Genomic DNA, 144,179 nt, shown 5'->3' with positions numbered 1-144,179 from the left:
GTCCAGTTCTAACTGTTGCTTCCTGACGTGCATAAAGGTTCCTCAAGAGGCAGGTCAGGTGGTCTGGTATTCCCATCTCTTTCAGAATGTTCCACAGTTTATTGTGATCCACACAGTCAAAGGCTTTGGCATAGTCAGTGAAGCAGAAATAGATGGTTTTCTGGAACTCTCTTGCTTTCTCCATGATCCAGTGGATGTTGGCAATTTGATCTCTGGTGCCTCTGCCTTTTCTAAAACCTGCTTGAACATCTGGGAGTTCACGGTTCACATATTGCTGAAGCCTGGCTTGGAGAATTTTGAGCATGACTTTAGTAGCGTGTGAGATGAGTGCGATTGTGCGGTAGTTTGGGCATTCTTTGGCATTGCCTTTCTTTGGGATTGGAATGAAGACTGACCTTTTCCAGTCCGGTGGCCACTGCTGAGTTTTCCAAATTTGCTGGCATATTGAGTGAAGCACTTTCACAGCATCATCTTTCAGGATTTGAAATAGCTCAATTGGAATTCCATCACCTCCACTAGCTTTGTTCATAGTGATGCTCTCTAAGGCCCACTTGACTTCACATTCCAAGATGTCTGGTTCCAGGTGAGTGATTATGCCATTGTGATTATCTTTGTCCTGAAGATCATTTTTGTACAGTTCCTCTGTTTATTCTTTCCACCTCTTCTTAATATCTTCTGCTTCTGTTAGGTCCATACCATTTATGTCCTTTATCTAGCCCATATTTGCATGAAATGTTCCCTTAATATCTCTAATTTTCTGGAATGTTTATGTCAGTGTCACTTTTGAGTCGCCTAAAGGATGTTAAGTAACCTGTCGAGTTTTAAGCGGGAATGTGGGATTTCTCCTGAGAGTCGGCAACGGAAAAGTTGAACGTCTCACCTTGAGGGCAGAATCTTGTGATTTTTCTCGAGTTGTGGCGGGAAGCTTTGGGTTCCTCTTGAGCTGCGACGGGGAATTCAGGAACTCGCTCGTGTCATTCCAGGGAAGTCAGGTCTCATTTTGTGTTGGAAGGGGAACCTCGGGATTTCTCGAGGTGTGGCAGAGGAATAGGGCCGCATCTAGTGTTGTGAACATAAACTGTGTGCTCCTCTTCAGTGGGGACGAGTATGTCGGCGAAGTTTTAAGCTGTATAAAGGGTGTCAAGTACCCATTCAAATTTCAAGCGGGAATTTGGGATTTCTCTTGAGACTCTGCAGTGGAAATGTTCCTCATCACGCATTGCGTGGAGAATCAGGTTGTTTTTCTCGAGTTGCGGCGGGAAGCTTGGTATTCTTCTCAAATTGTGACGGGGACCTTACGATCTCGCTCGTGTTGCACCAGGGAAGACAGGATTCCTCTCGTGTTGAAAGAGGAACCTCGGGATTTCCCTCGAGGCACAGTAGAGCAATAGGGCCCCATCTTGCGTTGAGTCGGTCAACTGTGTTTTCCTCTCCAGTGGCGACAGGGATCTCGGGGTTGCTATGAAGGTTCTGCTGGGGAGTCAGGTTTCGTCTCAATTTGAGGCATGGAATTCTGTTTTCCTTTCGAGTTGTAAAATCGGAACCCGTACTCTTGTCGTGATCAGGCTGTTCATTAGGGCTTATTTTTATAGGTTCAGCATGGGTGTCAGGATTCCCATCACATTGTGAGGGGATCGTCGGTTTTCCATTGGAACTTTGCTAGATCATCAGGACCTACTTTGATTGGAGGTGGAACACAGAGTCCTTTATCCTTTCATCAGGACCCTCGGGAGTGCCCTCGAGTTTTAATAGGAGACAGAGGTCTTATCTTGTGGTGGGAGAGGAAGAAAGGATTCCTCTAAATTTGAAACAGGGCTTTAACGATCATATCGTGAGGAGGAGGGGAATACAGAGCTCTTCTTGAACAGTGGATGGAAACTCAGGGTTTCACTCGACTGAAGATGGGTATTCTGTGAGCCACTTGAATTGTAAATAGGGATTCAAGCCTCCTATGTTATCTTGATAGTCAACTCGGGATTGCTCTCCAGGCGCTGCAGGAAAAAAAGGGCCTCATGTGAAGTTGCCTGGGGCTTCTCGTGGTTTTTGGCGAGTTGCGAAGGGAAGTTTGGATTTCCTTTCGAGTTACGCTAGGAACTCAGGAAGACACTCGTGTTTCCTCAAGGAAGTCAGTTTGCAAGGGGAAGGTCGTGATTGTTCTCGAGTCAATGCAGAGGAATCGGGCTTCAATTCACATTTAAAGGGGTAATACCAGAGTGTTTCTAGGTTGGGGGCAGGAAACTTTCAGATCCCTCGAGTTGCAAAAGAGGCCTCACAGAGCATCTCAAGTTGTCTCTGAGAAGTCCGGAAACCTTTTGAGCTGTGAGAAGCCTTTGGGATGTCTTTCGAGTCAGTGCAGGGGAATAGGGTCTGATCTGGAGTTGAGGCGCTAACCTCAGGCTGTCTCTCCAGTTCTGACATGGGTCTCAGTCTTCCTATGAAGTTTCAACAGGGGAGTCATGCCACGTCTCTTGTTGAGGCTTGAAACTCCGCTATCTTTTCGAGTTGTCCAAGGGGTGGGAGGCCTCCTGTTGAGTTCAGTTTCTGTCCTGGGGCTTTTCCTCCATGATGCACCTGCAAAGTCAGGCCTCCCTTATTGGTGTTACTTGATCCCGGGAGTTCTCTTTGAATCAGCACAGTGGAATCAGTCCTTATTAAGGAGCGGATGGGATAATCCGTGTCTTTTGAATTGTGACACGACTCCCCAGGGTCCTCTCGCGTTTCAAGGGGACATAGGCCTCCTCTTCACATTCAACAGGAACATCGGGATTAATTTCCAGACTAAGAAGGGGAATCGATCCTCACCTCGACATGATGAGTGGAAAACTGCTCTCTTCTTGAGTTGTGGCAGGAACCTCGCTGCTCCTCTCGAGGTTGGTCGGGTATCTCGGGGAACTCTTTGAGTTGCATATAGGGTGCTTAGTATTCTTTCGAGTTTGAAGAGGAAATGTGGGATTTTTCTTAAGATGTTAAGCAATTAGACTATCCCTGCTGCTAGAGCTGCTGCATCCATTCAACTTTGAAAATGCAGGCTAAAAAAAACCCGCATCTTTCCGAGAAGTTCTCCAAATGGGTTTAGGAACAACACGTTTGCAAACCAGAGTTGATGACATGCATGTCCATGGAAACTTGACACCTCTCAACAAATGCATGACAAATGATTCCTAGACATACATTTCATGCAAAACGGATCACAAATCCAGAAGGAAATGGAGCAGACATTAGACATGAGCTCTGAGTCTTCACACACAATACAGAATGGCACTACACAAAGAGTAACCAGGGAACAGTGAACGTTGTCAAATCCAAGATTTGGACTCTGGGAAAGACCTTCTGAAAAATGCAAACGAGACATCCCACCTTGGGAGACAACTGTTTGCATACACAGAACTTAGGTAGGATTTGGCTCTTAATACACAAAACACATGATCACAAACGAGCCTGAAGGAGGGGTCTGAAGGGACACCAGGCGAAGGAAGGGTCACGGAGGGTACACCGAATGATGCCCAGCACTGAGGGCCTGAGAAATACGATCTAGCTGCACTTCCTGAGATGCGTGTTATCCTGGACTAGGCCTGTTCTACCTGGAGGCTCGGAGAGATGGACAGTGAGGAACGGGAAGAGAAATCCTTGGCATTTCTATCACTCACAGCAAACACTTAGAAGGAGAAGGCAAGTATCAACCCTACCGACGGTGACATTCCCTGAAAGGCAATAGCTAGGAGTCCATCTAACCCAGGAGGGAAGCCCCTGTTCTCAGAGAACTGCAAGAGATGGATGAAAGAAGGTGAAGCCCACCAATCCAGTGGAAAATAAGCTGTGCTCACGGATCAAAAGAATTCTTCCTGGTAAGATGATGTCGGTTCCCCCTCCCCCCGACCCCCACCGTGGGGCAATCCAGAGTTTCCACGCTATTCCTCTCAAAATACCAACAGCTGTTCTCAGGGTAATATAACCAAAGAATTCCAAAATGTCTATGGAAATATTAGGAGTCAAAGGAGTCAATGCAATCTGCCGCAAAGTCGTGAAATGGACATCACAGGCTGCCTGATAGCCAGTTAGACTATCACAGTAGGATCATCAGGACAGCATGGTACTGGGAAGAAATGAAACACACAGAACCAGATCCATGGAATGGAATTGAGGGTCCAGAAATAAACCCAAGCTTCTATGGTCAATTCCTCGATGCCAAAGGAGAGTACACAATATGAATGGGAACAAGAGCCTCTGCAACGAAAGACAATGGGAATTGGAGATGGTTCCATCTGAAAAATCACATTGGCTTTTGGTCTCATAACACCTCAGATTCAGTGAAACACATCAACGCAAAACTGAAGGGATGAAAGTCCTGGAAATAAACAAGGGACACTGGCTCCTTAATGTCAGGGACTTCTCAACATGTGTGGGGGGTGAAGCAAAATTGGGTGTCTTCAAGTCAAGGAAACAGGAAACCAAAGGACACCAATGGGCTTGCATCCATTTGAACAGCTATGCAACAGAAAAGCTAAGCATTCACAAATCAAAATGGTAACAAACTGAACACAAAAGAATATTTGCAAGCAGAATATCGGCGAAGGGGTTCCTTCGTAAAAGAGAGTGAGAAATCCCACCACTAAGTCTCCCAGAATTGACCACAGACGAATCCCTTCCCCTCACAAAAAATCCAGTCCCAAATCATTACCTCACTCGAAAGGAAAAACTATAACCTCACCCTAGGTCAATATTATACATGTGTACATGCATTCACAGTTTGTGAGCATCCACAGGAGAGACACAGAGAAGAGACAGACTGAATTTGGACAGGTCATAAAAGAGACGGAACGAGGGACAGAGACTGAACAACGGAGAGAGGAAATGAGTCAATTTCACAGAATTTGCATGAATCTCTCTTGAGGATGGAAACAATGACAGTGCCTATTCCCCCTCGATGATTAGACTCAAAGACAAGGATGTGGGGGGACACTGTTGGAACAGCCTCCCCCACCCCTCTAGGCTAAGTGGAACACTTGAGTAGGACGAGGAAGGTTGATATCAGAAGGGGCGATGTCTGAATATGACCTTCCGATCCTCCCAATGCGGGGGTCAAGAAATAGGCAGGAAGGGGACTGCCTTCGCCCAGGTCCCAGAGCCCATCCAGGCCTGATTCTGTCCCATTCTGTGCTAGGTCAGCCCTGTGTGGAATCCTTCCTTTGGGAAGTCTGTGTCCAAGCTCCTTTTGATGGAGGCCCAAAGTTAGAACAGGCACTGGAGCTCTTCATAAGCTGACAGACCTAGGCAGGAGATGGGAGAGGGACCCACACTCTGCACACGGAGAGACTGGGGAAACCCTGAGGGGCACATGTCTTGCCCAGGGCCACATTACTCCTGAGAAGAAGGAGCCTGGGTTGAAAGCAGCTCTGTCCTCAGAGCTCAGGCTCTGGCTGCACCAAGTTCTCCCCAAGGCTGTTGGATTTGGTGTGTAGGTGTCACTTTGCCTGCACGTGGACTAAGGGCGTTGGGGAACAGCCAGAAAACAGAGGTTCCCTTTCGGAGCTTGTGGAAGGGACCTCAGCCACGAACCCAGGAAATGATGTCACTTCCTGGCAACAGAACCCAACAGAACCCGCAACCCATGTATCCAGGCCTCCCCAGCAGAAAGGAGCCCCAAGCCAGATCACTTGCTGTCAAGATGTTCTGCTGCTTGCCCCTGCTAAGAGGCCGGGGCCTCAGGAGAGCTCACAGGCAAAGTGTGTGGGAATGTGGTCGACGCTGGCGCAGGCACCCCCCTCCTCGAGAGGCCTCTGACCCTTTGCCCGAAGGAACAGAAAGGTACCAGGGGAGCCCCAGACCAGGTCCAGCCACATCTCCCGTCCCACGCGGGGAAGACTGAGGCCTTTTGCTGTGTGTGGATGGGGGTTTCTCCGGGTGTGTCGAACTCAAGCAAGCCCAGCCACATGAGGGTCAGGAGTCCATGGGCTGCTTGTGGCCACACCCCAGGGGAGAGCAGGCTGGGTGGCATGAAGAGAGTCCGGGCAGTGCCAGCTACCCATGCTGGCCGCACACCCTCATGAGGTTCTCCGTCCTTCCGGGTGAGTATCTGAGCAGACACTTTTGTCTCTGGTCTTTCTTGGAGCAGAAGGGCAGGCAGGGAGAAGCAGCAGCCATCCTGGCCAGGCACAGCTCAGAAATATCGAAGCAGGGCTGGCTGATGGTCACTATCAATGCAGATCGTCCCGACTGAGGTGCCCCTGAGGGACACACCCTATCCACCACCCAGAGGGAGGACTCAGCGCACCAGCCCCCTGCCTTGGAGGCTAAGTACAGGCTCCAGGTGAGAGTGGCCTCGGAGGGCTTAGCCCAAATGGCGTGGAAGAGGAAGAGGGCAAGGCCTGCTGCTCAGACACCACCCAGCACACAACCCGGGGCCCAGTCTCAGACTGCCACGAACTCAGCACAGCTGGCTCTGACCCAGAGCTCTGAGAAGCCCTGCCTCGGAGGCAGCTGGAGGACCTGGAGCCCAGCAGGGCAGAGCACAGAGGTGAGGCGGCTGGGGCTGCTCCATGTGAGTGTGGGGAGGCGGTGCTGAGCCACAGAGAGAGGAGTCTCCCAGAGCTGGGGCTGGGCCTGGACCAAAGTCTGGCCTCACACCACCCATCTTGGAGACTGCAGAGAAGACTCCGATGGTGGGCCTTCTTAGCGAATCTCTAGGAAGCTTTCTGGTCCACTTAGGCACATGGCAAGGCTGGCCTGTGGCAAACTCTTCTTCTCCCCCAGCTCTAGCTCTGGCCGTCAAACTCAGCCAGCCTCCAAGTCCAAGACCTGTCACTAAGGAGGAGGAGAGAGGTCCAAGTGCAGGACCCAGGGATCCAGTGAAGGGAGACCGAGACCTGAGATGTCCCCTCCCAATGACACCGGGCTAGCCGGGTACTGGCCAGCACCCTCAGCACATCGGATTTCTGTGCCAGGATGACCCCCAGCCCCAGGCCCCGATGTCCCACCCGGCCTTCCAGAAACTCCACTTCCACGTGCACTTGCTCCTACTCAGGCTTTGGCAGCAGAACCCCAGTCAAGTCCTGAGTGACCACATGTGCAGAGGCAGCCCGCCCTGGCTCCTGCAAAGGACTCAGACGCCCACCATGACTGTCTCACCCCACAGGGAGAACAGGCCCCTGCTCTGGACAGAGACCCAGAGCCCTTCAGCAACCAAACCATCCAGGGGCGTGGTTGGTGCTGCAGCCTCCATGGATGCTGTCCACTCCCTCCCCACCCAGGGGAGACTGAATTTCCTCAACCTGAGCTGATTTTCATCAGGGTCCTAGGCATTTTTCTCCTCCTCTTTATTTTCTTTTATAGCTTTCTGTATATTTTGCTCCTAAGTGTATGTCAATAAAGCTTCCTTCGTTGATGCCAGTTGGGAATATGGAGGCATTCAAATGCTGTGTAAGCATCACCACTGTCTACATTGGGACGCCCTCATTCTATCCACCCTCACTTCAAAAAAAAAAAAAACCCTCGATTCATGGCAAGCAGCCCCCATCCAACTCTCCTCCGCCTGACAACATTGAGTCGTCTTCTCTCTGCATTTCTTTCCATCCTTTCGGGGTCCCCAATGAATGTCAATCACTAAAATGAGAGGAAACTGGATTTTGCTCTGACTAAAGGTGAATGTTATAGTCTCTCAGTATTGTTAGTCTTGGCATTCCCGTGAATTCTACAGTCCATGGAATTCTCTAGGTCAGAATCCTGGAGTCGGTAGCTTTTCCTTTCTCCAGGGGATTGTGCTGATTCCCCACATATTGGAAGACCAAACTGGAGGATTCTGGTTTCTATGTCATTTGAAGCATCCTTTGGGTATCTGATAGGACCAGGTAGATCTTTTCAAGATGTCATCTGCCAAACGAAGCCCTCTCGGCAAATGTGTTCAGAATCTCCAGGTAGCATTGCTGTTGCAAGTGGGACACCACAGGCACAAGAGAAAGGTTGAGTTCTTCCGCCGGCACAAACAAACTCACAGCAACAAACCAGGCAGGAGAAATGGAAAGATAAACCCACACCAACAAAGGGACAAATATTCCTCAGAACACAAGGCCAGAGAACGACCCACCATTCTCGTGGCCCCCACACGCTGGAGAAAATCAGTGATCGGGAAGGAAACAGAAGAAACATGTGCAGGTCCAATGAGAGGCAATGCACATGGCTAGTGTAGCTCAGAGACAGCCTGACGCTTAGCATGGACATGCGGGCAAAGGGCAACACAGTGCAAGTGGTGCTGGTCATCATCTCAGAGCTAGGTGCTCAGGATGGTGACCACCAAGCTTCAGGACCACGAGAGGGAGTGGAGGGCCTAGCAGAGCCCATAGACATTTCTCTCGTTCTCTGGCAGAAGAGTGTGACAGACCCATCAAAGTCCCACAGGAGCATCTCTTGACGATAAGTGCCCACCCTCAGGGTGGATCCCACTCCACTTCTGGCACGGTTGTTCCTCTCCTCTGAAATGCTCACCTCTGGCGGTCCGAAACCGCAGGCCTGCTGGGCGCCTGTGGAGTCGAAACTCACTTCAACTACTCACACAGCCAAGGACGCTCAAGGATGCTTGTGGACTCTGGCTCAAAGATGGAAGTTCAGCACCCTGTCAACCAGACCTGGGGATCGGTGCTGAAAGGGAGGCCGCACCCGACTCCCTTTTCACTGGACACAGCGTCCCTGCTGCTAGAGCTGCTGAATCCATTTATCTGCGGAAATGCAAGCTGAAAAACCCCCATCTTTCCATGAAGGTCTACAAAAGAGTTTATGAGCAACGCATTTGGAAACCAGAGGGGATGACATGCATGTCCATGGAAACTTGACACCTCTCAACAAATGCACTTCAAATGATTCCTAGACATACGTTCCATGCAAAACGGTTCACAAATCCAGAAGGAAATGGAGCAGACATTAGACATGAGCTCTTAGTCTCCACACACAATACAGTAAGGCACTACACAAAGAGTAACCAGGGAACACAGTGAACGTTCTCTAACCAAGATTTGGGCTCTGGGAAATACGGTCTGTAAAACACAAACGACACCTCCCAAGCTGGGAGACAACTGTTTACAGACACAGAACTTAGGCAGGATTTGGCTCCTAATACACAAATGACATGAACACAAACGAGCCTGAAGGAGAGGACTGTGAAGGGACACCAAGCGAAGGAAAGGACACAGAGAGTACACCCAGTGATGCCCAGCATTGAGGGCCTGAGAAACACGGTCTAGCTGCACTCCCCGAGACTCGTGGGACCCTGGACTTGGCCTGTTCTACAAAGAAGCTCAGAGAGATGGACAGTGAGGATGGGGAAGAGAAATCCTTGGCATTTCTAACACTCATTGCAAACGCTTAGAAGGACAAGGCAAGGATCAACCCCACCGACAGGGACATTCCCTGAAAGGCAATAGCTAGGAATCCATCTAACCCAGGAGGGAAGTCCCTCTTCTCAGAGAACTGCAAAAGATGGATGAAAGAAGGTGAAGCCCACAAATCCAATGGAAAATAAGCTGTGCTCATGGAGCAGAAGAATTCCTCCTGGTAAGATGATGTCAGTTCCCCATCCCCCCGATCCCCACAGTGGGACATTACAGAGGTTCCACGCTATTCCTCTCAAAATACCAACTGCTGCTCTCAGGGCATTATAACCAAAGAATTCCAAAATGTTTATGGAAACACAAAGGAGACAAAAGGGTGAATGCGATCTGCCGCAAAGCCCTGAAATGGACATAGCAGGCTGCCTGATAGACAATTTGATTATCACACCAGGATAACAGGACAGCATGGTACTGAGAAGAAACGAAACACGCAGAACCAGATCCATGGAATGGAATTGAGGGTCCAGAACTAAACCCAAGCTTCTATGGTCAATTCATTGACGCCAAAGGAGGGGAGGCAATAAGAATGGGAACAAGAGCCTTTGCAACGAAAGGACGTGGGATATGGAGATGGTTCCATCTAAACAATCACATTGGCTTTTGGTCTCAGAACACGTCAGATTCAGTGAAACACATCAACGCAAAGCCTGAAGTGATGAAATTCCTGGAAATAAGCAGGGGCCATAGGGTCCTCCTTGTCAGGGATTTCTCAATATGTGTGTGTGGGGGGGGGAAGCAAAATTGGGTCTCTTCAATTCAAGGAAACAGGAAACCAAGGGACACCCACCAGCTTCCATCCACTTGAACAGCTTTGCAACAGAAAAGCTAAGCATTCACAAATGAAAATGGTAACAAAGTGAACACACAACCATATTTGCAAGCAGAATATCGGAGAAGGGGTTATTATGTAAGAGAATGAGAACTCACACCACTAAGTCTCCCAGAACAAACCCCAGACCTAACCCTTCCCCTAACACCAACTCCAACCCCAAACCTTTACCTCACTCAAAATGAAACCCTAAAGCCTCAGCCTAGGCCAAAAATAGACATGCGTACATGCCTTCCCAGGCATGCGAGCATCCACAGGAGAGACACAGAGTGGAAGAGACAGACTGAATTTGGAAAGGTCAAGAAAGAGAGGAAACGAGGGAGAGAGACTGAACAATGCAGAGAGGAAATGAGTCGATTTCACAGAATTTGAATGAATCTCTCTTGAATTTGGAAAAAATGACTGTGCCTATTCTCTTCCAAGTGGTAAAATGACCCATGATGATGAGACTCAAAGACACAGATGCGGGGAGCCACTGTTGGGGAGGCCTCCCCTCCCCTCGAGGCTGAGTGGGACACTTGAGTAGGACGATGAAGGTTGATATCAGAGGGGGCGATGTCTGAATATGACTTTCTGGTCCTCCCAATCTGGGGGTCAAGAAATAGGCAGGAAGGGAACTGCCTTTTCCCAGGTAACATAGCCCATCCAGGCCTGATTCTGCCCTTTTCTGTGTTAGGTCAGCCCTGTGTTGAATCCATCCTTTGGGAAGTCTCAGTGTCCAAGCTCCATGTGAGAGCGGCCCAAAGTTTGAACAGGCACTGGAGCTGTTCGTAGGTTGACAGACCTAGGCAGGAAATGGGAGAGTGAGCCCCACTCTGCAGATGGAGAGACAGGAAACCCTGTAGGGCACATGGCTTGCCCAGGGCCACATCACTTCTGAGAAGAAGAAGCCTGGGCTGAAAACAGCTGTGTCTTCCGAGCTCAGGCCCTGGCTGCACCCAGGTCTCCCCAAAGCTGTGTGGGTGTCACTGTGCCTGCATGTGGCCTAAGAAAGTGGGGGAACGGCCAGAAACATAGAGGTTCCCTTGGGGAGCTTTGTGGAAGGGACTTCAGCCACGAACCAGGAAATGATGTCATTTCCTGGCAACAGAACCCAACAGAACCCGCAACCCGTGTATCCAGGCCTGGCCAGCGGAGAAGAGCCCCTGGCCAGATCGATGGCTGTCAAGATGTTTTGGTGTTTGTCCCTACCCAGAGGCCGGGTCCTCAGGCGAGCTCACAGGCCGAGTGTGTGGGAGTGCAGTCGACGCTGGCTCAGGGGTCCCCCGAGAGGCCTATGGCCCTTTGCCCAAAGGGACAGAAATGTAACAGGGGAGGCCCAGGCCGGGTCCGGCTACCTCTCCCATCCCACCCGGGGAAGTCTGAAGGCTTTCCCTGTGTGTGGATGGGGGTTTCTTGGGGTGTGTCTGCCTCAAGCACGCCCAGCCGCATGTGGGTCAGGAGCCCGTGGCATGCTTGTGTCCACACCTCAGGGGAGAGCAGGCTGGGTGGCATGGGCAGAGTCCGGGCAGAGCTGAATGCCCAGGCTGACCTCACGCCCTCATGGGGGTCTCCGACTTCCCGGGTGGGTATCTGAGACACATGTCTCTCTGGTCTTTCTGGGAGTAGAAGGGCAGGCGGGCAAAAGCAGCAGCCATCCTGGCCAGGCTCAGCTCAGAAATATTGAAGCGGGGCTGGCTGATGGTTACTGTAATTGCAGATCGTCCGAGGGGCACACCACATCCACCTCCCAGAGGGAGGGCTCAGAGAACCAGCACCCCTGCCTGGGAGGCCCAGTGCAGGCTCCAGGTGAGCGTGGTCATGGAGGGCTCAGCCCACCTGGCGATTAGGAGGAGGCGGGCAAGACTTGCTGCCCAGACGCCACCCAGCACACACTCTGGGGCCCAGTCTCAGGCTTCCATGGAACTCAGCACAGCCGGCTGTGACCCAGAGCTCTGAGATGCCCTGCCTCGGATGCAGCAGGAAGACCTGGAACTCAGTATGGCAGAGCACGGAGGTGAGTTGGCTGGGGCTAATGCCTGTGAGTGTGGGGACACGGTGCTGAGCCACACAGGGAGGAGTCCCACAGAGCTGGGGCTGGGCCTGGATCAATGGCTGGTCTCACACCACCCATCTTGGAGACTTCAGAGAAGACTCCGATGCTGTCACTTCTTAGAGAATCTCTAGGAAGCTTTCGTGCCCACTTAGGCACATGGCAAGGCTGGCCTGTGGCAAATTTTTCTTCTCCCACAGCTCTAGCTTTGGACATCAAACTCAGCCAGCCTCCACGTCCAAGACCTGTCCCTAAGGAGGTGGGAGCTCAAGGAGCAGGACCCAGGGATCCACTGAGGGGAGATCGAGACCTGAGACGTCCCCTCCCAATGTCATGGGGCCAGTCGGGTACTGGCCAGCACCCTCAGCACATCCGAAATCTGTGCCTGCACGACCGCCAACCCCAGGCACCGATGTCCCACCCCACCTTCCAGAAACTACACCTCCATGTGCACTTGCAACTGCTCGGGTTTTGGTGGCAGAACCCGAGTCAGGGCCTGAGTGACTACTTTCGCAGCGGCAGCCTGACCTGCCTCCTACCAAGGACTCAGACGCCCACCATGACTGTCCCAACCTTGCAGGGAGAACAGGCCCCTGCTCTGGACAGAAGCCCAGAGCCCTTCGGCAACCACATCATCCAGGGGCTCGGTTGGCTTTGCAGGCTCCATCCCTGTGTGTTCCCCATGGACGCCGTCCACTCCCTCCCCACCCAGGGGATATTTACATTCCTTACCCTGAGCTGATTTTCATCAGGGTCCTAGGCATTTTTCTCCTCGTCCGAAATGCAGTACTTGGATGCAATCTTAAAAAAGACAGAATGATTTCTGTTCGTTTCCAAGGCAAACCATTCAATATTTCAGTAATCCAAGCCTATGCCCTAACCAGTAACGCTGAACAAGCCGAAGTTGAAAGGTTCTATGAAGACCTACAAGACCGTTTAGAACTAACACCCAAAAAAGATGTCCTTTTCATTCTAGGGGACTGGAATGCAAAAGTAGGAAGTCAAGAAACACCTGGAGTAACAGGCAAATTTGGCCTTGGAGCATGGAATGAAGCAGGACAAAGACTAATAGAGTTTTTTCAAGAGAACGCACTGGTCATAGCAAACACCCACTTCCAACAACACAAGAGAAGATTCTACACATGGACATCACCAGATGGTCAACACCGAAATCAGATTGATTATATTCTTTACAGCCAAAGATGGAGAAGTTGTATACAGTTAGCAAAAACAAGACCAGGAGCTGACTGTGTCTCAGATCACGAACTCCTTATTGCGAAATTCAGACTTAAACTGAAGAAAGTACGGAAAACCACTAGACCATTCAGAGATGACCTCAATCAAATCCCTTATGATTATACAGTGGAAGTGAGAAATAGATTTAAGGGGCTGGATCTGATTGAGAGAGTGCCTGATGAACTCTGGACGGAGGTTCGTGACATTGTACAGGAGACAAGGAACAAGAGCATCCCCATGGAAATGAAATGCAAAAAAAGCCAAATGGCTGTCTGAGGAGGCCTTACAAATAGCTGTGAAAAGAAGAGAAGCAAAAAGCAAAGGAGAAAAGGAAAGATATAAGCATCTGAATGCAGAGTTCCAAAGAATAGCAAGGAGAGATAAGAAAGACTTACTTAGTGATATATGCAAAGAAATAGAGGAAAACAACAGAATAGGAAAGACAAGAGATCTCTTCAAGAAAATTAGAGATTCCAAGGGAACATTTCATGCAAAGATGGGCTCGTTAAAGGACAGAAATGGTAGGGACCTAACAGAAGCAGAAGATATTAAGAAGAGGTGGCAAGTATACACAGAAGAACTGTACAAAAAAGATCTTCACGAGCAAGATAGTCACGATAACGTGATCACTGACCTAGAGCCAGACATCTTGGAATGTGAAGTCAAGTGGGCCTTAGAAAGCATCACTACGAACAAAGCTAGTGGTGGCGATGGAATTCCAGTTGAGCTATTTCAAAACTTGAAAGATGATGCTGTGAAATTGTTGCACTCAATATGCCAGAACATTTGGAAAACTCAGCAGTGGCCACAGGACTGGAAAAGTTCAGCCTTCATTCCAATCCCAAAGAAAGACAATGCCAAAGAATTCTCAAACTACCGCACAATTGCACTCATCTCACTCGCTGCTAAAGTCATGCTCAAAATTCTCCAAGCCAGGCTTCAGCAATATGTGAACTGTGAAATCCCAGATGTTCAAGCGGGTTTTAGAAAAGGCAGTGGCACCAGAGATCAAGTTACCAACATCCATGGATTATGGAGAAAGCAAGAGAGTTCCAGAAAAACATCTATTTCTGCTTCATTGACTATGCCAAAGCCTTTGACTGTGTGGATCATAATAGACTTTGGAAAATTCTGAAAGAGATGGGAATACCAGACCAACTGACCTGCCTCTTGAGAAACCTGTATGCAGGTCAGGAAGCAACAGTCAGAAATGTACATGGAACAAACGACTGGTTCCAAATAGAAAAAGGAGTACGTCAAGGCTGTATATTGTCACCTTGTTTATTTAACTTATATGCAGAGTACATCATGAGGAACGTTGGGCTGGAAGAAGCACAAGCTGGAATCAAGATTGCTGGGAGAAATATCAGTAATCTCAGATATGCAGATGACACTACCCTTAGGGCAGAAAGTGAAGAGGAACTCAAAAGCCTCTTGATGAAAGTGAAAGAGGAGAGTGAAAAGGTTGGCTTGAAGCTCAACATTCAGAAAACAAAGATCATGGCATCTGGTCCCATCACTTCATGGGAAATAGATGGAAAAACAGTGGAAACAGTGTCAGACTTTATTTTTGGGGGCTCCAAAGTCACTGCAAATGCTGATTGCAGCCATGAAATTAAAAGACGCTTACTACTTTGAAGGAAAGTTATGACCAACCTTGATAGTATATTAAAAAGCAGAGACATTACTTTGCCAACAAAGGTCCGTCTAGTCAAGGCTATGGTTTTTCCCGTGGTTATGTATGGATGTGAGAGTTGGACTTTGAAGAAAGCTGATGGCCCAAGAATTGATGCTTTTGAACTGTGGTGTTGGAGAAGACTCTTGAGAGTCCCCTGTACCGCACGGAGATCCAAACAGTGCATTCTAAGGGAGATCGATCCTGGGTGTTCATTGGAAGGACTGATGCTAAAGCTGAAACTGCAATACTTTGGCCACCTCATGCGATCAGTTGACTCACTGGAAAAGACTATGATGCTGGGAAAGGTTGGGGGCGGGAAGAGAAGGGGACGACTGAAAATGAGATGGCTGGATGGCATCACCGACTCTGTGGACATGAGTTTGAGTGTACTCCGGGAGTTGCTGATGGATAAGGAGGCCTGGCGTGCTGTGATTCATGAGGTCGCGGGGAGTCGGACACGACTGAGCGACTGAACTGAACTGAACTGACTGATAGCTTTCTGTATATTTTGCTCGTAAGTGTGTGTCAATAAAATTTTTTTCTTTGATGCCAGTTGGGAATATGAAGGCCTTCACAATGCTGTGTAAGCATCAACACTGTCTACATTTGGATACCCTCATTCTATCCCCCCCCCACTTCCAGCAAAGCCTGTATTCATTGCAAGCATTCACTGTTCGACCCTCCCCCACCTGACAACATTGAGTCTTCTTCTCTCTGCATTTCTTCCCATTTTGGGGGGTTCAACAATCAATGCCAATCACTAAAATAAGAGGAAACTGGATTTTGCTCTGACTGAAGGTGAACGTTATAGTCTCTCAATATTGTTAGTCTTGGCATCCCCATGAATTTTACCATCCATGGAATTCTCTAGGCCAGAATCCGTGAGTTGGTAGCTTTTCCCTCCTCCAGGGGATTGTGCTGACTCCCCACATTTTGGAAGACCAAACTGGAGAATTCTGGTTTCTATGTCATTTGAAGGATAATTTGGATATCTGAAAGGATCGTGTAGGTCCTTTCAAAATGTCATCGGCCAAACGAAGCCCTCTCAGCAAATGTGTTCAGAATCTCCAGGTAGGCATTGCTGTTGTAAGTGGGACACCTCAGGCACAAGAGAAAGGCTGAGTTCTTCCGCCGACACAAACAAACTCACAGCAATAAACCAGGCAGGAGAAATGAAAGATAAACCCACACCAACAAAGGGACAAGTGTTCCTCAGAACACAAGGCCAGAGAAAGACCCACCATCCTTGTGGCCCCCACATGCTCAAGAAAATCAGTGCTTGGGAAGGAAACAGTAGAAACATGCACAAGTCCAATGAGAGGCAATGCACATGGCTAGTGTAGCTCAGAGACAGCCTGACGCTTAGCATGTATACGCGGGCAAAGGGAAACATAGTGCAGGTGGCGGTGGTCATCATCTCAGAGCTAGGTGCTCAGGATGGTGATAACCAGCCTTTGGGACCCAAAGAAGGAGCGGAGGGCCTAGCAGAGCCCACAGACATCTCTCTCACTCTCTAGCAGAAGAGTGTGCCAGACCCATCAAAGTCCCACAGAAGCATCTCTTGATGATCAGTGCCCAACCTCAGGGTGGATCCCACTCCACTTCTGGCACGGTTGTTCCTCTCCTTTGAGATGCTCACCTCTGTCGTTCCGAAGCTGCAGGCAAGCTGGGCGCCTGTGGAGACGAAACTCCCTTTAGCTGCTCACACAGACAAGGGCACACAAGGATGCCTGTGGCCTCTGGCTCACGGATGGAAGATCAGTGCCCTGTCAAACGGAAATGGGGATCGGTGCTGAACGGGAGGCCGCACCAGACTCCCCTTTCACTGGACACAGCGTCCCTGCTGCTAGAGCTGCTGAATCCAATCATCTGTGGAAATGCAAGCTGAAAAACACCCTTCTTTCCGAGAAGGTCTCCAAAAGAGTTTAGGAACAATGCATTTGGAAACCAGAGGGGATGACATGCATGTCCATGAAAACTTGACACTTCTCAATAATTGCACTTCAAATGATTCCTAGACATATGTTCCATTCCAAACGGTTCACAAATCCGGAAGGAAATGGAGCAGACATTAGACATGAGCTCTTAGTTTTCACACACAATACAGAAAGGCACTACACAAAGAGTAACCGGGGAACACAGTGAAAATTTTAAAATCCAAGATTTGGCCCATTTTTTGATTGGGTCACTTACTTTTCTGGAATTGAGCTGCAGGAGATGCTTGTATATTTTGGAGATTAATCCTTTATCAGTTGCTTCATTTGCTATTATTTTCTCCCATTTTGAAGGTTGTCTTTTCACCTTGCTTATAGTTTCCTTTTCTGTACAGAAACTTTTGATTTTATTTAAGTCCCATTTGTTTATTTTTGCTTTTATTTCCAATATTCTGGCAGGTGGGTCATGGAGGATCCTGCTGTGATTTATGTCGGAGAGGGTTTTGCCTACGTTCTCCTCTAAGAGTTTTATAGAATCTGGTCTTACATTTAGCTCTCTAATCTATTTTGAGTTTATTTTGTTGTGTGTTGTTAGGAAGTGTTTTAGTTTAATTCTTTTACAAGTGGCTGACCTGTTTTCCCAGCACCTCTTGTTAAAGAGACTGTCTTTTCTCCATTTTATATTCTTGCCTCCTTTGTGAAAGATAAGGTGTCCATAGGTGTGTGGATTTATCTCTGGGCTTTCTATTTTATTCCATTGATCAATGTTTCTGTCTTTATGCCAGTACCATACTGTATTGATGACTGTGGCTTGTAGTAGAGCCTGAAGTCCAGCAGGCTAATTCCTCCAGTTCCATTCTTCTTTTTCAAGATTGCTTTGGCTATTCGAGGTTTTTTGTATTTCCATACAAATTGTGAGATTATTTGTTCTAGTTCTATGAAAAATATCATTGGTAGCTTGATAGGGATTGCATTGAAAGTATAAATTACTTTGGATATTATACTTATTTTCACAATATTTATTCTTCCAATCCACGAACACGGTATATTTCTCCATCTATTAGTGTCCTCTTTGGTTACTTTCACTAGTGTTTTATAGTTTTCTATGTACAAGTCTTTTGTATCCTTAGGTAGATATATACCTAAGTATTTAATTCTTTTCTTTGCAACAGTGAATGGAATAGTTTCCTTAATTTCTATTTCTATTTTATCATTATTAGTGTATAGGAATGCAATGGATTTCTGTGTGTTGATTTTATATCCTGCAACGTTATTGTATTCATTGATTAGCTCTAGTAGTTTTCAGGTAGAGTCTTTAGGGTTTTCTGTGTAGAGGATCATGTCATCAGCGAACAGTGAAAGTTTTACTTCTTCTTTTCCAATTTGGATTCATTTTATGTCTTTTTCTGCTCTGATTGATGTAGCCAAAACTTCCAGAACTATGTTGAATAGTAATGGTGAGAGTGGGCACCCTTGTCTTGTTCCTGACTTTAGGGGAAATGTTTTCAGTTTTTCACCGTTGAAGATAATGTTTGCTGTGCGTTTGTCATACATAGCTTTTATTATGCTGAGATATGTCGATTCTATTCCCACTTTCTGGAGGGTTTTTATCATAAATGGATGTTGTATTTTGTCAAAGGCTTTCTCTGCATCTATTGAGATAATCATATGATTTTTATTTTTCAGTTTGCTAATGTGGTGTATTACGTTGATTGATTTGCGGATATTGAAGAATCCTTGCATTCCTGGGATAAGCCCACTTGGTCATGATGTATGATCTTCTTAATGTGTTGTTGGATTCTGATTGTTAGAATTTTGTTAAGGATTTTTGCATCTATGTTCATCAGTGATATTGGCCTGCAATTTTCTTTTTTCGTGGGATCTTTAGCAGGTTTTGGATTAGGGTGATGGTGGCCTCATAGAATGAGTTTGGAAGTTTCCCTTCCTCAGCAATTTTCTGGAAGAGTTTGAGTAGAATAGGTGTTAGCTCTTCTCTAAATTTTTGGTAGAATTCAGCTGTGAAGCCGTCTGGACCTGGGCTTTTGTTTGCTGGAAGATTTCCAATTACTTCCTCTAGATCCGTGCTTGTGATGGGTCTGTTCAGATTTGCTATTTCTTCCTGGTTCAGTTTTGGCAAGATGTACTTTTCTAGGAATTTGTCCGTTACTTACAGGTTATTCATTTTATTGCCATATAATTGCTAATAGTATTCTCTAATAATCCTTTATATTTCTGTGTTGTCGGTTGTGATCTCTTCATTTTCATTTCTAATTTTATTGACTTCGTTCTTCCTCCTTTGTTTCTTGATGAGTCTGGCTAGTGGTTTGTCAATTTTATTTACCTTCTCAAAGAACCAGCTTTTAGCTTTGTTGATTTTTGCTATGGTCTCTTTTGTTTCTTTTGCATTTATCTCTGCCCTAATTTTTACGATTTCTTTTCTTGTACTAAACATGGGGTTCTTCATTTCTTCCTTTTCTAGTTGCTTTAGATGTAGAGTTAGGTTATTTAGTTGTCTTTTTTCTTGTTTCTTGACGTGTGCCTCTATTACTGTGAACTTCCCCCTTAGCACTGCTTTTGCAGTGTCCCAGAGGTTTGGAGTTGTTGTGTTTTCATTTTCATTCATTTCTATGCATATTTTGATTTCTCTTTTGATTTCTTCTTTTATTTGTTCATTATTCAGCAGCGTGTTGTTCAGCCTCCATATGTTGGCATTTTTAATAGTTTTTCTCCCGTAATTGAGATCTAATCTTACTGCATTGTGGTCAGAAAAGATGCTTGGAATGATTTCAAATTTTTGAATTTACCAAGGCTAGATTTATGTTCCAGGATGTGATCTATCCTGGAAAAGGTTCCGTGTGTGCTTGAGAAAAAGATGAAATTCATTGTTTTGGGGTGAAATGTCCTATAGAGACCTATTAGGTCTAACTGGTCTATTGTATCATTTAAAGTTTGTGTTTCCTTGTTAATGTTCTGTTTAGTTGATCTATCCATAGATGTAAGTGGGGTATTAAAGTCTCCCACTATCATTGTGTTATTGTTAATTTCCCCTTTCATACTTGTTAGTAATTTTCTCACATATTGTGGTGCTCCTATGTTGGGTGCATAAATATTTATAATTGTTATATCTTCTTCTTGGATTGATCCTTTGATCATTATGTAGTTTCCTTCTTTGTCTCTTTTCACAGTCTTTGTTTTAAAATCTATTTTATCTGATGTGAGTATTGCAACTCCTGCTTTCTTTTGGTCTCTATTTGTGTGGAATATCTTCCTCCAGCCCTTCACTTTCAGTCTGTATGTGTCCCTCGTTTTGAGGTGGGTCTCTTGTAGACAACATATATGGGGGTCTTGTTTTTGTATCCATTCAACCAACCTTTGTCTTTTGGTTGGGGCATTCAACCCATTTATGTTTAAGGTGATTATTGATAAGTATGATCCCGTTGCCATTTTCTTTATTGTTTTGGATTCTAGTTCGTATACCCTTTCTTTGTTTCCTGTCTAGAGAAGATCCTTTAGTATTTGTTGGAGAGCTGGTTTGGTGATGCTGAATTCTCTCAGCTTTTGCTTGTCTGTAAAGCTTTTGGTTTCTCCTTCATATTTGAATGAGATCCATGCTGGGTATAGTAATCTGGGCTGTAAGTTACTTTCTTTCATCACTTTAAGTGTGTCTTGCTATTCCCTCTTGGCCTGAAGGGTTTCTGCTGAGAGATCAGCGGTTATCCTTATGGGGATCAACTTGTGTGTTATTTGTTGTTTTTCCCTTGCTGCTTTTAATATTTGTTCAAAGACATAAAGATGGCTAACAAACACATGAAAAAATGCTCAACATCCCTCATAATCAGAGAAATGCAAATCAAAACCACAATGAGATACCATTACAAATCAGTCAGAATGGCTGCTATCCAAGAGTCTACATACAATAAATGCTGGTGAGGGTGTGGAGAAAAGGGAACCCTCTTACACTGTTGGTGGGAATGCAAACTAGTACAGCCACTATGGAGAACAGTGTGGAGATTCCTCAAAAACCTGGAAATAGAACTACCATATGATCCAGCAATTGCACTCCTGGGCATACACATGGAGGAAACCAGAATTGAAAGAAACACATGTACTCCAATTTTCATCGCTGCACTGTTTATAATAGCCAGGACATGGAAGCAACCTAGATGTCCATCTGCAGATGAATGGATAAGAAAGCTTTGGTACATATACACAATGGAATATTTTTCTGCCATCAAAAAGAATGCATTTGAATCAGTTTTAATGAGGTGGATGAAATTGGAGCCTATTATACAGAGTGAAGTAAGCCAGAAAGAAAAACACCAATAGAGTATACTAACACATATATATGGAATTAGAAAGATGAAAACATTAACCCTGTATACGACACTGGAAAAGCGACATAGGTATATAAAACAGTCTTTGGGACTCTATGGGAGAGGGTGAGGTGGGATGATTGGAGAGAACGACATTGCAGCACATATATTATCATATGTGAAATGAATCACCAGTCTAGATTCGACACATGATACAGGATGCTTGGGGCTGGTGCATGGGGATTACCTGGAGGGAGGATATGGGGAAGAGGGAAGTGGGAGGGGCTTTCAAGAAAGGGAACACATGTACACCCGGAGCAGATTCGTCTTAATATATGGTGAAACCAACCAATATATTAATGTAAGGTAATTTGCCTCCAATAAAATAAATTAAAAAAAATAAAATCCAAGATTTGGACTCTGGGAAAGACCTTCTGAAAAACGCAAATGACACATCCCAAGCTGGGAGACAACAGTTTACAGACACAGAGCTTTGGCAGAATTTGGCTCCTAATACACAAACGACATGAACAGAAACGAGCCTGAAGGAGAGGTCTGAACGGACACCAAGTGAAGGTAGGGACACAGAGAGTACACTGAATGATGCCCAGCACTGAGGGTCTTAGAAACACGGTCTAGCTGCACTTCCCGAGCCCCATGGGTCCCTGAACTAGGCCTCTGCTACCTGGAGGCACAGAGAGATGGACAGTGAAGAAGGGGAAGAGAAATCCTTGGCATTTCTAACACTCACTGCAAACGCTTTGAAGGAGAAGTCAAGGAACAACTCCACCGACAGTGACATACCCAGAAAGACAATAGCTTAGAGTCCATCTAACCCAGGAAGGAATTCCCTCATCTCAGAGAACTGAAAGAGATGGATGAAAGAAAGTGAAGCCCACAAATCCAATGGAAAATAAGCTGTGCTCACGGAGCATAAGAATTCCTCCTGGTAAGATGATGTCAGTTCCCCATCCCCCTTATCCCCACCGTGGGTCAATCCAGAGGTTCCACGCTATTCCTCTCAAAATACCAACTGCTGCTCTCAGGGCATTATAACCAAAGAATTCCAAAATGTCTATGGAAACACAAAAGAGACAAAGGGTCAATGCAATCTGCCGCAAAGCCCTGAAATGGACATAGCAGGCTGCCTGATAGCCAATTTGATTATCACACCAGGATAACAGGACAGCATGGTACTGGGAAGAAATCAAACATGCAGAACCAGATCCATGGAATGGAATTGAGGGTCCAGAACTAAACCCAAGCGTCTATGGTCAATTCATTGACGCCAAAGGAGGGGAGGCAATAAGAATGGTAACAAGAGCCTCTGCAACGAAAGGACGTGGGATATGGAGATGGTTCCATCTAAACAATCACATTGGCTTTTGGTCTCAGAACACGTCAGATTCAGTGAAACACATCAACGTAAAGCCTGAAGTGATGAAATTCCTGGAAATAAGCAGGGGCCATAGGGTCCTCCTTGTCAGGGATTTCTCAACATGTGTGTGTGGACGGGGGGAAGCAAAATTGGGTCTCTTCAATTCAAGGAAACAGGAAACCAAGGGACACCCACCACCTTCCATCCACTTGAACAGCTTTGCAACAGAAAAGCTAAGCATTCACAAATGAAAATGGTAACAAAGTGAACACACAACCATATTTGCAAGTAGAATATCGGAGAAGGGGTTATTATGTAAGAGAATGAGAACTCACACCACTAAGTCTCCCAGAACAAACCCCAGACCTAACCCTTCCCCTAACACCAACTCCAACCCCAAACCTTTACCTCACTCAAAATGAAACCCTAAAGCCTCAGCCTAGGCCAAAAATAGACATGCGTACATGCCTTCCCAGGCATGCGAGCATCCACAGGAGAGACACAGAGTGAAAGAGACAGACTGAATTTGGAAAGGTCAAGAAAGAGAGGAAACGAGGGAGAGAGACTGAACAATGCAGAGAGCAAATGAGTTGATTCCACAGAATTTGCATGAATCTCTCTTGAGGTTGGAAACAGTGACAGTGAATATTCCCCTGCCAGGGGGAAAATGACCCACAATGATGAGATTCAAAGACAAGATTGCGGGGAGCCACTTTTGGGGCAGACTCCCCCAACCCTCGAGGCTGAGTGGGACATTTGAGTAGGACAGGGAAGGTTGATATCAGAGGGGGGGATGTGTGAATATGACCTTCCGGTCCTCCCACATCGGGGGCCATAAATAGGCAGGAACGGGACTGCCTTTTCCCAGGTCCCAGAGCAAATCCAGGCCTGATTCTGTCCATTGTGTGCTAGGTCAGCCCTGTGTGGAATCCATCCTTTGGGAAGTCTGTGTCCAAGCTCCAAGTGAAAGCGGCCCAAATTTTGAACAGGCACTGGAGCTCCTTGAAGGCTGACAGACCTAGTCAGGAGACGGGAGATTGTGACCCACTCTGCAGATGGAGAGACAGGAAACCCTGTGGGGCACATCGCTTGCCAAGGGCCACAACACTTCTGAGAAGAAGGAGCCTGTTCTGAAAGGAGCTGTGTCCTCAGAACTCAGGCCCTGACTGCACCCAGATCTCCCCAAGGCTGTGGGATGGGCTCTGTGGGTGTCACTCTGCCTGCACGTGGCCTAAGGGCATGGGGAAACAGCCAGAGAACCAGAAGTTCCGTTTGGGAGTTTTGTGGAAGGGACCTCAGCCACGAACCAGGAAATGATGTCACTTCCTGGCAACAGAACCCAACAGAACCCGCAACCTGTGTATCCAGGCCTGGCCAGCAGAGAGGAGACCCTGGCCAGATCGCTAGCTGTGAAGATATTCTGCCGTTTGCTCCTGCCCAGAGGACGGGGTCTCAGGCTAGCTAACAGGCAGAATGCGTGGGAACGCGTTGGACACTGGATCAGGGCCCCCGCCGAGAGGCCTCTGGCCGTTTGCTGAAGGAAAAGAAAGGTAACAGGGGAGCCCCAGACTGGGTCCGGCCACCTCTCCTGTCCCACACGGGGAAGCCTGAGGCCTTTCCCTGTGTGTGGATGGGGGTTTGTTGGGGTGTGTCTGCCTCAGGCAAACCCAGCCACATTTCAGTCAGGAGCCCATGTGCTTCTTGTGTCCACACCCCAGGGGAGAGCAGGCTGTGTGGCATGGGGAGTGTCCGGGCAGAGCCAGATGCCCAGTCTGACCTCATGCCCTCAGGGGATTCTCCATCCTCCCGGGTGGGTATCTGAGCAGACACTCGGGTCTCTGGTCTTTCTTGGAGCAGAAGGGTAGGCAGGCAGAAGCAGCAGCCATCCTTGCCAAGCTAACCTCAGAAATATCGAAGCAGGCCTGGCTGATGGTCACTGACATTGCAGACCGTCCCACCCGAGGTGGCCTCTGAGGGGCACACCCCATCCACCTCCCAAAGGGAGGGTTCAGAGCACCAGCCCCCTGCTCGGGAGGCTCAGTGCAGGCTCCAGGTGAGGGTGGCCACGGAGGGCTCAGCCCAACTGTCGATGAAGAGGAAGTGGGCAAGGTCTGCTGTCCAGACTCCACCTAGCACACACCCTGGGACCCAGTCTCAGGCTGCCACGGAGCTCAGCACAGCCGGCTCTGATGCAGAGCTCCGTGAAACCCTGCCTCGGAGGCAGCAGGAAGACCTGGAGCCCAGCACAGAAGAGCACAGAGGTGAGTTGGCTGGGGCTACTGCCTGTGAGTGTAGGGAGGTGGTGCTGAGCCACACAGGGAAGTGTCCCCCAGAGCTGGGGCTGGGCCTGGAATGAAGGCTAGCCTCACACCACCCATCTTGGAGACTGCAGAGAAGACTCTGATGCTGGGCCTTCTTAGCAAATCTCTAGGAAGCTTTCGTGCCCACTTAGGCACATGGCAAGGCTGGCCTGTGGCAAACTTTTCTTCTCCCACAGCTCTAGCTCTGGCCGTCAAACTCAGCCAGCCTCCATGTCTAAGACCTGTCCGTACGGAGGTGGGAGCTCCTGGTGCAGGACTCACGGATCCACTGAGGGGAGATCGAGACCTGAGACGTCCCCTCCCAATGACACGGGGCCAGCCGGGTATTGGCCACCACCCTCAGCACATCAGATCTCTGTGCCTGCACAACACCCAGTGCCAGGCCAAGATGTCCCACCTCACCTTTGAGAAACTCCACCTCCATGTGCACTTGCACCTGCTCAGGCTTTGGCGGCAGAACCCGAGTCAGGGCCTGAGTGACCAACTTTGGAGCAGCAGCCTGCCCTGCCTCCTACCAAGGACTCAGACGCCCACCATGACTAACCAACACTTGAAGAGAGAACAGGACCCTGCTCTGGATAGAAGCCCAGAACACTTTGGCAACCACATCATTCAGGGGCGCAGTTGGCTCTGCAGCCTCCATCCCTGTGTGTTCCCCGTGGACGCCGTCTACTCCCTCCACACCCAGGGGAGATTGACTTTCCTTCCCCAGAGCTCATTTTCATCAGGCTCCTAGGCATCTTTCTTCTCATCTTTTATGTCTTTTATGGCTTTCTGTATATTTTGCTCTCAAGTGTGTGTCAATAAATTTTCCTTCCTTGGGAATATGGAGGCCTTTACAATGCTGTGTAAGCGTCACCGCTGTCTACATTCAGACACCCTCATTCTATCCCCCCCACTTCTCAGCAAAGCCTGGATTCATGGCAAGCATTCCCCGTTCCTCTCTCCCCCGCCTCTCAACATTGAGTCCATTCTCTCTGCATTTCTTCCCATCCTTTCGGGGTTCCCAATCAACGCTATTCACTGAAATGATAGGAAACTGGATTTTGCTCTTATTGAAGGCGAAAGTTATAGTCTGTAAGTATTGTTAGAGTCTTGGCATCCCTATGAATTCTACAGTCCATGGAAATCTCTAGGCCAGAATCTTGGGTGGGTAGCTTTTCCCTTCTCCAGAGGATTGTTCTGACTTCCCACATATTGGAAGACCAAAGTGTGAAGTAGCCTTCGGGGATCTGAAAGGACTTGTAGGTCCTTTTATAATGTTATCTTCCAAATGAAGCCCTCTCGGCTAATATGCTCAGAATCTCCAGGTAGGCAGTGCTGTTGTAAGTGGGACACCTCAGGCACAAGGGAAAGTCTGAGTTCTTCCGCCGGCACAAACAAACTCACAAGAATAAACCAGGCAGGAGAAATGGAAAGATATACCCACACCAAGAAAGGAACAAGTGTTCCTCAGAACACAAGGCCAGAGAAAGACCCACCATCCTTGTGGCCCCCACATGCTTGAGAAAATCAGTGATCAGGAATTAAAAAGAAGAAACATGTGCAGGTCCAATGAGAGGCAATGCACATGGCTAGTGTAGCTCAGAGATGTCCTGACTCTTCGCATGGTCACATGGGCAAAGGGAAACACAGTGCAGGTGGCGGTGGTCATCATCTCACATCTAGGTGTACAGGATGATGACAACCAGCCTTCGGGACCCAAAGAGGGAACGGAGGGCCTAGCAGAGCCATAGACATCTCTCTCATTCTCTGGCCGAAGAGATTGCCGGACCAATCAAAGTCCCACAGTAGCATCACTTAATGATCAATGCCAACCCTCAAGGTGAATGCCACTTACTTCTGGCACGGTTGCTCCTGTCCTCTTAGATGTTCACCTGTAGCGATCCAAAGATGCAGACCTGCTGGGCGCCTGTGGAGTAGAACCTCACTTCAGCTGCTCACACAGACAGGAACACACAAGGATATCTGTGGCCTCTGACTTGCAGATGGAAGATCAAAGCCCTGTCAACCTTAACTGGGGACCAGTGTTGAAAGGGAGGACGCACCCGACTCCCCTTTCACTGGACACAGCGTCCCTGATGCTAGAGCTGCTGAATCCATTCAACTGTGGAAATTCATGCTGAAAAGCACCCATCTTTCCGGCAACGTCTCTAAAAGGGTTTACGAGCAATGCATTTGGAAACCAGAGGGGATGACATGCATATCCATGAAAATTGACACCTCTCAACAAATGCACTTCAAATGATTCCTAGACGTAGGTACCATGCAAAACGGTTCATAAATCCAGAAGTAAATGGAGCATACATTAGACATGAACTCTGAGTCTTTACACACAGTACAGAAAGTCACTACACAAAGAGTAACCAGAGAACACAGTGAACTTTGTCAAATCCAAGATTAGGACTCTGGGAAAGACCTTCTGAAAAACGCATAAGACACCTCCCATGCTTGGAGATAACTCTTTGCATACACAGAGTTTAGGCAAGATTTGGCTCCTAATATGCAAACAACATGAACACAAACTAGCCTGAAGGAGAGGTCCGAAGGGACACCAGGCGAAGGAAGGGACACAGAGAGTATACCGAATGATGCCCAGCACTGAGATCCTGAGAAACACGGGCTAGCTGCACTCCCCGAGCCCTGTGGGACCCTGGACTAGGCCTCTTCCACCTGGAGGCTCAGAGAGATGGACAGTGAGGAAGGGGAAGAGAAATCTTCGGCATTTCTAACACTCACAGCAAACGCTTAGAAGGAGAAGGCGAGTCTCCACCCCACCGACAGTAAATTCACTGAAAGGCAATAGCTAAGAATCCATTTAACCCAGGAGGGGTGCCCCTCTTCTCAGAGAACAGCAAGAGATGGATGAAAGAAGGTGAAGCCCACCAAAACAATGGAAAATAAGCTGTGCTCATGGATCAGAAGAATTACTCATGATAAGATGATGTTACTTCCCCCTTCCCCGGACCCATACTGTGGGGCAATTCAGAGGTTCCACGCTATTCCTCTCAAAAAAAAAAAAAAAAAAAAACCGGCTGCTCTCAGGGCATAGAAACCAAAGAATTCCTAAATGTCTATGGAAACACTATGGTGTTCAAAAGAGTCAATGCAATCGGCCACAAAAAACTGAAATGTATATAGCAGGCTGCTCATAGCCAATTAGATTATCACACTAGGATCATCAGGACAGCATGGTACTGGGAAGAAATCAAACATGCAGAACCAGATCCATGGAATGGAATTGAGGATCCAGACATAAACCCAAGCTTCTACGGTCAATTCCTCGACGCCAAAGGAGGGGAGGCGATAAGAATGGGAACAAGAGTCTGTGCAACGAAAGACCGTGGGAATTGCAGATGGTTCCACCTGAACAATCACGTTGGTTTTTGGTCTCAGAACACGTCAGATTCAGTGAAACACATCAAAGCAAAGCCTGAAGTGAAGAAACACCTGGAAATAAGCACAGGACATAGGCTTTTAATGTCAGGGACTTGTCAACATATGTGGGTGGAAAAGCAAAGTAGGGTCTCTTCAAGTCAAGGAAACAGGAAAACGAAAGGACACCCATGAATTTCCGTCCACTTGAACAGCTTTGCAACAGAAAACCTAAGCATTCACAAATCAAAATGGTAACAAACTGAACACAAAAGGATATTTGCAAACAGAGTATCGGAGAAGGGGTTCCTACTTAAAAGAGACTGAGAACTCACACAACTAAGTCTCCCAGAAAAAAACCCAGACCTATCCCATCCCCTAACACCAACTCCAACCCGATACCATTATCTCACTCGACACGAAACCATAGAGCCTCACCCTAGGTCAACACTATACATGTTTACATGCATTCACAGACATGCGAGCATCCACAGGAGAGACACAGAAAGGAAGATACAGAATGAATTTGGAAAGATCAAGAAAGAGACGGAACGAGGGAGAGAGACTGAACAATAGAGAGAGGAAATGAGTCAATTTCACAGAACTTGCATGAATCTCTCTTGAGGATGGAAACAATGACAGTGCCTATTCCCCCTGCAAGGGGGAAAATGACCCAAGTTGATGAGTCTCAAAGACAAGGATTCCGGAAACCACTGTTGGGGCAGCCTCCCCCAGGCCTCGAGGCTGAGTGGGACTCTTGAATAGGACGAGGAAGGTTGATATCAGAGGTCGCGATGTATGAATATGATTTTCCGGTCCTCCCAATGCAGGGGTCAAGAAATAGGCAGAAAGGGGACTGACTTTTCCCAGGTCCCAGAGCCCATCCAGGCCTGATTCTGCCCATTCTGTGCTAGGTCAGCCCTGTGTTGCATCCGTCCTTTGGGAAGTCTCAGTGTCTAAGTTCCATGTGATAGCAGCCGAAAGTCTGAACAGGCACTGGAGCTGTTTGTAGGATGACAGACCTAGGGAGGAGATGGAAGAGTGACCCCCACTCTGCAGATGGAGAGACTGGGGAAACCAAGGGGGGCACATGTCTTTCCCAGGACCACATCACTTCTGAGAAGAGGGAACCTGGGCTGAAAGCAGCTGTGTCCTCAGAGCTCAGGCCCTGGCTGCACCCAGGTCTCCCAAAGGCTGTGGGGTGGGCTGAATGTGTGTCACTGTGCCTGCACGTGGCATAAGGGCATGGGAGAACAGCCAGAAACCCAGAGGTTCCCTTGGGGAACTTTGTGGAAGGGACCTAGGCCACGAACGAGGAAATGATGTCATTTCCTGGCAACAGAACCCAACAGAACCCACAACCCGTGTATCTAGGCCTCCCCAGCGGAGAGGAGCCCCCAGCCAGATCGCTTGCTGTCAAGATGTTCTGCTGTTTGCCCCTGCCCAGAGGCCAGGTCCTCAGGCGAGCTCACAGGCAGAGAGTGCGGGAAGGCCATCGACACTGTCCCAGGGCCCCTCCGAGAGTCCTCTGGCCCTTTGCCCAAAGGAAGAGAAAGGTAACAGGGGAGCCCCAGGCCGGGTCCGCCCACCTCTCCCGTCTCACCCGTGGAAGCCTGAGGCCTTTCGCTGTGTGTGGATGGGGGTTTCTCAGGCTGTGTCTGCCTCAAGCAAGCCCAGCCACAGGTGGGTCAGGAGCCCGTGGACCGCTTGTGTCCACACCCCAGGGCAGAGCATGCTTGGTGGCATGGTGAGCGTCCAGGCAGAGCCGTGTAGCTGACCTCAAGCCCTTGGCGGGGGGTCTCCATCCTCCCTGGTGGGTATCTGAGCAGGCATTCATCTCTGTTTTTTCTGGGAGCAGAAGAGCAGACAGGCAGAAACATTAGACATCCTGGCCAGGATCAGCTCAGAAATATCGAAACCCACAGCCTCTACCTCCAACGGCACTTGCACCTGCTCGGGCTTTGGCGGCAGGACTAAAGTCAGGGCCTGATTGACCACCTGCACAGAGGGAGCCTATCCTGGCTCCTGCCAAGGACTCAGATGCCCACCATGACTGTCTAAACCCTGCAGGGAGAACAGGCCCCTGCTCTGGAGAGAGGCCCAGAGCCCGTTCGGCAAATACCTTATCCAGGGGTGCAGTTGGCTCTGCAGCCACCATCCCTGTGTGTTCCCCATGGACGCCCTCCACTCCCTCCCCACCCAGGGGATATTGACTTCCCTTCCCCTGAGCTCCTTTTCATTAGGCTTCCAGGAATCTTTCTTCTCATCTTTTGTCTTTTATGGCTTTGTGTATATTTTGCTCACAAGTGTGTGTCAATAAATTTTCCTTCCTTGATGCCATTGCGAATATGGAGGCCTTCAATGCTGTGTAAGGATCACCACTGTCTACATTCGGACACCCTCATTCTCCCCCCTCCCCAACTTCACAGCAAAGCCTGGATTCATAGCAAGCACTGCCCGTTCCTCTCTCCCCCGCCTGACAACATTGAGTCTATTTCTTTCTGCATTTCTTCCCATTCTTTCGGGGTCCCCAATCAATGCCAATCACTGAAAAGATAGGAAACTTTATTTTGGTCTGACTGAAGGTGAAAGTTATAGTCTCTCAGTATCGTTCGAGTCTTGGCATTCCCATGAATTCTACAGTTCATGGAGTTCTCTAGGCCAGAATCCTGGGGTGGGTAGTTTTTCCCTTCTCCAGGCAATTGTTCTGACTCCCCATATGTTGGAAGACCAAACTGGATTATTCTGGTTTCTATTTCATTTGAAGTAGCCTTTGGGTATCTGAAAGGACCGTGTATGTCCTTTCAAGAAGTCATCTGCCAAACGAAGCCCTCTCAGCAAATGTGCTCAGAATCTCCAGGTAGGCAGTGCTGTTTCAGTGGGAAACTGCAGGCATAAGGGAAAGTCTGAGTTTTTCCGCTGGCACAAACAAGGCCTGACCTAGCACAGAATGGGGCAGAATCAGACCTAGATGGGCTCTGGGACCTGGGAAAGGCAGTCCCCTTCCTGCCTATTTCTTGACCCCCTCATTGGGAGGACCGGAAGGTCACATTCAGCCATCGCTCCCTCTGATATCAACTTTCATCCTCCTGCTCAAGTGTCCCACTCATCTTCCAGGGGTGGGGAAGGCTGCCCCAAAAGTGGCTCCCCGCATCCTTGTCTTTGAGCCTCATCAACTTGGGTCATTTTCCCCTTTGCAGGGGGAATAGGCATTGTCATTGTTTCAAAACTCAAGAGAGATTCATTCAAATTTTGTGGAATCGACTCATTTCCTCTCTCCATTGTTCAGTCTCTCTCCCTCCTTCTGTCTTTCTTGAACTTTTCAAATTCATTCTGTATCTTCCTTTCTGTGTCTCTGCTGTGGATGCCCGCGTGCCTGTGAATGAATATACGCATGTATATTGTTGACCTAGAGTGAGGCTTCAAGGTTTCCTTTCCAGTGAGGTATAGGTTTGGGGATGGAGTTGACGTTAGGGGAAGGGATAGGTCTGGGGTTTGTTCTGTGAGACTTAGTCGTGTGAGTTCTTGTCTTTTTTACTTAGGAAACCCTTCTATATTTTGCTTGCAAATATTCCTTTGTGTTCAGTTTGTTACCATTTTGATTTGTGAATGCTAAGCTTTTCTGTTTCAAAGCTGTTCAAGTGGATGGAAGTTAGTTGATGTTGTTTGGTTTCCTGTTTCCTTGACTTGAAGAGACGCAATTTTGCTTCCGCCACCACACACATGTCGTGAAGTCCCTGACATTAAGGAACCTATGACCCGTGCTTATTTCCAGGAGTTTCATCACTTCAGGCTTTGCATTGATGTGTTTCACTGAATCTGAGGTGTTATGAGACCAAAAGCCAATGTGATTATGCAGATGCAACCATCTCCAGTACACACAGCTTTTCGTTGCAAAGGCTCTTGCTCCCATTCATATCGCCTCCCCTCCTTTGGCGTCAATGAAGTGACTATAGAAGCTTGGAGTTATTTCTGGACCCTCAATTCCATTCCATGGATCTGGTTCTGCATGTTTGTACCATGCTGTCCTGATGATCCTAGTGTGATAGTCTAATTGGCTATCAGGCAGCCTGCTATGTACATTTCAGGGCTTTGTGGCAGATTGCATTGACTATTTTGACTCCTTTCTGTTTCCATGGACATTTTGGAATTCTTTGGTTATAATGCCCTGAGAACAGCCTTTGGTATTTTGAGAGAAATAGCATGCAACCTCTGGATTGCCTCACGGTGGGGGTTGGAGGGACGGGGAAGTGACATCATCTTACCAGGAGGAATTCTTTTGATCTGGGAGCACAGCTTATTTTCCATTGGATTGGTGGGCTTCACCTTCTTTCATCCATCTCTTGCAGTTCTCTGAGAAGAGGGGCTTCCCTCCTGGATTAGATGGTCTCAAAGCTATTGCCTTTCAGGAAATGTCACTGTCGGTGGGGTTGATCCTTGCCTTCTCCTTCTAAGCGTTTGCTGTGAATGTTAGAAATGCCAAAGATTTCTCTTCCCCTTCCTCACTGTCCATCTCTCTGAGCCTCCAGGTAGAACAGGCCTAGTCCAGGGTCCCCAGGGGCTCGGGCAGTGCAGCTTGATCATGTTTCTCAGGTGCTCAGTGCTGGGCATCATTTGGTGTACTCTCCAGGTCCCTTCCTTCGCCTGGTGTCCCTTCAGACCTTTCCCTCAGGCTCCTTTGTATTCATGTCACTTGTGTATTAGAAGCTAAATCTGCCTAAGCTCTGTGTATGCAAAAAATGTCTCCCAGGTTGGGATGTGTCGTTTGCGTTTTACAGACCATTTTTTCCAGAGTCCAATTATTGGTGAGACAAGTTCACTGTGTTCCCTGGTTACTCTTTGTGTAGTGTCTTTCTGTATTGTGTGTGAAGACACAGAGCTCATGTCTAATGTCTGCTTCATTTCTTTCTGCTTTTGTGAACCATTTTCCATGGAACGTATGTCTAGGAATCATTTGAAGTGCATTTGTTGAGAGGTGTCAAGTTTCCATGGACATGCATGTCATCCCCTCTGGGTTCCAAATGCGTTCCTCCTAAACTTTTTAGGAGAACTTCTCGGAAAGATGGGTATTTTTCAGCTTGCGTTTTCACAGTTGAATGGATTCAGCAGCTCTAGCAGAAGGGGTGCTGACTCCAATGAAGGGAGTCGGGTGCGGCCTCCCTTTCAGCACAAATACCCAGGTCGGATTGTCAGGGGGCAGATCTTCCATCTGTGAGCCACAGGCCACTGGCATCCTTGTGTGTCCTTGGCTGTGTGAGCAGCTGAAGGGAGTTTCGTCTCAGCAGGCGCCAAGTAGGCCTGTGGCTTCGGACCGCCAGAGGTAAGCATCTCAGAAGACAGGAGCCACTGTGCCAGAAGTGGAGTGGGATCCACCCTGAGGGTGGGCACTGATCGTCAATAAATGCTCCTATGGGACTTTGATGGGTCCGGCACACTCTTCTCCCAGATAGCGAGAGAGATGTCTATGGGCTCTGTTAGGCCCTCCACTCCCTCTTGTGGTCCCGAAGGCTGGTTGTCACCATGATGAGCACCTAACTCTAGATGATGACCACTGCCACCTGCCCTGTGTTTCCTTTTGACCGCATGTCCACACAAAGCGTCAGGCTGTCTCTGAGCTACACTAGCCATGTCCATTGCCTCTCATTGGACCTGCATATGTTTCTTCTGTTTCCTTCCCGATCATACATTTTCTCGAGCATGTGTGGACCACAAGGATGGTGGGTCTTTTTCTGGCCTTGTGTTCTGAGGAAGAGTTTTCCCTTTGTTGGTGTGGATTTATCTTTCCATTTCTCCTGCCTGGTTTATTGTTGTGAGTTTGTTTGAGCCGGGAGAAGAACTCAGCATTTCCTTGTGTCTGAGGTGTCCCACTTAAAACAGCACTGCCTACATGGAGATTCTGAGCAGTTATCGAGAGGGCTTCGATGGGCAGATGACATCTTGAAAGGACCTACACTATCCTTTCATATACCCAAAGGCTCCTTCAAATGACATAGAAACCAGAATTCTCCAGTTTGGTCTTCCAATATGTGGGGACTCAGAACAATCCCCCGGAGAAAGGAAAAGCTACCCACTCCAGGATGCTGGCCTAGAGAATTCCATGCACTGTAGAATTCATTGGCATGTCAAACCCTAACAAGCCTGAGAGACTATAACGTTCAGCTTCAGTCACAGGAAAATCCAGTTTCCTTTCATTTCAGTGATTGCATTGATTGGGGACACCGAACAGATGGGAAGAAATGCAGAAAGAAATAGACTCAATGTTTTCAGGCGGGGGAGAGAGGAATGGGCAGTGCTTGCCATGAATCTAGGCTTTGCTGGGAAATGGTTGGGGGGATAGAGTGAGGGTGTCCGAATGTAGACAGTGGTGATGCTTACACAGCATTGTGAAGGCCTATATATTCCCAAATGGCATCAAGGAAGGAAAATTTATTGACACACACTTGTGAGCAAAATATACAGAAAGCCATAAAAGACATAAAAGATGAGAAGAAAGATGCCTAGGAGCCTGATGAAAATCAGCTCAGGGGAAAGGAAATCAGTATCCCCTGGGTGGGGAGGGAGTGGACGGCATCCACAGGGAACACACAGGGATGGAACCTGCAGAGCCAAATGCGCCCATGGACGAGGTGTTTGCTGAACGGGCCCTGGGTCTCTGTCCAGAGCAGGGGCCTTCTCTCCCTGCAGGGTTGGGACCGTCATGGTGGGTGTCTGAGTCCTTGGCAGGAGCCAGGGCACACTGCCCTTGTGCAGGTGGTCACTCAGACCCTGACTCAGGTTCTGCCACCAACGCCCGAGCAGATGTAAGTGCACGTTGAGGTGGAGGATCTGGAAACGGGGTGGGACATCGGGTCCTGTGGCTGTGGGTCGTGCAGGCACAGAGATCCGATGTGCTGAGTGTGCCTGCCAATACCCGGTTGGCCACATGTCTTTGGGAGGGTACGTCTCAGGTCTCCAACCCCCCTCAGTGGATCCCTTCATCCTGCACCTGAAGCTCCCACCTCCGTAGGGACAGGTGTTGGAAGTGGAGGCTCGCTGAGTTTGACGGCCAGAGCTAGAGCTGGGGGAAAAGAAAAGTTTGCCACAGGCCAGCCTTGCCATGTGCCTAAGTGGGCACGAAAGTTTCCTAGAGATTCGCTAAGAAGGCCCAGCATCGGAGTCTTCTCTGCAGTCTCCAAGATGGGTGGTGTGAGGCTAGCCTTTGGTCCAGGCCCAGCCCCAGCTCTGGGGGACTCTAACCTGTGTGGCTCAGCACTGAATCCCTACACTCTTGTTCAGCAGTCCCAGCCACCTCACGTCTGTGTTCTGGGTTTCAGGTCCTCCTGCTACCTCAGGTGCAGGGCTTCTCAGAGCTCTGGGTCAGGGCCGGCTCTGCGGAGCTCTGTGGCAGCCTGAGACTGGGCCCCGGGGTGCATGCTGGGTGGTGTCTGGGTAGCAGGCCTTGCCCGCTCCGTCTTCATCTTCAGTTGGGCTGAGCCCTCCTTGGCCACGCTCACTTGGAGACTGCACTGGGCCTCCCGGGCAAGGGGCTAGTGCTCTGAGCCCTCCTTCTGGGAGGTGGATGGGGTGTGCCCCTCAGGGGCCAAATCGGGTGGGACGCTCTGCAATGATAGTGACCATCAGCCAGCCCTGCTTCGATATTTCTGGGCTGAGGCTGGCCAGGATGGCTGCTGCCTCTGCCTGTCTGCCCTTCTGCTCACAGAAAGAGCAAAGACAAAGATCTGCTCAGCTACCCACCCGGGAGGACAGAGACACCCCTGAGGGTGTGAGGTCAGCCTGGGCATGCGGCTCTGCCTGGACACTGCCCATGCCACCCAGCCTTCTCTCCCCTGGGGTGTGGACACAAGCGACCCATGGTCTCCTGACCCACATGTGGTTGGGCTTGCTTGAGGCAGACACACCCCGAAAAACCCCCATCCACACACAGCGAAAGGCCTCAGGCTTCCCCGAGTGGGACAGGAGAGGTGGCCGGACCTGGCCTGGGGCTCCCCTGTTACCTTTCTGTTCCTTTGGGCAAAGGGCCAGAGGACTCTCGGGTTGGGGGGTACTGAGCCAGTGTCCACCGCGTGCCCACACAGTCTGCCTGTGAGCTCGCCTGAGCTCCCGGTAGCATCTGCACAAGGTCAAGCAGCAGAACATCTTGACAGCAAACAATCTGGCTGGGGGCTCCTTTCCGCTGGGAAGGACTGGATACCCGGTTTGTGGGTTCTGTTGGGTTCTGTTGCCAGGAAGTGACATCATTTCCTGGTTCGTGGCCGAGGTCCCTTCCACAAAGCTCCTCAAGGGAACCTCTGGGTTTCTGGCTGTTCCTCCACGTCCTTAGACCACATGCAGGCACAGTGAAACCACACAGCCCACCCCACAGCTTGGGGAGACCTGGGTGCAGCCAGGGCCTGAGCTCTGAGGACACAGATGTTTTCAGTCCAGGATCCTTCTTCTCAGAAATGATGTGGCCCTGGGCAAGGCATGTGCTCCGCAGGGTAACCCAGTCTCTTGATCTTCAGAGTGGGGAACACTCTCCCATCTGCTGCCTAGGTTTGTCAGCCTACGAACAACTCCAGTTCCTGTTCATACTTTGGGCCTCTATCACATGGAGCTTGGACACTGAGACTTCCCAAAGGATGGATTTCACACAGGGCTGACCTAGCACAGAATGGGGCAGAATCAGGCCTGGATGGGCTCTGGGACCTGGGAAAAGGCAGTCCGTTTCCAGCCTATTTCTTGACCCCCGCATTGGGAGGACCGGAAGGTCATATTCAGACATCGCCCCCTCTGATATCAACCTTCCTTGTCCTACTCAAGTGTCCCACTCAGCCTCGAGGACTGGGGGAGTCTGCCCAAACTGTGACTCCCCGCATCCTTGTCTTTGAATCTCATCATCTTGTGTCATTTTACCACTTGCAGGGGGAATACGCACTGTCAATGTTTCCAACCTCAAGAGAGATTCATGCAAATTCTGTGAAATCGACTCATTTCCTCTCTCCCTGGTTCAGTCTCTCTTCCGCGTTCCGTTTCTTTCTTGACCTTTCAAAATTCAGTCTGTCTTCCTCTCTGTGTCTCTCCTGTGGATGCTTGAATGTATGTGAATGTATGTAAGCATGTAAACTGTTGACCTAGGGTGAGGTTTTAGTGTTTCATTTAGAGTGAGTTAAAGGTTTTGGGTTGGAATTGTTGTTAGGGGAAGGGCTAGATCTGGTGTTTGTTCTGGGAGACTTAGTGGTGTGAGTTCTCAGTCTCTTTTACGTAGGAACCCCTTCTCCGATATTCTGCTTGCTAATATTCTTTTTTGTTCAGTTTGTTACCATTTTGATTAGCAAATTCTTAGCTTTTCTGTTGCAAAGCTGTTCAAGTGGATGGAAGCTGGTGGGTGTCCTTTGGTTTACTGTTTCCTTGACTTGAAGAGGCCCAATTTTCTTCCACCCCCACACACATGTTGAGAAGTCCCTGACATTAAGGCGCCTATGGCCCGTGCTTATTTCCAAGAGTTTCATAACTTCAGGATTTGCATTGATGTGTTTCACTGAATCTGACGTGTTATGAGACCGAAAGCCAATATGATTGTTCAGATGGAACCATCTCCAATTCCCACGGCCTTTCCTTGCAGAGGTTCTTTTTCCCATTCGTATCACCTCACCTCCTTTGGCGTTGAGGAATTGACCGTAGAAGCTTGGGTTTACGTCTGGAACTCAAATCCATTCCATGGATCTGGTTCTGCATGTTTGATTTCTTCCCAGTACTATGCTGTCCTGATGATCCTAGTCTGAGAGTCTAATTGGCTGTCAGTCAGCCTGTTACGTCCATTTCAGACCTTTACGGCAGATTGCATTGACACTTTTGACTCCTTTGTGTTTCCATAGACATTTTGGATTCTTTGGTTATAATGCCCTGAGAAAACCCGTTGGTATTTTGAGAGAAATAGAGTGGATCCTCTGGATTGCCCCATGGTGGGGGTCTGGGGGAGGGGGAATTGATATCATCTTACCAGGAGGAATTCTTCTGATCCTTGAGCACAGCTATTTTCCATTGGATTTGTGGGATTCACCTTCTTTTATCCATCTCTTGCAGTTCTCAGAGAAGAGGGGCTCCCCTCCTGGTTTAGATGGACTCGTTGCTTTTGCCTTTCAGGGAATGTAACTGTCGGTGGGGTTGATAATTGCCGTCTTCTAAGCGTTTGCTGTGAGTGTTAGAAATGCCAAGTATTTCTCTTCCCCTTCCTCACTGTCCATCTCTCTGAGCCTCCAGGTACAACAGGCCTAGTCCAGGGTCCCACCGGCCTCGGGGAGTGCACCTAGACCCTGTGGATCAGACCCTCAGTTCTGGGCATCATTTGGTGTACTCTCTGTGTCCCTTTCTTCGCCTTGTGTCCCTTCAGACCTCTCCTTCAGGCTCCTTTGTGTTCATGTCATTTGTGTATTAACAGCCAAATCCTGCCTAAGCTCAGTGTATACATACAGGGTCCTGCCACCTCTCCCATCCCACCCGGGGAAGCCTGAGGCCTTTCCCTGTGTGTGGAAGGGGTTTTCTCGGTGTGTGTCTGACTCAAGCAAGCCCAGCTGCATGTGGGTTTGGAGCCCTTTGACTGCCTGTGTCCACACCCCAGCGGAGAGCAGGCTGCCTGTCATGGGGAGCGTCCAGTCAGAGCTGGTGGACCAGGCTGACCTCACGCCCTCGGGTGTGTCTCCGTCCTCCTGGGTGGGTATCTCAGCATATCTTTGTCGCTGCTCCTTCTGGGAGCAGAAGGGCAGACAGGCAGAAGCAGCAGCCATACTGGCCAGTCTCAGCTCACAAATATCAAAGCAGGGCTGGCTGATGGTCTCTATCATTGCAGAGCATCCCACCCGAGGTGGCCCCTGAGGGACACACCCCATCCACCTCCCAGAGGGAGGGCTCAGAGCACCAGCCCCCTGCCCGGGAGGCCCAGTCCAGGCTCCAGGTAAGCGTGGCCACGGAGGGCTCAGCCCAACTGGCAAGGAAGACGGAGCAGGCCAGGCCTGCTACACAGACACCACCCAGCACGCACCCCGGGGCCCAGTCTCAGGCTGCCACGGAACTCAGCAGAGCCTGCCCTGACCCAGAGCTCTAAGAAGCCCTGCCTTGGAGGTAGCAGTAGGACCTGGAAACCAGGAGGGCAGAGCAAAGAGATGAGGCGTTTGTGGCTGCTGCATGTGAGTGTGGGGAGGTAGTGATGAGCCACACAGGGAGGTGTCCCCCAGAGCTGGGGCTGGTCCGGGACCAATGGCTGGCCTCACACCACACATTTTGGAGACTGCAGAGAAGACTCCGATGCTAGGCCTTCTTATAGAATCTCTAGGAAGCTTTCGTACCCACTTAGGCACATGGCAAGGCTGTCCTGTGGCAAACTCTTCTTCTCCACCAGCTCTAGCTCTGACCGTCAAACTCAGCCAGCCTCCACGTCCAAAACGAGTCCCTACAGAGGTTGGAGCTCCAGCTGCAGCAGCCAGGGATCCACTGAGGGGAGATTGAGACCTGAGACGGCCCCTCCCAAAGAAATGGGGCGAGCCGGGTACTGGCTAGCACCGTCAGCACATCTGAAATCTTTGCCTGCACGAACCAGAGCCCCAGGCTCCGATGTCCCACCCCGTTTTCCAGAACCTCCACCTCCACGTGAACTTACACCTGCTTGGGCTTTGGTGGCAGAACCCGAGTCAGGGCCTGAGTGACCACCTGCAGAGGGGCAGCCTGCCGTGTCTCCTGCCAAGGACTCAGACGCCCAACATGCCTGTCCCACCCCTGCAGGGAGAACAGGCCCATGCTCTGGGCAGAGACCCAGAGACCTTTCATCAAAAACTTCGCCCAGGGATGCGGTTGACTCTGCAGCCTGCATCCCTGCGTGTTGTCCGTGGCAGCCGTCCACTCGCTCCCCACCCAGGGGAGATTGACTTCCATTCCCCTGAGCTGATTTTCATCAGGTTCCTAGGCATCTTTCTTTTCATCTTTTATGTCTTTTATGGCTTTCTGTATATTTTGCTCGCAACTGTGTGTCAATAAATTTTCGTTCCTTGATGCCATTTGGGAATATGGAGGCCTTCACAATGCTGTGTAAACATCACCACTGTCTACATTTGGACACCCTCATTCTACCCACCCAGTTCCCAGCAAAGCCTGGATTCATGGCAAGCACTCCCCGTTCTTCTCTCCCTGCCTGACAACATTGAGCCTACTTCTCTCTGCATTTCTTCCCATCCTTTCGAGGTCCCCAATCAATGCCAATCACTGAAATAAAAGGAAACTGTATTTTGCTCTGACTGAAGGCGAAAGTTATAGTCTCTCGGCATTGTTAGAGTCTTGGCATCCCCATGAATTCTACAATCCATGCAATTCTCTAGGTCAGAATCCTGGAGTGGGTAGCTTTTCCCTTCTCAGTGGATTGTTCTGACTCCCCACATATTGGAAGACCAAACTGGAGAATTCTGGTCCCTATGTCATTTGACGTAGCCTTTGGGTATCTGAAAGGACCATGTAGGTCTTTTCAAGATGTTATCTGCCAAACGAAGCCCTCTCGGCAAATGTGCTCAGAATATGCAGGTAGGCAATGCTGTTGTAAGTGGGACACCTCAGGCACAAGGGAAATGCTGAGTTCTTCCGCTGGCACAAACAAACTCACAACAATAAACGAGGCAGGAGAAATGGAATGATAAGCCCAAATCAACAAAGGGAGAAGTGTTCCACAGAACACAAGGCCAGATCCACCATCCTCGTAGTCCCCACATGCTCGAGAAAATCAGCGATCGGGAAGGAAACAGAAGAAACATGTGCAAGTCCAATGTGAGACAATGCACATGGCTAGTGTAGCTCAGAGATAGCCTGATGCTTCACATGGACACGCGGGCAAAGGGAAACACAGTGCAGGTGGCGGTTCTCATAATCTCAGAGCTAGGTGCTCAGGTTGGTGTCAACCATCCTTCGGGACCAAAAGAGGGAATGGAGGTCCAGCAAAGCCCATAGACATCTGTCTCGCTCTCTGCCAGAAGAATGTGCTGGACCCATCAAAGTCCCACTGGAACATCTCTTGGTGATCAGTGCCCACCCTCAAGGTGGATCCCATTCCACTTCTTGCACGGTTGATCCTGTCTTCTGAGATGCTCACTTCTGGTGGTCCAAAGCCGCAGGCTTGCTTTGTGCCTGCGCAGACGAAACTCCCTTAAGCCGCTCACACGTCCAAGGGCACACAAGGATGCCTGTGGCTTCTGGCTCAATGATGGAAGATCAGAGCCCTCTCAACCAGACTTGGGGATCGGTGCTGAAAGAGAGGCCGCACCTGACTCCCCCTTTCACTGGACAAAGTGTCCTTGCTTCTAGAGCTGCTGAATCCATTCAACTGTGGAAATGCAAGTTGAAAAACACCCATCTTTCCGAGAAGTTCTCCAAAACTGTTTAGGAGTGAAACATTGGAGTCTATGGCCATACCACCCTGAACGCGCCCGATCTCGTCTGATCTCGGAAGCTAAGCAGAGTCGGGCCTGGTTAGTACTTGGATGGGAGGAGTGAAACATTGGAAACCAGAGAGGGTGACATGAATGTCCATGGAAAATTAACACCTCTCAACAAATGCACTTCAAATGATTCCTAGACATACGTTCCATGCAAAATGGTTCACAAATTCAGAAGGAAATGGAGCAGACATTAGACATGAGCTCTGAGTTTTCACACACAATACCAAAAGGCACTACACAAAGAGTAACCAGAGAATACAGTGAACTTTGTCAAATCCAAGATTTGGGCTCTAGGAAAGACCGTCTGAAAAACACAAACAACATATCCCAAGCGGGAAGACAACTGTTTGCATACACGGAACGTAGGCAGAATTTGGCTCCTAATACACAAACGACATGAACACAAGCTTGAAGGAGAGGTCTGCAGGGAAACCAGGCGAAGGAAGGGACATGGAGAGTACACCGAATGATGCCCAACAATGAAGGCCTGAGAAACACGGTCTAGCTGCACTCCCCAGTAGCCGTGGGACCCTGGACTAGGCTGTTCAACCTGGAGGCTCAGAGAGATGGACAGTGAGGAAGGGGAAGAGAAATTGTTGGCATTTCTAATACTAACAGCAAATGCTTAGAAGGAGACGGCAAGTATCAACCCCGTCGACAGTAATATTTCCTGAGAGGCAATAGCTAGGGGTCCATCTAACCCAGGAGGGAAGCCCCTCTTCTAAGAGAACTACAAGAGATGGATGAAAGAAGGTGAAGCCCACCAATCCAATGGAAAATATAGTGTGCTCCAGTATCAGAAGAAATTCTCCTGTTAAGAAAATGTCACTTTCCCCTCCCCCCAACCCCCAACTTGGGGCAGTCCAGAGGTCGCACGCTATTCCTCGCAAAATACCAACGGCTACACAAATACAAAGGACTATTAGAGAATACCATCAGCAATTATATGGCAATAAAATGAATAACCTGGAAGAAATTGACAAATTCCAAGATAAGTACAACTTTACAAAACTGAACCAGGAAGAAATAGAAAATCTGAACAGAGCCATCACAAGCTCGGAACTAGAGGCTATAATAAAAAATCTTCCAGCAAACAAAAGCCCTGGTCCAGACGGCTTCACGGCTGAGTTCTTCCAAAAATTTAGAGAAGAGCTAACACCTTTCTACTCAAACTCTTCCAGAAAATTGCTGAGGAAGGGAAACTTCCAAACTCATTCTATGAGGCCACCATCACCCTAATCCCAAAACCTCGTAGAGATCCCACAAAAAAAGAAAACTACAGGCCAATATCACTGATGAACATAGATGCAAAAATCCTTAACAAAATTCTAGCAATCAGAATCAAACAACACATTCAGAAGATCATACATCATGACCAAGTGGGCTTATCCCAGGAATGCAAGGATTCTTCAATATCCACAAATCAATCAACGGAATACACCACATTAAGAAACTGAAAACTAAAAATCATATGATAATTTCAATAGATGCAGAGAAAGCCTTTGACAAAATACAGCATCCATTTATGATAAAAACCCTCCAGAAAGTGGGAATAGAAGGGACATATCTCAATATAATAAAAGCTATATATGACAAACCCACAGCAAACGTTATCCTCAACGGTGAAAAACTGAAAGCATTTCCCCTAATGTCAGGAATAAGACAAGGGTGCCCATTCGCACCACTACTGTTCAACATAGTTCTGGAAGTTTTGGCTACAGCAATCAGAACTGAAAAAGACATAAAAGGAATACAAAATGGAAAAGAAGAAGTAAAACTTTCACTGTTCGCTGATGACGTGATCCTCTACACAGAAAACCCTAAAGAATCTACCAGAAAACTACTAGAGCTAATCAATGAATACAGTACAGTTGCAGGATATAAAATCAACACAAAGAAATCACTTGCATTCTTTTACACTAATAATGAGAAAATAGAATGAGAAATTATGGAAACTATTCCATTCTCTGTTGCAACGAAAAGATGTAAATACTTAAGAATGTATTTACCTAAGGAAACAAAAGACTTGTACACAGAAAACTATAAAACACTAGTGAACATAATCAAAGATTACACTAATAGATGGAGAAATATACCATGTTCGTGTATTGGAAGAATAAATATTGTTAAAATGAGTATAATATCTAAAGTAACTTATACATTCAATGCAATCCCTGTCCAGGTACCAACGATATTTTTCATAGAAGTAGAACAAATAATCTCACAATTTGTATGGAAATACAAAAAACCTCGAATTGCCAAAGCAATCTTGAGGAAGAAAAATGTAACTGGGGGAATTAGCCTGCCGGACTTCAGGCTCTACTACAAAGCCACAGTCATCAAGACAGTATGGTACGGGAATAAATACAGAAACATAGATCAGTGGAACAAAATAGAAAGCCCAGCGATAAATCCACACACCTATGGATACCTTATCTTTGACAAAGGAGGCAAGAATATAAAATGGAGAAAAGACAGTCTCTTTAACAAGTGGTTCTGGGAAAACTGGTCAGCCACTTGTAAAAGAATAAAACTAGAATACTTCCTAACACCATATAGCAAAATAAACTCAAAATAGACTAGAGAGATAAACGTAAAACCAAAAACTATAAAACTCCTAGAGGAGAATGTAGGCGAAACACTTTCTGACATAAATCACAGCAGGATCCTCCAAGACCCACCTCCCAGAATATTGGAAATAAAAGCAAAAATAAACAAATGGGACCTAATTAAAATCAAAAGCTTCTGCACAGCAAAGGAATCTATAAGCAAGGTGAAAAGACAGGCTTCAGAATGGGGGAAAATAATAGCAAATGAAACAACTGATAAAGGATTAATCTCCAAAATATACAAGCAGCCCCTGTAGTTCAATTCCAGAAAAATAAATGACCCAATCAAAAAATGGGCCAAAGAACTAAACAGACATTTCTCTAAAAAATTCATAAAGATGGCTAACAAACACATGAAAAAATGCTCAACATCTCTCATAATCAGAGAAATGCAAATCAAAACCACAATGGGATACCATTTCACACCAGTCAGAATGGGTGCTATCCAAAAGTCTACATGCAATAAATGCTAGAGAGGTTGTGGAAAAAAGGAAACCTTCTTACACTGTTGGTGGGAATGCAAACTAGTACAGCCACTATGGAGAACAGTGTGGAGATTCCTCAAAAAACTGGAAATAGAACTGCCATATGATCCAGCAATCGCACTCCTGGGCATACACACCGAGGAAACCAGAATTGAAAGAGACACATATACTCCAATGTTCATCGCAGCACTGTTTACAATAGCCAGGACATGGAAGCAACCTACATGTCCATCTGCAGACGAATGGATAATAAAGCTTTGGTACATATACAAAATGGAGTATTACTCAGCTGTTAAAAAGAATGCATTTGAATCAGTTCTAATGAGGTGGATGAAATTGGAGCCTATTATACAGAGTGAAGTAAGCCAGAAAGAAAAAACACCAATACAATATACTAACACATATATATGGAATTTAGAAAGATGCAAATGATAAGCCCATATACGAGACAGCAAAAGAGAAACAGATGTATAAAACAGTCGTAGGGATTCTGTGGGAGAGGGTGAGGATGGGATGGTTTGGGAGAATGGCATTGAAACATGTATATTATCATATGTGAAACGAATCACCAGTTCAGGGTCGAGGCATGTTACAGGATGTTCAGGGCTGGTATGACCCAGAGGGAAAATAAAGGAAGGAGGGAGGTGGGAGGGGGGTTCGGGAGAGGGACCTCATGTACACCCGAGGCGGATTCATGTCAATGTATGGCAAAACCAACCAATATAATATTGTAAAATAATTAGCCTCCAATAAAATTAAAAAAAAAAAAAGAAACCATTGGCTGTTCTCAGGGCATTATAACCAATGAATTCCAAAATGTCTATGGAAACACAAAGGAGTCAAAAGAGTCAATGCAATCTGCCACAAAGCCCTGAAATGGACATAGCAGGCTGCTTGATAGCCAATTAGACTATCACACTAGGATCATCAGGACAGCATGGTACTGGGAAGAAATCAAACACGCAGAACCAGATCCATGGAGTGGAACTGAGGGTCCAGGAAAAAAAAAATCCATGCTTCTATGGTCAATTCCTCAATGACAAAGGAGGGGAGGTAATACAAATGAGAACAAGAGCCTCTGCAATGAAAGGCCGTGGGAATTGGAGATGGTTCCATCTGAACAATCACATTGGCTTTTGGTCTCAGAACACGTCAGATTCAGTGAAACACATCAACGCAAAGCATGAAGTGATGAAACTCCTGGAAATAAGCACGGGCCATAGGCTCCTTCATGTCATGGACTTCTCAACATGTGTGTGTGTGGGGGGGGAGAAAATTGGGTCCCTTCAAATCAAGGAAACAGTAAACCAAAGGACACCCACGGGCTTCCATCCACTTGAACAGATTTGCATCAGAAAATCTGAGCATTCACAAATCAAAATGGTAACAAACTGAACAAAAAAGAATATTAGCAAGCAGAATATCGGAGAAGGGGTTCCTACGCGTCTCCCAGAACAAACCCCAGACCTATCCCTTCCCCTAACACCAAATCCAACGACAAACCTTTAACTCACTCGACACGAAACCCTAAAGCCTCAAACAAGTTCAACAACATCCATGCGTCCATGCATTCTCATGCATGCGAACATCTAGAGGAGAGACACAGAGAGGAAGAGACAGACTGAATTTGGAAAGGTCAAGAAAGAGAGGGAACGAGGGAGAGAGACTGAACAATGGAGAGAGGAAATGATTCGATTTCATAGAATTTGCATGAATCTCTCTTGTGTTTGGAAAGAATGACTGTGCTTTTCCCCCAAGGGGGAAAATGACTCAAGATGATGAGACTCAAGGACAAGGATGAGGGGAGCCACTGTTGGCGCAGACTCCCCCAGGCTTCGAGGCCGAGTGAGGCAATTGAGGAGGATGCGGAAGGTTGATATCAGAGGGGGTGATGTCTGAATATGACTTTCCGGTCCTCCAAATGCAGGGGTCAAGAAATAGGCAGAAAGGGGACTGCCTTTTCCCAGGTCCCAAAGCCCATCCAGGCCTGATTCTGCCCCATTCTGTGCTAGGTCAGCCCTGTGTCAAATCCATCCTTTGGGAAGTCTCAGTGTCCAAGCTCCATGTGATAGCGGCCCAATGTTTGAACAGGCACTGGAGCTGTTCGTAGGCTGACAGACCTAGGCAGGAAATGGGAGAGTGACCCCCACTCTGCAGATGGAGAGAGTGGGGAAAACCTGCAGGGCACATGCCTTGCCCAGGGCCACTTCACCTCTGAGAAGGAGCCTGGGCTGAAAGCAGCTGTGTCCTCAGAGCTCAGGCCCTGGCTGCACCCAGGTCTCCCCAATGCTGTGGGGTGGGCTGTGTGTGTCACTGTGCCTGCACGTGGCCTAAGGGCGTGAGGAAACAGCCAGAAACCCAAGGCTCCCTTGGGGAGCTTTGTGGAAGTGACCTCGGCCATGAACCAGGAAATGATGTCACTTCCTGGCAACAGAACCCAACAGAACCGGCAACCCTGGTATCCAGGCCTCCTCAATGGAGAGGAGTCCCCAGCCAGATCACTTGCTTTCAAGATGTTCTGTTGTTTGCCCCTGCCCAGAGGCCGGGGCCTCAGGCGAACTCACAGGCAGAGAATGTGGGAACGTGGATGACGCTGGCTCAGGGACCCCGGAGAGGCCTCTGGCCCTTTGCTTTAAGGAACAGAAAGGTAACAGGGAGGCCCAGGCCGGGTCCGGCCACCTCTCCCGTCCCACATGGGGAAGCCTGAGGCCTTTGCCTGTGTGTTGATGGGGGTTTCTCGGGATGTGTCTGCCTGAAGCAAGCCCAGCCGCATATTGGTCAGGAGCTCGTGGGTCACTTTTGTCCACACCACAGGGGAGAGCAGGCTGGTGGCATGGGAAGCATCCGGGCAGAGCTGGCTGCCCAGGCTGACCTCACTCCCTCAGGGGTGTCTCTGTCCTCCTGATTGCGTATCTGAGTAGACACTCGTCTCTGCGCTTTCTGGGAGCAGAAGGGCAGATGGGCAGGGGCAGCAGCCATCCTGGCCAGGCACAGCTCAGAAATATCGAAGGAGTGCTGCTGATGGTCACTGTCATTGTAGAGCGTCCCACCCGAAGTGGCCCCTGAGGGGAACACCCCTACCACCACCGTGAGGGAGGGTTCAGAGCACCAGCCCCCTGCCCAGGAAGCCCAGTACAGGCTCCAGGTGAGCGTGGCCACGGAGGGCTCAGCCAAACTGGCGAAGAAGAGGAAGCAGGCAAGGCCTGCTGCACAGACACCACCAAGCACACACTCCGGGGCCCAGTCTCAGGCTGCCACGGAGCTCAGCACACCCAGCTCTGACCCAGAGCTCCGAGAAGCCCTTCCTTGGAGGCAGCAGGAGAGCCTGGAGCCCAGCAGTGCAGAGCACAGAGTTGAGGCTCCTGGGGCTGCTGCATGTGAGTGTGGGGAGGCAGTGCTTAGCCACACAGGGAGGAGTCCCCCAGAGTGGGGCTGAGCCTGGACCAAAGGCTGGCCTCACATCACCCATCTTGGAGACTGCAGAGAAGACTCCGAAGCAGGGCCTTCTTAGCGAATCCCTAGTAAGCCTTCATGTCCCCTTAGGCTCATGGCAAGCCTGGCATTTGGCAAACTCTTCTTCTCTCCCAGCTCTAGCTCTGGCCATGAAACTCAGCCAGCCTCCATGTACAAGACCCGTCCCTACAGAGGTGGGAGCTCCAGGTGCAGGACGCAGGGATCCAATGAGGGGAGATCGAGACCTAAGACAACCCTCCCAAAGCTACGGGGCGAACCGGGTACTTGACAGTCCCTTGAGCACATCGGAACCCTGTACCTGCACGACTCCCAGCCCCAGGCCCCGATGTCTCACCATGCCTTCCAGAACCTCCACCTTCACGTGTACATGAACCTGCTTGGGCTTTGGCGGCAGAACCCGAGTCAGGGGCTGAGTGACCACCTGCACAAGGGCAGCCTGCCCTGGCTGCTGCCAAAGACTCAGACCCCCACCATGACTGTCCCACCCCTGCAGGGAGAACAGGTCCCTGCTCTGGACAGACTTCCAGAGCCCTTTCAGCAAACACATCGTCCAGGGGCACGGTTGGCTCTGCAGCCTCCATCCCTGTGTGTTCCCGTGGACGCCGTCCACTCCCTCCCCACCCAGGGGAGATTGACTTCCCTTCCCCTGAGCTGATTTTCATCAGGCTTCTAGGCATCTTTCTTCTCATCCTTTATGTCTTTTATGGCTTTCTGTATATTTTGCTCACACGTGTGTGCCAATAAATTTTCCTTCTTTGATGCCATTTGGGAAGATGGAGGCCTTCACAATGCTGTGTAAGCATCACCACTCTCTACATTCTGAAACACTCATTCTATCCCCCGCCCACTTCCCAGCAAAGCCTGGATTCATGGCAAGCACTCCCCGTTCCTCTCTCCCCCACCTGAAAACATTGAGTCTACTTCTCTCTGCATTTCTTCCCATCGTTTCGGTATCCCAAATCAATGCCAATCACTAAAATGAGAGGAAACTGGATTTTGGTCTGACTGAAGGTGAAAGTTATAGTCTCTCAGTATTGTTAGTCTTGGCATCCCCATGAATTCTACAGTCCATGGAATTCTCTAGGCCAGAATCCTGGAGTTGGTAGCTTTTCCCTTCTCCAGGGGATTGTTCTGACTCCCCACATATTGGAAGACCAAACTGGAGAATTCTGGTTTCTGTGTCATTTGAAGGAGCCTTTGGATATCTGAATGGACTGTGTAGGTCCTTTCAAGATATCATCTGCCAAATGAAGTCGTCAAGGCAAATGTGCTCAGAATCTCCAGGTAGGTCGTCCTGTTGTAAGTGGGACGCATCAGGCACAAGTGAAAGGCTGAGTTCTTCCGCCGATACAAACATACTCACAACAATAAACCATGCAGGATAAATGGAAAGATAAACCCACACCAACAAAGGGAGAAGTGTTCCGCAGAACACAAGGCCAGAGAAAGACAAACCATCCTTGTGGCACCCACATGCTCGAGAAAATCAGTTATTAGGAAGGATACAGAAGAAACATGTGCAGGTCCAATGACAGGCAAAGCACATGGCTAGTGTAGCTCAGAGAGAGCCTGACACTTTGCATGGACACGTGGGAAAAAGGACATACATTGTAGGTGGAGGTGTCCATCATCTCAGAGCTAGGTGCTCAGGATGGTGACAACCAGCCTTCGGGACCACAAGAGGGAGTGGAGGGCCTAGCAGATCCCATAGACATCTCTCTCGCTATGTGGGAGAAGAGTGTGGCGGATCCATCATAGTCCCACAGGAACATCACTTGACAATCAGTGCCCAACCTCAGGGTGGATCCCACTCCACTTCTGGCACGGTGGCTCCTGTCCTCTGAGATGCTCACCTCTGGCGGTCTGAAGCTGCAGGCCTGCTGGGCGCCTTTGGAGATGAAACTCCCTTCAGCTGCTCACACAGCCAAGGGCACACAAGGATGCCTGTGGAATCTGGATCACAGATGGAAGTTCAGAGCCGTGTCAACCTGAACTTGGGATTGGTGCTGAAAGGGAGGCCGCACCCAACTCCCTTTTCACTGGACACAGCGTCCCTGAGCTAGAACTGCTGAATCCATTCTTCTGTGGAAATGCAAGCTGAAAAACACCCATCTTTCCGAGAAGATATCCAAAAGAGTTTAGGAGCAACACATTTGGAAACTAGAGGGGATGACATGCATATCCATGGAAACTTGACACCTCTCAACAAATGCACTTGAAATGATTCCTAGACATATGTTCCATGCAAAACGGTTCACAAATCCAGAAGGAAATGGAGCAGAGATTAGCATGAGTTCTGTGTCTTCACACACAATACAGAAAGGCACTACACAAAGAGAAACAAGGGAACACAGTGAACTTTGTCAAATCCAAGATTTGGACTCTGGGAAAAACCTTCTGAAAAGCGCAAATGACACATCCCAAGCTGGGAGACAACTGTTTGCATACACAGAGCTTAAGCAGGATTTGGCTCTTAATACACAAATGACATGAACACAAATGGGCCTGAAGGAGACACCAGGAGAAGGAAGGGACAGGGAAAGTACACCGGATTATGCCCAGCACTGAGGCCTGAGAAATACGGTCTAGCTGCATTCCCTGAGCCCCGTGGGACCCTGGAATAGGCCTGTTCTACCTGGAGGCTCAGAGAAATGGACAGTGAGGAAGGGGAAGAAAAATCCTTGGCATTTCTAACACTTCCAGCAAACGCTTAAAGGAAGGCAATTAACAACCCCACCGACAGTGACATTCCCTGAAAGGCAATAGCTAGGAGTCCATCTAACCCAGGAGGGAAGCCCTTCTTCTCAGAGAACTGGAAGAGATGGATGAAAGAAGGTGAAGCCCAACAATCCAATGGAAAAGAAGCTGTGCTCACGGATCAGAGGAATTCCTCCTGGTAAGATGATGTCACTTCCCCCTCCCCCCAACCCCCACCGTGGGGCAATCCAGAGTTTCCACGCTATTCCTCTCAAAATACCAACGGGTGTTCTCAGGTCATTATGACCAAAGAATTCCAGAATAGCTATGGAAAAACAAAGGAGTCAAAATAGTCAATGCAATCTGCCACAGAGCCCTGAAATGGATATAGCAGGCTGCCTGATAGCCAATTAGAGTATCACACTAGGATCATCAGGACAGCATGGTACTGAGAAGAAATCAAACACGCAGAACCAGATACATGGAATGGAATTGAGGGTCCAGAAATAAACCCAAGCATCAACGGTCAATTCCTCAATGCCAAAGGAGGGGAGGCGATACGAATGGGAACTAGAGCCTCTGCAACGAAAGGCCGTGGGAATTGGAGATGGTTCCATCTGAACAATCACATTAGCTATTGTTCTCAAAACATTTCAGATTTAGGGAAATACCAACCTGAAATGATGAAACTCCTGGAAAGAAACAAGGGCCATTGGCTCCTTAATGTCAGGGACTTCTCAACACGTGTGTGGGAGGGGGAAGAAAATTGGGTCTCTTCAAGTCAAGGAAACAGGAAACCAAAAGACACCAACTTGCGTCCATCCACTGAACAGCTTTGCATCAGAAAAGCTAAGCATTCACTTATCAAAATGGTAACCTCACTTGAAATGAAACCCTAAAGCCTCACCCTAGGTCAACAATTCCCCAGCGATCAATGCAAAGAAATAGAGGAAAACAACAGAATACGAAAAACAAGAGATCTTTTCAAGAAAATTAGAGATATCAGGGGAACATTTCAGGCAAAGATGGGCTCGATAAAGGACAGAAATGTTATGGACCTAACAGAAGCAGATGATATTAAGAAAAGGTGGCAAGAATACACAGAAGAACTGTACAAAAAAGATCTTCACGACGAAGATAATCACAATGGTGTGATCACTCACCTGGAGCCAGACATCTTGGAATGTGAAGTCAAGTTGGTCTTAGAGAACATCACTACAAACAAAGCTAGTGGAGGTGAAGGAATGCCAATTGAGCTATTTCAAATCCTAAAAGATGATGCTGTGAAAGTGCTGCACTCAATATGCCAGCAAATTTGGAAAACTCAGCAATGGCCACAGGACTGGAAAAGATCAGTCTTATTCCAATCACAAAGAAAGGCAATGCCAAAGAATGCTCAAACTACAGCACAATTGCACTCATCTCACACACTAGTAAAGTCATGCTCAAAATTCTCCAAGCTGGGCTTCAGCAATATGTGAATCAAGAACTTCCAGATGTTCAAGCAGGTTTTAGAAAAGGCAGAGGCACCAGAGATCAAATTGCCATCATCCACTGGATTATGGAGAAAGGAAGAGAGTTCCAGAAAAACATCTATTTCTGCTTCATTGACTATGCCAAGGCCTTTGACTGTGTGGATCACAATAAACTGTGGAACATTCTGAAAGAGATGGGAATCCCAGACCACCTGACCTGCCTCTGGAGAAACCTGTATGCAGGTCAGGAAGCAACAGTTAGAAATGGACATGGAACAACAGACTGGTTCCAAATAGGAAAAGGAGTACGTCAATGTTGTATATTGTCACCCTGCTTATTTAACTTCTATGCAGAGTACATCATGAGGAACGCTGGGCTGGAAGAAGTACAAGCTGAAATCAAGATTGCTGGGAGAAATATCAATAACCTCAGATATGCAGATGACACTACCCTTATGGCAGAAAGTGAAGAGGAACTCAAAGGCCTATTGATGAAAGTGAAAGAGGAGAGTGAAAAGGTTGTCTTGAAGCTTAACATTCAGAAAACGAAGATCATGGCATCTGGTCCCATCACTTCTTGGGAAATAAATGGAGAAACAGTCGAAACAGTGTCAGACTTTATTTTTTGGGCTCCAAAATCACTGCGGATGCTGATTGCAGCCATGAAATTAAAAGACGCTTACTCCTTGGAAGAAAAGTTATGACCAGCCTAGACAGCATATTAAAAAGCAGAGACATTACTTTGCCAACCAAGGTCCGTCTAGTCAAGGCTATGGTTTTTCCCGTGGTCATGTATGGATGTGAGAGTTGGACTGTGAAGAAAGCTGATCGCCGAAGAATTGATGCTTTTAAACTGTGGTGTTGGAGAAGACTCTTGAGAGTCCCTTGGACTGCAGGGAGATCCAACCAGTCCATTCTAGAGGAGATCAATCCTGGGTGTTCATTGGAAGGAATTATGCTAAAGCTGAAACTCCAACACTTTGGCCACCTCATGCGACAAGTTGACTCACTGGAAAAGACTCTGATGCTGGGAGCGATTGGGGGTAGGAGGAGACGGGGACGACAGAGAATGAGGTGGCTGGATGGCATTACCGACTCGATGGACATGAGTTTGAGTAAACTCCGTCAGTTGGTGATGGACAGGGAGGCCTGGCGTGATGTGGTTCATGGGGTTGCTAAGAGTCGGACACGACTAAGCGACTCAACTGAACTGAACTGTACTGAAGGTCAACAATATACATGCGTATATGCATTTCTCTGGCATGCAAGCATCCAGAGGAGAAACACAGAGAGAAAGAGACAGACTAAATTTGGAAAGGTCAAGAAAGAGAGGGAACAAGGGAGAGAGACTGAACAATGGAGAGAGTAAATGAATCGATTTCACAGTATTTGCATGAATCTCACTTGAGTTTGGGAAAAGTAACAGTGCCAATTCCCCCTGAAAGGGGGAAAATGACCTGAGATGATGAGACTCAAAAACAAGTATGCGGGGAGCCACTGTTGGGGCAGGCTCCACCACCCCTCGAGGCAGAGTTCGACATTTGAGTAGGACGAGGAATGTTGATATCAGAGGCGGCGATGTCTGAATATTACCTTCCGGTCCTCCCAATGCTGGGGTCAAGAAATAGGCAGGAAGTGGACTTCATCTTCGAAGGTCCCAGAGCCCATCTAGGCCTGATTCTGCCCCATTCTGTGCTAGGTCAGCCCTGTGTGGAATCCGTCCATTGGGAAGTCTCAGTGTCCTAGCTCCATGTGAGAGCGACCCAAAGTTTGAACAGGCACTGGAGCTGTTCGTAGGTTGACAGACCTAGGCAGGAAATGGGAAAGTGTTTCCCCACTCTGCAGATAGAGAGACTGTGGAAACCCTGCGGGGCACATGGCTTGCCCAGGGCCACATCACTTCTGAGAAGAAGGAGCCTGGGCTGAAAGCAGCTGTGTCCTCAGAGCTCAGGCCCTGGCTGCACCCTGGTCTCCTCAAAGCTGTGGGTTGTGCTGTGTGGGTGTCAATTTGCCTGCACGTGTCCTGAGGGCATGGGGGAACAACCAGAAACACAGAGGTTCCCTTGGGGAACTTTGTGGAATGGACCTTGGCCACGAAAGCAGGAAATGATATCACTTCCTGGAAACAGAACCCAACAGAACCCGAAACCCGGGTTTCCAGGCCTCCCCAGCAGAGAGGAGCCCCCAGCCAGATCGCTTGCTTTCAAGATGTTCTGCTGTTTGCCCCTGCCCAGAGGCCAGGGCCTCAGGCAAGCTCACTGGCAGAGTGTGTGGGAACGCGGTTGACGCTGGCTCAGGGCCCCCAGAGAGGCCTCTGATCCTTTGCCCGAAGGAACCGAAAGGTAACAGGGGAGACCCAGGCCAGGTCAGGCCACCTCTCCCGTCCCATATGGGGAAGCCTGAGGCCTTTCCTTGTGTGTGGATGGGGGTTTCTTGGGGTGTGTCTGCCTCAGGCAAGCCCAGCCGCATGTGGGTCAGGAGCCCGTGGGTCGCTTGTGTCCACACCCCAGGGGAGAGCATGCTGGGTGGCATGGGGAGCGTCCGGGCTGAGCTGTGTGCCCAGGCTGACCTCACACCCTCATGGGGGGTCTCCGTCCTACCCGGTGGGTACTGAGCAGAAACCCGTATCTGTTCTGTTTGGGAGCAGAAAGGCAGACGGGCAGAAACTTTAGAAATCTTGTCCAGGCTCAGCTCAGAAATATTGAAGCAGGGCTGGCTGGTGGTCCCTATCATTGCATAGCGTCCCACACGAGGTGGCCCCTGAGGTGCACACCCCATCAACCTCCAAGAGGGAGGTTTCAGAGCACCACACCGTACCCTGGAGGCCCAGTGCAGGCTCCAGGTGAGCGTGACCATGGAGGGCTCAGGCTAACTGGCGATGAAGAGGAAGCGGGCAAGGCCTGCTGCTCAGACACCACCCAGCACACTCCCGGGTACCCAGACTCAGGCTGCCACTGAGCTCAGCACAGCCAGCTCTAAACCAGAGCGCTGAGAAGCCCTGCCTCGGAGGCAACAGGAGGACCTGGAACCCAACACAGCAGAGCACAGAGGTGAGGCGGCTGGGGATGCTGCATGTGAGTGTGGGGAGGCGGTGCTGATCCACACAGGGGATGAGTCCTCAAGAGCTGAGGCTGGGCCTGGACCAAAGCCTGGACTCAAACCACCCATCTTGGAGACTGCAGAGAAGACAGCAATGCTGGGCCTTCTTAGTGCATCTCTAGGAAGCTTTCATGCCCACTTAGGCACATGGCAAGGCTGGCCTGTGGCAAACTCTTCTTTTCCCCAAGCTCTAGCTCTGGCCGTCAAACTCATCCAGCCTCCACGAACAAGACCTGTCCCTACAGAGGTGGGAGCTCCAGGTGCAGGACCCAGGGATCCAATGAGGGGAGATAGAAACCTGAGACGTACCCACCCAAAGACATGGGGCAAGCCGGGTACTGGCCAGCACCCTCAGCACATTGGATCTCTGTGCCTTCAGGACCCCCAGCCCCAGGCCCTGATGTCCTACCCCACCTTCCAGAACCTCCACCTCCACGTGCACTTGCACCTGCTTGGGATTTGGCAGCAGAACCCTAGTCAGGGCCTGAGTGACCACCTGGGCAGGGGCAGCCTGCCCTGGCTCCTGCCAAGGACTCAGACGCACACCATTTCTGTCCCTCCCCTGCAGGGAGAACACGCCCCAGTTCTGGACATAGACTCAGAGCCCTTTTGGCAAATACCTGTTCCAAGGGTGCGGTTGGCTCTGCAGCCTCCATCCCTGTGTGTTCCCCGTGGACGCCGTCCACTCTCTCCCCACCCAGGGGAGATTGAATTCCCTTCCCCTGAGCTGATTTTCATCAGGCTCCTAGGCATCTTTCTTCTCATCTTTTATGATTTTTGTGGCTTTATGTATATTTTGCTCATAAGTGTGTATCAATACATTTTCCTCCCTTGAAGCCAACTGGGAATATGGAGGCCTTCACAATGCTCTGTAAGCATCACCACTGTCTACATTCAGACACCCTCATTCTATTCCCCCCACTTCCCAGCAAAGCCTAGATTCATGGCAAGCACTCCCCTTTCCTCTCTCCCCCTCCTGACAACATTGAGTCTACTTTTCTCTGCATTTCTTCCCATCCTTTTGAGGCCACAATCAATGCCAATCACTGAAATGAAAGGAAACTGGATTTTCCTCTGACTGAAGTTGAAAGTTGCAGTCTCTCAGTATTGTTAGAATCTTGGCATCCCCATGAATTCTACAGTCCGTGGAATTCTCTAGAGCAGAATCCTGGAGTGGGTAGCTTTTTCTTTCTCCAAGGGAGTTTCTGACTCCCCACCTATTGGAAGACCAAACTTTAGAATTCTCGTTTCTATGTCATTTGAAGTAGCCTTTGGGTATCTGAAAGGACAGTGTAGGTCCTTTCAAGATGTCACCTGCCAAACGAAGCCTCTTGGCAAATGTGCTCAAAATCTCCAGGTAGGCAGTGCTGTGGTAATTGGGACTCCTCAGGCACAAGGGAAATGCTGAGTTCTTCTGCCGGAACAAACAAACTCACAACAATAAACCAGGCAGGAGAAATGGAAAGATAAACCCACACCAACAAAGGGAGAAGTGTTCCTCAGAGCACAAAGCCAGAGAAAGACCCACCATCCTTTTGGCACCCATATCCTCGAGAAAATCAGTGATCGGGAAGGAAAGAGAAGAAACATATGCAGGCCCAATGAGAGGAAGTGCACAAGTCTCGTGTAGGTCAGAGATGGCCTGACACTTCGCATGGACACGCGGGCAAAGGGAAACACAGTGCAGGTGGCAGTGGTCATCATCTCAGAGCTAGGTGCTCCAGATGGTGACAACCAGACTTCGGGACCAGAAGAGGGAGCCGAGGGCCTAGCAGAGCCCATAGACATCTCTCTCGCTCTCTGGGAGAAGAGTGTGCAGGACCCATCAAAGTCCCACAGGAGCATCTCTTGGCGATCAGTGCCCACCCTCAGGGTGGATCCCACTCCAGTTCTGGCACGGTTGTTTCTGTCTGCTGAGATGCTCACCTCTGGCGGTCCGAAGCCACAGGCTTGCTGGGCGCCTGCCGAGACTAAACTCCCTTCAGCTGCTCACACAGCCAAGGCCAAACGAGGATACCTGTGGCCTGCGGCTCACAGATGGAAGATCAGAACCCTGTCAACCCGACCTGGGGATCGGTGCTGAAAGGGAGGCTGCACCCGAGTCCCTTTTCACTGGAAATAGAGAAAGTCTGATTGACTATTGTTCATCGGGAACATCCAGAAAGTTTAATTAGCGGATAGGGGCGACCTGTACGTGGAGTGCAGAATTTCATGGTTTTTCTCGAAGTGCAGCTTGAAGCTTGGAGGTCTTCTCGAGTTAAGATGGGAACCACTGTGACTCGCTAGTTTTGCCTCATGGAAGGCAGGTCTCCTGTCGTGTTGTAAGTGGAACTTCGTGATTCCTTTTGAGTCGTTGCAGGGCATGAGGGCCACATTTAGACTTGAGAGGGTAAACTCAGTTTTCCTCTCCAGTGGCCACAGGGATCTTGGGGTTGCTGTGAAAGTTCCCCTGGGGAGTCAGGCCTAGTCTTCGTTGAGGAGGAAACTAAGATTTCCCCCCAAGTTGTAAAAGGATTATCAGGCCCGCTATCTGTTTGAGCGGGAAATTTGGGCTTTTTCGAGAGGCTCAGCGGGGGATTAATGCCTCCGATCACGTTAGGAGTTGATACTCCGTGTTCCACTGGAGCTGCTGCAAACACAACATGACTCATCTCTAATTGAGTGTGAACTCGGAGTCCTTTGACCTTGCTGCAGTATCTATTGGGTTGCCCTCGAGTGTCGGTAGATGTGACAGGACTCATCAAGTGGTGTGAGAGAAAGTTGGGATTCCTCTTCATTTGAAAGTGGAATGTCCCATTATCTTCAGCTGAGGTGTGATCACAGGCCTTCTCTTAAATTGTGGTGGGGAAATTCAGTTTTCTTCTCTCATCGGGATGGGTATCTCTGGGCGACCCTTAAGTTGCATCAAGGAAGTCAAGCCTCATATCGAATTTGGAAAAGGAACTCGGGACTTCTGTCTATGTGTTTCAGGAGAAAAAGATTACCTCATCTTGCTTTGAAAGAGGAATCTCGAGGTTTTGCTCGAGTTGCTATGGGAAGTTTGGTGATCCACTCGAGTAACGATGGGAATATCAGGGAGCCTACAGTGTTGTCTCTGGGAAGTCAGAACTCCTTTCCATTTGCAAGAGGAAACTTAGGATTCCTTGGCGTTGCTGCAAAGAAAGAGGTCTGCATCTAGATTCGCGTCGATTTAACTCAGCATTCCTCTCCAGTAGCAACAGAGTTCTTAGGATTGCTCTCAAATTTCACCTGGGGAGTCAGGCCTCCTCTCCTTTTCAGACTTGGAACTCCGCTTCCTTCTCGATTTGTAAAAGGGGTGTTAGGCCACAGTCGAGTTGAATTTGTACCTGGAGATTGTGTTGAGAATGCTCGGGGAGTCAGGTCTCCACTCGTCTTGTGAGTTGATCCTCAAGGATACATTTGAAGCTGTTCAGTGGAATCAGACAATATCTCGAGTGGGTGGGGACACCGGTACCTTTTCCAATTGTGTTTTGAAACCCTGTGGATATTCCCGAGTTTCAAGGTGGTACTGGCCTCCTTGTACTGTGCCACGGGAATGTCCGGATTCCATTCCAGACATAGCAGTGGGATCGACTGTCATCTGGAAAAGAGAACTGGAAACAGGGCACTTTGTCAATTGTGGCAGGAAACTCGGTGTTCTTCTTGATTGGGATGGGGTAGGTCAGTGTAATTTTTCAGTCACATAAAGGATGTTAAGAACCTTCTGGTATTTCCAACGGGAACGTGGGACTGCCCTTGAGAATCTGCAACGGAAATGCTCCTTATCTCGCCTTTAGGGCAAAATCTTGTTGTTTCTCTCGAGTTGCGGAGGGAAGCTTGGTATCTCTCTCCAGTTGCGAAGGGAACCTAGGAAATCGCTCGTGTTGCTTCAGGGAATTCAGTTCTCCTGTCATCTTGGAAGGGGTTCTTCGGGATTACTCTTGAGACGTGGAATGGGAATAGGGCCTCCTCTGCTGTTGAGTCGGAAAAACGTGTGCTCCTCTCCAGTGGGGACAGCTATGTCGGGTAGTTTTTGAGTCGCATAAAGGGTGTCAAGTACCCATTCGAATTTCAAGCGAGAATGTGGGATTTCTCTTGAGACTCTGCAATGAAAAATTTCCTCATCTGGCATTGAAGGGATAATCTTGTGGTTTTTCTCGAGTTGCGGCTGGAAGCTTGGGGTTCTTCTCGAATTGTGACGGAGACCTCAGGAACTCTCTCGTGTTGTCCCATGGAAGTCAGGTCTCCTATCATGTTGGAAGGGAAACCTCGGGATTCCTCTCTAGGCACAGCAGAGGAATAGGGACGCATCTAGCGTTGAGTCGGTCAACTGTGTGTTCCTCTCCAGTGGCGATAGGGATCTCGGAGTTGCTACGAAGGTTTTACTGGGGGGTCAGGTTTCGTTTCGATTTGAGGCATGGAATTCTGCTTTCCTTTTGAGTTATAAAAGAGGAATCTGTCCTCGTGTCGTGATCAGGCCGTTCATTAGGGCTTTTTCTATAGCCTCATCATAGGTGTCAGGTATCCTGTCCTGTTGTGATGTCATAGTCGGTTTTACCTTGGAGCTTTGCTAGATCCTCAGGACCTACCTCGCTTGGAGGGGGAACTCATAGCAGCGGGTAGCTTGTAGTCTCTCTCGAGTTATGACAGGGACCTCAGGAACTCGCTCGTTTTGCTTTTTAGAAATCAGGTCTCCTTTCGTGTTGCAAGGAAAGCTTCGGGATTACCCTCGAGGTGTGGAATGGGAATAGGGCCTCATCTAAGAATGAGTCTGTATATTGTGTTCTCCTCTCCTGTGGGGACTTCTATGTCAGGGAATTTTTGTGTCGCATAAAGGGTGTCAAGTACCCCAACGAGTTTCAAGCGGGAATGTGGGATTTCTCTTGAGACTCTGCAGCAGAAAATTTCCTCATCTCGCATTGATGGGCGAATTTTTTGGTTTTTGTCCACCTGAGGCTGGTAGCTTGTAGTTTCTCTTGAGTTGTGACGGGGATCTCAGGATATTGCCGGTGTTGTCCCAGGGAAGTCTGGCCTGCTTTCGTGTTGGAACGGAAACCACAGTATTCTTCCCGTGGCGCACCAGAGGAATAGGGCCAAATCTAGCGTTGTGTAAGTAAATTGTGTGCTCTTCCTCAGTGGGGCCGGTTATGTTGGGGAAGTTTAGAGTCGCATAAAGGGTGTCAAGTACCCTTTCGAGTTTCAAGCGGGAATGTGGAATTTTAATGAGACTCTGCATTGGAAAAGTTCCTCATCTCGCCTTGAGGGCTGAATCTTTTGGTTTCTCTTGAGTTGTGGCGTGAAGACTGTGGTCGCACTCGAATTTCGACAGGGACCTCAGGAACTCACTCGTGGTCTTCAGGGACATCAGTTCTTCTTTTGTGTTGCAAGGACAGCTTCGGGATTCCTGTCGAGGAGTGGAATGGGAACAGGGCATGACCTAAGTTTGAGTCCGGAAATTGTGTGCTCCTCAGTACTGGGGACAGCTATGTCAGGGAACGTTTTGGGTAGCATAAAGAGTGTCAAGTACCCGTACGAGTTTCAAGCAGAAATGTGGGATATCTCTTGAGACTCTGCAGCAGAAAAGTCCCTCATCATGCCTTGAGGGCAGAATGTTGTGGTTTTTCTTGAGTTGTGGCGGGAACCTTGGAGTCCCTCTCGAATTGGGACGGGGACCTCAGGAACTCGCTCCCATGGACCCTGGAAAGTCAGGTCTCCTTTCGTGTTGGAAGGGCAACTTAGAGATTCCTGTCGAGGCGTGGAATGGGAATTGGGCCTCATCTAGAGATGAGTCCGTTAATTGTGTGCTCCTCTCCTGTGGGGACGGCTTAATCAGGGAGCTTTTTGTGTAGCAGAAAGGGTGTCAACTATCCTTTCGAATTTAAACCGGGAATGTGGGGTTTCTCTTGAGACTCTCCAGCAGAAATATTCCTCATCTCACATTGATGGGGAATCTTTTGATTTTTCTCGCTTTGCAGCGGGAAGCATGTGGTCTCTCTCGAGTTACGTCGGGGACCTCAGGAACTCGCTCGTGTTGCTTCAGGGAGGTCAGGTCTTCTTTTGTGTTGCAAGAGAGCTTCTGGATTACTCTGGAGGCGTGGAATGAGAATAGGGCCTCATCTAAGAATGAGTCTGTAAATTATGTTGTCCTCTCCATGCGGGCAGCTTTATCATGGAACGTTTTGAGTCGCATAAAGGGTGTCAAGTACCCGTAAGAGTTTCAAGCGGAAATGTGGGATTTCTCTTGAGACTCTGCAGCGGAAAATTTTCTCATCTTACATTGAGGGTAGAATCTTGTGGTTTTTCTCGAGTTGTGCCGGGAAGCTTGGGGTCCCTGTGTAGTTGCGCCGGGGACCTCAGGAATTCGCTTTTGTTGCTTAATCGAAGTCAGGTCTCCTTTCTTTTTGCAAGAAGAGCTTCGGGATTACTCTCGAAGCGTGGAATGGGAATAGGGCCTCATATAACGTTGAGTCCGTAAATTGTGTGCTCCACAGCACTGGAGACTGCTATGTCAGGGAAATTTTTGAGTCACCTAAATGGTGTCAAGTACCCATTCGAGTTTCAAGCGGGAATGTGGGATTTCTCCTGAGACTCTGCAGCAGAAAATTTCCTCATCTCACATTGATAGGGGAGTCTTGTGGCTTTTCTCGAGTTGCGGCGGGAAGCTTGGGGTTCTTCTTGAGTTGTCACGGGGACCTCAGGAAATCACTCTTGTTGCCCCAGTGAAGGAAGGTCTGCTATAATGTTGGAAGGGGAACATCGGGATTCCTCTCCAAACGCAGCAGATGAATAGGGCAATATCTAGTGTAGATTTTGTCAACTGTGTATTCCTCTCCAGTGGGGATATGCATCTTGGAGTTGCTCTCAACATTCACCTGGGGCTCTTCTCGTGTTCAGGCATGGAACTCCACTTTCTTCTCGATTTTTAAAAGGGGTGTTAGACCACAGTCGAGTTGAATTTTTAACTGGAGATTGTATTGAGAATTCTCAGGGAGTCAGGTCTCCCCTCGTCTTGTGGGTTGATCCTCGAGGATACATTTGAAGCTGTTCAGTGGAATCAGACAATATCTCGAGTGGGTGGGGACGCCGGTACCTTTTCCAATTGTGTTTTGAAGCCCTGTAGATATTCCCGAGTTTCAAGGTGGTACTGGCCTCCTTGTACTGTGCCATGGGAATCTCCGGATTCCATTCCAGACAAAGCATGTGAATCGACTGTGATCTGGAAAACAAGACTGTATAACGGGGCACTTTGTCACTTGTGCATTCTCTTGACAAAAGTCTATTAGACTTTGCCCTGGTTCACTCCGTGCTCCTAGGCCAAATTTGCCTGTTACTCCAGGTGTTTCTTGACTTCCTACTTTTGCATTCCAGTCCCCTATAATGAAAAGGACATCTTTTTTGGGTGTTAGTTCTAAAAGGTCTTGTAGGTCTTCATAGAACCGATTAACTTCAGCTTCCTTAGCATTACTGGTTGGGGCATAGGCCTGGATTACTGTAATATTGAATGGTTTGCCTTGGAAACGAACAGAAACCATTCTGTCATTTTTAAGATTGCATCGAAGTACTGCATTTCGGACTCTTTTGTTGACCAAGATGGCTACTCCATTTCTTCTAAGGGATTCCCGCCCACAGTAGTATATATAATGGTCATCCAAGTTAAATTCACCCATTGCAGTCATTTTAATTCACTGATTTCTAGAATGTCGACGTTCACTCTTGCCATCTCCTGTTTGACCACTTCCAATTTGCCTTGATTCATGGACCTAACATTCCAGGTTCCTATGCAATATTGTTCTTTACAGCACCGGACCTTGCTTCTATCACTGGTCACATCCACAACTGCGTATTGGTTTTGCTTTTGCTCTATCCCTTCATTCCTTCTATAGCTATTTCTCCACTGAGCTCCAGTAGCATACTGGGCACCTACCGACCTGGGGAATTCCTCATTCAGTATCCTATCATTTTGCCCTTTTTACTGTTCATGGGGTTCTCAAGGCAAGTATACTGAAGTGGTTTGCCATTCCCTTCTCCAGTGGACCACATTCGGCTGTGGTCAATGTGATCAGATCGGCTAGTTACCTGTGATTATGATTTCAGTGTGTCTGCCCTCTGATGCCCCCTAGCAATACCTACCCTCTTATTTGTGTTTCTCTTACCTTGGTTGTGGAAAATCTCTTCACAGCCGCTCCAGCAAAGTGCAGCCGCTGTACCTTACCTTTGATGAGGGGTATCTCCTCAAGGCCGCCCCTCCTGACCATGAATGCAGAGTAGCTCCTCTCGTCCCTCCTGCGCCCCCGCAGCCACCGCCTGTTGGACGTGGGGTAGCTCCTCTCAGCCCCCGGCCCTGGCAAAGGCTAATAGAGGTTTGTCAAGAGAATGCACTGGTCATAGCAAACACCCTCTTCCAACAACACAAGAGAAGACTCTACACATGGACATCACAAGATGGTCAACACCGAAATCAGATTGATTATATTCTTTGCAACCAAAGATGGAGAAGCTGTATACAATTAGCAAAAACAAGACCAGGAGCTGACTGTGGCTCAGATCATGAACTCCTTATTGCGAAATTCAGACGTAAACTGAAGAAAGTAGGGAAAACCACTAGACCATTCAGATATGACCTCAATCAAATCCCTTATGATTATACAGTGGAAGTGAGAAATAGATTTAAGGGACTGGATCTGATTGATAGAGTGCCTGATGAACTCTGGACGGAGGTTCGTGACATTGTACAGGAGACAGGGACCAAGACCATCCCCATGGAAAAGAAATGCAAAAGAGCGAAATGGCTGTCTGAGGAGGCCTTACAAAAAGCTGTGAAAAGAAGAGAAGCGAAAAGCAAAGGAGAAAGGGAAAGATATAAGCATCTAAATGCAGAGTTCCAAAGAATAGCAAGGAGAGATAAGAAAGCCTTCCTCAGTGATCAATGCAAAGAAATAGAGAAAAACAACAGAATAGGAAAAACAAGAGACCTCTTCAAGAAAATTAGAGATTCCAAGGGAACATTTCATGCAAAGATGGGCTCGATAAAGGACAGAAATAGTATGGACCTAACAGAAGCAGAAGATATTAAGAAGAGGTGCAGGAATACACAGAAGAACTGTACAAAAAAGTTCTTCATGAGCAAGATAGTCACGATAACGTAATCACTGACCTAGAGCCAGACATCTTGGAATGTGAAGTCAATTGGGCCTTAGAAAGCATCACTATAAACAAAGCTAGTGGAGGTGAGGGAATTCCAGTTGAGCTATTTCAAATCTTGAAAGATGATGCTGTGAAAGTGCTACACTCAATATGCCAGCAGATTTGGAAAACTCAGCAGTGGCCACAGGACTGGAAAAGGTCAGTTTTCATTCCAATTCCAAAGAAAGGAAATGCCAAAGAATGCTCAAACTACCGCACAATTGCACTCATCTCACACTCTAGTAAAGTCATGCTCAAAATTCTCCAAGCCAGGCTTCAGCAGTATGTAAACCGTGAACTCCCAGATGTTCAAGCAGGTTTTAGAAAAGGCACAGGCACCAGAGATCAAATTGCCAGCATCCGCAGGATCATGGAGAAACCAAGAGAGTTTCAGAAAAACATCTATTTCTGCTTCATTGACTATGCCAAAGCCTTTGACTGTGTCGATCACAATAAACTGTGGAACATTCTGAAAGAAATGGGAATACCAGACGACCTGACCTGCCTCTTGAGAAACCTGTATGCAGGTCAGGAAGCAACAGTTAGAACTGGACATGGAACAACAGACTGGTTCCAAATAGGAAAAGGTGTACGTCAAGGTTGTATATTGTCACCTTGCTTATTTAACTTCTATGCAGAGTACATCATGAGGAACGCTGGGCTGGAAGAAGCACAAGCTGGAATCAAGATTGCTGGGAGAAACATCAATAACCTCAGATATGCAAATGACACTACCCTCATGGCAGAAAGTGAAGAGAAACTCAAAAGCCTCCTGATGAAAGTGAAAGAGGAGAGTGAAAAGGCTGGCTTGAAGCTCAACATTCAGAAAACAAAGATCATGGCATCTGGTCCCATCACTTCATGGGAAATAGATGGAAAAACCGTGGAAACAGTGTCAGACTTTATTTTTTTGGGATACAAAATCACTGAAGATGCTGATTGTTTCCATGAAATTAAAAGACACTTGCTCCTTGGAAGGAAAGTTATGACCAACCTTGACAGTATATTAAAAAGCAGAGACATTACTTTGCCAACAAAGGTCCGTCTAGTCAAGGCAATGGTTTTTCCTGTGGTCATGTATGGATGTGAGAGTTGGACTGTGAAGAAGGCTGTTCGCCGAAGAATCGATGCTTTTGAACTGTGGTGTTGGAGAAGACTCTTAAGAGTCCCTGATACTGCAAGGAGATCCAATCAGTCCATTCTAAAGGAGATCAGTCTTGGGTGTTCATTGGAGGGACTGATGCTAAAGCTGAATCTGCAATACTTTGGCCACCTCACGCGACGAGTTGACTTACTGGAAAAGACTCTGATGCTGGGAAAGTTTGGGGGCGGGAGGAGAAGGGGACGACGGAGAATGAGATGGCTGCATGGCATCACCGACTCTGTGGACATGAGTTTGAGTGTACTCCGGGAGTTGGTGATGGACAGGGAGGCCTGGCGTGCTGTGATTCATGGGGTCGCGTAGAGTCGGACACGACTGAGCGACTGAACTCAACTGAACTTGTCAGTTGTGGCAAGAAACTCAGTGTTCCTCTCAACTGGGGCAGGGTATGTCGGTGTAATTTTTGAGTCGCATAAAGGATGTAAATTTACCTGTCATGTTGGAAGCTGGAATGTGGGATTTCTTTTGAGAATCTGCAAAGGAAATGTTCCTCATCACGCTTTGAGGGCAGAATTTTCTGGTTTTCCTTGAGTTGTGGCGGGAAGCTTCGGGTCCAGCTCGAATTGTGATGGGGAACTGAGGAACTCGCTTGTGTTTCCCCAGGAAAGCCAGGTCTCCTTTCGTGTTGAAAGAGGACTTTCAGGATTCCTCTGGAGGCGTGGAATGGGAATTGGGCTTCATATAGAGATGAGTTCGTTATTGTGTGCTATTCCCCTGTGGGTTCGGCTTAATTAGGAAGCTTTTTGTGTCACAGAAAGGGTGTCAATTAGCAGTTCGAGTTTCAAGCGAGAATGTGGGATTTCTCTTGAGACTCTGCAGCAGAAAAGTTCCTCATGTCACATTGATGGGGGAATCTTGTGATTTCTCTCAAGTTGTGATGGGAAGCTTGTAGTCTATCACGAGTTATGACCGGGACCTCAGGAACTCGCTCATATTGCTTCAGGGAAGTCAGGTCTCCTTTCGTGTTGCTAGGAGAGCTTCGGGATTACTCTCCAGGCGTGGAATGGGAATAGGGCCTCATCTAAGAATGAGTTGTATATTGTGTTCTCCTCTGCAGTGGGGACACTATGTCTGGGAACTTTTTGATTCGCATAAAAGGTGTCAGGTACCCCTACGAGTTTCAAGCGGCATTGTGGGATTTCTCTTGAGACTCTGCAGCAGAACACTTCCTTATCTCTCATTGATGGGGAATCCTGTGGTTTATTTCGAGTTACGGCAGGAAGCTCCGGGTTCCTCTGGAGTTGCTACGGGGACCTCAGGAACTCTCTCTTGTTGTCCCAGGGAAGTCTGGTCTCCATTCGTGTTGGAAGGGGAACCACAGTATTCTTCCCATGGTGCAGCAGAGGAATAGCGCCGAATCTAGCATTGTGTAGGTAAATTGTGTGCTCTTCCTGAGTGGGGCCGGTTATATCATGGAAGTTTTGAGTCGCATAAATGGTGTCAAGTCCTCCTACGAGTTTCAAGTGGGAATGTGGCATTTCTCTTGAGACATTGTAGCAGAAAATTTCCTCATCTCGCACTGATGGCCGAATCTTTTGGTTTTTTTCCAGTTGCGGTGGGGAGTTTGTAGTCTCTCTCGAGTTACGATGGGGATCTCAGGATATTGCTGGTGTTGTCCCTGGGAAGTACGGTCTCCTTTCGCATTGGAACGGAACCACGGTATTCTTCCCATGGCGCAGCAGAGGAATAGGGCCGAATCTAGCGTTGTGTAGGTAAATTGTGTGCTCTTCCTCAGTGGGGCCGGTTATGTTGGGGAAGTTTTGAGTCGCATAAAGGGTGTCAAGTACCCTTTCGAGTTTCAAGCGGGAATGTGGAATTTTAATGAGACTCTGCATTGGAAAAGATCCTCATCTCGCCTTGAGGGTTGAATCTTTTGGTTTTTCTCGAGTTGTGGGGGAAACTTGTGGTCCCTCTCGAGTTTCGACAGGGACCTCAGGAACTCACTCGTGGTCTTCAGGGACATCAGTTCTCCTTTCGTGTTGCAAGGACAGCTTCGTGATTACTGTCGAGGCGTGGAATGGGAACAGGGCATGACCTAAGTTTGAGTCCGGAAATTGTGTACTCCTCAGTACTGGGGACAGCTATGTCAGGGAACGTTTTGGGTCGCATAAAGGATGTCAAGTACCCGTACGAGTTTCAAGCGGAAATGTGGGATTTCTCTTGAGACTCTGCAGCAGAAAAGTCCCTCATCATGCCTTGAGGGCAGAATGTTGTGGTTTTTCTTGAGTTGTGGCGGGAACCTTGGAGTCCCTCTCGAATTGGGACGGGGACCTCAGGAACTCGCTCCCATGGACCCTGGAAAGTCAGGTCTCCTTTCGTGTTGGAAGGGCAACTTAGAGATTCCTGTCGAGGCGTGGAATGGGAATTGGGCCTCATCTAGAGATGAGTCCATTAACTGTGTGCTCCTCTCCTGTGGGGACGGCTTAATCAGGGAGCTTTTTGTGTCGCAGAAAGGGTGTCAACTATCCGTTCGAATTTAAACCGGGAATGTGGGGTTTCTCTTGAGACTCTGCAGCAGAAACATTCCTCATCTCACACTGATCGGGAATCTTTTGATTTTTCTCTAGTTGCGGCACTAAACATATGGTCTCTCTCGAGCTACATTGGGGACCACAGGAACTCGCTCGTGTTGCTTCAGGGAAGTCAAGTCACCTTTCGTGTTGCAAGAGAGTTTCTGGATTAACTGGAGTCATCGAGAGAATAGGGCCTCTTCAAGGAATCAGTCTGTAAATTGTGTTCTCCTCTCCGTGCAGGCAGCCATTTCATGGAACTTTTTGAGTCACATAAAGGGTGTCAAGTATCCGTAAGAGTTTCAAGCGGAAATATGGGATGTCTCTTGAGACTCTGCAGCGGAAAATTTCTCATCTCACACTTAAGATAGAATCTTGTAGTTTTTCTCAAGTTGTGGCAGGAAGTTTGGGGACCCTCTCAAGTTGCGCCGGGGACCTCAGGAATTCACTCGTGGTGCTTCAGCGAAGTCATGTCTCCTTTCGTTTTGCAAGAAGAGCTTCGGGATTACTCTCGAAGCGTGGAATGGGAATAGGGCCTCATCAAATGTTGAGTCCGTAAATTGTGTGGTCCTCTCCAGTGGGGATCTCATAGTCAGGGAACTTTTTGTGTCACAGAAAGTGTTTCAAGTACCCTTTCGAGTTTCAAGTGGGAATGTGTGATTTATCTTGAGACTCTGCAGGAGAAATGTTCCTCATCTCTCATTGAGGAGAGAATCTTGTGGTTTTTCTCGAGTTGCAGCTGAAAGCTTGGGGTCCCTTTCGGGTTGAGACGGGGATCTCAGGAACTGACTAGTGTAGCGCAAGGGAAGTCAGGTCTCCTTTCTTCTGATAGGGGAACTTCGAGATTACTCTTTAGGCGTGGAATGGGAATAGGGCATCATCTAAAGTTGAGTCCATAAATACTGTTCTCCTCTTACGTGGGGAGAGCTATGTCAGGGAATGTATTGAGTCGCATAAAGGGTGTCATGTATCCATTTGAGTTTCAAGCGGGAATGTGGGATTTCTCTTGAGACTCTGCAGGGGAAATTTTCCTTATCTCACCTTGAGTGCAGAATCTTGTGGTTTTTCTGTGGAGTGGCATGAAGCTTGGGGTCCTTCTCGAGTTGTGACGGGGCCCTCAGATATTCGCTGTTCATTCCCCAGGGAAGTCAGGTCTCCTTGCGTGTTGGAAGGGAAACTTCGGGTTTATTCTGGAGGCGTGGAATGGCAAATGGAAGTCATCTAGAAATGAGTCCTTAAATTGTGTGCTCCTCTCCAGTAGGGACGGCTTAGTCAGGGAACTTTTATTGTTGCTGAAAGGGTGTCAACTACCCGTTCGAATTTCAAGCGGGAATGTGGGTTTTCCCTTGAGACTCCGCAGCAGAAAATTCCTCATCTCGCATTGCTGGGGGAATCTCGTGATTTTTATCGAGTTGCGGCGGGAAGCTTGTAGACCCTCTTGAGTTGTGACAGTGACTTCAGAACCTAGCTCTTTTTATTTCAAGGAGGTCAGGTCACTGTTCTTTTTGCAAGGGGAGCTTCGGGATTACACTCGAGGCATAGAATGGGAATACGGCCTCATTTAAAATTGAGTCCATAAATTGTGTTCTCCTCTCCAGTGGGGACAGCTATGTCAGTGAATGTCTTTAGTCGCATAAAGCGTGTCAAGTACCGGTTCGAGTTTCAAGCGGGAATGTGTGATTTCTGTTTAGACTCTGCAGCAGAAATATTCCGCATCTCGCATTGAGGGGAGAATCTTGTGGTTCTTCTTGAGATGCAGCTGAAAGTTTGGGTTCCCTTTTGGGTTAAGGCGGGGATCTCAGGAAATGGGTTCTGTAGCCCCAGGGAAGTCAGGTCTCATTTCCTGTTGTAAAGGGTACTTCGGGATTTATCTCGGGGCATGGAATGTGAATTTGGACTCATCTAGAGATGAGTCTGTTAATTGTGTGCTCCTCTGCAGTGGGGACGGCTTATTTAGGGAGCTTTTAAGGTTGCAGAAATGGTGTCAAGTACCCGTTCTCATTTAAGCGGGAATGTAGGAATTCCCTTGAGACTCTGCAGCAGAAAATTCCTCATCTCGCATTGATGGGGTAATCTCGTGGTTTTTATCGAGTTGTGGCGGGAAGCTTGTAGTCCTTCTCGAGTTGGGACAGTGACTTCAGATCCTAGCTCTTTTCACTTCAGGAATGTCAGGTCACCCATCTTGTTGCAAGGAGAGCTTCAGGATTACACTCGAGGCATAGAATGGGAATACCACCTCATCTAAAGATGAGTCCATAAACTGTGTTCTCCTCTCAAGTGGGGACAGCTATATCAGGGAATGTCTTGAGTCGCATAAAAGGTGTCAAGTACACGTTGGAGTTTAAAGAGGCAATGTGGGATTTCTCTTGAAACTCTGCAAGGGAAATTTTCCTCACCTCATGTTGAGTGCACAATCTTGTGGTTTTTCACGAGATGCGGCGGGAAGCTAGGGGTCCTTCTCTAGTTTCGACGGGGACCTCAGTAACTGGCTCGTGTTGCCCCAGGGAAGTCAGGTCTCATTTCGTGTTGGAAGGGAAACTTCGGGATTATTCTCGAGGCATGGAATGGGAATTGGAAGTCATCTAGAAATGAGTCCGTAAATTGTGTGCTCCTCTCCAGTATGGACAGCTTAGTCAGGGAACTTTTATGGTTGCAGAAATGGCGAAAAGTACCCGTTCCAATTTCAATTGGGAATGTGGGATTTCCTTTGAGACTCTGCAGAAGAAAATTCCTCATTTCGCTTTGATGGGGAAATCTCGTGGTTTTATCGAGTTGTGGCGACAAGCTTGTAGTCCCTCTGGAGTTGGGACAGTGGCCTCAGAACCTAGCTTTTTTTACTTCAGAGAGGTCAGGTCACTTTTCTTGTTACAAGGAGAGCCTCGGGATTTCACTCGAGGAGTAGAATGGGAATAGGGCCCCATCTAAAATTGAGTCCATAAATTGTTTTCTCCTCTCCAGTGGGGACATTTATGTCAGGGAATGTCTGGAGTCGCATAAAGGGTGTCAAGTACCCGTCCGCGTTTCAAGCGGGGATGTGGGATTTCTCTTGAGACTCTGCAGGGGAAATATTCCTATTCTCACCTTGAGTGGAGAATTTGTGATTTTTCTCAAGTTGCGGCGGGAAGCTTGGTGTCCTTCTCAAGTTGCGACGGGGCCCTCGCAAACTGGCTCGTGTTTTCCCAGGGACGTCAGGTCACCAATCCTGTGAAAGGGTAACCTCGGGATTCCGTTCGTGGCATGGAATGTGATTTCGGTCTCATCTTGTGTTGAGTCAGTTATTTGTGTGCTCCTCTCCAGTGGGGACAGCTTAGTCAGGGATCTTTTTGCGTCGCAGAAAGGGTTTCAAGTACCCTTTCGAGTTTCAAGCAGGAATGTGTGATTTCTCTTGAGACTCGGCAACAAAACTATTCCTCATCTCGCATTGAGGGGAGAATCTTTTGGTTTTACTCGAGTTGTGGCTGTAAGCTTGGGGTCCCTTTTGGTTTGCAACGGGGATCTCAGGAACTCGCTCGTGTAGTCCCTGAGAAGTCAGGTCTCCTTTTGTTTTGGTAGGGGAACTTCAGGATTACTAGTGAGGCCTGGAAGGGAAATAGGCATTCATAACTGTTGAGTTCATAAATTATGTTCTCCTCTCAAGTGGGGACTGCTATGTCAGGGAATGTCTTGAGTTGCATAAAGGTGTCACGTACCCATTCGCATTTCAAGCGGGAATGTGAGACTTCTCTTGAGACTCTGCAGGGGAGATTTTCCTCATGTCACTTTGAGTGCAGAATCTTTTGGTTTTTCTCTTGTTGAGGTGGGAAGCTTGGGGTCCTTCTCGAGTTACGAAAGGAACCTCAAAAACACGCTCTTGTAGTCCCTGGGAATTCAAGTCTCCTTTGGTTTTGGTAGGGAACATCGGGATTACTATCGAGCCATGGAATGGGAATAGGGTCTCATCTAAAGTTGAGTCCATAAACTGTGTTCTCCTCGCAAGTATGGACAGCCTTGTCAGGGAATTTCTTGAGTCGCCTAAAGTGTGTCAAGTACCCGTTGGCGTTTGTAGCGCGATTGTGGGATTTCTCTTGAGACTCTACAGGGGAAATTTTCCTCGTCTCACTTTGAGTGAAGAATCTTGTGGTTTCTCTCGAATTGAGGCAGGAAGCTTGGGTTCCTTCTGGAGTTGCGACAGGGAACTCAGGATCTCGCTCGTGTAGCCCCTGTGAAATCAGGTCTCCTTTCGTTTCGGTAGGGGAACATTGGGATTACTCTTGTGGCGTGGAATGGGAATAGGGCCTCATCTAAAGTTGAGTCCATAAATTGTGTTCTCTCAAGTGGGGACAGCTATGTCAGGGAATGTCTTGAGTTGCATAAAGGGTGTCAAGTGCCCAATCGCATTTCAATTGGGAATGTGGGATTTCTCTTCTGACTGCAGGGGAAATTTTCCTCATCTCACCTTGAGTAGAGAATATTGAGGTTTTTCTCGAGTTGCAGTGGAAAGCTTGGGGTCCTTCTCGAGTTGCGACAGGGACCTCAGGAACTTGCTCGTAAAGTCCCTGGGAAGTCAGGTCTCCTTTCATTTTGGTAGGGGAACATCAGGATTATTCTCTAGGCGTGCAATGGGAATAGGACTTCATCTAAATTTGAGTCCATAAAATGTCTTCTCCTCTCAAGTGGTGACAGCTAAGTCAGGGAAATTTTTGAGTGGCATAAACGGTGTCAAGTACCGATTCGCGTTTCAAGTAGGTATGTTGGATTACTCTTGATAGTATGCATTGGAAATTTTCCTCATCTCTCCGTTATTGCCGAATCTTGTGTTTTTTCTCGAGTTGCAGCGGGAAGATTGGGGTCTTTCTGGAGTTGCGACAGGGACCTCAGGAAGTCGATGGTGTAGGCCCTGGGAAGTCAGATCTCCTTTTCTTTAGGTAGGGGAACATCGGAAATACTCTCAAGGCGTGGAAAGGGAATAGGGCCTCATCTAAAGTTGCGTCCAAAAAGTGTGTTCTCCTCTCAAGTGGGGACAGCTATGTCAGGGAATGTCTTGAGTCGTATAAAGGGTGTCAAGTGACTGCATTTCAATCAGGAATGTGGGATTTCTCTTGAGACGCTGCAGGGGAAATTTTCCTCACCTCATCTTGAGTAGAGAATATTGTGTTTTTTCTCGAGTTTCGGCGGGAAACTTGGTGTCCTTCTCGAGTTGCGACACGGACCTCAGGAACTCGTTCGTGTGTTCCTGGGAACTCTGCTCTTCCTTCGTTTTGTTAAGGGAACATCAGGATTACTCTCGAGGCGTGCAATGGGAATAGGGCCTCATCTAAAGTTGAGTCCATAAACTGTGTTCTCCTCTCAAGTAGGGACAGGTATGTCAGGGAATATTTTGAGTCTCATAAAGGGTGTCAAAAACCCGTTTTCGTTTCAAGCGGGAATGTGGGATTTCTCTTGAGACTCTGCAGGGGAACTTTTCCTCATCTCACCTTGAGTGCAGAATTTTGTGGTTTTTCTCAAGTTGCGGCGGGAAGGTTGGGGTCTTTCTCGAGTTGCGACAGGACCTCAGGAACTCGCTCGTGTTGTCACTGGGAAGTCAGTTCTCCTTTTTTAAATTAGAGGAACATAAGGATTACTCTCGAGGCTTGGAATGGGAATAGGGCCTCATCTAGAGTGGAGTCCATAAATTCTGTTCTCCTCTCAAGTGGCAAGAGCTATGTCAGGGAAAGTCTTGAGTCGCATAAAGGCTGTCAAGTGATGATTCGCGTTTCAAGCGGGAATGTTGGATTACTCTTGAGATTCTGCATGGGAAATTTTCCTCATCACACCTTTACTTCCGAATCTTGTGATTTTTATCGAGTTGGGGCGGGAATATTGGGGTCTTTCTGGAGTTCTGTCAGGGACCTCAGGAACTCGCTGGTGTAGTCCCTGGGAAGTCAGTTCTCCTTTCATTTTGGTAGGGGAACATCGGGATTGCACTCGAGGTGTGGAATGGGAATAGGGCCTCATCTATGCTTGAGTCCATAAATTATGTTCTCCTCTTAAGTGGGGATAGCTATGACAGGGAATGACTTTAGTCGCATAAAGGGTGTCACATACCCATTCGAGTTTCAAGCAAATATGTGGGATTTCTCTTGAGACTCTGCAGGGGAGATTTTCCTCATCTCACCTTGAGAGCAGAATCTTGTGGTTTTTCTCTTGTTGCAGCGGGTAGCTTGGGTCCCTTCTCGAGTTGCGACAGGGACCTCAGTACCTCGCTCTGTAGTCCCTGGGAAGTCAGGTCTCCTTTCCTTTCGGTAGGGGAATTCAGGATTACTAGAGAGGCCTGGAAGGGGAATAGGGCTTCATTACTGTTGAGTCCATAATTTGTGTTCTACTCTCAAGTACGGACAGCTATGTCAGGGAATGTCTTGAGTCGCATAAAGGGTGTCAAGTACCCGTTCGCATTTCAAGCAGGAATATGAGATTTCTCTTGAGACTCTGTAGGGGAGATTTTCCTCATGTCACCTTGAGTGCAGAATCTTTTGGTTTTTCTCTTGTTGCGGCGGGAAGCTTGGGGACCTTCTTGAGTTATGAAAGGGACCTCAAAAACACGTTCTTGTAGTCCCTGGGAATTCAGGTCTCCTTTCGTTTTGGTAGGGGAACATCGGGATTATTATCCAGCCATGGAATGGGAATAGGGCCTCATCTAAATTTGAGGCCATAAATTGTGTTCTCCAATCAAGAGCGGACAGCTATGACAGGGAATGTCTTCAGTCTCATAAATGGGGTCAAGTACCCGTTCGGGTTTCAACCGGGAAATTGGGATTTCTCTTGAGACTCTGCAGGGGAAATTTTCCTCATCTCACCATGAGTGCAGAATCTTGTGGTTTCTCTCGTATTGTGGCAGGAAGCTTTGGGCCCTTCTCGATTTGCTGTGGGGACGTAGGAAACTCGCTTTTGTAGTCCCTGGGAAGTCAGGTCTCCTTTCGTTTTGGTAGGGGAATATCGGCATTACTCTCAAGGCGTGGAAGGGGAATAGGGCCTCATCTAAAGTTGAGTCCATAAATTGTGTTCTCCTCTCAAGTATGGACAGCTTTGTCAGGGAATGTCTTGAGTCGCCAAAGTGTGTCAAGTACCCGATCACGTTTCTAGTGGGAATGTGGGATTTCTCTTGTGACTCTACAGGGGAACTTTTCCTCATCTCACTTTAAGTGCAGAATCTTGTGGTTTTTCTCGAGTTGAGGCGGAATGCTTGGGGTCCTTCTCGAGTTGGGACAGGGACCTCAGGATCTCCCTCGTGTAGCCCCTGATAATCAGGTCTCCTTTCCTTTTGGTAGGGGAACATCGGGATTACTAGAGGTGCGTGTTAGGGTAATAGGGCATCATTAAAGTTGACTCCATAAATTGTTTTCTACTCTCAAGTATGGACAGCTATGTCAGAAAATGTCTTGAGTCGCATAAAGTGTGTCAAGTATCCGTTCGCCTCTCAAGCGGGAATGTGGGATTTCTCTTGAGACTCTGCAGGGGAGATTTTCCTCATCTCACCTTGAGTGCCAAATCTTGTGGTTTTTCTCAAGTTGCGGTGGGAAACTTGGGTCCCTTCTTGAGTTGAACAGGGACCTCAGTACCTCGCTCTGTAGTCCCTGGGAAGTCAGGTCTCCTTTCGTTTTGGTAGGGGAATTCGGGATTACTAGCGAGGCCTGGAAGGGAAATAGGGCCTCATTAAAGTTGAGTTCATAAATTGTGTTCTACTCTCAAGTACGGACAGCTGTCAGGAAATGTCTTGAGTCGCATAAAGGGTGTCAAGTACCCGTTCGCATTTCAAGCGGGAATGTGAGATTTCTCTTGAGACTCTGCAGGGGAGATTTTCCTCATGTCACGTTGAGTGCAGAATCATGTGGTTTTTCTCTTGTCGCGGCGGGAATCTTGGGGTCCTTCTCGAGTTACGAAAGGGACCTCAAAAACACGCTCTTGTAGTCCTTTGGAATTCAAGTCTCCTTTCGTTTTGGTAGGGGAACATCGGGATTACTATCGAGCCATGGAATGGGAATAGGCCTTATCTAAACTTGAGGCCATAAATTGTTTTCTCTTCTCAAGAGGGGACAACTATGTCAGGGAATGTCTTGGGTCGCATAAAGGGTGTCAAGTACCTGTTCGGGTTTCAACCGGGAAATTGGGATTTCTCTTGAGACTCTGCAGGGGAACTTTTCCTCATCTCACCATGAGTGCAGAATCTTCTGTTTTCTCTCGCATTTTGGCAGGAAGTTTTGGGCCCTTCTCGACTTACAACAAGGACTTTAGAAACTCGCTAGTGTAGTCCATGGGAAGTCAAGTCTCCTTTCGTTTTGTAGGGAAATATCGGAATTACTCTCAAGGCGTGGAAGGGGAATAGGGCCTCATCTAAATTTGAGTCCATACATTGTGTTCTCCTCTCAAGTATGGACAGCTTGTTAGGGAATGTCTTGAGTCGCCTAAAGTGTGTCACGTTCCTGTTCACGGTTGTAGCGCGAATGTGGGATTTCTCTTCAGCCTCTACAGGGGAAACTTTCCTCACCTCACTTTGAGTAGAAAATATTTAGGTTTTTCTCGATTTGCGGTGGGAAGCTTGGGGTCCTTTTCGAGTTGCGACAGGGACCTCGAACTTACACGTACAGTCCCTGGGAAGTCAGGTCTCCTTTCGTTTTGGTAGGGGAACATCGGGATTATTCTCGAGGCATGCAATTGGAATAAGGCTTCATCTAAATTTGAGTCCATAAAATGTGTTCTCCTCTCAAGTGGCGATAGCTAAGTCAGGGAAATTCTTGAGTGGCATAAACGGTGTGAAGTACCGATTCACGTTTCAAGCGGGTATGTTGAATTACTCTTGATACTATGGATTGGAAATTTTCCTCATCTCTCCGTTACTGCCAAATCTTGTGTTTTTTCTCGAGTTGCAGCGGGAAGCTTGGGGTCTTTCTGGAGTTGCGACAGGGACCTCAGGAAGTCGATGGTGTAGGCCCTGGGAAGTCAGATCTCCTTTTCTTTAGGTAGGGGAACATCGGAAATACTCTCAAGGCGTGGAAAGGGAATAGGGCCTCATCTAAAGTTGCGTCCAAAAAGTGTGTTCTCCTCTCAAGTGGGGACAGCTATGTCAGGGAATGTCTTGAGTCGCATAAAGGGTGTCAAGTGCCCGACTGAATTTCAATCAGGAATGTGGGATTTCTCTTGAGACGCTGCAGGGGAAATTTTCCTCACCTCATCTTGAGTAGAGAATATTGTGGTTTTTCTCGAGTTTCGGCGGGAAACTTGGTGTCCTTCTCGAGTTGCGACACGGACCTCAGGAACTCGCTCGTGTGTTCCTCTGAACTCTGCTCTTCTTTCGTTTTGTTAGGGGAATATGGGGATTGCTCTCGAGGCGTGGAATGGGAATAGGGCCTCATCTAAAGTTGAGTCCATAAATTGTGTTCTCCTCCCAAGTGGGGACAGCTAAGTCAGGGAATGTCTTGAGTCGCATAAATGGTGTCAAGTACCCGCTAGCGTTTCAAGCGGAAATGTGGATTTTCTCTTGAGTTTGCAGGGGGAATTTTCCTCATCTCACCTTGAGTGCAGAATCTTGTGGTTTTTCTCGAGTTGCGGTGGGAAGCTTGGGTTCCTTTTTGAGTTCTGATAGGGACGTCAGGAACTCGCTCCTGTAGTCACTTGGAAGTCAGGTCTTTCGTTTGGTAAGGGAATATCGGGATTACTCTAGAGGCATAGAATGGGGATAGGGCCTCTTCTCAAGTTAAGTCCATAAATTGTGTTCTCCTCTCATTTGGGGACAGCAATATCAGGGAATGACTTGAGTCGCATAAAGGGTGTCAAGTACCCTTTAGCGTTTCAAGCGGGAATTTGGGATTACTCTTGACTCTGGCGGGGGAAATTTCATCATCTCACCTTGAGTGCAGAATCTTGTGGGTTATCTCGAGTTACGGCGGGAAGTTTGGGGACCTTCTTGAGTAGCGAAACAGACCCCAGGAACTCGCTCGTGTCGTCCCTGGGAAGTCAGGTCTCCTTTCGTTTTTGTAGGGGAATATCGGCATTACTCTCAAGGCATGGAAGGGCAGTAGGGCTTCATTAATGTTGAGTCCATAAATTGTGTTCTCCTCTCATGTGGGGACAGACATGTCAGGGAATGTCTTGAGTCACATAATGGGTGTCCAGTACCTGAGCACGTTTCAAGCAGGAATGTGGGATTTCTCTTGACACTCTGCAAGGGAGATTTTCCTGATCTCAACTTGAGTGCCAAATCTTGTGGTTTTTCTCCAGTTGTGGCACAAAGCTTGAGTTCCTTTTCGAGTTGGGAAAGGGAGCTCAAGAACACGCCGCTCATGTAGTCTCTGGTAAGTCAGGTCTCCTTTTGTTTTGGTAGGGGAACATCGGGATTACTCTCGAAACGTGAAATGGGAATAGGGCCTCATCTAAAGTTGAGTCCATAAATTGTGCTCTCCTCTCGTGTGGACAGCTATGTCAGGGAATGTCTTAAGTCGCATAAAGGGTGTCAAGTATCCGTTCACATTTCAAGCTGGAATGTGGGATTACTCTTTAGACATTGCGGGGGAAATTTTCCTCATCTCACCCTGAGTGAAGAATCTTGTGGTTTTTCTCCAGTTGCGGCGTGAAGCTTGGTGTCCCTCTCGAGCTGCAGCAGGAACCTCAGGAACTCGCTCGTGTAGTCCCTGGGGAGTCAGGTCTCTTTTCGAATTGGTAGGGAACATGGGGATACAAGAGAGGCATGGAAGGGGAATAGGGCCTCATTAAAATTGAGTCCATCAATTGTGTTCTCCCCTCAAGTACGGACAGCTATGTCAGGGAATGTCTTGCGTCGCATAAAAGGTGTCAATTACCCGTTCGTGTTTCAAGCGGGAATGTGGGATTTCTCTTGAGACTCTGCAGGGGAGATTTTCCTCATGTCACCTTGAGTGCAGAATCTTGTGGTTTCTTTCTTATTGCGGCGGGAAGCTTGGGGCCCTTCTCGAATGTGACAGCGACCTCCGGAACTCGCTCAAGTAGTCCCTGGGAAGTCAGGTCTCCTTTTTTTTGGTAGGGGAACATCGGGAATGCTCTCGAGGCGTGGAATGGGAATAGGGCCTTATCAAAAGCTGAGTCCATAAACTGTGTTCTCCTCTCAAGTGGCAAGAGCTATGTCAGGGAAAGTCTTGAGTCGCATAAAGGGTGTCAAGTGATGATTCCCGTTTCAAGCGGGGAATGTTGGATTACTCTTGAGATTCTGCATAGGAAATTTTCTTCATCACACCTTACTGCTGAATCTTGTGATTTTTATCGAATTGCGGCGGGAATCTTGGGGTCTTTCTGGAGTTGCGACAGGGACCTCAGGAACTCACTTGTGTAGTCCCTGGGAAGTCAGGTCTCCTTTCATTTTGGTAGGGGAACATCGGGATTACACTCAAGGCGTGGAATGGGAATAGGGCCTCATCTATGCTTGAGTCCATAAATTGTGTTCTCCTCTCAAGTACGGACTGTTATGTCAGGGAATGTCTTTAGTCGCATAAAGGGTGTCACTTACCCGTTCGCATTTCAAGTGGATATGTGGGATTTCTTTTGAGACTCTGCCGGGGAAATTTTCCTCATCTCACCTTGAGTGCAGAATCTTGTGGTTTTTCTCAAGTTGCGGCAGGATTCTTGGGTCCCTTCTTGAGTTGCTACAGGAACCTCAATACCTCGCTCTGTAGTCCCTGGGAAGTCAGGTCTCCTTTCGTTTTGGTAGGGGAATATCGGGATTACTCTCAAGGCATGGAGGGGAATAAGGCCTCATCTAAAGTTGAGACCATAAATTGTGTTCTCCTCTCAAGTATGGCTATCTTTGTCAGGGAATGTCTTGAGTCGCCTAAAGTGTGTCAAGTATCCGAACGCATTTCTCGCGCGAATGTGGGATTTCTCTTGAGACTCTGCAAGGGTAATTTTCCTCATCAGACCTTGAGTGCAGGATACTGTGGTTTTTCACGTGTAGTGGGAGGAAGCTTTGCCCTTCTCGATTTGCAACAGGGACGTCAGGAACTCGCTGGTGTAGTCCTGGGAAGTCAGATCTCCTTTCGTTTTTGTATAGCAATATCGGGATAACTCTCAAGGAGCGGAAGGGCAATAGGGCTTCATTAAAGTTGAGTCCATAAATTGTGTTCTCCTCTCAAGTGGGGACAGCTGTGTCAGGGAATGTCTTGAGTGGCATAAAGTGTGTCTAGTACCCGTTCGCGTTTCATCAGGGAATGTGGGATTTCTCCTGAGACTCTGCAGGGAACATTTTCCTCATCTCACCTTCAAGGCAGAATCTTGTGTTTCTTTCTTGAGTTGCAGCGGGTAGCTTGGTGTCCTTCTCGATTTGCGACAGGGACCTCTGGAACTCGCTCGTGTAGTCCCTGTGAAGTCAGGTCTCCTTTCGTTTTGTTAGGGGAACATACGGATTACTCTCGAGGCATGGAATGGGAATAGGGCCTCATCTAAAGTTGAGTCCGTAAATTGTGTTCTCCTCTCATGTGAGGACAGCTATGTCAGGGAATGTCTTGAGTGGCATAAAGGGTGTCCAGCACCCGTTCGCGTTTCAACAGGGAATGTGGGATTTCTCCTGAGACTCTGCATTGGAAATTTTCCCCATCTCACCTTGAGTCCAGAATCTTGTGGTTTTTCTCTAGTGGCGGCGGGTAGCTCGGTGTCCTTCTAGAGTTGTAACAGGGACCTCAAGAACTCGATTGTGTAGTTTATGGGAAGTCAGGTCTCTTTTCGTTTTGGTAGCGGAACATCGATATTACTCTCGAGGTGTGGAATGGGAATAGGGCCTCATCTATGTTGAGCCCATAAATTGTGTTCTCCTTTCAAGTGAGGACAGCTATCTCAGGGAATATCCTGAGTCGCATAAAGGGTGTCAAATACCCGTTCGCATTTCAAAAGGGAATGTGGGATTTCTCCTGAGACTCTGCATTGGAAATTTTCCTCATCTCACGTGAGTGCAGAATCGTGTGGTTTTTCTCGAGTTGCTTTGGGAAGCATGGGGTCCTCCTCGAGTTGCGACAGGGACCTCAGGAACTCGCTCGTGGAGTCCCAGGGAAGTCAGGTCTTCTTTCGTTTCCGTAGGGGAACTTTTGGGATTACTAGCGATGCGTGGTAGGGACATAGGGCCTCATTAATGTTGAGTGCATAAATTGTTTTCTACTCTCAAGTACGGACAGCTATGTCAGGGAATGTCTTGAGTCGCATAAAGGGTGTCAAGGACCCGTTCTCCTTTCAAGCGGTAATGTGCAGGAGAGATTTTCTTCATCTCACCTTGAGTGCAGAATCTTGTGGGTTTTATTTCGTGTTGTAGCGAGAAGCTTTTGGCCCTTCTCAATTTGCTACAGGGACTTCAGAAACTTGCTAGTGTCGTCCCTGGGAAGTCAGGTCTCCTTTCGTTTTGGTAGGGGAACATCGGCATTACTCTTGAGGCGTGGAATGGAAATAGGTCTCTTCTCAATTTGAGTACATAAACTGTGTCCTCCTCTCAAGTAGGGACAGCGATGTCAGGGATTGTCTTGAGTCGCATAAAGGCTGTCAATTCCCCTTTCCCGTGTCAAGCGGGAATGTGGGATTTCACTTAGACTTTACATGGGAAATTTTCCTCATGTCACCTTGAGTGCAGAATCTTGAGGTTTTTCTTCTGTTGCTGCATCAAACTTGGTGCCCTTCTCGATTTGCAACAGGGGCCCCAGGAACTCGCTCGTGTAGTCCCTGGAATCAAGTCTCCTTTCGTTTTTGTAGGGGAACATCGGGATTAATCTCATGGTGTGTAATGGGAATAGGGCCTCATCTAAAGTTGAGTACATAAATTGTGTTCTCTCAAGTGGGGAAGCTATGTTGGGGAATCTCTTGAGTCGCATAAATGGAGTCAAGTATCCGTTCGAGTTTCAAGCGGATATATGCGGTTCCTTTTGAGACTCTGCAGGGTTAAATTTCCTCATTTCACCTCGAGTGCAGACTCTTGTGAAGTCTCTAGAGTTGTGGCTGGAAGCTTGGGGTCCTTCTCGAGTTACAAAAGGGACCTCAAGTACATCCTCTTGTAGTCCCTGGGAAGTCAAGTCTCCTTTCATTTTGGTAGGGGAACATCGGGATTTCTATCGAGCCGTGGAATGGGAATAGGGCCTCATCTAAAGTTGAGGCCATAAATTGTGTTCTCCTCTCAAGAGGGGACAGCTATATCAGGGAATGTCTTGAGTCTCCTAAAGGGTGTCAAGTACCGGTTCACGTTTCAAGTGGGAATGTGGGATTTCTCTTGAGACTCTGCAGGGGAAATTTTCCTCATTTCACCTTGAGTGCAGAATCTTGTGATTTTTCACGTGTTGTGGCAGGAAGCTTTGGGCCCTTCTCAATTTGCGACAGGTACGTCAGGAACTCGCTAGTGTAGTCCCTGGGAAATCAGATCTCCTTTCGTTTTTGTAGGGGAATATCGGGGTTACTCTCAAGGCGTGGAGGGGAATAGGGCTTCATTAAAGTTGAGGCCATAAATTGTGTTCTCCTCTCAAGTGGGGACAGCTATATCAGCGAATATCTTGAGCATCATAAAGGGTGTCAAATACCCTTTTGCGTTTCAAGCGGGAATATGGGATTTCTCTTGAGACTCTGAAGGGAACATTTTCCTCACCTCACCTTTAAGGCAGAATCTTGTGTTTTTTCTCTAGTTTTGGTGGGTAGCTTGGGGTCCTTCTCGATTTGCGACAGGATCCTCTGGAACTCGCTCGTGTAATCCCTGTGAAGTCAAGTCTCCTTTCGTTTAGGTAGGTGAACATATGGATTACTCTTGAGGCGTGGAATGGGTATAGGGCCTCATCTAAAGTTGAGTCCATAAATTATGTTCTCCTCTCAAGTGGGGACAGCTATGTAAGAATATGTCTTGAGTCACATAAAGGGTGTCAAATACCCGTTCTCGTTTCAAGCGGTAATGTGGGATTTCTCTTGAGACTCTGCAGGGGAAATTTTCCTCATCTCACCTTGAGTGAAGAATCTTGGTATTTTTCTCGAGTTTTGGCGGGAAGCTAGAAGTCCTTCTCGAGTTGCCACGGGGACCTCAATTACTTGCTGGTCATGCCCCAGGGAAGTCATGTCTCCTTACGTTTTGGAAGGGAAACCTCGGGATTATTCTTGAGGCTTTGAATGGGAATACAGCCTCATCTAAAATTGAGTCCATTAATTGTGTTCTTCTCTCCAGTGGGGACAGCTATGTCAAGGTATGTTTTGGGTCTCATATAGTGTGTCAAGTCCTGGTTTGAGTTTCAAGCGGGAATGTGGGATTTCTCTTCAGACTCAGCATGGGAAAATTTTCCTCATCACACCTTGAGTCCACAATTTTGTGGTTTGTCTCGAGTTGCGGCGGGAAGCTTGGGGTCCTTCTCGAGTTGCAACGGCGACTGCAGAAACTAGCTCGTGTTATCCCAGGGACGGCAGGTCTCCAATCGTGTTGTAAGGGGAACCTCGGGATTCCAATCGTGGCGTGGAATGTGATTTGCTTCTCATTTTGTGTTGAGTCCGATAATTGTGTGCTCCTCTCCAGTGGGGACGGCTTAATCCGGGATCTTTTTGTGTTTCAGAAAGGGTTTCAAGTACCCTATCGAGTTTCAAGCAGGAATGTGTGATTTCTCTTGAAACTCTGCAGCAGAAATGTGTTGCGGCTTGAAGCTTGGGGTCCCTTTTGGGTTGCGACAGTGATATCAGGAACTCGCTCGTGTAGTCCCTGGGAAGTCAGGTCTCCTTTCCTCTGGTAGGGGAACTTCGGGATTACTCTTGAGGCGTGGAAAGGGAATAGGGCCTCATCTAAAGTTGAGTCCAGAAATTGTGTTCTCCTCTCAAGTGGGGACAGCTATGTAAGGTAATGTCTTGGGTCGCATAAAGGGTGTCAAGTATCCGTTCGCCTCTCAAGCGGGAATGTGTGATTTCTCTTGAGACTCTGCAGGGGAAATTTTCCTCATCTTGCCTTGAGTGCAGAATCTTGTGGTTTTTCTCGAGCTGCAGCGGGAAGTTTTGGATCCTTCTTGAGTTGCGATGGGGACCTCAGTTACTCGCTGGTCATTCCCCAGGGAAGTCAGGTCTCCTTGCCTGTTGGAGGGAAACTTCAGAATTATTCTCTAGGCGTGGAGTGACAATGGGAAGTCATCTAGAGATGAGTCCTTAAATCATGTGCTCCTCTCCAGTTCAGTTCAGTTCAGTCGCTCAGTCGTGTCCGACTCTCCGCGACCCCATGAATCACAGCACGCCAGGCCTCCCTGTCCATCACCAACTCCCGGAGTACACTCAAACTCATGTCCACAGAGTCGGTGATGCCATCCAGCCATCTCATTCTCCGTCGTCCCCTTCTCCTCCCGCCCCCAACCTTTCCCAGCATCAGAGTCTTTTCCAGTGAGTCAACTCGTCTCATGAGGTGGCCAAAGTATTGGAGTTTCAGCTTTAGCATCAGTCCCTCCAATGAACATCCAGGACTGATCTCCCTTAGAATGGACTGGTTGGATCTCCTTGCAGTATAAGGGACTCTCAAGAGTCTTCTCCAACACCACAGTTCAAAAGCATCGATTCTTCGGCGATCAGCTTTCTTCACAGTCCAACTCTCACATCAATACATGACCACGGGAAAAACCATTGCCTTGACTAGACGGACCTTGGTCGGCAAAGTAATGTCTCTGCTTTTTAATATACTATCAAGGTTGGTCATAACTTTCCTTCCAAGGAGCAAGCGTCTTTTAATTTCATGGCTGCAATCAGCATCTGCAGTGATTTTGGAGCCCAAAAAAACAAAGTCTGACACTGTTTCCACTGTTTTTCCATCTATTTCCCATGAAGTGATGGGACCAGATGCCATGATCTTTGTTTTCTGAATGTTGAGCTTCAAGCCAACCTTTTCACTCTCCTCTTTCACTTTCATCAAGAGGCTTTTGAGTTCCTCTTCACTTTCTGCCATAAGGGTAGTGTCATCTGCATATCTGAGGTTATTGATGAGCGGCTGTGAAGAGATTTTCCACGACCAAGGTAAGAGAAACCGAAATAAGACGGTAGGTGTTGCTAGGGGGCACCAGAGGGCAGACAAACTGAAATCATAATCACAGGAAACTAGCTGATCTAATCACATGGACCACAGCCGAATGTGGTCCCCTGGAGAAGGGAATGGCAAACCACTTCAGTATACTTGCCTTGAGAACCCCGTGAACAGTAACAAAGGGCAAAATGATAGGATACTGAATGAGGAATTCCCCAGGTCGGTAGGTGCCCAGTATGCTACTGGAGCTCAGTGGAGAAATAACTATAGAAGGAATAAAGGGATGGAGCAAAAGCAAAACCAATACCCAGTTGTGGATGTGACCAATGATAGAAACAAGGTCCGGTGCTGTAAAGAGCAATATTGCATAGGAACCTGGAATGTTAGGTCCATGAATCAAGGCAAATTGGAAGTGGTCAAACAGGAGATGGCAAGAGTGAATGTCGACATTCTAGGAATCAGTGAACTAAAATGGACTGGAATGGGTGAATTTAACTCGGATGACCATTATATCTACTACTGTGGGCAGGAATCCCTTAGAAGAAATGGAGTTGCCATCATGGTAAACAAAAGAGTCCGAAATGCAGTACTTGGATGCAATCTTAAAAATGACAGGATGATTTCTGTTCGTTTCCAAGGCAAACCATTCAATATTACAGTAATCCAGGCCTATGCCCCAACCAGTAATGCTGAAGAAGCCGAAGTTAATCGGTTCTATGAAGACCTACAAGACCTTTTAGAACTAACACCCAAAAAAAGATGTCCTCTCCAGTAGGGATGGTTTATTCAGGCAACTTTTATTGTTGCAGAAAGGGTGTCAAGTACCCATTCGAATTTCAAGCGGTAATGTGTTTTTTCTATTCAGACTCTGCAGCAGAAAATTCCTCATCTTGCAATGATGGGGGAATCTCATGGTTTTTATCGAGTTGTGGCGAGAAGCTTGTAATTGCTCTCGAGTTGAGACAGTGATGTCAGAACCTACCTCTTTTTACTTCAGGGAGGTCAGGTCACTTTTCTATTTGCAAGGCGAGCTTCGCGATTACACTCGAGGTGTAGAATGAGAATACGGCCTCATCTAAAATTGAGTCCATAAATTGTGTTCTTCTCTCCAGTGGGGACAGCTGTGTCAAGGAATGTCTTGGGTTACAAATAGTGTGTTAAGCACTGGTTCGAGTTTCAAGCGGGAATGTCGGATTTCTCTTCAGACTTAGCATGGGAAAATTTTCCTTATCACACATTGAGTGCACAATCTTGTGGTTTGTCTCGAGTTACGGCAGGAAGCTTGGGGGCCTTCTCGAGTTGCGATGGGGACCGCAGAAACTCTCTCATGTTATCCAGTGACGGCAGGTCTCCAATCGTGTTGGAAGGGGAACCTCAGGATTCCAATTGTGGTGTGGAATATGATTTGCTTCTCATTTTGTGTTGAGTCCTATAATTGTGTGCTCCTCTCCAGAGGGGACTGCTTAGTCAGGGATCTTTTTGTGTTGCAGAAAAGAAAGGGTTTCAGGTCCCAATCGAGTTTCAAGCAGGAATGTGTGATTTCTCTTGAGACTTTACAGCAGAAAGTTTCCTCCTTTTGCATTGAGGGTAGAATCTTGTGGTTTTTCTCGTTTTGCGGCTTGAAGCTTGGGGTGCCTTTCGGGTTGCGAGGTGATATCAGGAACTCGCTCTTGTAGTCCCTGGGAAGTCAGATCTCCTTTCGTTTTGGTAGGGGATTTCGGGATTACTCTCAAGCATGGAATGGGAATGCGGCCTCATCTAAAGTTCAGTCCATAAATTTTGTTCTCCTCTCATGTGGCGACAGCTATGTCACGGAATGTCTTGAGTCTCATAAAGGGTGTCATGTACCCTTTCGAGTTTCAAACGGGAATGTGGGATTTCTCTTGGGACTCTGTATGGGATATTTTCCTCATCTCACCTTGAGTGCAGAATCTTATGGTTTTTCTCGAGTTGCGGGGGGAACTTTGGCTCCTTCTCGATTGCTTCAGGGACCTCAGCAATTCCCTCCTTTTGCCCCAGGAACGTCAGGTCTCCAATCGTGTTGGAAGGGGAACCTCGGGATTCCAATCGTGGCGTGGACTGTGATTTGGTCATCATCTTGTGTTGAGTCGTTTAATTGTGTGTTTCTCTCCAGTGGGAGGGATTAGTCAGGGATTTTTGTGTGTCAAAGAATGGGTTTAAAGTACCCTTTTGAGTTTCAAGGGGGAATGTGTGATTTCTCTTGAGACTCTGCAGCAGAAATATTCCTCATCTCGCATTGAGGGGAGAATCTTGTGGTTTTTCTCGAGTTGCGGCTGGAAGCTTGGGGTCTCTTTCATGTTGCGACGGGGATCTCAAGAAATCGCTCGTGTTGCCCCAGTGAAGTCAGGTCTCCTTTCCTGTTGGAAAGGCTACTTCGGGATTTCTCTCGAGGCATCGAATATGAATTGGGCCTTATCTAGAGAAGAGTCCGTTAATTGTGTGCTCCTCTCCAGTGGGGACAGCTTATAAGGGTCCTTTTTGTGTCGCAGAAATAGTGTCAAGAGCCCGTTTGAGTTTAAAAGGGAATGTGGGATTTCTCTTGAGACTCTGTAGGGGAAATTTTCCTCATCTCACCATGAGTGAACAATCTTGTGGTTTTTCTCGAGTTGCGGCGGGAAGATTGGGGTCCTTCTCGAGTTGGGACAGGGACCTCAGGAACTCGCTCGTGTAGTCCCTGGAAAGTCAATTCTGCTTTGGTTTTGGTAGGAGAACATCGGGATTACTCTCGAGGGGTGGAATGGGAATAGGGCATCATCTCAAGTAGAGTCCATAAACTGTGTTCTCCTCTCAAGTGGAGACAGCTATGCCAGGGAATGTTCTGATTCGCAAAAGGGTGTCAAGTACCCGTTCGAGTTTCAAGCGGTAATGTGGGATAACTTTTGTGACCCTCTAGGGGAAATTTTCCTCATCTCACCTTGACTGCAGAATCTTGTGGTTTTGCTCGAGTTGTGGAGGAAACTTGCGGTCCTTCTTGATTTGCGACAGGAGCCTCAGGAATTCGCTCGTGTAGTACCTGGGAAGTCAGGTCTCATTTTGTTTTGGAAGGGGAACATAAGGATTACTCTGGAGGCGTGGAATGGGAATAGGGCCTCATAAAATTAAGTCCATTAATTGGGTTCTGCTCTCTAGTGGGGACAGCTATTTCAGGGAATGTCTTGAGTCGCATAAAGGGTGTCAAAAACTCGTTTGCGTTTCAAGTGGGAATGTGGGATTTCCTTTGAGACTCTGCAGGGTAAATTTTCCTCATCTCACATTGAGTGCCGGATCTTGTGGTTTTTCTCGAGTTGCGGCAGAAAGCTTGGGGTCCTCCTCGAGTTGCGACAGGGACCTCAGGAATTCGCTCGTGTACTCCCTGGGAAGTCAGGTCTCCTTTCGCTTTGGTAGGGGAACATCGGGATTACTCTCGAGGCGTGGAATGGGAATAGGGCCTCTTTTAAAGATGAGTCCATAAAATGTGTTCTCTTCTCAAGTGGGGACAGCTATGTCAGGGAATGTCTTGTGTCGCATAAAGGGTGTCAAGTACCCGTTCGTGTTTCAAGCGGGAATGTGGGAATTCTCTTGAGACAGTGCAGGGGAAATTTTCCTCATCTCACCTTGAGTGCAGAATCTTGCTGTTTTTCTCAAGTTCGGTGGGAAGCTTGGGGTCCTTCTCGATTTGCGAAAAGTACCTCAGCATCTCCCTCGTGTATTCCCAGGGAAGTCAGGTCTCCTTTCGTTTTGGTATGGGAACATTGGGATTACACTCAAGGCGTGGAATGGGAATAGGGCCTAATCTTAAGTTCATTCCATAAATTGTGTTCTCCTCTCACGTGGGGACAGTTATGTCAGGGAAATTCTTGATTTGCCTAAAGGGTGTCAAGTACCCATTCACGTTTCAAGGGGGAATGTAGGATTTCTCTTGAGACTCTGCAGGGGAAATTTTCCTCATCTCACCTTGAGTGCATAATCTTGTGGTTTTTCTCGAGTTGCGGCGGAAAGCTTGGGATCCTTCTCAAGTTGTGACATGGACCTCAGGAACTCGCTCTTGTAGTCCCTGGGAAGTCAGGTCTGCTTTCGTTTTGGTAGGGGAACCTCGGGATTACTCTAAAGACGTGGAATGGAAACAGGGCCTCATCTATGGTTGGTCCATAAATTGTGTTCTCCTCTCAAGTGAGTCCAGCTATGTCAGGGAATGTCTTGAATCACATAAAAGTTGTCAATTCTTGTTCGCATTTCAAGCCGGAATATGGGATTTCTCTTGAGACTCAGCAGGGGAATTTTTCTCATCTCACCTTGAGTGCAGAATCCCGTGGTATTTCTCGAATTGCGGCGGGAAGCTTGGGGTCCCTCTCGAGTTGTGACATGGACTTCAGGACCTCGCTCGTGTAGTCCCTGGGAAGTCACGTCTCCTTTCATTTTGGTAGGGGAACCTCGGGATTACTGTCGAGGCATGGAATGGGAATAGGGCCTCATCTTAAGTTGATTCAATAAATTTTGTTCTAATCTCAAGTGGGGACAGCTATGTCAGGGAATGTCTTGAGTCTCGTAAAGGGTGTCAAGTACCCGTTATCGTTTCAACAGGGAATGTGGGATTTTTCTTGAGACTCTGCAGGGTAAAATTTCCTCATCTCACCTTGAGTGCAGAATCTTGTGGTTTTTCTCGATTTGCGTCGGGCAGCTTGGGGTCCTTCTCCAGTTGTGATGGGGACCTCAGGAACTCACTTGTTTAGTCCCTGGGAAGACAGGTCTCCTTTCGTTTTGGTAGGGGAACATTGGGATTACTCTCGAGGCGTGGAATGGGAATAAGGCCTCATCTATTGTTGAGTCTATAAATAGTGTTCTCCTCTCAAGGGGGACAGCTATGTCAGGGAATATCTTGAGTCTCATAAAGGGTGTCAAGTACCCGTTCGCGTTTCAAGCGGTAGTGTATGATTTCTCTTGAGACTCTGCAGGGGAAATTTTCCTCATCTCACCTTGAGTGAAGAATCTTGTGGTTTTTCACGAGTAGCCACGGGAATCTTAATGTCCTTCTCGAGATGCGACAGACACCTCAGGAACTCGCTCGTGTAGTCCCTGGAAAGTCAGGTTTCCTTTCGTTTTGTTAGGGGAACATCGGGATTACTCTAGAGGCGTGGAATGGGAATAGGGCCTCATCTAAAGTTGAGTCCATAAATTGTGTTCTCTCAAGTGGGGACAGCTATGTCACGGAATATTTTGAGTCTCATAAAGGGTGTCAAGTACCCGTTCTGGTTTCAAGCGGGAATATGGGATATCCCTTGAGATTCTGCAGGGGAAATTTTCCTCATCTCACTTTGAGTGCAGAATCTTGTGGTTTTTCTCGAGTTGCCGTGGGAAGCTTGGGGTTCTTCTCGAAAGGGGAAAGGGATCTCAGGACCTCCCTCCTGTAGTCCCTGGGAAGTCAGATCTTCTTTCGTTTTGGTAGTCACATCGGGATTACTCTCGAGGCTTAGAATGGAAATAGGGCCTCTGTTGGAGAAGACTCTTGAGAATCCCTTATACTGCAAGGAGATCCAACCAGTCCATTCTAAAGGAGATCAATCCTGGATGTTCATTGGAGGGACTGATGCTAAAGCTGAAGCTGCAATACTTTGGCCACCTCATGCGACAAGTTGATTCACTGGAAAAGACTCTGATGCTGGGAAAGGTTGGGGGCGGGAGGAGAAGGGGACCACGGAGAATGAGATGGCTGGATGGCATCACCGACTCTGTGGACATGAGTTTGAGTGAACTCCGGGAGTTGGTGATGGACAGGGAGGCCTGGCGTGCTGTGGTTCATGGGGTCGCGGAGAGTCGGACACGACTGAGTGACTGAACTGAACTGAACGGAGTTCAGTCCTAAATTGTGGTCTCCTCTACAAAGCGGACGGCTCTGTGAGGGAACTTTCTGAGCCGCATAAAGGGTGTCAAGTACCCGTTCACCTTTCAAGCGGGAATGTGGGATTTCACTTGATATGCTGCAGCGGAAAATGTCCTCATCTCGCATTGAGGGGATAATTTGGTGGTGTTTCTCGACTTGCGGGGGTAAGAATTGAGTTCCTATCGAGTTACGACGGGGACCTCAGTACCTCGATCTCGATATCTCAGGTCAGTTAGGTCTCCTTGCGTGTTGGAAGAGGAACATCGCCATTCCTCTCGAGGCACGGGAGAGTAATAGGGTCACATCTAGTGCTGTGTAGATAAATTGTGTTCTCTGCTTCAATGTGGACGGTTACCTGGGGAAAATTTTTGGGTCGCATAAAGTGTGTCAAGTTCCATTTGGGTTTCAAGCGGTAATGTGCAATTTCTCTTGAGACTCTGCAGCGGAAATTATCCTCATCTCGCATTGAGGGGAAAATTTTGTGGTGTTTCTCGAGTTGCGGCGTAAAACTTGGTATTTTTTTTTTGACTTGCGCCAGGGACCTCAGGAACTCGCTCGTGTTGCTTCAGGGAAGTCAGGTCCCCTTTTGTGTTGGAAGGGGAACTTCAGGATTACTGTCGACCCGTTAAATGTGAACAGGGCCTCTTCTCGACCTGAGTCCGTAAATTGTGTTCTCCTCTCCAATGGGGACGGCAATGTGAGGGAACTTTCTGATTCGCATAAAGAATGTCAAGTACCCGTTTGCCTTTCAAGTGGGAGTGTGGGATTTCTCTTGAGATTCTGCAGTGGAAAATGTCCTCATCTCTCATTGAGGGGATAATTTGTGGTGTTTCCCAATTTGCGGCAGGAAGCTTGGCGTTCCTCTCGAGTTGCGACGGGGACCCCAGGAACTCGCTCGTGTTGCCCCAGGGAAAGTCAGGTCTCCTATCATTTTCAAAGGGGAACCTCGAGATTCCTCTATAAGGAGCAGCAGAGGAATAGGACCTGATCTAGCATTCAGTTGATCCACTGTTTGTTCTTTTCCAGTGGAGACAGAGAAATTTTGGTTGCTCTCAAAATTCTCCAGGGGATTCAGGCCTCGTCTCTTGTTCAGACCTGGAACTGCGCTTTTTTCTCGAGTTGTAATACGGGTGATAGGCCACTTTAGTTTTCCATTTTTACCTGGAGATTGTATAGAGTATGCTCGTGGAGTCAGGTCTCCAATCGTCTTCTGAGTTGATACTCGAGGATACATCTGAATCTTTGCAGTAGAATCAGACAATACCTCAAGTGGGTGGTGACATCCGTACCTTTTCCTTTTGTGTTTTGAAAACCGGTTATCCTCCCGAGTTTCAAGGTGGTACCTGCCTGCTCGTTCTGTGGGATCGGAACGTCTGATTTCCATTCCAGAGGAAGCAGAAGAATCAACTCTCATCTGGAAAAAGGAGTGGAAAACGGGGCATTTTGTCAGTGTCGCAAGAAACTCGGTGTTCCTCTGGATTGGGGCTGTGTATGTAGGTTTAGTTTTTAGTCTCATTAAGGATGTTAAGTAAACTGTCGAGTTTCAAGCGGGAATGTGGAATTTCTCTTGCGAATCTGAAATGCAAATGTTCTTCATCCTGCCTTGAGGGCAGAATCTTGTGGTTTTTCTCGAGTTGCAGCGGGAAGCTTGGGCTCTCTCTCGATTTGCCAAGGGGACATCAGGAAATGCTCCATGTTGCTTCAGAGAAGTTAGTTCCCCTTTTGTGTTGGAAGGAAAACTTCGGGATTACTCTTGAGCCGTTAAATGGGAATAGGGCCTCTTCTTGAGTTGAGTTCGTGAAATGTGTACTCCTCTTCAATGGAGAACGCTGTGTTAGGGAACTTTCTGAGTTGCATAAATATTGTCAAGTTAACGTTCGTGTTTCAAGCGGCAATGTGGGATTTCTCTAGAGATCTGCAGTGGAAATTTTCCTCATCTCTCATTGAGGGGTAATATTGTGGTGTTTCTCGACTTGCGGCAGGAAGCTAGATGTTCCTGTCGTGTTGTGACGGGGACCTCAGTACCTTGATTCTGATGTCCCAGGGAAGTTGGGTCTCATTGCGTGTTATAAGGGGAACATGGTGATTCCTCTCGAGACACAATAGAATAACAGGATCACATCTAGTGTTGTATAGAAAATTGTGTTCTCCGCTTCAATGTGGACGGCTTTCTTGGGGAAGTTTTTGGGTCTCATAAATGGTGTCAAGTACCCGTTCGAGTTTCAAACGGTAATGTGCGATTTCTCTTGAGTCTCTGCAGCGGAAAATATCCTCATCTCGCATTGAGGGGAAAATATTGAGGTGTTTTTCGAGTTGCGGCGGGAAGCGTGGTCCCCCTCTCGATTTGGGACGGGGACCTCAGGAAATCCCCCGTGTTGCTTCAGAGAAGGCAGGTCCCCTTTTGTGTTCAAAGGGGAACTTCGGGATTACTCTCGTGCCTTTCAATGGGAATAGGGCCTCTTCTCGAGTTGAGTTCGTAAATTGTGTTCTCCTCTCCAATGGGGACGGCTGTGTTAGGGAACTTACTCAGTCGCATAAAGTGTGTCAAGTTCCGTTCGGATTTCAAGCGATAATGTGCGATTTCTCTTGAGACTCTGCAGCGGAAATTATCCTCATCTCACATTGAAGGGAAAATTTTGTGGTGTTTCTCGAGTTGCGGCGTAACACTTGGTATTATTTTCGACTTGCGACGGGGACCTCAGGAACTCGCTCGTGTTGCTTCAGGGATGTCAGGTCCCCTTTTGTGTTGGAAGGGGAACTTCAGGATTACTGTCGACCTGTTAAATGTGAACAGGGCCTCTTCTCGACCTGAGTCCGTAAATTGTGTTCTCCTCTCCAATGGGGACGGCTGTGTTAGGGAACTTACTGAGTCGCATAAAAGATGTCAAGTTCCCGTTCGCCTTTCAAGTGGAAATGTGGGATTTCTCTTGAGATTCTGCAGTGGAAAATGTCCTCATCATGCATTGAGGGGATAACTTGTGGTGTTTCCCGATTTGCGGCATGAAGCTTGGGGTTCCTCTCGAGTTGCGACGGGGACCCCAGGAACTCGTTCGTGTTGCCCCAGGGAAGTCAGGTCTCCTATCTTTTTGGAAGGGGAACCTCGAGATTACTCTACAAAGAGCAGCAGAGGAATAGGGCCACATCTAGCGTTGAGTCAGTCAACTGTTCTTCTCCAGTGGAGACAGGGATCTCGCGGTTGCTCTCAAAATTCTCCAGGGGATTCAGGCCTCGTCTCTTGTTCAGACCTGGAAGTGCGCTTTCTTTTCGAGTTGTAATACGGGTGATAGGCCACTTTCAGTTCAGTTCGATTCGGTCGCTCAGTCGTGTCCGACTCTTAGTGACTCCTGAACCACAACACGAAAGGCCTTACCAACGCCCATTAGCAACTCCCGACGTTCACTCAAACTCATGTTCATCGAGTCAGTGATGCCATCCAGCCACCTCATTCTCTGTCGTCCCCGTCTCCTCCTATCCCCAACTGCTCCCAGCATCAGAGTCTTTTCCAGTGAGTCATCTCATCGCATGAGGTGGCCAAAGTATTGGAGTTTCAGCTTTAGAATAAGTACTTCCAATGAACACCCAGGATTTATCTCCTCTAGAATGGACTGGTTGGATCTCCTTGCAGTCCAAGGGACTCTCAAGAGTCTTCTCCAGCACCACAGTTCAAAATCATCAATTCTGCGGTGATCAGCTTTCTTCACAGTCCAACTCTCACATCCATACATGACCACGGGAAAAACCATAGTCTTGACTAGACGGACCTTGGTTGGCAAAGTAATGTCTCTGCTTTTTAATATGCTATCTAGGCTGGTCATAACTTTCCTTCCAAGGAGTAAGCGTCTTTTAATTTCATGCTGCATTCAGCATCTGCAGTCATTTTCGAGCCCCCAAATATAAAGTCTGACACGGTTTCGACTGTTTCCCCATCTGTTTCCCAAGAAGTGATGGGACCAGATGCGATGATCTTCGTTTTCTGAATGTTGAGCTTCAAGCCAACTTTTTCACTCTCCTCTTTTGCTTTCATCAAGAGACCTTTGAGTTCCTCTTCACTTTCTGCCATAAGGGTGGTCTCATCTGCATATCTGAGGTTATTGATATTTCTTCTGGCAATCTTGATTCCAGCTTGTGTTTTTCCAGCCCAGAATTCCTCATGATATACTCTGCATAGAAGTTAAATAAGCAGCGTGACAATATCCAACCTTGACGTACTCCTTTTCCTATTTGGAACCAGTCTGTTGTTCCATGTCAAATTCTAACTGTTGCTTCCTGACCTGCATACAGGTTTCTCCAGAGGCAGGTCAGGTGGTCTGGGATTCCCATCTCTTTCAGAATGTTCCACAGTTTATTGTGATCCACACAGACAAAGGCCTTGGCATAGTCAATGAAGCAGAAATAGATATTTTTCTGGAACTCTCTTGCTTTCTCCATAATCCAGCGGATGTTGGCAATTTGATCTCTGGTGCCTCTGACTTTTCTTAAACCTGCTTGAACATCTGGAAGTTCACGATTCACATATTGCTGAAGCCCAGCTTGGAGAATTTTGAGCATGACTTTACTAGTGTGTGAGATGAATGCAATTGTGTGGTAGTTTGAGCATTCTTTGGCATTGCCTCTCTTTGGGATTGGAATGAAGACTGACCTTTTCCAGTCCTGTGACCACTGCTGAGTTTTCCAAATTTGCTGGCATATTGAGTGCAGCACTTTCACAGCATCATCTTTTAGGATTTGAAATAGCTCAATTGGAATTCCATCACCTCCACTAGCTTTGTTCGTCGTGATGCTCTCTAAGGCCCACTTGCCTTCACATTGCAAGATGTCTGGTTCCAGGTGAGTGATCACGCCATCCTGATTATCTTCATCGTGAAGACATTTTTTGTACAGTTCTTCTGTGTATTCTTGCCACCTTCTCTTAATATCATCTGCTTCTATTAGGTCCATACCAGTTCTGTCCTTTATCGAGCCCATTTTTGCATGAAATGTACCCTTGATATATCTAATTTTTTTGAAAAGATCTCTTGTTTTTCCTATTCTGTTGTTTTCCTCTATTTCTTTGCATTGATCGCTGAGGAAGGCTTTTTTTTATCTCTCCTTGCTCTTCTTTGGAACTCTGCATTCAGATGCTTATACCTATCCTTTCCTCCTTTACTTTTCGCTTCTCTTCTTTTCACAGCTATTTGTAAGGCCTCCTCAGACAGCCATTTTGCTTTTTTGCATTTGTACCTTGAGATTGTATAGAGTATGCTCATGGAGTCAGGTTACCATTTGTCCTGTGATTTGATACTCGAGGCTACATTTGAAACTGTGCAGTAGAATCAGACAATAGGGTCGAATCTAGTGCTTTGTAGATAATTTGTGTTCTCCGCTTCAATGTGGACCACTATCTCGGGGATGTTTTGGAGTCACATAAAGGATGTCAAGTACCCGTTCGAGTTTCAAGCAGTAATGTGTGATTTCTCTTGAGACTCTGCAGCGGAAAATATCCTCATCTCTCATTGAGGGGAAAATTTTGTGGTGTTTCTCGAGTTGTGGCGGAGAGCTTGGGGTTTTTCTCGACGTGCGACGGGGACCTCAGGAACTCGCTCGTGTTCCCCCAGGGAAGTCAGGTTCCCTTTTGTGTTGGAAGTGGAACTTCGGGATTTCTCTCAAGCCGTTAAATCAGAATAGGGCCTCTTCTCGAGTTGAGTCCGTGAATTGTGTTCTCTCCAATGGGGACCACTCTTTTAGGGAACTTTCTGAGTCACATAAAGTGTGTCAAGTTCCCGTTCACATTTCAAGCGGGAGTGTGGGATTTCTCTTGAGATTCTGCAGCGGAAAATTTCCTCATCTTGCATTGAGGGGATAATTTTGTGTTGTTTCTCGACTTGCAGCAGGAAACTTCATGTTACTCTCGAGTTGCGAAGGGGACCTCAGCACCTAGATCATGATGTCCCAGGGAAGTTAGGTCTCCTTGCGCGTTGGAAGGGGAACATCGGAATTCCTCTTGAGGCATGGCAGAGTAATATGGTCGCATCTAGTGCTGTGTAGATATATTGTGTTCTCCACTTCAATGTGGATGGCTATCTTGGTGAAGTTTTTGGTCGCATAAAGGGTGTCAAGTTCCCGTTCGATTATCAAGCGGAAATGTGGGATTTCTCTTGAGATTCTGCTGCAGAAAATTTCCTCAGCTCGCACTGATGGGGGAACGTTTTCGTTTATCTTGAGTTGCGGCGGAAATCTTGGGGTTCCTCTCGAGTTGTGACGGTGACCCCAGGAACTCGATCACGTTGTCCCAAGAAGGTTGAAATCGTTTGCTGTTTGAAGGGGACCTCAGGATTCATGTCTAGTCGCAGGAGACGAATATGGCCGCATCTAGTGTTGTGTACGTAAATTGTGTGCTCCGCTTCAATGTGGACGGCTATGTTGGGGAAGCATTTGGTTCGCTTAAAGGGTGTTAAGTTCCCATTCGAGTTTCAAGTGGGATAGTGGGATTTCTCTTGAGACTCTGCCGCAGAAAAAATTCCTCATCTCGCATTGAGGGGATAATTTTGTGGTGTTTCTCGAGTTGCGGCAGGAGGCCTGGGCTCCCTCTTGAATTGCAATGGGGACCTCAGGAAATCCCCGTGTCTCTTCAGAGATGTCAGGTCCATTTTTTGTTGGACGGGGAATTTCTGGATTACTCTCGAGTCGTTAAATGATAATAGGTCCTCATCTCAAGTTAAGAATATAAATGGTGTGCTCCTCTCGAGTGGGGATGGCTATGGTAGGGAACTTTCTGAGTCACATAAAGTGTGTCAAGTACCCGTTCGCCTTTCAAGCTAGAATGTGGGATTTCTCTTGAGACACTGACACGGAAAAAATACCTCATCTCACAATGAGGGGATAATTTTGTGGTGTTTCTTGAGTTGCGGCGGGAAGTTGGGGTTCATCTTGAGTTGCGACGGGGCTGTCAGGAACTCGCTCGTGTTGACCCAGGGAAGTCAGATCTCCTATAGTGTTGAAAGGGGAAACTCGGGATTCCCCTATAAGGAGAAGCAGAGGAATAGGGCCGCATCGAGCGTTGAGTCAGGCAACTGTTTGTTCTTCTCCAGTGGAGACAGGGATCTCCGGTTGCTCTCAATATTCTCCAGGGCATTCAGTTCTCCTCTCTTTTTCTGACCTGGAACTGCGCTTTCTTCTCGAGTTGTAATACGAGTGTTAGGCCACATTAGAGTTGAATTTGTACCTGGAGATTGTATAGAGTATGCTAGTGCAGTCATGTCTCCACTCGTCCTGTGAGTTGATACTCGAGGTTACATTTGAATTTCTCTTACCGAATCTGAAACGGAAATGTTGTTCATCTAGCATTGAGGGCACAATCTTGTGGTTTTTCTTGAGTGTCGGCGGGAAGCTTCGGTTTCCTCTCGATTTGCGACGGGGACCTCAGGTAATCCCCCGTGTTGCTTCTGAGAAGTCAGTTTCCCTTTGTGTTGGAAGGGGAACTGCGGGATTACTCTCGAGCAGTTCAATGGGAATAGGGCCTCTTCTCGAGTTGATTCCGTAAATTTTGTTCTCCTCTCCAATGGGGACTGCTGTGTGAGGGAACTTTCTCAGTCGCATAAAGGGTGTCAAGTTCCCATTTTCCTTTCAAGAGGTAATATGGGATTTCTCTTGAGATTCTGCTGCCCAAAATTTCCTCATCTCGTATTGAGGCCATATTTTTGTGGTGTTTCTAGAGTTTCGATGGAAAGCTGCGGGTATTTCTCTAGTTGCGACGGGGACATCAGGAACTCGCTCAGGTTGCTTCAGGAAAGTTAGCTCTCCTTTTGTGTTGGAAATGGAACTTCCGGATCACTCTCCAGGCATTAAATGGGAATAGGTCCTTCACTCAGGTTGAGTCCAAAAAGTGTGTTTTCCTCTCCAATGGGGACGGCTGTGTGAGGGAAATTTCTGAGTGGCATAAAGGGTGTCAAGTACCATTTTCCCTTTCAAGTGGGAATGTGGGATTTTTCTTGAGATACTTCCACGCAAAATTTCCTCATCTCGAATTGAGGGGATAATTTTGTTGTTTTTCTCTAGTGTCTACGGGAATCTTGGGGTACTTCTCGAGTTGCAACGAGGACCTCATGAACTCCCTCGGGTTACTTCAGGAAAGTCAGTTCCCCTTTTGTCTTGGAAGAGGAACTTCCAGGTTACTCCAGAGGCATTAAATGGGAATAGAGCCTCTTCTCGAGTTTACTCCAAAAAGTATGATTTCCTCCCCAATGGGGCGGCTGTTTGAGGGAACTTTCTGAGTCCAATTAAGGATGTCAAGTAGCCTTTTGCCTTTCAAGCGGGAATGTGGGTCTTTTCTTGAGATCTGCAGCCAAAAATTTCCTCATTTCGCTTTGAGGAAATAATTTTGTGGTGTTTGTCGAGTTGGGGGTAGCTGGGTGTACTTCTCCAGTTGCCACGGGGACCTCAGCTACTCGCTCGTGTTGCTTTAGGGAAGTCAATTCCCCTTTTGTGAAGGAAGGAGAACTTCGGGAATACTCTCGAGCCATTACATGGGAATAGGGCCTCTTTTCGAGTTGAGTCCATAAAGTGTGTTCTCCTCTCCAATGGGGACAGCTGTGTGAGGGAAATTTCTGAGTCACATAAAGGGTGTAAAGTACAGTTTTGCCTTTCCAGTGGGAACGTGGGATTTCTTTTCAATTGTGCAAATTTTCCTGATCTAGCATTGAGGGGATAATTTTGTGGAGTTTCTCGTGTTGCGGCGGGAAGCTGGGGGTAAATCTCGAGTAGCGAAGAGGACCTCAGGAACTCACTCAGGTTGCTTCAGGGAAGTCAGGTCCCCTTTTGTGTTGGAAGGGGAACTTTGGGAATACTCTCGAGCCTTTAAATGGGAATAGGGCCTCTTCTCGAGTTGAGTCCATAAATTGTGTTCTTTTCTCCAATGGGGACGACTGTGTTAGGGAATTTTCTGAGACTCTCACATCGGCGCAGACCCGAGAGACCCCGGCGCCACCCACGCAGATGTGAGAGATGCCGGCCCCGGAGCAACCGACCATGCAAAGATGCGCGGCCATGAGGAGCTACCCCACGCCTAAGGCCAGGGCAGGCGGCCAAGAGGAGGTACCCCACATCCAATAGGCGGTGGATGTGCGAGGGAGGGCTGACAGGATCTACTCACGTTCAAGGTCAGGAGGGGCGGCCTTGAGGACTCAGCCCTCATCCAAGGTAAGGTGAAGCAGCTGCGCTTTCTAAGATCAGCTGTGAAGAGATATCCCACACCCAAGGTAAGAGAAACTAAATAAGATGATAGGTATTGCGATGGGGCATCATAGGGCAGACACATTGAAATCATAATCACAAGAATCTATTCGATCTGATCACATGGACCACAGCCGAATGTGGTCCACTAGAGAAGGGAATGGCAAACCACTTCAGTATACTTGCCTTGAGAACCCCATGAACAATATCAAAGGGCAAAATGACAGGATACTGAATGAGGAAATCCCCAGGTCGGTAGGTGCCCAGTATGCTACTGGAGATCAGTGGAGAAATAACTCTAGAAGGAATGAAGGGATGGAGCAAAAGCAAAGCCAGTACCCAGTTGTGGATGTGACCGGTGATAGAAGCAAGGTTCGGTGCTGTAAAGAACAATATTGCATAGGAACCTGGAATGTTAGGTCCATGAATCAAGGCAAATTGGAAGTGGTCAAACAGGAGATGGCAAGAGTGAACATAGACATTCTAGGAATCAGTGAATTAAAATGGACTGGAATGTGTGAATTTAACTCAGATGACCATTATATCTACTACTGTGGGCAGGAATCCCTTAGAAGAAATGGAGTAGCCATCATGGTCAACAAAAGAGTCTGAAATGCAGTACTTGGATGCAATCTTAAAAACGACATAATGATTTCTGTTCGTTTCCAAGGCAAATCATTCAACATTACAGTAACCCAGGCCTATGCCCCAACCAATATCGCTGAAGAAGCCGAAGTTGAACGGTTCTATGAACACCTACAAGACCTTTTAGAACTAACACCCAAAAACGATGTCCTTTTCATTATAGGGGACTGGAATGAAAAACTAGGAAGTCAAGAAACACCTGGAGTAACAGGCAAATTTGGCCTTGGAGCACGGAATGAAGCAGGGCCAAGTCTAATAGAGTTTTGTCAAGAGAACGCACTGGTCATAGCAAACACCATCTTCCAACAACACAAGAGAAGACTCTACACGTGGACATCACCAGATGGCCAATACCGAAATCAGATTGATTATATTCTTTGCAGCCAAAGATGGAGAAGCTGTATACAGTTAGCAAAAACAAGACCAGGAGCTGACTGTGGCTCAGACCATGAAATCCTTATTGCCAAATTAAGACTTAAATTGAAGAAAGTAGGGAAATCCCCTAGACCATTCAGATATGACCTAAATCAAATCCCTTATGATTATACAGTGGAAGTGAGAAATAGATTTAAGGGAAAAGATCTGATTAATAGAGTGCCTGATGATCTCTGGACGGAGGTTCGTGACATTGTATCGGAGACAGGGACCAAGAGCATCCCCATGGAAAAGAAATGCAAAAAAAAAGCAAAATGCCTGTCTGAGGTGGCATTACAAATAGCTGTGAAAAGAAGAGAAGCGAAAAGCAAAGGAGAAAGGGAAAGATATAAGCATTAGAATGCAGAGTTCCAAAGAATAGCAAGGAGAGATAAGAAAGCCTTCCTCAGTGATCAATGCAAAGAAATAGAGGAAAACAACAGAATAGGAAAAACAAAAGATCTCAAGAACATTAGAGATTCCAGGGGAACATTTCATGCAAAGATGGGCTCGATAAAGGACAGAAATGGTATGGACCTAACAGAAGCAGAAGATATTAAGAAGGGGTGGCAAGAATACAAAGAAGAACTGTACAAAAAAGATTTTCATGACCAGGATAATCACGATAATGTGATCACTGACCTAGAGCCAGACATCTTGGAATGTGAAGTCAAGTGGGCCTTAGAAAGCATCACTACGAACAAAGCTAGTGGAAGTGATGAAATTCCAGTTGAGCTCTTTCAAATCTTGAAAGATGATGCTGTGAAAGTGCTGCACTCAATATGCCAACTCATTTGGAAAACTCAGCAGTGGCCACAGGACTGGAAAAGGTCAGTCTTCATTCCAATCCCAAAGAAAGGAAATGCCAAAGAATGCTCAAACTACCGCACAATTGCACTCATCTCACATGCTAGTAAAGTCATGCTCAAAATTCTCCAAGCCAGGCTTCAGCAATATGTGATCCGTGAACTCCCAGATGTTCAAGCGGGTTTTAGAAAAGGCAGAGGCACCAGAGATCAAATTGCCAACATCCGCTGGATCATGGAGAAAGCAAGAGAGTTCCAGAAAAAACATCTATTTCTGCTTCATTGACTATGCCAAAGCCTTTGACTGCGTCGATCACAATAAACGGTGGAAGATTCTGAAAGAGATGGGAATATCAGACCACCTGAGCTGCCTCTTGAGAAACCTGTATGCAGGTCAGGAAGCAACAGTTAGAACTGGACATGGAACAAAAGACTGGTTCCAAATAGGAAAAGTAGTACTCCAAGGCTGTATATTGTCACCTTGCTTGTTTGACTTATATGCAGAGTACTTCATGAGAAACGCTGGGCTGGAAGAAGAACAAGCTGGAATCAAGATTGCTGGGAGAAATATCAATACCTCAGATATGCAGAATACACCACCCTTATGGCAGAAAGTGAAGAGGAACTCAATAGCCTAAAGTGAAAGAGGAGAGTGAAAAGTTTGGCTTAAAGCTCAACATTCAGAAAACAAATATCATGGAATCTGGTCCCATCACTTCACTGGAAATAGATGGAAAAACAGTGGAAACAGTGTCAGACTTTATTTTTTTGGGCTCCAAAATCACTTCAGATGCTGATTGCAGTCATGAAATTAAAAGCCGCTTACTCCTTGGAAGGAAAGTTATGACCAACATTGATAGTATATTAAAAAGCAGAGACATTACTTTGCCAGCAAAGGTCCGTCTAGTCAAGGCTATGGTTCCTCCCGTGGTCATGTATGGATGTGAGAGTTGGACTGTGAAGAAAGCTGATCGCCGAAGAATTGATGCTTTTGAACTGTGGTTTTGGAGAAGACTCCTGAGAGTCCCTTGTACTGCAAGAAGATCCAACCAGTCCACTCTAAGGGAGATCAATCTTGGGTGTTCATTGGAAGGACTGATGCTAAAGCTGAAACTGAAATACTTTGGCCAACTCATGAGACGAGTTGACTCACTGGAAAAGATTCTGATGTTAGGAAATGTTGGGGGCGGGAGGAGAAGGGGATGACAGAGAATGAGATGGCTGGATAGCATCACCGACCCTGTGGACATGAGTTTGTGTGAATTCTGGGAGTGGATGATGGACAGGGAGGCCTGGCGCACAGTGACCTATTGGGTCGCGGAGAGTTGGACACGACTGAGCGACTGAACTAAACTGAATAAAGTGTGTCAAGTACCCTTTTGCCTTTCAGGCGGGAATGTGGAATTTCTCTTGATTGTGCAGTGCAAAATTTCCTCATCTCGCCTTGAGGGGATAATTTTGTGGTGTTTCTCGAGATGCAGCGGAAAGCTGGGTGTAATTCTCAAGTTGCGACGGGGACCTCAGGAATTCGCTCAGGTTGCTTCAGGGAAGGCAAGTTCACTTTTGTGTTGGAAGGGGAACTTCTGGATTACTCTCCAGCCATTAAATGGGAATAGGGCCTCTTCTCAAGTTGAGTCCAAAAACTGTGTTCTCCTCTCCAATGGGGACGGCTATGTCAGGGAACATTGTGAGTTGCATAAAGGGTGTCAAGTAACATTTTTCCTTTCAAGCGGGAATGTGGGATTTCTCTTGAGATTCTGCAGCGAAAAATTTCCCCATCTCACACTGAAGGATAATTTTGAAGTGTTTCTCGAGTTGCAGCCGGAAACTGCGGTTTCTTCATGAATTTCTATGGGCACCTCAGGTATTTGCTCAGGTTGCTACAGGGAAGTTAGGTCCCTTTTTGTGTTCGAAGGGGAACTTCGGGATTACTCTCGAGTCGTTAAATGGGAATTGGCCTCTTCTCGAGTTGAATTCATAAAGTGTGTTCTCCTGTCCAACAGGGAAGTCTGTGTGAGGGAAATTTATGTGTCGCATAAAGAGTGTCAAGTACCCTTTCGATTTTCAGGCAAGAATGTGGGATTTCTCTTGAATAGTGCTGCGCAAAATTTCCTCATCTCGCATTGAGGGGATAATTTTGTTGTGTTTCTCCTGTTGAGGCGGGAAGCTGGGGGTACATATCGAGTTGCGACATGAAATTCAGAACTCGCTTGTGTTGCTTCAGGGAAGTTAGGTCCCCTATTTAAAAGAAAGGGAATTTCGGGATTACTCTCGAGCCGTTAAATGGAAATAGGGCCTCTTCTCGAGTTGAGTCCATAAAGTAGGTTCTACTCTCCAATGGGGACGACTGTGTGAGGGAAGTTTCTGAGTCGCATAAAGCGTTTCAAGTACCCGTTTACCTTTAAAGCGGGAAAGTAGGATTTCTCTTGAGATTCTGCAGCTCAAAATTTCCTCATCTCACATTGAGGGGATAATTTTGTGGTGTTTCTCGAGTTTCGGCGGGAAGTTGGGGTTACTTCTCGAGTTGCGACGGGGACCTCATTAACTCGCTTGGATTTCATCAGGGAAATCAGGTCTGCTTTTGTGTTGGGAGGGGAATTTCGTGATTACTCTCGATCCGTTAAATGGGAATAGGGCCTCTTCTCGATTTGAGTCCATAAATTGTGTTCTACTCTCCAATGGGGATGGCTGATTGAGGGAACTTTCTGAGTTCCATAAAAGGTGTCAAGTACACTTTTGCCTTTGAAGTGGGAATATTTGATTTCTCTTGAGATTCTGCAGTGGAAAATTTCCTCATCTCGCATTGAGGGGATAATTTTGTGGTGTTTCTCTAGTTACGGCGGGAAGCTGGGGGTACTTGTGCAATTGCGAAGGGGATCTCAGGAACTCGCTCGGGTTGCGTCAGGGAAGTCAGGTCCCCATTTGTGTTGAAAGGGGAACTTTGGTTTACTCTCGAGCCGTTAAATGGGAATAGGGCCTCATCTCGAATTGAGTCTATAAACTGTGTTCTCCTCTCCAATAGGGACGGCTATGTGACGAACCTTTCTGAGTCGTATAAAGGGTGTCAAGCACCCTTTTGCCTTTCAAGAGGGAATGTGGTATTTCTCTTGAGATTCTGCAGCACAAAATTTCCTCATCTCGCATTGAGGGGATAATATTGTGGTGTTTCTCGAGTTGAAACGGGAAGCTGGTGGTACTTCTTGAGTTGCACTGGGGACCACAGTAACTCGCTCGGATTGCTTTAGGGAAGTCAGGTCCCCTTTTGTGTTGGAAGGGGAACTTCTGGTTTACTATAAAGCACTTAAATGGAAATAGGGCCTCATCTCAAATTGAGTCCGTAAAGTGATACTCCACTCCAATGGGCACGGCTGTGTCAGGGAACATTCTGAGTCGCATAACGGGTGTCAAGTAACCTTTTGCTTTTCAAGAGGGAATGTGGTATTTCTCTTGAGGTTCTGCAGCGCAAAATTTCCTCAACTCACATTGAGGGGATAATTTTGTGGTGTTTCTCGAGTTGTGGCGGGAAGCTGAGGGTACTTCTTGAGTTGCCACGGGGACCTCAGGAAATCGCTCGGGTTGCTTCAGGGAAGGCAGTTCCCCTTTTGTGTTGGAAGGGGAACTTCCGGTTTACTATCGAGCCGTTAAATGGGAATAGGGCCTCAGCTCGATTTGAGTCCATAAAATGTGTTCTCCTCTTCCATGGGATGGCTGTGTGTGGGAACTTTCTGATTCACATAAAGGGTGTCAAGTACCCTTTTGCCTATCAAGAGGGAATGTGGTATTTCTCTTGAGATTCTTCAGCACAAAATTTCCTGAACTCGCATCGAGGGGATAATTTTTTGATATTTCTCGAGTTGCGACGGGAAGCTAGGGGTACTTCTCGTTTTGGGACGGGGACCTCTGGAAATCGCTCGGGTTGCTTCAGGGCAGTCAGGTCCACTTTTGTGTTGGAAGGGGAACTTCCGGTTTACTCTGGAGCCGTAAATGGGTATAGGGCCTCATCTCGAATTTAGTCCATAAAGTGTGTTCTTCTGTCCATTGTGCACGGATGTTTGAGGGACTTTCTGAGTCACATAAAGTGTTTCAAGTACCCTTGCGCCTTTCAAGAGGTAATGTGGTATTTCTCTTGAGATTCTGCAGTGCAAAATTTCCTTATGTCACATTTAGGAGATAATTTTTTGGGGTTTCTCGAGTTGCGGCGGGAAGCTGGGGGTATTTGTCGAATTGTGACGTGGACCTCAGGAACTTGCTCGTGTTTCTTCAGGGAAGTCAGATCCCCTTTTGTGTTGGAAGCGGAACTTCCGGTTTACTCTCGAGCCGTTAAATCGGAATAGGGGCTCATCTCGAATTGAGTCCATAAAGTGTGTTCTCCTCTCCAATGGGGATGGCTGTGTGAGGGAACTTCCTGAGTCGAAGAAAGGGTGTCAAGTACCCTTTTGCCTTCCAAGAGGGAATATGGTATTTCTCTTGAGATTCTACAGCGCAAAATTTCCACATCTCGCATTGAGGGGATAATTTTGTGGTGTTTCTCGAGTTGCGGAGGGAAGCTGGGGGGTAGTTCTCGAGTTGCGACGGGGAACTCAGGATCTCGCTCGGGTTGCTTCAGGGAAGTCAGGTCCCATTTTGTGTTGGAAGGGGAATTTCCGGTTTACTCTTGAACCGTTAAATGGGAATAAGGCCTCATCTCAAATTGAGTCCATAACGTGTGTTCTCCTCTCCAATCAGACTGATATTGGTGAAATTTCTGAGGCACATAGGGTTTCAAGTAACATTTTGCCTTTCAAGAGGGAATGTGGTATTTCACTTGAGATTCAACAGCGCAAAATTTCCTCATCTCGCATTGAGGGGATAATTTTGTGGTGTTACTGGAGTTGCGACGGGGAGCTCAGGAACTTGCTCCGGTTGCTTTAGGGAAGATAGGTCCCCTCTTTTGTTGGAAGGGGAACTTCCAGTTTACTCTCGAGCTGTAAATAGGAATAGGGCCTCATCTCGAATTGAGTCCATAAAGTGTATTCTTCTGTCCAATGAGGACGGCTGTGTGAGGGATCTTTCTGGGATGCATAAAGGGTTTGAAGTACACTTTTGCCCTCAAGAGGGAACGTGGTATTTCTCTTGAGAGTCTGCAGCGCCAAATTTCCTCATCTTGCATTGAGGGGATAATTTTGTGGTGTTTCTCGAGTTGCGGCGGGAAGCTGAGAGTAGTTCTCGAGTTGCGATGGGGACCTCAGGGACTCGGTCCGGTTGCTTCAGGGAAGTCAGGTCCCCTTTGTTGTTGGAAGGGAAACTCCCAGTTTTCTCTTGAGCCGTTAAATGGTAATAGTGCCTCATCTCGAATTGAGTCCATGAAGTGTGTTCTCCTCTCCAATGGGGACTGATGTTAGTGAAATTTCTGAGTCGCATAAAGGGTGTCAAGTACCCTTTTGCCTTTCAAGAGGGAATGAGGTATTTCTCTTGAGATTCTGCAGGACAAAATATCCTCATCTCGCATTGAGGGGATAATTTTGTTGTGTTTCTCGAATTGCAGTGAGAAGTTGGGGGTAATTCTCGAGTCGCGACGGGGAACTCAGGACCTCTCTCTGGTTGCTTCAGGGAAGTCAGGTCCCCTTTTGTGTTGGAAGGGGATATCCTGGATGACTTTCAAGCCATTAAATTGGAATAGGGGCTCATCTCGAGTTGAGTCAATAAATGTGTTCCCGTCTCCAATGTGGACGGCTGTGTGAGAGAACTCTTTGAGTCGCATAAAAGTTGTCAAGTACCCTTTTGCCTTTCAAGACGGAACATGGTATTTCTCATGAGATTCTGCAGCGCAAAATTTCCTCATGTACATTGAGGGGATAATTTTGTGGTGTTTTTCGAGTTGCGGCGGGAAGCTGGGTGTACTTCTTGATTTGCGACGGGGACCTCAGGAACTTGCTCGGGTTGCTTGAGGGAAGTCAGGTCCCCTTTTGTGTTGGAAGGGAAACTTCCGGCTTACCCTCGAGCTGTTAATTGGGAATTGTGCCTCATCTAGAACTGAGTCCATAAAGTGTGTTCTCCTCTCCAATGGGGACCGATTTAAAGGAACTTTCTGAGTGGCATAAAGTGTGTCAAGTACCATTTTGCCTTTCAAACGGGAATGTGGGATATCTCTTGAGATTCAGCAGGGCAAAATTACCTCATCTCGCATTGAGGGGATAATTCTGTGGTGTTTCTCGAGTTGCCGCGGGAAGCAGGGTGCACTTCTCGAGTTGCGACCAGGACCTCAGGGACTCGCTTGGGTTGCTTCTGTGAAGTCAAGTCCGATTTCGTGTTGGAAGGGGATCTTCCGGATTACTCATTTGCCATTAAATGGGAATATTGCCTCTTCTCAATTTACGTCCATAAATTATGTTCTCCTCTCCACTGTGAAATGATGTTAGGGACCATTCTGTGTCGCCTCAAAGGAGTCAAGTACCCTTTTGCCTTTCAAGCGGGAATGTGAAATTTCTCTGAGATTCTGCAGTGCAAAATTTCCTCACCTCGCATTGAGGGGATAATTTTGTGGTGTTTCTCGAATTGCGGCGGGAAGCTGGGTGTATTCCTAAAGTTGCAACGGGGACCTCAGGAACTCACTCGAGTTACTTCACGGAATTCAAGTCCCCTTTTGTGCTGGAAGGGGAACTTCCGGATTACTCTCTTGCCCTTTAATGGGAATAGGGCCTCTTCTGGAGAAGAGTCCGTAAAGTGTGTTCTCCTCTCCAATGGGGACGGATGTTAGGGAACTTTCTGAGTGGCATAAAGTGTGTCAAGTACCCTTTTGCCTTTCAAGCGAGAATGTGGGATTTCTCTTGAGATTCTGCAGGGCAAAATTACCTCATCTCGCATTGAGGGTTTAATTTTGTGGTGTTTCTCGAGTTGCGACGGGAAGCAGGGGTACTTCTTGGGTTGCGACGGGGACCTCAGGACCTCGCTCGTGTTGCTTCAGGGAAGTCAAGTCCCCTTTTGTGTTGGAAGGGGAACTTCCGGATTACTCTCGAGCAGTTAAATGGGAATATTGTGTGTTCTCATTTTGAGTCCATAATGTGTGTTCTCCTCTCCACTGAGGATGGATGTTAGGGACCATTCTGATTCGCCTCAAGGGAGTCAAGTACCCGTTTCCCTTTCAAGAGGGAATGTGGGATTTCTCTTGAGATTCTGCAGCGGAAAATTTCCTCATCTCGCATTGAGGGGAAATTTTGCGGTGTTTCATGAATTACGGCGGGAATCTGGGGGTACTCCTCGAGATGCGATGGGGACCTCAGGATCTCACTCGATTTACTTCAGGGAAGTCAGGTCCCCTTTTTGCTGGAAGGGGAACTTCCGGACTTCTCTCGAGCCGTTAAATGGGAATATTGCCTCTTCTCGATTTGAGTCCATAAAGTATGTTCTCCTCTCCACTGACGACGGATGTTAGGGACCATTCTTAGTCGCCTCAAGGGAGTCAAATACCCTTTTGCCTTTCAAGCGGGAATGTGAAATTTTTCTGAGATTCTGCAGCGCAATATTATCTCATTTCGCATTGAGGGGATATTTTTGTGGTGTTTCTCGAATTGTGGCAGGAAGGTGGGTGTATTCCTAAACTTGCAACGGGGACCTCAGGAACACACTCGAGTTACTTCACGGAAGTCAGGTCCCCTTTTGTGCTGGAAGGGGAACTTCCGTATTACTCTCTTGCCCTTTAATGGGAGTAGGGCCTATTCTCGAGTTGAATACATAAAGTGTGTTCTCCTCTCTAATGGGGACGGATGTTAGGGAACTTTCTGAGTGGCATAAAGTGTGTCAAGTACACTTTTGCCTTTCAAGCGTGAATGTGGGATTTCTCTTGAGATTCTGCAGCGCAAAATTACATCATCTCACATTGAGGGTTTAATTTTATTGTGTTTCTCGAGTTTGGCGGGAAGCAGGGGTTACTTCTCGAGTTGCGACGAGGACCTCAGGAACTCATTCGGGTTGGTTCAGGGAAGTCAAGTCCCCTTTTTGTGTTGGAAGGGTAACTTCCGGATTACTCTCGAGCCGTTAAATGGGAATATTGCCTCTTCCCGAGTTGAGTCCATAAAGTGTGTTTACCTCTCCACTGAGGACGGATGTTAGATAACATTCTGAGTCCCCTAAAACGTGTCAAGTACACTTTTCACTTTCAAGCGGTAATGAGGGATTTCTCTTGAGCTTCTGCAGCCCAAAATTTCCTCATCTCGCATTGAGGGGATAATTTTGTTGTGTTTCTCGAATTGCAGTGAGAAGTTGGGGGTAATTCTCGAGTTGCGACGTGGACCTCAGGAACTCGCTCAGGTTTCTTCAGGGAAGTCAGGTCCCCTTTTTTGTTGGAAGGGAAACTTCCGGATTACTCTCGAGCCATTAAATGGGAATATTGCCTCATCTCGAACTGAGTCCATAAAGTGTGTTCTCCTCTCCAATTGTGACTGTTTTTAATAAAATTTCTGAGTCTCATCAGTTCAGTTCAGTTCAGTTCAGTCGCTCAGTCGTGTCCTACTCTCCGCGACTCCATGAATCACAGCACGCCAGGCCTCCCTGTCCATCCCCAACTACCGGAGTTCACTCAAACTCATATATACAGAGTCGGTGATGCCATCCAGCCGTCTCATTCTCTGTCGTCCCCTTCTCCTCCCGCCCCCAAACTTTCCCAGCATCAGAGTCTTTTCCAGTGAGTCAATTAGTCGCATGAGGTGGCCAAAGTATTGCAGTTTCAGCTTTAGCATCAGTCCCTCCAATGAACACCCAGGATTGATCTCCTTTGAATGGACTGGTTGGATCTCCTTTCAGTATAAGGGACTCTCAAGAGTCTTCTCCAACACCACAGTTAAAAAGCATCGATTTTTCGGTGATCAGCTAAAGGGTGTCAAATACCCTTCTGCCCTTCAAGAGGGAATGTGGCATTTCTCTTGAGATTCTTCAGCGCAAAATGTCCTCATCTCGCATTGACGGGATAATTTTGTGTTGTTTCTCAAATTGCGGCGAGAAGCTGGGGGTACTTCTCGAGTTGCGACGGGGACCTCAGGAACTCACTCGAGTTACTTCAGGAAAGTCAGGTGCCCTTTTGTGCTGAAGGGGAACTTCCGGATTACTCTCGAGCCCTTTAATGAGAATAGGGCCTCTTCTAGATTTGAGTCCGTAAAGTGTGTTCTCCTCTCCAATGGGGACGGATGTTAGGAAACTTTCTCAGTGGCATAAAGTGTGTCAAGCACCCTTTTGCCTTTCAAGCGAGAATGTAGGATTTCTCTTGAGATTCTACAGAGCAAAATTTCCTCATCTCGCATTGAGGGGATAATTTTGTGGTGTTTCTCGTGTTATGGCAGGAAGCAGGGGGTACGCTCGAGTTGCGATGGGGACTTCAGTAAATCACTCGGGTGGATTCATGGAAGTGAAGTCCCCTTTTCTGTTGGAAGGGGAACTTTCGGATTGCTCAAGAACCGTTAAAAGGGAATATTGCCTCTTTTCGAATGAGTCTATAAAGTGTATTCTCTCCACTGAGAACAGATGTGAGGGAATATTCTGAGTCGCTTAAAGGGAGTCAAGTTCCCTTTTGCCTTTCAAGCTGGAATGTGGGATTTCTCTGGAGATTCTAAAGTGCAAAATTACCTCATCTCATATTGAGGGGATAATTTTGTGGTGTTTATGGAATAGCGGCGGAAAGCTGGGGGTACTTCTCTAGTTGTGACGGGGACCTCAGGAACTCACTCGAGTTATGTCAGGGAAGTCAAGTCCCCTTTTGTGCTGGAAGGGGAACTTCCGTATTACTCTCGAGCCGATAAATGGGAATAGGGCCTCATCTGGAATTGAGTCCATAAAGTCTGTTCTCCTCTCCAATGGAAACTGATGTAAATTAAATTTCTGAGTTGCATACAGTGTGTAAATTAACCTTTTGCCTTTCAAGAGGGAATGTGATATTTCTCTTGAGAATCTGCAGGGCAAAATTTCCTCATCTCACATTGAGGGGATAATTTTGTGCTGTTTCTCGAGTTTCGGCGGGATGCTAGGGGTACTTTTCGAGTTGCGACGGGGACCTCAGGAACTCGTTCGGGTTGCTTCAGGGAAATCAGGTCCCCTTTTGTGTTGGAAGGGGAAATTCCAGCTTTCTCTTGAGCCATTAAATGGGAATAGTGGCTCATCTCGAATTGAGTCCATAAAGTGTGTTCTCATGTCCAAAGGGGACGGCAGTTTGAGGGAACTTTCTGAGTAGCAAAAAGGTTGTCAAGTTCCCTTTTGCTTTCAAGAGGGAATGTGGTATTTCTCTTTAGATTATGCAGCACAAAATTTCCTCATCTCGCTTTGAGGGGATAATCTTGTGGTGTTTCTCGAGTTGCGGCGGGAAGCTGGGGGTACTTCTCGAGTTGCAAGAGAGACCTCAGGAACTCGCTCGGGTTGCTTCAGGGAAGTCAGGTCCCCTTTGGTGTTGGGAGGGGAACTTGCAATTTACTATTGAGCCGTTAAACGGGAAAAGGTCCTCATGTAGAATTGAGTCCATAAAGTGTGTTCTCCTCTCCAATGGGGACTGATGTTAGTGAAATTTCTGAGTCGCATAAAGGGTGTCAAGTACCCTTTTGCCTCTCAAGAGGGAATGAGGTATTTCTCTTGAGATTCTGCAGGGCAAAACTTCCTCATCTCGCAATTATGGGATAATTTTGTGGTGTTTCATGAGTGGCGGCGGGAAGCTGCAGGTACTTCTCGAGTTGCGACAGGGACCTCAGGAACTCGCTCGGGTTTCTTGAGGGAAGTCCGGTCCCCTTGGTGTTGGAATGGGAACTTCTGTTTTCTTCTCGAACCCTTAAATGTGAACAGGGGCTCATCTCGAATTGAGTCCATAAAGTGTGTTCTCCTCTCCAATGGGGACGGCTCTGTGACGGAATTTTCTGAGTCGAATAAAGGGTGTCAAGTACATTTTTGCCTTTCAAGAGGGAATGTGGTATTTCTCTTGAGATTCTGCATCACAAAATTTCCTCATCTCGCATTGAGGGGATAATTTTGTAGTGTTACTCGAGTTGCGGCGGGAAGCTGGCCATACTTCTCGAGCTGCGACGGGGACCTCAGGAACTCGCTCGGGTTGCTTCAGGGAAGTCAGTTCTCCTTTTTTGTTGGAAGGGGAACTTCCGTTTTCCTCTCGAGCCCTCAAGTGTGAACAGGGGCTCATCCTGAACTGAGTCCATAAAGTGTGTTCTCCTCTTCAATGGGGACGGCTGTGTGAGGGAACTTTCTGAGTCGAATAAAGGGTGTCAAGTACCTTTTTGCCTTTCAAGAGGGAATGTGGTATTTCTCTTGAGAATCTGCATGGCCAAATTCCCTCATCTAGCATTGAGGGGATAAATTTGTGGTGTTTCTCGAGTAGCTGCGGGAAGCTGGGCGTACTTCTCGAGTTGTGACGGGGACCTCAGGAACTCGCTCGGGTTGCTTCAGGGAGTCAGGTCCCCTTTGGTGTTGAAAGGGGAACTTCCGGTTTCCTCTCGAGCCCTTCAATGTGAACAGGGGCTCATCTCAAATTGAGTCCATAAAGTGTCTTCTCTCCAATGGGGACGGCTCTGTGAGGAAACTTTCTGAGTCGAATAAAGGGTGTCAAGAACTTTTTTGCCTTTTAAGAGGGAAGGTGGTATTTCTCTTGAGATTCTGCATCGAAAAATTTCCTCATCTCGCATTGAGGGGATAATTTTGTTGTGTTTCTCGAGTTGAGGCGGGAAGCTGGGGGTACTTCTCCAGTTGCGGCAGGGACCTCAGGAACTCGCTCGGGTTGCTTCAGGGAATTCCGGTTCCCTTTGGTGTTGGAAGGGGAACTTCCGGTTTCCTCTCGAGCCCTCAAAAATGAACAGGGGCTCATCTCGAATTGAGTCCATAAAGTGTGTTCTCCTCTCCAATGGGGGCGGCAGTTTGAGGGAACTTTCTGAGTCGCATAAAGGTTGTCAAGTCCGCTTTTGCCTTTAAAGTGGGAATGTGCTATTTCTCTTGAGATTCTGCAGGGCAAAATTTCTTCATCTCGCATTGAGAGTATAATATTGTGGTGTTTCTCGAGTTGCAGCAGGATGCTGGGGGTACTTCTCGAGTTGGGACGGGGACCTCAGGAACTCATTAGGGTTGCTTTAGGAAAGTCAGGTACCCTTTTTTGTCGGCAGGGAACTTCTGGTTTACTCTCGAGCCGTTAAATGGGAATAGGGGCTCATCCTGAATTGAGTCCATAAAGTGTGTTCTCCTGTCCAATGGGGACGGCTGTGTGAGGGAACTTTCTGAGTCGCATTAAAGCTTTCAAGTACCCTTTTGCCTTTCAAGGGGGAATGTGGTATTTCTCTTGAGATTCTGCACCGCACAATTTCCTCATCTCGCATTGAGGGGATAATTTTGTGGTGTTTCTCGAGTTGCAGCAGGACGCTAGGGTTACATCTCGAGTTGAGACGGGGACCTCAGGAACTCGCTTGGGTTGCTTCAGAGAAGTCAGGTCCCCTTTGTGTTGGAAGGAGCTCTTTCGGTTTACTCTCGAGCCGATAAATGGGTAAAGGGGCTCATATCGAATTGAGTCCATAAAGTGTGTTCTCCTGTCTAAAGGGAACGGCTGTGTGAGTTAACTTTCTGAGTTGCATAAAGCGTGTCAAGTATCCTTTAGTCTTTCAAGAGGGAATGTGGTATTTCTCTTGAGATTCTGCAGCGCAAAATTTCTCATCTCACATTGAGGGGATAATTTTGTGGTGTTTCTTGAGTTTCGGCAGGAAGTTGCGGGAACTTATCGAGTTGGGACGGGGACCTCAGGAACTCACTCGGGTTTCTTCAGTGAAGTCAGGTCCGCGTTTGTGTTGGAAAGGGAATTTCGGGATTTCTCTCGATCAGTTAAATGGGAATAGGGCGTATTCTCAAGTTGAGTCCATAACGTTTTTTGTCCTCTCCAATGCAGACAGCTGTGTGAGGGAAGTTTCTGAGTCCCATAAATGGTATCAAGTACACTTTTGTCTTTGAAGCGGGAATGTGGGGATTCTCTTGAGATTCTGCAGCACACAATTTGCCTATCTCGCATTAGCGGATAATTTTGTGGTGTTTCTCGATTTCGGCTGGAAGGTTGGGGTATTTCTCGAGTTGCCACGGGGACCTCAGGAACTCCCTCGGATTACTTCAGGGAAATCAGGTCCCCTTTGGTGTTGGAAGGGGAAATTCGGGATTACTCTGGAGCCATTAAATGGGAATAGGTCCTTTTCTTGAGTTGAGTCCATAAAGTGTGTTCTCCTCTGCAATGGGGACGGCGGTGTGAGGGAACTTTGTGAGTCGCATAAAGGGTGTCAAGTACCCTTTTGCCTTTCAAGACGGAATGTGGTATTTCTCTAGAGATTCTGCAGCGCAAAATTTCCTCATCTCGCATTGAGAGAATAATTTTGTGGTGTTTCTCAAGTCTCGACGGGCAACTGGGTGTACTTCTCGAGTTACGTTGGGGACCTCAGGACCTCACTCCGGTTTCTTCAGGGAAGTCAGTTCCCCTTCTTGTTGGAAGGGGAACTTCCGGTTTACTCTCGAGCCGTTTAATGGGAATAGTGCCTCATCTCCAATAGAGTCCATATCGTGTGTTCTCCTCTCCAATGGGACGACTGTGTGAGGGAATTTTCTGAGTCTCACCTGGCGGCGCAGTCGAGAGAGATGCCGTCCCCTCCTGTGCAGACGCAAGTGAAGCCTTCCCTGCCTGCCCAGAGGCAAGAGACCCCGGCCCCTCCCCTGCAGAGGAGAGTGACACCGCCCCCACCCTCGCAGATGCAGAGTCGCTGGCGCCGCCCTCGCAGACGCGAGAGACACCAGCCCCGCTCGCGCAGACCCGGGAAACCCCAGCCCTTTCCGCACAGATGCGAGTGACACTGCCCCCGCCTGCGCAGTCGAAAGAGTCACCTGCCCCGCCCGCTCAGACCCTAGATTCCAGCCCCTCCCGCGCAGACACGAGAGACACAGGCCCTGCCCGCGCAGTCACGAGAAAATCCGGCCTCGCCCACACAGACGCAAGAGAACCCGGCACCGCCCACGCAGACGCGAGAATCGCTGGCCCCGCCCGCTCAGATGGAGAGTACCAGGCCCTGCCCGCGCAGACGCGAGGACGCAGGCCCTGGCACAACCGACCATGCAAAGATGTGCGGCCATGAAGAAGGAACAAGATGGCGGAGGAATAGGACGGCGAGACCACTCTCTCCCCCACAAATTCATCAAAAGAACATTTGAACACGGAGTAAAGTCCACAAAACAACTTCTGAATGCTGGCAGAGGACGTCAGGCACCCAGAAAAGCAGCCCATTGTCTTCGAAAGGAGGTAGGAAAAAACATAAAAGATAAAAAGCGAGACAAAAGAAGTAAGGACGGAGCTCCATCCCGGGAAGGGAGGCTTTAAAAAGAGAGAACTTTCCAAACACCAGGAAACACTCTCACTGGCGAATCTGTGGTGAGCCTTGGAAACTCAGAGGGCCACATAACCCTCTTTTATTTTTTTTTTAAGATTTTTTAAAACCCACAGATTACCCACCAAACGGTAACTCCCAGCGTAGAAGCAGCGCAGACGCCTGCATACGCCATTAGCAAGCGGGGGCTGGGCAGGGAGGAGCCGGCTGAACTGCTTAAAGAGAAGACTGGGCTTGAATGCTGCGAGAACAATTTGAGAGAACTGGGCAGAGCAAAGCAGACTGTGGGATAGCTTCCCCACGAAAAGGCGGAAAGCTCTAACCTACGACTCGGCCAGCTCTGCTCACAGAATAAAGGATTGAGCAGAGTGAGCCGGCTGCGGCTGGCCCATACCCCATCCCCCGCCGAGACAGGCAGGGAGCGCAGCCAGAGCCAGAGCAGGCAACCGCGGCCCCAGAAAGGCATCTGATACAAACTGCAGACATGCTTGTTGCTAATCAGGACTTCTTGGGCTCGGGCCAGGCGATATTTGCCTGAATACGTGCGCCGGTTGTACACCCAGAAAACTGAGTGGTGGGGACTGGGTAGGCGATAAGTCACAGAGACCGCGCTCGCCAAACACCTGGTCCCCTGAGCTGCTCGGACCGGGGAAGTCACAAAACGCAGGCCCAACCAAGTCTGCACCTTTGTGGAGTACCTGAGAACCTGAACTTGACCCACTCAGACCTGGGAAGTGCATACAACCCGGCGCCGGCCTCGGACAGTTCCTGGCAGAGCAACCTAGAGCCTGTGCAGTATAGACTGGGACAGCATATGTGCTGTGAGCGGGGGCAAACCCAGTGTGGCCGAGACGCTGTGAGCACTCCCCACAGACGACAGAGATATTCGACTGCAGTGTTCCTCTCTTCCCAGAATAGGACTGAACAACTGAGCCTTAAAAAGTGTCCAACCACCCCCTAGTATCAGGGCGGAAATTAGACACTGAAGAGACCAGCAAACAGAAGCTAAAACAGAGGGAACCACCTTGGAAATGACAGATAGAGACGTCTAGAGGCTACTCCAAGAATAAGACCAAAAACCAGAGGCACGGGGCTTAAGGCCAAATCCTGAGAACACCAGAGAACTCCTGACTCCAGGGAACATTAATTGATAGGAGCTTATCAAACGTCTCCATACCTACACTAAAACCAAGCACCACCCGAGGGTCAACAAGTTCCAGAGCAAGACATACCAGGCAAATTCTCCAGTAACACAGGAAACTATCCCTGAGATTCAATATACAGGCTGCCCAAAGTCACTCCAAACCCACTGACATCTCATAACTCATTACTGGACACTTCATTGCACTCCAGAGAGAACAAATCCAGCTCCACCCACCAGAACACCGACACAAGCTTCCATAATCAGGGAACCTTGACAAGTCACCTGTCCAACCCCACACACAGAGAGGAAACTACATAATAAAGAGAACTCCACAAACGGCCAGAAGAGGGAAAGGCCACCCCAAGCAAAGCATTATAAACAAGATGAAGAGGCAGAGAAATACCCAACAAGTAAAGGAACAAGATAAATGCCTACCAACACAAACAAAGGAGGAAGACATAGGGAATCTACCTGATAAAGAATTTCGAATTTTGGTGGTGAAAATGATTCAAAATCTTGAAAGCAAAATGGAGTTACAGATAAATAACCTGTAGAAAAGGATTGAGAAGATGGAAGAAAGGTTTAATAAGGACTTAGAGGAAATAAAAAAGAGTCAATATACAATGAATAATGCAATAGATGAGATCAGAAACACTCTGGAGGGAACAAACAGTAGAATAACAGAGGCAGAAGACAGGATAAGCGAGCTAGAAGATAGAATTGTAGAAATAAATGAAACAGATAGGAAAAAAGAAAAACAAATTAAAAGAAATGAGAACAATATTAGAGACCTCTGGGACAATGTTAAACGCTCCAACATTCGAATCATAGGAATCCCAGAAGAAGAAGACAAAAAGAAAGACCATGAAAGAATACTTCAGGAGATAGTAGTTGAAAACTTCCCTAAAATAGGGAAAGAAATAATCATCCAAGTCCAAGAAACCCAGAGAGTCCCCAACAGGATAAACCCAAGGCGAAATACTCCAAGACACATATTAATCAAATTAACAAAAATCAAACACAAAGAACAAATATTAAAAGCAGCAAGGGAAAAGCAACAAATAACACACAAGGGGATTCCCATAAGGATAACAGCTGATCTTTCAACAGAAACTCTTCAGGCCAGGAGGGAATGGCAAGACATACTTAAAGTGATGAAAGAAAATAACCTAGAGCCCAGACTACTGTACCCAGCAAGGATCTCATTCAAATATGAAGGAGAAATCAAAAGTTTTACAGACAAGCAAAAGCTGAGAGAATTCAGCATTACCAAACCAGCTCTCCAACAAATGCTAAAGGATCTTTTCTAGACAGGAAACACAGAAAGGGTGTATAAACTCGAACCCAAGGCAATAAAGAAAATGGCTACGGGACCGTACTTATCAATAATTACCTTAAATGGAAATGGGTTGAATGCCCCAACCAAAAGACAAAGGCTAGCTGAATGGATACAAAAACAAGACCCCAATATATGTTGTCTACAAGAGACCCACCTCAAAAGGAGGGACACATACAGACTGAAAGTGAAAGGCTGGAAAAAAATATTCCATGCAAATAGAGACCAAAAGAAAGCAGGAGTAGCAATACTCATATCAGATAAAATAGATTTTAAAACAAAGGCTGTGAAAAGAGACAAAGAAGGAAACTACATAATGATCAAAGGATCAATCCAAGATGAAGATATAAAAATTATAAATATTTATGCACCCAACATAGGAGCAACTGCAGTATGTAAGAAAATTACTAATAAGTATGAAAGGGGAAATTAACAATAATGTAATAATAGAGGGAGATTTTAATACCCCACTTACATCTATGGGTAGATCAACTAAACAGAAAATTAAAAAGGAAACACAAACTTTAAATGATACAATAGACCAGTTAGACCTAATAGATATCTATAGGACATTTCACCCCAAAACAATGAATTTCACCTTTTTCTCAAGCGCACACGCAACCTTTTCCATGATAGATCACATCCTGGGCCATAAATCTAGCCTTGGTAAATTCAAAAAAGTTGAAATCATTCCATGCATCTTTTCTGACCACAATGCAGTAAGATTAGATCTCAATTACGGGAGAAAAACTATTAAAAATGCCAACATATGGAGGCTGAACAACACGCTGCTGAATAATGAACAAATCATAGAAGAAATCAAAAGAGAAATAAAAATATGCATAGATATGAATGAAAATGAAAACACAACAACCCAAAACCTCTGGGATATTGTAAAAGCAGTGCTAAGGGGGAAGTTCATAGCAATACAGGCACACATCAAGAAACAAGAAAAAAGTCAACTGAATAACCTAACTCTACATCTAAAGCAACTAGAAAAGGAAGAAATGAAGAACCCCAGAGTCAGTAGAAGGAAAGAAATCGTAAAAGTTAGGGCAGAGATAAATGCAAAAGAAACAAAAGAGACCATAGCAAAAATCAACAAAGCCAAAAGCTGGTTCTTTGAGAAGGTAAATAAAATTGACAAACCACTAGCCAGACTTATCAAGAAACAAAGGGAGAAGAACCAAATCAATAAAATTAGAAATGAAAATGGAGAGATCACAACTGACAACACAGAAATACAAAGGATTATTAGAGAATACTATCAGCAATTATATGGCAATAAAATGAATAACCTGGAAGAAATGGACAAATTCCTAGAAAAGTACAACTTTCCAAAACTGAAACAGAAAGAAATAGAAAATCTGAACAGACCCATCACAAGCACGGAACTAGAGGCTGTAATCAAGAATCTTCCAGCAAACAAAAGCCCAGGTCCAGACGGCTTCACAGCCAAATTCTACCAAAAATTTAGAGAAGAGCTAACACCTATTCTACTCAAACTCTTCCAGAAAATTGCTGAGGAAGGGAAACTTCCAAACTCATTCTATTAGGCCACCATCACCCTAATCCCAAAACCTGGTAAAGACCCCACAAAAAAAGAAAACTACAGGCCAATATCACTGATGAACATAGATGTAAAAATCCTTAACAAAATTCTAGCAATCAGAATCCAACAACATATTAAGAAGATCATACATCATGACCAAGTGGGCTTTATCCCAGGAATGCAAGGATTCTTCAATATCCACAAATCAATCAACGTAATACACCACATTAACAAACTGAAAAATAAAAATCATATGATTATCTCAAGAGATGCAGAGAAAGCCTTCGACAAAATTCAACATCCATTTATGATAAAAATCCTACAGAAAGTGGGAATAGAATGGACATACCTCAACATAATAAAAGCTATATATGATAAACCCATAGCAAACATTATCCTCAACGGTGAAAAACTGAAAGCATTTCCCCTAAAGTCAGGAACAAGACAAGGGTGACCACTCTCACCACTACTATTCAACATAGTTCTGGAAGTTTAGGCCACAGCAATCAGAGCATAAAAAGACATAAAAGGAATACAAATTGGAAAAGAAGAAGTAAAACTTTCACTGTTCGCTGATGACATGATCCTCTACACAGAAAAGCCTAGAGACTCTACCAGAAAACAATTAGAGCTAATCAATGATTACAGTAAAGTTGCAGGATATAAAATCAACACACAGAAATCCCTTGCATTCCTATTCACTAATAATGAGAAAATAGAAAGAGAAATTAAGGAAACTATTCCATTCACCGTTGCAACGAAAAGAATTACATACTTAGGAATATATCTACATAAGGAAACAAAAGAATTGTACATAGAAAACTATAAAATGCTATTGAAAGCAATCAAAGAGGACACTAATAGATGGAGAAATATACCATGTTCATGGATTGGAAGAATAAATATTGTAAAAATATGTATACTACCCAAAGTAATTTTTACATTCAATGCAATCCCTATCAAGCTACCAACGATATTTTTCACAGACCTAGAACAAATAATCTTACAATTTATATGGAAATACAAAAAGCCTCGAATAGCCAAAGCAATCTTGAGGAAGAAAAATGGAACTGGGGGAATTAACCTGCCGGACTTCAGGCTCTACTACAAAGCCACAGTCATCAAGACAGTATGGTACTGGCATAAAGACAGAAATATAGATCAATGGAACAAAATAGAAAGCCCAGAGATAAATCCACGCACCTATGGACACCTCATCTTTGACAAAGGAGGCAAGAATATAAAATGGAGAAAAGACAGTCTCTTTAACAAGTGGTGCTGGGAAAACTGGTCAGCCACCTGTAAAAGAATGAAACTAGAACACTTCCTAACACCATACACAAAAATAAACTCAAAATGGATTAGAGAGCTAAATGTAAGACCAGAAACTATAAAACTCCTAGAGGAGAACGTAGGCAAAACACTCTCCGACATAAATCACAGCAGGATCCTCCATGACCCACCTCCCAGAATATTGGAAATAAAAGCAAAAATAAACAAATGGGACCTAATTAAAATCAAAAGCTGCTGCACAGCAAAGGAAACTATAAGTAAGGTGAAAAGACAGCCTTCAGAATGGGAGAAAATAATAGCAAATGAAGCAACGGATAAAGGATTAATCTCCAAAATATACAAGCAGCTCCTGCAGCTCAATTCCAGAAAAATAAATGACCCAATCAAAAAATGGGCCAAAGAACTAAACAGACATTTCTCCAAAGAACACAAAAAGATGGCTAACAAACACATGAAAAAATACTCAACATCCCTCATAATCCGAGAGATGCAAATCAAAACCACAATGAGATACCATTTCACACCAGTCAGAATGGCTGCTATCCAAAAGTCTACATGCAATAAATGCTGGAGAGGATGTTGAGAGAAAGGAACCCTCTTACACTGTTGGTGGGAATGCAAACTAATACAGCCACTATGGAGAACAGTGTGGAGATTCCTCAAAAAACTGGAAATAGAACTTCCATATGATCCAGCAATCGCACTCCTGGGCATACACACCGAGGAAACCAGAACTGAAAGAGACACATGTACTACAATGCTCATTGCAGCACTGTTTATAATAGCCAGGACATGGAAGCAACCTAGATGTCCATCTGCAGAAGAATGGATAAGAAAGCTTTGGTACATATACACAATGGAGTATTATTCAGCCATTAAAAAGAATACATTTGAATCAGTTCTAATGAGGTGAATTAAACTGTTGCCTATTATACAGAGTGAAGTAAGCCAGAAAGAAAAACACCAATACAGGATACTAACACATATATATGGAATTTAGAAAGATGCAAATGATAACCCTGTATACGAGACAGCAAATGAGACACAGATGTATAGAACAGTCTTTGGGACTCTTTGGGAGAGGGTGAGGGTGGGATGATTTGGGAGAATGGCATTGAAACACGTATGTTGTCATATGTGAAACGAATCACTAGTTCAGGGTCAATGCATGTTATAGGATGCTCAGGGCTGGCATGCGGGGATGACCCAGAGGGAGGATAAAGGGAGGAGGGACGTGGGAGGGGGGTTCAGGAGGTGGAACTTATGTAAACCCGGGACAAATTCATGTGAATGTATGGCAAAACCAACCAATATAATATTGTAATATAATTTGCCTCCAATAAAATATAAATTAATAACCAAAAAAAAAAAAAGAAAAGATGCGCGGGCATGAGGAGTTACCCCACGGCTGAGGCCAGGGCAGGCGGCCAAGAGGAGGTACCCCACGTCCAATAGGCGGTGGCTGTGCGGGGGAGGGCCGAGAGGAGCTACTCACGTTCAAAGTCAGGAGGGGCAGCCTTGAGGACATACCCCTAATCCAAGGTAAGGTGCAGCAGCTGTGCTTTCTTGGAGCAGCTGTGAAGAGATATCCCACACCCAAGGTAAGATAAACTAAATAAGATGGTAGGTATTGCTAGGGGGTATCAGAGGGCAGACACACTGAAATCATAATCACAGGAATCTAGTCGATCTGATCACATGGACCACAGCCGAATGTGGTCCACTGGAGAAGGGAATGGCAAACCACTTCAGTATACTTGCCTTGGGAACCCCATGAACAGTATCAAAGGGCAAAATGACAGGACACTGAATGAGGAATTCCCCAGGTCAGTAGGTACCCAGTATGCTACTGGAGATCAGTGGAGAAATAACTCTAGAAGGAATGAAGGGATGGAGCAAAAGCAAAACCAGTACCCAGTTGTGGATGTGACCGGTGATAGAAGCAAGGTCCGGTGCTGTAAAGAGCAATATTGCATAGGAACCTGTAATGTTAGGTCCATGAATCAAGGCAAATTGGAAGTGGTCAAACAAGAGATGGCAAGAGTGAACATAGACATTCTAGGAATCAGTGAATTAAAATGGACTGGAATGTGTGAATTTAACTCAGATGACCATTATATCTACTACTGTGGGCAGGAATCCCTTAGAAGAAATGGAGTAGCCATCATGGTCAACAAAAGAGTCTGAAATGCAGTACTTGGATGCAATCTTAAAAATGACAGAATAATTTCTGTTCGTTTCCAAGGCAACCCATTCAACATTATAGTAATCCAGGCCTATGCCCAAACAGTAACACTGAAGAAGCCGAAGTTGAACGGTTCTATGAAGACCTACAAGACCTTTTAGAACTAACACCCAAAAATGATGTCCTTTTCATTCTAGGGGACTGGAATGCAAAAGTAGGAAGTCAAGAAACACCTGGAGTAACAGGCAAATTTGACCTTGGAGCAAGGAATGAAGCAGGGCCAAGGCTCATAGAGTTTTGTCAAGAGAACGCACTGGTCATAGCAAACACCCTCTTCCAACAACACAAGAGAAGACTCTACACGTGGACATCACCAGATGGTCAACACCGAAATCAGATTGATAATATTCTTTGCAGCCAAAGACAGAGAAGCTGTATACAGTTAGCAAAAACAAGACCAGGAGCTGACTGTGGCTCAGACCATGAAATCCTTATTGCCAAATTAAGACTTAAATTGAAGAAAGTAGGGAAAACCCCTAGACCATTCAGATATGACCTAAATCAAATCCCTTATGATTATACAGTGGAAGTGAGAAATAGATTTAAGGGACTAGATCTGATAGATTGAGTGTCTGATGAAGTCTGGCCGGAGGTTCGTGACATTGTACAGGAGATAGGGACCAAGAGCATCCCCATGGAAAAGAAATGCAAAAAAAGCCAAATGGCTGTCTAAGGTGGCCTTACAAATAGCTGTGAACAGAAGAGAAGCGAAAAGCAAAGGAGAAAGGGAAAGATATAAGCATTAGAATGCAGAATTCCAAAGAATAGCAAGGAGAGATAAGAAAACCTTCCTCAGTAATCAATGCAAAGAAATAGAGGAAAACAACAGAATAGGAAAAACAAGAGATCTCTTCAAGAACATTAGAGATTCCAAGGGAACATTTCATGCAAAGATGGGCTCGATAAAGGACAGAAATGGTATGGACCTAACAGAAGCAGAAGATATTAAGAAGAGGTGGCAAGAATACACAGAAGAACTGTACAAAAAAATCTTCATGACCAGGATAGTCACGAAAATGTGATCACTGACCTAGAGCCAGACATCTTGGAATGTGAAGTCAAGTGGGCCTTAGAAAGCATCACTAGGAACAAAGCTAGTGGAAGTGATGGAATTCCAGTTGAACTCTTTCAAATCTTGAAAGATGATGCTGTGAAAGTGCTGCACTCAATATGCCAACCAATTTGGAAAACTCAGCAGTGGCCACAGGGCTGGAAAAGATCAGTCTTCATTCCAATCCCAAAGAAAGGCAATGCCAAAGAATGGTCAAACTACCGCACAATTGCACTCATCTCACACGCTAGTAAAGTCATGCTCAAAATTCTCCAAGCCAGGCTTCAGCAATATGTTATCCGTGAATTCCCAGATGTTCAAGCAGGTTTTCGAAAAGGCAGAGGCACCAGAGATCAAATTGCCAACATCCGCTGGATCATGGAGAAAGCAAGAGAGTTCCAGAAAAAAACATCTATTTCTGCTTCATTGACTATGCCGCCTTTGAGTGTGTGGATGACAATAAACTGTGGAACATTCTGAAAGAGATGGGAATTCCAGACCACCTGAGCTGCCTCTTGAGAAACGTGTATGCAGGTCAGGAAGCAACACTCAGAACTGTACATGGAACAACAGACTGGTTCCAAATAGGAAAAGGAGTACGTCAAGGCTGTATATTGTCACCTTGCCTATATAACTTATATGCAGAGTACATCATGAGAAATGCTTGGCTGGAAGAAGCACAAGCTGGAATCAAGATTGCTGGGAGACATATCAATAACCTCAGATATGCAGATGACACCACCCTTAGGGCAGAAAGTGAAGAGGATCTCAAAGGCCTCTTGATGAAAGTGAAAGAGGAGAGTGAAAAAGTTGGCTTGAAGCTCAACATTCAGAAAACAAATGTCCTGGAATCTGGTCCCACCACTTCTCTGGAAATAGAGGGAAAAACAGTGGAAACAGTGTCAGACTTTAATTTTTGGGGCTCCAAAATTACTGCAGATGCTGATTGCAGCCATGAAATTAAAAGGCACTTACTCCTAGGAAGGAAAGTTTTGACAAACCTTGATAGTATATTAAGAAGCAAAGACATTACTTTCCCAACAAAGGTCTGTCTAGTCAAGGCTATGGTTTTTCCCGTGGTCGTGTATGGATGTGAGAGTTTGACTGTGAAGAAAGCTGATCGCCGAAGAATTGATGCTTTTTAACTGTGGTGTTGGAGAAGACTCTTGAGAGTCCCTTGTACTGCAAGAAGATCCAACCAGTCCATTCTAAGTGGGGTGAATCCTGGGTGTTCATTGGAAGGACTGATGCTAAAGCTGAAACTGCAATGCTTTTGCAACCTCAGGCGACGCGTTGACTCACTGGAAAAGATTCTGATGCTAGGAAAGGTTGGGGCAGGAGGAGAAGGGGACGACAGAGAATGAGATGGCTGGATAGAATCACCGACTCTGTGGACATGAGTTTGAGTGAACTCCGGGAGTTGGTGATGGACAGAGAGGCTTGACGAACAGAGATTCATGGGGTCGCGGAGAGTCTGACTCGACTGAGTGACTGAAATGAACTGAACTGAATAAAGCGTGTCAAGTACCCTTTTGCCTTTCAGGCGGAAATGTGGAATTTCTTTTGAGATTCTGTAGTGCAAAATTTCCTCATCTCGCATTGAGGAGATAATTTTGTGGTGTTTCTCGAATTGCGGCTGGAAGCTGTGGGTACTTTCAAGTTGCGACTGGGACCTCAGGAACTCACTCGAGTTACTTCAGGGAAGTCAGGTCCCCTTTTGTGTTGGAAGGGGAAATTCCAGTTTATTCTCGAGCCGTTAAATGGGAATAGGGGCTCAACTCGAATTGAGTCCATAAAGTGTGTTCTACTCTCTATATGGGGACTGATGTTAGTAAAATTTCTGTGTCGCAAAAAGGGTTTTGCCTTTCAAGAGGGAATGTGGTATTTCTCTTGAGATTTTGCAGCGCAAAATTTCCTCATCTCGCATTGAGGGGATAAATTTGTGGTGTTTCTCGAGGTGCGGCGGGAAGCTGGGGGGACTTCTCGAGTTGCGATGGGGACCTCAGGAAATCGCTTGGGTTGCTTCAGGGAAGTCAGGTCCCCTTTTCTCCTGGAAGGGGAAATTCCGGTTTACTCTCGAGCCGTTAAATGGGAATAGGGGCTCATCTCGCATTGAGTCCATAAAGTGTGTTCTCCTCTCCAATGGAGACTAATATTTGTGAAATTTCTGAGTCACATAAAGAGTGTCAAGTACCCTTTTGCCTTTCAAGTGGGAATGTGGGATTTCTCTTGAGATTCTGCAGCGCAAAATTTCCTCATCTCGCATTGAGGAGATAATTTTGTGGTATTTCTCGAGTTGCGGCGAGAAGCAGAGGGTTATTCTCGAGTTGCGACGGGGACTTCAGGAACTCTCTCGGGTTGCTTCGGGGAAGTCAATCCCCTTTGGTGTTGGAAGGGGAACTTCAGGATTACTCTGGAGACTATAATGGGAATCTTTCCTATTCTCGATTTGAGTCCATAAAGTTGTTCTCCTCTCCACTGAGGACGGACGTTAGGGAACATTCGGAGTCGCATAAACGGAGTCAAGTATACTTTTGCCTTTGAAGCGGGAATGTCAGATTTCTCTTGTGATTCTGCAGCACAAAATTTCCTTATCTCGCATTGAGGAGATAATTTTGTGGTGTATCTCGAATTGCGTCGGGAAGCTGGGGTGTACTTCTCCAGAAGTGAAGGGGACCTCAAAAATTCACTCCAGTTACTTCAGTGAAGTCAGTTCCCCTTTTGTGCTGGAAGGGGAACTTCCAGATTACTCTCGAGCCCTTAAATGGGAATAGGGCCTCTTCTCGAGTTGAGTCCATAAAGTGTCTTCTCCTCTCCAATGGGGACGGAAGATAGGGAACTTTCTGAGTGGCATAAAGTGTCAAGTACCCTTTTGCCTTTCGTGAGGGAATGTGTGATTTCTCTTGAGATTCTGCAGCGCAAAATTTCCTCATCTCGCAGTGACCGGCTAATTTTGTGGTATTTCTCGAGTTGCAACAGGAAGCAGGGGTAATTCTCAAGTTGCCACGGGGACCTCAGGAACTCATTCGAGTTACTTCTGGGAAGTCAGGTCCCGTATTTTGCTGGAAAGGAACTTCCGGATTACACTGGAGACCTTTAATGGGAATAGGGCCTCTTCTCGTGTTGAGTCCATAAAGTGTGTTCTCCTCTCTAATGAGGACGGATGTTAGGGAACTTTCTGAGTGCCATAAAGTGTGTCAAGTACACTTTTGCCTTTCAAGTGGCAAAGTGGGATTTCTCTTGAGATTCTGAAGTGGAAAATTACTTCATCTCGCATTGAGAGCATAATTTTGTGGTGTTTCTGGAGTTGCCGCTGGAAGCAGGGTTTACTTCTCGAGTTTCGACGGGGAACTGAGTAACTCACTGGGGATGCTTCAGGGAAGTCAAGTCCACTTTTGTGTTGGAAGGGGAACTTGCGAATTATTCTCGAGCCATTAATTGGGAATATTACCTCTTCTCGATTTGAGTCCATAAAATATGTTCTACTCTCCACTGAGGACTGATTTTAGGGAACATTCTATGTCGCATAAAGGGAGTCAAGTACCCTTATGCCTTTCAAGCGGGAATGTGGGATTTATCTTAAGATTCTGCAGCGCAAAATTTCCTCATCTCCCATCAAGGGGATAATTTTGTGATGTTTCTCCAGTTGGGGCGGGAAGCCCCTCGAGTTGCGATGGGGACTTCAGGAACTCCCTCGAGTTACTTCAGGGAAGTCAGGTCCCCTTTTGTGCTGGAAAGGAATTTCTGGATTACTCTTGAGCCCTTTAATGGGAATAGGGCCTCTTGTCAAGTTGAGTCCATAAAGAGTGTTCTCCTCTCCACTGGGTACAGATTTTAGGGAACTTTCTTAGTGGCATAAAGTGTGTCAAATACCCATTGCCTTTCAAGCGGGAATGTGGGATTTCTCTTGAAATGATGCAGCACAAAATTACCTCATCTCGCATTGAGGGGATAATTTTGTGGTGTTTCTCGAGTTCCGGCGGAAAGCAGAGGGTATTTCTCGAATTGCGAAGGGGACCTCAGGAACTCGCTGGGGTTGCTTCAGGAAGTCAGGTCCCCTTTGCTGTTGGAAGGGGAATTTCCGGTTTACTTTTGAGCCGTTAAATGGGAATAAGGGCTCATCTCGAATTGAGTCCATAAAGTGTGTTCTCCTCGCCAGTGGGGACTGATGTTAGTAAATTTTCTGAATTGCATAAAGGGTGTCAAGTACCCGTTTGCCTTTGAAGAGGGAATGTGGTATTTCTCTTGAGATTCTGCAATGCAAAATTTCCTCATCTCGCATTGAGGGGATAATTTTGTGGTGTTTCTCGAGGTGCGGCGGAAGCTGGGGTTCTTCTCGAGTTATGACGGGGACCTTAGGAAGTCGCTCGTGTTGCTTCAGGGAATTCAGTTCCCCTTTTGTGTTGGAAGGGGAACTTCCGTTATCCTCTCAAGAGGTTAAATGGGAATAGGGCCACATCTAGAATTGAGTCCATATAGTTTCTTCTCCTCTTAAATGGGGACTTATGGTAGTGATATTTCTGAGTCGCATAAAGAGTGTCAAGTATACTTTGACCTTTCAAGAGGGAATGATGTATTTCTCTGGAGATTCTGCAGTGCAAAATTTACTCATGACGCATTGAGGGGTTAATTTTGTGGTGTTTCACCAGTTGCAACGGGAAGCTGGGGTACTTCTCGATTTGTGACCGGGACCTCAGGTACTCTCTCGGGATACTTCAGGGAAGTCAGGTCACCTTTGGTGTTGGATTGCGATCTTCCGGTTTCCTCTCGAGCCGTTAAATGGAATAGGGGCTCATCTCGAATTAAGTCCATAAAGTGTGTTTTCTTCTCCAATGGGGACGGCTGTGAGAGGGAAGATGCTGAGTCGCATAAAGGGTGTCAAGTACCCTTTTTCCTTTCAAGAGGGAATGTGGTATTTCTCTTGAGATTCTAAAGCATAAAATTTCCTCATTTCACATTGAGGGGATAAATTTGTGGTGTTTCTCAAGTTACGGTGGGAAGCTGGGGGTACTTCTCGAGTTGCTACTGGGACCTCAGGAATTCGCTCGGGTTGCTTCAGGGAAGTCAGTTCCCCTTCTGAGTTGGAAGGGGAACTTCTGGTTTACTCTCGAGCCATTAAATGGAAATAGGGGCTCATCTCGAATTGAGTCAATAAAGTGTGTTCTCCTCTCCAATGGGGACGTCTGTATGAAGGAAGTTTCTGAGTCGCATAAAGGGTTTCAAGTACACTTTACCTTTCAAGAGGGAATGTGGTATTTCTCTTGAGATTCTGCAGCACCAAATTTCCTCATCTCACATTGAGGGGATAATTTTGTGGTGTTTCTCGAGGTGCGGCGGGAAGCTGGGGTTACTTCTCGAGTTTTGACGGGGACCTTAGGAACTCGCTCGGGTTACTTCAGGGAATTCAGTTCCCCTTCTGTGTTGGAAGAGAAAATTCCGGTTTCCTCTCGAGCCATTAAATGGGAATAGGGCCACATCTTGAACTGAGTCCATATAGTGTGTTCTCCTCTCCAATGGGGACTGATGTTAGTGAAATTTCTGAGTCGCATAAAGAGTGTCCAGTAAACTTTGGCCTTTCAAGATGGAATGTTGTATTTCTCTTGAGATTCTGCAGCGCAAAATTTCCTATTCTCCCATTGAGGGGATAATTTTGTGGTGTTTCACCAGTTGCGACGGGAAGCTGGGGGGACTTCTCGAGTTGCGACGGGGACCTCAGGGACTCGCTCGGCTTGTTTAAGGGAATTCAAGTCAACTTTTGTGTTCGAAGGGGAACTTCTGTATTACTCTCGAGCCGTTAAATAGGAATATTGCCTCTTCTCAATTTGAGTCCATAAAGTGTGTTCTCCTCTCCAGTGAGGACGGATGCTAGAAACCATTTTGAGTAGCCTAATGGGAGTCATGTAACCTTTTGCCTTTCAAGCGTAAATGTGGGATTTCTCTTGAGATTTTGCAGAGCAGATTTTCCTCATCTCGCATTAAATGAATAAATTTGTGGTGTTTCTCGAATTGCACCGGGAAGCTGGGGGTAATTCTCGAATTGCGACGAGGACCTCAGGAACTCACTCGAGTTACTGCGGGGAAGTCAGTTCCCCTTTTGTGCTGAAAGGAGAACTTCCGGATTACTCTCAAGCCCTCTAATGGGAATAGGGCCTCTTCTCGAGTTGAGTCCATAAAGTGCGTTCTCCTCTCCGATTGGGACGCATGTTAGGGAACATTCTGAGTGGCATAATCTTTCTCAAGTACCCTTTGCCTTTCAAGCTGGAATGTGAGATTTCTCTTGAGATTCTGCAGCGCAAAATTTCTTCATCTCCAATTGAGGGGATAATTTAGTGGTGTTTCTCTAATTGCAGCGGGTAGCTGGGGTACTACTCGAGTTGTGACGGGGACCTCAGGAACTCGCTCGGGTTACTTCAGGAAAGTAAAGTCCCCTTTTGTGGTCGAAGGGGACCTTCCGGATTGCTCTCGAGCCGTTAAATGGGAATATTGCCTCTTCTCGATTTGAGTCCATAAAGTGTGTTCTCCTCTCCACTGATGACAGATGTTACTGACCACTCAGAGTTGCCTCAAAAGAGTCAAGGACCCTTTTGCTTTTCAAGCGGGAATGTGGGATTTGTCTTGAAATTCTACAGCGCAGTATTTCCTCATCTCGCATTGAGGGCATAATTTTGTGGTGTTTCTCGCGTTGCGACTGGGACCTCAGGGACTCAATCGAGTTATTTCAAGGAAGTCAGTCCCGTTTTGTGCTGGAAGGGAAAATTCCAAATTACTCTCTAACCTTTTAATGGGAATAGGGCCTCTTCTCGAGTTGAGTATATAAAGTGTGTTCTCCTCTCCATTGAGGATGGATGTTAGGGAACATTCTGTGTCGCCTAAAGGGAGTCAAGCACCCTTTTCCCTTTCAAGCGGGAAGGTGGGATTTCTCTTGAGACTCTGCAGCGCAAAATTTCCTCATCTCGCATTGAGGGGATAATTTTGTGGTGTTTCTCCTGTTGAGGCGGGATGCTGGGAGAACCTTCGAGTTGTGACGTGTACCTCAGGAACTCGTTCCTATTGTTTCAGGGAAGTCAGGCCCCCTTTTGTGTTGGAAGGGGAAATTCAGGATTTCTCTGGAGCCATTAAATGGGAATAGGGCCTCTTCTTGAGCTGAGTCCATAAAGTGTGTTCCCCTCTGCAATGGGGTTCGGCCGTGTCAGGGAACTTTCTGTGTCACATAAAAGGTGTCAAGTACCCTTTTGCCTTTCAAGCGGGAAATGGCATTTCTCTTGAGATTCTTCAGGGCAAAATTTCCTCATCTCGCATTGCAGGGATAATTTTTTCGTTTTTCTCGAGTTTCGGCGGAAAGCTGGGGAAACTTCTCCAGTAGTTAAGAGGACCTCAGCAATTCACTCTGGTTGCTTCAGGGAAGTCAGTTCCCCTTTTGTGTTGGAAGAGGAATTTCGGGATTACTCTCAAGCCGTTAAATGGCAATTGGGCCTCTTCTCGAGTTAAGTCCATAAAGTGTGTTCTCCTCTCCAATGGGAACGACTGTGTGAGGGAATTTTCTGAATCTCACCAGGTGGTGCAGAGGCGAGAGATGCCGTCCCCTCCCTCACAGACGCGAGAGACACCGGCTACACCCGCGCAGATCCACGAGACCCCGGCCCCTTCTGCGTAGATGCGAGTGACACTGGCCCTGCCCACGCAGACGCGAGAGTCGCCGGCCCCGCCTGCTCAGACCCTAGAGTCACGGGCCCCTACCCCGAAGACGCGAGAGAACCCGGCCCCACCCGCACAGACCGGAGAGATGCCGTGCCCACCCGTGCAGTCGTGAGAGATGCCAGCCCCACTAGCGCCAAGAGGAGAGACACCGGCCCTGGCGCAACTGACCATGCAAAGATGCCTGGCCATCAGGAGTTACCCCACGCCTGAGGTCAGGGCAGGCAGCCAAGAGAAGGTACCCCACGTCCAATGGGCGGTGGCTGTGTGGGCGAGGGCCGAGAGGAGCTACTCACGTTCAAGGTCAGGAGGGGCAGCCTTGAGGACATACCCCTAATCCAAGGAAAGATGCAGCAGCTGCGCTTTCTTGGAGCAGCTGTGAAGAGATATCCCACACCCAAGGTAAGAGAAACTCAAATAAGATGGTAGGTATTGCGAGGGGTTATCAGACGGCAGACAAACTGAAATCATAATCACAGGAATCTAATCGATCTGATCACATGAACCACAGCTGAATGTGGTCCACTGGAGAAGGGAATGGCAAAGCACTTCAGTATACTTGCCTTGAGAACCCCATGAAGAGTATCAAAGGGCAAAATGACAGGATACTGAATGAGGAATTCCCCAGGTCGGGAGGTGCCCAGTATGCTACTGGAGATCAGTTGAGAAGTAACTCTAGAAGGAATGAAGGGATGGAGCAAAAGCAAAACCAGTACCCAGTTGTAGATGTGACCGGTGACAGAAGCAAGGTCTGGTGCTGTAAAGAGCAATATTGCATAGGAACCTGGAATGTTAGGTCCATGAATCAAGGCAAATTGGAAGTGGTCAAACAGGAGATGGCAAGAGTGAACATAGACATTCTAGGAATCAGTGAATTAAAATGGACTGGAATGTGTGAATTTAACTCAGATGACCATTGTATCTACTACTGTGGGCAGGAATCCCTTAGAAGAAATGAAGTAACCATCATGGTCTACAAAAGAATTCGAAATGCAGTACTTGGATTCAATCTTAAAAACGACAGAATGATTTCTGTTCGTTTCCAAGGCAATCCATTCAACATTACAGTAACCCAGGCCTATGCCCCAACCAGTAACACTGAAGAAGCCGAAGTTGAAGGGTTCTATGAAGACCTACAAGACCTTTAAGAACTAACACCCAAAAAAGATGTCCTTTTCATTATAGGGGACTGGAATGCAAAAGTAGGAAGTCAAGAAACACCTGGAGTAACAGGCAAATTTGGCCTTGGAGCACAGAATGAAGGAGGGCCAAGGCTCATAGAATTTTGTAAAGAGAACGCACTGGTCATAGCAAACACCCTCTTCCAACAACACAAGAGAAGACTCTACACGTGGACATCACCAGATGGTCAACACCAAAATCAGACTGATTATATTCTTTGCAGCCAAAGACAGAGAAGCTGTATACAGTTAACAAAAACAAGACCAGGAGCTGACTGTGGCTCAGATCATGAACTTCTAATTGCCAAATTAAGACTTAAATTGAAGAAAGTAGGGAAAACCCCTAGATCATTCAGATATGACCTAAATCAAATCCCTTATGATTATACGGTGGAAGTGAGAAATAGATTTAAGGGGCTAGATCTGACAGATAGAGTGCCTTATGAACTCTGGACTGAGGTTCGTGACATTGTACTGGAGACAGGGACCAAGACCATCCCCATGGAAAAGAAATGCAAAAAAAGCAAAATGGCTGTCTGAGGTGGCCTTACAAATAGCTGTGAAAGGAAGAGAATCGAAAAGCAAAGGAGAAAGGGAAAGGTATAAGCATTAGAATGCAGAGTTCCAAAGAATAGCAAGGAGAGAAAAGAAAATCTTGCTCAGTGATCTATGCATAGAAATGGAGGAAAACAACAGAATAGGAAAAACAAGAGATCTCTTCAAGAACATTAGAGATTCCAAGGGAACATTTCATGCAAAGATGGGCTCGATAAAGGACAGAAATGGTATGGACCTAACAGAAGCAGAAGATATTAAGAAGAGGTGGCAAGAATACACAGAAGAACTGTACAAAAAAGATCTTCACGACCAGGATAGTCACGAAAATGTGATCACTGACCTAGAGCCAGACATCTTGGAATGTGAAGTCAAGTGGGCCTTAGAAAGCATCACTAGGAACAAAGCTAGTGGAAGTGATGGAATTCCAGTTGAGCTCTTTCAAATCTTGAAAGATGATGCTGTGAAAGTGCTGCACTCAACATGCCAACAAATTTGTAAAACTCAGCAGTGGCCACAGGGCTGGAAAAGGTCAGTCTTCATTCCAATCCCAAAGAAAGGAAATGCCAAAGAATGCTCAAACTACCGCACAATTGCACTCATCTCACACGCTGGTAAAGTCATGCTCAAAATTCTCCAAGCCAGGCTTCAGCAATATGTGATCCGTGAACTCCCAGATGTTCAAGCAGGTTTTAGAAAAGGCAGAGGCACGAGAGATCAAATTGCCAACATCCGCTGGATCATGGAGAAAGCAAGAGAGTTCCAGAAAAACATCTCTTTCTACTTCATTGACTATGCCAAAGCCTTTGAGTGTGTGGATGACAATAAACTGTGGAAGATTCTGAAAGAGATGGGAATTCCAGACCACCTGAGCTGCCTCTTGAGAAACCTGTAATCAGGTCAGGAAGCAACACTCAGAACTGTACATGGAACAACAGACTGATTCCAAGTATGAAATGGACTAAGTCAAGGCTGTATATTGTCACCTTGCTTATTTAACTTATATGCAGAGACCATAATGAGAAATGCTGGGCTGGAAGATGCACAAGCTGGAATCAAGATTGCTGGGAGAAATATCAATAACCTCAGATATGCAGATGACACCACCCTTAGGGCAGAAAGTGAAGAGGAACTCAAAAGCCTCTTGATGAAAGTGAAAGAGGAGAGTAAAAAGGTTGGCTTGAAGCTCAACATACAGAAAACAAATATCATGGAATCTGGTCCCATCACTTCACTGGAAATAGATGGAAAAACAGTGGAACCAGTGTGAGACTTGATTTTTTGGGGCTCCAAAATCACTGCAGATGCTGATTGCAGCCATGAAATTAAAAGGCGCTTATTCCTAGGAAGGAAAGTTATGACCAATCTTGATAGTATATTAATGAGCAGAGACATTACTTTGCCAAGAAAGGTCCGTCTAGTCAAGGCTATGGTTTTTCCCGTGGTCATGTATGGATGTGAGAGTTTGACTGTGAAGAAAGCTGATTGCCGAAGAATTGACGCTATTTAACTGTGGTGTTCGAGAAGACTCTTGAGAGTCATTTGTACTGCAAGAAGATCCAACCAGTCCATTCTAAGTGGGGTGAATCCTGGGTGTTCATTGGAAGGACTGATGCTAAAGCTGAAACTGCAATGCTTTGGCAACCTCAGGCGACGAGTTGACTCACTGGAAAAGATTCTCACGTTAGGAAAGGTTGGGGCGGGAGGAGAACGGGACGACAGAGAATGAGATAGCTGGATAGAATCACCGACTCTGTGGACCTGAGTTTGAGTGAACTCCGGGAGTTGGTGATGGACAGGGAGGCTTGGCAAACAGTGATTCATGGGGTCACGGAGAGTCGGACAGGACTGAGCGACTGAACTGAACTGAACTGAAAAATGTGTGTCAAGTACCCTTTTGCCTTTCAGGCGGGAATGTGGAATTTCTCTTGATTGTGCAGTGCAAAATTTCCTCATCTCGCCTTGAGGGGATAATTTGTGGTGTTTCTCGAGATGCGGCGGGAAGCTGGGTGTTCTTCTCGAGTTGCGATGGGGACCTCAGGAAGTAGCTCCGGTTGCTACAGAGAAGTCAGGTCCCCTTTTTTGTTGGAAGTGGAACTTCGCGATTATTCTCGAGCCGTTAAATGGGAATTGGCCTATTCTGAAGTTGAGTTCTTAAAGTGTGTTCTCCTCTCAAATGGGGACGGCTCTGTGAGTGAACTTTCTGAGTCGCATAAAGGGTGTCTAGTACACTTTTGCTTTTCAAGCGGGAATGTGGGATTTCTCTTGGGATTCGGCAGCGCAAAGTTACCTCATCTCGCATTGAGGGGATAATTTTGTGGTTTTTCTCGAGTTGCGGTGGGAAGATGGGGTTACTTCTCGAGTTGCGACGGAGACCTAAGCATCTCGTTCGGGTTGCTTCAGAGAAGTCAGGTCCCCTTTTGTGCTGGTAGGGGAATTTCTGGATTACTCTCGAGCCCTTTAATGGGAATAGGGCCTCTTCTCAAGTTGAGTCCATAAAGTGTGCTCTACTCTCCAATGGGGACGGATGTTAGGGAACTTTCTGAGTGGCAAAAAGTGTGTCACGTACCCTTTTTACCTTTCAAGTGGGAATGTGGGATTTCTCTTGAGATACTACAGCGCAAATTTACCTCATCTCGCATTGAGGGGCTAATTTGGTGGTGTTTCTCGAGTTTGGCGGGAAGCAGGGATTACTTCTAGAGTTACGACAGGGACCTCAGGAACTCGCTCCGGTTGCTTCAGTGAAGTCAAGTCCCCTTTTGTGTTAGAACGGGAACTTCCGGATTACTCGCAAGAATTTAAATGGGAATATTGCTTCTTCTCGATTTGAGTCCATAAAGTGTGTTCTCCTCTCCACAGAGAACGGATATTAGGGACCATTCTAAGTTGCCTAAAGGGAGTCAAGTACACTTTTGACTTTCAAGCGGGAATCTGGGATTTCTCTTGAGATTCTGCAGCCCAAAATTTCCTCATCTCGCATTGAGGGGATAATTTTGTGGTGTTCTCGTATTGCAGCGGAAAGCTGGGGGTACTTCTCCAGTTGCGAAGGGGACCTGAGGAACTTACTCGAGTTACTTCAGGGAAGTCAGGTCCCATTTTGCGCTGGAAGGGGAACTTCCAGATTACTCTCGAGCACTTAATTGGGAATAGGGCCTCTTTTCTAGTTGAGTCCATAAAGTGTGTTCTCCTCTCCAATGGGGACGGATGTAGGGAACTTTCTGAGTGGCATAAAGTGTGTCAAGTACACTTTTGCCTTTCAAGCAGGAATGTGGGATTTCTCTTGAGATTCTGCATTGCAAAATTTCCTCATCTCGCATTGAGGGGATAATTTTGTGGTGTTTCTCGACTTTCGGTGGGAAGCAGGGGGCACTTTTCGAGTTGCGATGGGGACCTCAGGAACTCGCTCAGGTTGCTTCAGGGAAGTCAAGTCCCTTTTTGTGTTGGAAGGGAACTTCCGGCTATTTCTCGAGCCTTTAAGTGGGAATATTGCCTCTTCTCGATTTGAGTCCATAATGTGTGTTCTTCTATCCACTGAGGATGGATGTTAGTGACCATTCTCAGTCGGCCTAAATGGAATCAAGGACCCTTTCAACTTTCAAGCGGGAATGTGGGATTTCTCTTGAGATTCTGCAGCGCAGAATTTCCTCATCTCGCATTGAGGGGATAATTTTGTGTTGTTTCTCCAGTTGCCGCGGAGAGCACGGGGTACTTCTCGAGTTGTGAAGGGGACCTCAGGAACTCCCTCGGGTTCCTTCAGGGAAGTCAAGTCCCCTTTTGTGTTGGAAGGGGAATATCCGCATTACTCTGGAGCCGTTAAATGGGATTACTGCCTCTTATCGCTTTGAGTCCAAAAAGTGTGTTCTCCTCTCCACTGAGGATGGATGTTAGGGAACATTCTTAGTCCCCTAATGGGAGTAAAATACACTTTTGCCTTTCAAGCGGGATGTGGGATTTCTCTTGAAATTCTGCAGCTCAAAATTACCTCATATCGCATTGAGGGGATAATTTGGTGGTGTTTCTCGAGTTGCAGCCGGAAGCAGGGAGTACTTCACGAGTTGCGACGGGGATCTCAGGAACTGGCTCACGTTGCTTCAGGGAAGGCAGATCCCATTCTATGTTGGAAGAGGAACTTCCGGATTACTGTCGAGCCGTTAAATGGGAATAGGGGCTCATCTCGAATTGAGTCCATAAAGTGTGTTCTCCTCTCCAATGGGGACTGATGTTAATGAAATTTCTGATCTCATAAAGGGTGTCAAGTACCCTTTTGCCTTTCAAGAGGGAATGTGTTATTGCTCTTGAGATTTGCAGCGCAAAATTTCCTCATCTCGCATTGAGGGGATAATTTTGTGGTGTTTCTCGATTTGCGGCCGGAAGCTGGGGATAGTTTTCAAGTTGGGAGGGGGACCTCAGAAACTCGCTCGGGTTGCTTCAGGAATGTCAGTTGCTATTTTTGTGTTGGAAGGGGAACTTCCGTTTTTTTCTCGAGCCTTTAAATGGTAATAGGGCCTCATCTCGATTGAGTCCATACACTGTGTTCTCCTCTCCAATGTGGAATGATGCTAGTGAAATTTCTGAGTCGCATAAAGGGTGTAAAGTACCCTTTTGCCTTTCAAGAGGGAATGTGGTATTTCTTTTTAGATTCTGCAGCGCAAAATTTCCTCAACTGGAATTGAGGGGATAATTTTGTGGTGTTTCTCGAGTTGCGGAGAGAAGCTGGGAGTACTTTTCATGTTGCGACAGGGACCTCAAGAACTCCCTCTGGTTTCTTCAGGGAAGGAAGGTCCCCTTTGTATTGAAGGGAAACTTCCGGTTTACTCTCCAGCCATTAAATGGGAATAGGGCCTCATCTCGAATTGAGTCCATAAAGTGTGTTCTCCTCTCCAATGGGGACGGCTGTTTGAGGGAACTTTCTGAGTTGCATAAAGGATGTCAAGTACCCTTCTGCCTTTCAAGAGGAAACGTGGTATTTCTCTTGAGATTCTGCAGCACAAAATTTCCTCATCTCGCATTGAGGGTATAGTTTTGTGGTGTTTCTCCAGTTGCGACGGGAAGCTGGGGGTACTTCTCGAGTTGCCACGGGAACCTCAGGACCTCGCTCGGGTTTTTTCAGGGAATTCAGGTCCCCTTTTTTGTTTAAAGAGGAACTTCCGGTTTAATCTAGAACCGTTAAATATGAATAGGGCCTCATCTCGAATTGAGTCCATAAAGTGTGTTTTTCTGTCCAGGGGAAACACCTGTGTGAGTAAACTTTCTGAGTCACTTAAAAGGAGTCAAGTACGCCTTTGCCTTTCAAGAGGGAATGTGGAATTTCTCTAGAGAGTCTGCAGCGCAAAATTTTCTCATCTAGCATTGAGGGCATAATTTTGTGGTGTTTCTCAAGTTGCAGTGGAAAGCAGGGAGTATTTCTCGATTTGCGACGGGAACCTCAAGAAATCGCTCGCATTGGTTCAGGGAAGTCAGGTCCCCTATTGTGATGGCAAGGGAACTTCCGGTTTACTCTCTAGGCATTAAATGGGAATAGGGGCTCATCTCGAATTGAGTCCATAAAGTGTGTACTCCTCTCCAATGGGGACTGATATTAGTGAAATTTCTGAGTCGCATAAAGGGTGTCAAGAAGCCTTTTGCCTTTCAAGAGGGAATGTGGTATTTCTCTTGAGATTCTGCAGGGAAAAATTTCCTCCTCTCGCATTGAGGGGATAATTTTGTGGTGTTTCTCGAGTTGCGGCGGGAATCTGTGGGTACTTCTTGAGTTGAGACAGGGACCTCAGGAACTCGCTCGTGTTTCTTTAGGGTAGGAATGTCCCCTGTTTGTTGGAAGGGGAACTTCCAGTTTACTCTCGATCCGTTAAATGGGAATAGGGCCTCATATCGAGTTGAGTCCATAAATTGTGTTTTCCTGTCCATTGTGGACGGCTGTGTGAGGGAACTTTCTGAGTCGCATAAAGGGTGTCAAGTACACTTTTGCCTTTCAAGAGGGAATGTGTTATTGCTCTTGAGATTTGCAGCGCAAAATGTCCTCATCTCGCATTGAAGGGATAATTTTGTGGTGTTTCTCGAGTAGCGGCCGGAAGCTGGGGGGACTTCTCAAGTTACGATGGGGACTTCAGGAACTCGCTAGGGTTTCTTCAGGGAAGAAAGGTCCCCTTTGTATTGGAAGGGAACTCCCGTTTTACTCTTGAGCCGTTAAATGGGATTAAGGCCTCATCTCTAAGTGAGTCCATAAAGTGTGATCTCCATTCCAATGGGGACGGCTGTGTGAGGGAACTCTCTGAGTCGCATAAAGGGTGTCAAGTACCCTTCTGCCTTTCAAGTGGGAATGTGGTATTTCTCTTGAGATTCTGCAGCGCAAAATTTCCTCATCTCCCATTGAGGGGATAATTTTGTGGTGTATCTCGATTTGCGGCAGGAAAGTGGGGATAGTTTTCGAGTTTGGAGGGTGACCTCAGCAACTCGCTCGGGTTGCTTCAGGGAAGTCAGGTCTCCTTTTGTGTTGGAAGGGGAACTTCCGTTTTACTCTCGAGCCTTTAAATGGGAATAGAGCCTCATCTCTAATTGAGTCCATACACTGTGTTTTCCTCTCCAATGTGGAATGATATTAGTAAAATTTCTGAGTCGCATAAAGGGTGTCAAGTACCCTTTTGCCTTTCAAGAGGGAATGTGGTATTTCTCTTGAGATTCAGCACCGGAAAATTTCCTCAACTGGAATTGAGGGGATAATTTTGTGGCGTTTCTCAAGTTGCGGCGGGAAGCTGGGGGTACTTCTCAAGTTGCGATGGGGACCTCAGGAACTCCCTAGGGTTACTTCAGGGAAGAAAGGTCCCCTTTTTATTGGAAGGAAACTTCCGGTTTACTCTCCAGCCATTAAATGGGAATAGGGCCTCATCTCGAATTGAGTCCATAAAGTGTGTTCTCAATTCCAATGGGGACGGCTGTGTGAGGGAACTTTCTGAGTCGCATAAAGGGTGTAAAGTACCCTTCCGCCTTTCAAGAGAAAACGTGGTATTTCTCTTGAGATTCTGCAGCGCAAAATTTCCTCATCTCGCATTGAGGGGATAGTTTTGTGGTGTTTCTCCAGTTGCGACGGGAAGCTGGGGGTACTTCTTGAGTTGCCACCGGAACCTCAGGAACTCGCTCGGGTTTCTTCAGGGAAGTCAGGTCCCCTTTTGTGTTTAAATTGGAACTTCCGGTTTACTCTCGAACCGTTAAATATGAATAGGGCCTCATCTCGAATTGAGTCCATAAAATGTGTTTTCCTGTCCAAGGGAAACACCTGTGTGAGTAAACTTTCTGAGTCGCTTAAAGGGTTTCAAGTACGCCTTTGCCTTTCAAGAGGGAATGCAGTATTTCTCTTGAAATTCTGCAGTGCAAAATTTCCTCATCTCTCATTGAGAGGATAATTTTGTGGTGTTTCTCGAGTTGCGGCGGGAAGCTGGAGGAACTTCTCAAGTAGCGAAGAGGACCTCAGGAATTCACTCTGGTTTCTTCAGGGAAGTCAGGTCCCCTTTTGTGTTGGAAGGGGAATTTCGGGATTACCCTCGAGCCGTTAAATTGGAATAGGGCCTCTACTCAAGTTAAGTCCATAAAATGTGCTTTCCTCTCCAATGGGGATGACTGTGTGAGGGAATTTTCTGAGTCTCACCTGGCGACGCAGACGCGAGAGATGCCATACCCTCCCGCGCAGACGCAAGAGAAGCCTTCCCTGCCTGCGCAGACGCAAGAGACCCAGGCCCCTCCTGTGCAGACGCGAGAGACACCGCTCCCAATCGCGCAGACACCAGAGTGGCCGGCCCCGCCCACGAAGATTCGAGACACACCAGCCCCTCCCGCGCAGAACCGGGAGACCATGACACCTTCCGGGTATATGCGAGTGACACTGACCCCGCCAGCGCAGACGCGAGAGTCGCCGGCCCCACCCGCTCAGACCCTACAGTCCCGGGCCCCTCCTGTGCAGACGCGAGAGAGAGACCCAGGCCCCTCCAGCGCCGACACGAGAGACACCGGCCTCACCCGCGCAGACGGGAGAATCTCCGGCCCCGCCCGCTCAGTCCGGAGAGTGATTCATGGGGTCACGGAGAGTCGGACACAACTGAGCGACTGAACTGAAATGAAATGAAAAAAGTGTGTCAAGTACCCTTTTGCCTTTCAGGCGGGATTGTGGAATTTCTCTTGATTGTGCAGTGCAAAATTTCTTCATCTCTCAGGAGGTTCTTCTCGAGTTTCGACGGGGACCTCAGGTACTCGCTCGGGTTGCTTCAGAGATGTCAGGTCTTTTTTGTTGTTAAAAGGGGAACTTCCGGTTTACTCTCGAGCCATTAAATGGGAATAGGGGCTCATCTCGAATTGATTCCATAAAGTGTGTTATCCTCTCCAATGGGGACTGATGTTAGTGAAATTTCTCAGTCGCATAAAGGGTGTCAAGTACGCTTTTGCCTTTCAGAGGAAATGCGGTATTTCTCTTGAGATTCTGCAGCACAAAATTTCCTCATCTCGCATTGAGGGGATAATTTTTTGGTGTTTCTCGAGTTTCGGTGGTAAGCGGGGGGTACTGCTCGAGTTGCAATGGGGACCTCAGGAACGCGCTCGGGTTGCTTTAGGGAAGTCAGTTCCCCTTTGGTGTTGGAAGGGGATCTTCAGGTTGACTCTCGAGCCATTAAATGGGAATAGGGGCTCATCTCGATTTGAGTCCAAAAAGTGTGTTCTCCTCTCCAATGGGGACGGCTGTGTGAGGGAACTTTCTGAGTCGCATGAATGGTGTCAAGTACCCTTTTGCCTTTCAAGAGGGAATGTGGTATTTCTCTTGAGATTCTGCAGCGCAAAATTTCCTCATCTCGTATAGAGGGGATAATTTTTTGGTGATTCTCGTGTTGTGGCGGGAAGCTTGGGGTACTGCTCGAGTTGCGTCAGGGACCTCAGGAAATCGCTTCGATTGCTTTGGGGAAGTCAGGTCCCCTTTGGTGTTGGAAGGGGAACTTCCGGTTTACTTTTGTGCTGTTAAATGGGAATAGGGTCTCATCTCGAATTGAGTCCATAAAGTGTGTTCTCCTCTCCAATGGGGACTGTTGTTAGTGAAATTTCTCAGTCTCATAAAGGATGTCAAGTACGCTTTTGCCTTTCAAGAGGGAATGTGGTATTTCTTTGGAGATTGTTCAGCATAAAATTTCTCATCTCGCATTGAAATGATAATTTTGTGGTGTTCCTCGAGTTGCGGCGGGAAAATGGGGGTACTTCTTGAGTTGTGA

General features: G+C 47.1%; 1 pseudogene; it reads left to right on the top strand.

Annotated features, from left to right (window-relative positions):
* Positions 1-46,793: 46,793 nt before the first annotated feature.
* Positions 46,794-142,997, top strand: LOC148774449 (uncharacterized; annotated as a pseudogene).
* Positions 142,998-144,179: the final 1,182 nt, after the last annotated feature.

This window comes from Moschus berezovskii, chromosome 22 (assembly GCF_049115385.1).
Source record: "Moschus berezovskii isolate FMDL1 chromosome 22, NW_MosBer_1.0, whole genome shotgun sequence".
Taxonomy (NCBI): domain Eukaryota; kingdom Metazoa; phylum Chordata; class Mammalia; order Artiodactyla; family Moschidae; genus Moschus; species Moschus berezovskii.
This window is presented reverse-complemented; position numbering and strand designations above follow the sequence as displayed.